The 118,208-nt window shown below is 35.7% G+C and overlaps 8 protein-coding genes and 1 non-coding gene across 10 annotated transcripts; 5 read left to right on the top strand and 4 right to left on the bottom strand.

Annotated features, from left to right (window-relative positions):
• Positions 1-3,379: 3,379 nt before the first annotated feature.
• On the bottom strand, positions 3,380-6,508 carry LOC110778341 (putative glucose-6-phosphate 1-epimerase). Its single transcript, XM_021982904.2, has 8 exons — positions 6,198-6,508; positions 5,973-6,047; positions 5,620-5,676; positions 5,369-5,529; positions 5,000-5,134; positions 4,452-4,554; positions 4,232-4,331; positions 3,380-3,990 (listed from the first exon to the last, which is right to left on the bottom strand). Exons 1-8 carry the CDS (start codon positions 6,312-6,314, stop codon positions 3,821-3,823), a joined length of 918 nt encoding a protein of 305 aa, XP_021838596.1. The 5' UTR covers positions 6,315-6,508; the 3' UTR covers positions 3,380-3,820.
• A 21,582-nt stretch (positions 6,509-28,090) lies between these two features.
• On the bottom strand, positions 28,091-33,856 carry LOC110778330 (hydroxyproline O-galactosyltransferase HPGT1). Its single transcript, XM_021982896.2, has 12 exons — positions 33,467-33,856; positions 33,240-33,303; positions 32,234-32,283; positions 31,893-32,086; positions 31,722-31,785; positions 31,561-31,633; positions 31,208-31,331; positions 31,002-31,089; positions 30,826-30,876; positions 29,641-29,712; positions 29,396-29,508; positions 28,091-28,766 (listed from the first exon to the last, which is right to left on the bottom strand). Exons 1-12 carry the CDS (start codon positions 33,577-33,579, stop codon positions 28,744-28,746), a joined length of 1,029 nt encoding a protein of 342 aa, XP_021838588.1. The 5' UTR covers positions 33,580-33,856; the 3' UTR covers positions 28,091-28,743.
• Positions 33,857-43,037: 9,181 nt separating this feature from the next.
• LOC130464580 (small nucleolar RNA R71) lies at positions 43,038-43,144 on the bottom strand. Its single transcript, XR_008924970.1, has one exon. It is a non-coding gene; the product is annotated as a small nucleolar RNA R71 (small nucleolar RNA).
• A 15,735-nt stretch (positions 43,145-58,879) lies between these two features.
• Positions 58,880-63,183, top strand: LOC110778323 (V-type proton ATPase subunit E-like). The gene is made up of 6 exons (NM_001426327.1): positions 58,880-59,189; positions 59,334-59,434; positions 60,783-60,939; positions 61,467-61,660; positions 61,883-61,982; positions 62,533-63,183. The coding sequence occupies exons 1-6, from the start codon at positions 59,088-59,090 to the stop codon at positions 62,566-62,568; spliced, it is 690 nt and encodes a 229-aa protein (NP_001413256.1). The 5' UTR covers positions 58,880-59,087; the 3' UTR covers positions 62,569-63,183.
• Positions 63,184-65,151: 1,968 nt separating this feature from the next.
• LOC110778317 (6-phosphogluconate dehydrogenase, decarboxylating 2, chloroplastic) lies at positions 65,152-67,465 on the top strand. The gene is made up of 2 exons (NM_001419602.1): positions 65,152-66,139; positions 66,641-67,465. The coding sequence occupies exons 1-2, from the start codon at positions 65,271-65,273 to the stop codon at positions 67,248-67,250; spliced, it is 1,479 nt and encodes a 492-aa protein (NP_001406531.1). The 5' UTR covers positions 65,152-65,270; the 3' UTR covers positions 67,251-67,465.
• A 96-nt stretch (positions 67,466-67,561) lies between these two features.
• LOC110778307 (ABC transporter C family member 10) lies at positions 67,562-78,191 on the top strand. The gene is made up of 11 exons (XM_021982878.2): positions 67,562-72,990; positions 73,143-73,463; positions 73,555-73,641; positions 73,844-74,419; positions 74,499-74,663; positions 74,786-75,080; positions 75,942-76,156; positions 76,296-76,601; positions 77,327-77,390; positions 77,460-77,699; positions 77,858-78,191. The coding sequence occupies exons 1-11, from the start codon at positions 71,008-71,010 to the stop codon at positions 77,959-77,961; spliced, it is 4,356 nt and encodes a 1,451-aa protein (XP_021838570.2). The 5' UTR covers positions 67,562-71,007; the 3' UTR covers positions 77,962-78,191.
• An 8,143-nt stretch (positions 78,192-86,334) lies between these two features.
• On the top strand, positions 86,335-89,190 carry LOC130463729 (F-box protein SKIP23-like). Its single transcript, XM_056832952.1, has 2 exons — positions 86,335-86,514; positions 87,468-89,190. Exon 2 carries the CDS (start codon positions 87,472-87,474, stop codon positions 89,011-89,013), a length of 1,542 nt encoding a protein of 513 aa, XP_056688930.1. The 5' UTR covers positions 86,335-86,514; positions 87,468-87,471; the 3' UTR covers positions 89,014-89,190.
• A 7,418-nt stretch (positions 89,191-96,608) lies between these two features.
• LOC110778297 (ABC transporter C family member 10) lies at positions 96,609-103,259 on the top strand. The gene is made up of 11 exons (XM_021982872.2): positions 96,609-98,748; positions 99,287-99,607; positions 99,697-99,783; positions 99,957-100,544; positions 100,628-100,792; positions 100,907-101,201; positions 101,301-101,515; positions 101,600-101,905; positions 102,426-102,489; positions 102,574-102,813; positions 102,898-103,259. The coding sequence occupies exons 1-11, from the start codon at positions 96,721-96,723 to the stop codon at positions 103,023-103,025; spliced, it is 4,437 nt and encodes a 1,478-aa protein (XP_021838564.2). The 5' UTR covers positions 96,609-96,720; the 3' UTR covers positions 103,026-103,259.
• A 588-nt stretch (positions 103,260-103,847) lies between these two features.
• Positions 103,848-109,790, bottom strand: LOC110778290 (BTB/POZ domain-containing protein POB1-like). Of its 2 annotated transcripts, none has more exons than XM_021982866.2 (6): positions 109,421-109,790; positions 107,413-107,541; positions 106,062-106,183; positions 105,911-105,974; positions 105,344-105,623; positions 103,848-104,790 (listed from the first exon to the last, which is right to left on the bottom strand). In XM_021982866.2, exons 1-6 carry the CDS (start codon positions 109,680-109,682, stop codon positions 103,977-103,979), a joined length of 1,671 nt encoding a protein of 556 aa, XP_021838558.1. In that variant the 5' UTR covers positions 109,683-109,790; the 3' UTR covers positions 103,848-103,976. The 2 variants fall into 2 exon arrangements, with proteins under 2 accessions (XP_021838558.1, XP_056686808.1); XM_056830830.1 differs by lacking the exon at positions 109,421-109,790 and adding an exon at positions 108,136-109,407.
• Between the last annotated feature and the right edge of the window lie 8,418 nt (positions 109,791-118,208).

Genomic DNA, 118,208 nt, shown 5'->3' with positions numbered 1-118,208 from the left:
ATTAATTAATTATTAGTATTACGCATATACAATTTCATCCAAAAACAAACACTCTCGTAATTATAAAAAAAATCTAAAATGAAATTCAATGCAAAATCAGAAACTAATCTAATCTAACACAAAGAATATAAAATTGGTATATACATAAGAGTTTTATTTAAACATAACAATTTAATAGAATTCGTGCATCGCACGGGCTAAAATCTAGTTACTAATATATACAACTCTATCCAAAATCAATCACTCTAATAATTTAAAAATAAATCTAAAATAAAATTCATCCAAAATCAAACACTAGCCTACAATAAAGTTCTATCCAAAATCAAACACTAATCCAATATTAGAGCTCCACGTAGGAAATCTAATGGTTTCGACCAATAAAAAATAAGATTTCGAAATTATTTTTGAATTAAAAAAGTCGAGTGCCACGTAGATAAATAACTAGGTTAGGTCCCGTGCAACGCACGGATGAGATTAAATATATTTTTTCTGTTCTGAATAATTTATTTAAATGAAGTTTTTAATAAAATGAAATCAATTTTTATCAACGGATGTTGGGAAAATCAGAGAAAATTATTATTTTATTTGGATTGTAAGGTGATTAGTGCGATTTTTGGAGTTTAGCTTTTCGACAAAAAGAATTAAGTTGGAAAATATAAGAAAAAAACTTATCAGACACTTATTAGATATCTTTTTCTTTTAGAATTGAATAATATCCGTAACATACCGTAACCATACCCGTACCCTCGATCCATCCAAAATTTTGGCTATGGTATTGATTTGATAACCATATCAGTTATACTACCGTATTTTCTAGATTTGGGTATATAACAAGCTTTCAAGTTTATAAGTAATTTTGTTGGACTCACTTTTTAACACTTGTTTTAACCTTAGATTTAAAAAGCATATGTCCGGTTCATAAGAAATGTTGCCTATTACATGGAATTGGACATTTTCACCAAAAAACAGAGAAACGGACATTTGTAATTATTCATGAGACATCATGATCATAATAGTACAAGAAAGCTATGGTTTTTAAAGGAATGTACATTACTATGGACCGTTGAAAATTAAAATATTTCATTTACATTACATTTAAGAGACATATTTTCTTGTTCATAATCAATAGATAGGACTACCATTGATCATTTTTCTTTCCTTTTCTTGTCCCGTTATTGATTCAATGATATCGAGAATCAATTGTCTGGTCGCCAACAATGTAAAACATGTGTATGCGAGATGCACAAAAAAGTAGTCCGATATTGATAAAAGAGTTGATTGACAATTTATTATAAACACTCATCCCATCGTCAATTGTGTGCTGAGCCCAATCCCATTTTATGAAGTTAACATTACTTCTATGTGTTTTTTTTTTTTTTTTTTTTTGCTTTTTCTGTTTTAAATTGTTGGCATAAGAGCATGATCAGCCCCAAGTCTTAAGACTTGAGTTGTGCTGACGTGACATATGATTCATCAATTTTAAGATCAGACACATAAAAATTGTAACATTGAAGTAGCCGAGTCTTATCAAAGTCTTAATTTGAGTCTTGAAAAACTAAGACTCTACTTAAGACTTGATATGTGAGTTAGATTACAAGTCTTAAATGATCTAATGGGTGAAGAGCTAAATTTGATTTAATCTTAAGAGTCTTAACAATAATTTAATTATTTAATATTAATGAAATGTTGACATGACCATTGAAGAAAATCTTAAGACAAGACCCCTTGATCTTGCTGTAACTACACTGATTAACATGACGATGCTACTCCGTAATTCCGTATAACCATTGACATGAAGTTGTCTGTATAATTAAACCCGCTAAACTTGGTCACTAAAGATACCCAGAATGTTGTTGTTGAAATCTTATTTCTTGTGGAGTTATAATGTTAGGGTCGATCTGAAACTTCTTTTCAAGCTTTTTGTTACTTTTGTATGTAGCTTGTAGGCCGGTTTTACAAAATGATTGTAGCCAAGTTGGGTGTTCCTATGAAGTCCTATCCAACTCATCGACTTGATAGCTCAATAGTCAAATAGCACCCGGCCTTATTTGTCAAACATTCTTGTGTTGCCATTACATTATTCACAAATTATCAATCAATCTCTCTCACTCACTTAGTCACTTTGTATCCATTCATTCAATCATAATATACACTTTATGATAAGAACTCCTAAATCCCTGAAATTCTAGTCCTACGTAAGTTATGATTGAAAAAAAAAACTTATACGTAAATTAGTGAAATCGGTATTTATATTTTTATGTGAGCAGAGCACGAAAATTTGTGCATTCATAAAAGATGTGCCAGAATCAGTGTTTAGTGTGCCAAAATCATTTCTCAATAAGTTAGAACGAGTTTCCTAAGCTATGAAAATCTCAAACGGTCAAATTGAGCGTTCCCAGTGCTTTTGTAAACAAAGTATACATCTTGCTATTGTTACACTTACAAGAGTAGATTTCCTAAAAGAAATAAAAACTGATACTTTTGGAGGGTGAAATTTAATTATACAAATTGTTTATTGGATTATTTTAATGTTAAGAACTATAAATCAAGTTAAATTTCAAACTTGATTAATTCCCTTTTGTTTTGTTATACTCCATTACTCCGTACTTTCTGGAAATGTTAGAGAAAAGGAAAATAAAGAAAAGGAGGGGAGGGGAGGGGAGGAGATGAGGAATAGGTAGATAAGGCATCCTATGATACAATAGAGCCAAACATGTTTTATTTTTCTCCACAAGAGCCAAGATTTTTCAAACAAAATCCAAATAAAACAAAAATCAACTAGGCCAAAGTTATAAAAACCTATCATCTTCTATACAAGGTAAAATTATATACGTAATACAAATTACATAGTATCGTGTTTCGAATTTTGATGATGAGAATAAGTCCTCAAAACAATATGAAGGTGGAAGTACTCTAATACGTACGCGGACCATGTTAAACAATAGTCGAATCTCGAATGCATGTACTCGTACAAGTAATACGTAGTAATCATTTACCTACATTAGCCTTGAAAGAGACCGACTTATATGGTTGTACCACCACGCTTTAGCGGTAAAAAGAAGTACATCATATTGAAATATACAAAGTATATGTTTATTAATAGTTTAAGGTGCGTTCTATTCAACTGATTTTCACTTATTTTTTCTAAACTTATCTTATCAGAACTTAATTGAACTTATCTGTACTTATTAAAACTTATCAAAAACTTATTTTAGTTATAAGTTGTATTTGGTCAACCCTAATTTTTTCTGAATTTATCTGAACTTATTTTTCCTGAAATAAGTGGAAATAAGGTGAACAGAACAAAGCCTTAATACGTGAAAGATTGAGATCGTACGAAGTACTTTGCAGTTCTTTAGACGGAGTAATTCATTTAGCGGAAATGAGAAATATGTTCTTTATATATATTAAAAAAAAAAAAAAAAAAAAAAGTAGTACTCATACAAGTTTTACAACCTCATTGACCCATGGGGTTAATATTTTTTTGGGCCAAAGAGCATAATTGATATACACTTTGCAAATAATGAACTTACCAATTTGCCAACCTCAAGAAATTAAGTTATACCCGCCTTACCCAAAAAATTAAAAATAAAAATAAAAATAAAAATAAAAACAAAAATTAGACCCCCTCTCCCCAAAAAAGAAGTTCTGTTTTCTTTTTTTTCTTCTAATGGTAGCTGAAGCTGCAGATAATACTTAGCAGTCAGTATATAATGATAAGCAAAAATGTTGCCATGAAAAATGAGCAAACATTCATGATTATTAAATTTTTCTAAACTTTGATCATAATTCATCAACCTAGAGTTGTTTTGTCCTTTGATTAACACGAAGACAGGACCGAAAACTCTAACTGCCCGTTCCATTCTTCCCCTGGTTTAAGATTGATTGGCTTCTCAATTGCAGCTCCATCCACACATAACATGTTCTTGTATTCGTCGTCTCCAAGATCTGCCAATGCCTTTGCCTTTTTGTCCCATGGATTCCACACCGCTGCCAATATATTATATTTCAACTTGTTAGCAAAAGAAATCCCACTGGAAAAATCTTGATTAATTATGATTTGTAGTGCCAGAAATGTGTTTGAAATTCAGGGTTTTGAGAATTTCAAACACATTTCTTATTTTCTTCATTACGAGTGTTTCTTAGGTGTTTCTATGCTAGCTAAGAAACACTCGTAATGCATCTTTGTAGAAAAAAAAAACAAGACTATATATCAAAGACTAAAACATACCAACATCAGGGAGTCCTTGCTTTCTTATCTGAAATGTTCTTTTGGTTCCATGATCAAAGAGTGCCACTACATCTGAAGAGCTCAGATAAACTCGATCAATCTGTATATTATATAACTATTTAGTCATGATATAGAGTGTAAAATATGGTTTGAATACATTTATGTTATGAATATTTTCCAAATTAGTAAATATATCAGAAAATTGGGTTATGTTATGGACCTCTGATTCAAATGTTAAGGCATCTCCTTGTTCTGTGAATCGTTGTCTGTCCTGCAGACGGTCAAGGTAGTCCAGAGTTTCCAATCCCTCCACTCGAACTTCACTGAATAATCAACCCGTCATTTGATCATTAGAATCCAAAACAATAACTTACTACGAAAATGATAAAGGTCGCAACATACAACCTTTAAGCCGTGTCACAATGATGACATGACATGCTTATGTGTCATGATTTAAATTGGAAACTAAGATATTTAACTTATATAATCTACTATATACCTTTCAAAAAAAGTTAGGAAAATCTTAATATTCTAATTTGTTTCCTTCTTTACATTGATTACCTTATTTATATATTTTTATAGTAAAAATATTGAATGCATAGTAAAAATATTCTGATGACGCATAGCCTACGTGGCGCCTATATGTACCAATTAAACTGTGACACGTAAGATTGCGACAACTAAATGTTGTCGCAACTTGCGACCTTTATCATCACCCAACTTACTATAGTACTCAAATATTAAGATAGAAGAGAAATGAGGTATTACCTGATATCTGAGATAGCAAAATATGTGCGAAATGCAATATTGAAACTTAAGGGCTTGCCATTAGCGTTCTTAACACGCGATCTCAAATTAAGATTGCCTTCCTCTGATAGTGAAATCCTGATACGAATCTCAAATCTGAAACACATAATTTATTTATTATCATTCCATTTGTTCTTAGACACTAATTCATCATCTAGTGTAGCTAATAAAAAGAGTAGGACCCTGTTCTTTTGGGCTGAATATTACTGAACTGAACTGAACTGAACTGAAAAAAACTGAAATTCAACCAGAAAGAATAGGGTCTTGGTCACTTGGTCAGGTAAACATATTACTAGTATAGTATAGTCTTAGCTCTTTATTAAGTTGTACCTGTTAGGCCACACTTTAAGATCTTCATCTGAAGGTTTTAACAACAAATCAATCGATGCTTGGCCTTTTGATCCATTTCGCGGTGAAGGAGGTTGATCATCGATCACCCACATTCTATTCCTTGCAAATCCATGTTGTTCTAACAGGCCACGGCTTCCAAACTTGAGATGTGGAAAAGTAAAACCAATTAGTTTGTTTTTAGACCGTCTTACACTTACTTAACTGTCAGACAATACCTAATTTAAATTTACCTGAGGAAAGCAAATGGGGATCCCACCTCGAACTGCATTCGGCGGCTTAAACGTAGCCTGAATCAATCAAGTTTAAGGATGATCAATAATTATTCCCTAAGTAATTATTTAATTACCAAGAAATTAATTCGATTAGACTAATTCTTGAGAGCAACCCCACCTCTAACTAATGCCTAAAAGTCTAAAAAACATATTAATTATTATTTCTTAGACTAAACAAAACCCAAAGATATTACTAGGAAGTAGGAACCTTCCTCTTCATTTTAATAATATCAAAGGAAAAATATCAGAAGATTCAATTAAACTAAAATAAAATAATATAAAAATAATTGAAGAGAAATGGGGTGGCATACCTTGCTACTCATGAACAATAATTCATCTCCATGTTCATTTTTCCATGAAAGAACCTGCCCCCCATACAAGCTTATCTACATATCCATATATGACAAAAACCAAAAAAAAATATCAATAATTTTGAAAAATTATGATTGACTTTTTTTTCACATTAGCACTATGACTTGCAGAATGGGAACAACTTTAAGAAACGGATGAAAATAAAGAGTGGCGAGATGATTTACCCGAACGGTAGCGCCTCGTTGATTTCGAAGAATGATTTGAGTAATCCCATTTTTGTCTTTGATTTCTTCAACTGAGCCAGCTCTTGGATCCAAGGGAGTTTCTTCACAATTAGTCATTTTTTTTTCTCAACAACTTAAGAAATAAAAAAACTATGGAAAGTTAATTGTATTTATAAACTTTCGACGAAATTTCAATGGCCCAAAAATAAAGACTATGAATAATTATGAGGCAGAGGAATAAAAATGAGAGATTGAAAAAAAATTCAGAGGAAAGAAATAGGTAGCTAATCCCAAGCAAGGGGGTTTGAACTTTGAATATATAAAGGGAAGCCGCCAATTAAAAAATGTTGAGAATTTTGGACATTTATTTTTTAAAAGGAAAAAATAAAGACTTCCAACTACCACTTTAACTAACTTTTACTCTAACTAAAAACAAATCCTCTTTCTTCTTTTCTTTTCTTTTCTTTTTTCGGAAAATAATTACTCGTATATGAATGCGTTAAATACTACCCAAAATTAAAAGGATTACTCTTGTGTGGACTTGATCCATAATAATATTATTGTGAATCAAAAGCTAATGATTTACTCTAGCACCCCTTTTACACACATAGTGATATTTTATTGTTCACATAATGATTAAAATAAATTAAACATCAATTTTCTTTCATATAGTAACCATTTTTTGAATCAAAGTAATCCTATGTTTTTTTTCATAATAATTCTAATAAACACGTCATAAAAAATTAAAGTCAAGTTGTTAATTTTTTTTTTTTAGGCATGGTCCACAATAAATTTAATGCGAACTTCAACCAGGTCCATTTAAGAATTAATAACATGAAAATCCCGCAAAAAAAATCTCAAACATGAACACAATAGTTATTACAAAACCAGCTTTTTTGAAATAGTTACTCAATGTGATCAAATATTTATATTTTCTAATCAAACATTTGTTATTTCTAGTCAAATACATCAACGGTTTTATGCGTATGACGGTAATAATCATTGGTGCACAGATGGCAAACGGATAGGATATCGTACGCGCACAAATTTATATTTGTGTGGAAAAAATATGAGACAAGAAAAAGAGACCCAAGGATCACAAATTGTGAATTGTGAGAATTGTGTGAGAGCTTGTTGGAAGCAAAGCTCCTACGCAAAGTATTGTCCACAAAAATTAAAAAAAAAATAACAGTTTGGTGGTAATGAAAAAGATATATTGGGGAAGGGTTAAGAAGGGTCAAGAACTCCTATCATTGCGCTGAGAATTGGCCCAACCTCTTTTTTGTGTTGTTTCTTGTTTTTTGTGGGTTGATTATGACTTCTTCTTTAATTTTGTCACATAATATTCATAGAATTGGGGAAATAGTAATTTAGATAGTGAGTACTCGAAGGGTCAACTTTAGAGAAATATGATTCACTTATATGCTTACTACTTTACTAAATTACTAGTTACGGAATATTAGATTTAATTGCACGTATGTATATTACTAGGGGTGTCATAAAAATCGTAACCGCGAATCGTATCGAAAACCGAAAAAACTTACCTAAATGGGCGGTAAACCAAACCGAAAAAATAATATATACGGTTACGGTAACCGAACCGGCAAAATTAACGGTTAAACGGGTCGGTGGTTACAATTTTTGACAAAACGGTTAACCTAATAAACCGAAATTTATTTTTTTCAAAAAAATTATTCAATTTAATTTAGTTAGAGGTGACAAAATCACAAAATTATAGGTAAAGTATTTTAGTAAAAAAATGTTTGTTTGTGCACAACTATCCCAATTAGTGTACTTACTTCTTAGGCTCTTAGCCCATTAGTCATTTCTTGAAACAATAAGTACGTTACTTCGTAATTTTGTTTGAACTTGTGTAATTTTAGACGTTGTTTAGACTTATTTTTGTTTGACTTGATCTTCTATTTCAAATTGTTATTTTTTGCACAAAAATTAATACGATAAATGTGATCTAAAATAAAAATAAAAAATTTAATAGCGGTTTATGGTTAACCGGGTAACCGTACCGAAACCGCGGTTAACCGTTTAAACGGTAACCGGTTTAAACAGTACGGTTACGGTTCATGAAAATGCCGAACCGAAATTTTCGGTTATCGAACCGAATCCAGTTTCGAGACGGTTAATCACTCATGAACACCCCTGTATATTACTACATAACACTGAAAACAGAAGTAGTACTACGTGTAGTATTAAGTTTTAAAAGACCATAAAAAAATAAGGAAATTTTCGATGGATACCACACTATTCAAAAGCTGGCTCATATTACAATAGTAAGTTTAAGCTTATAATTTAATCACAATGAAAAATGAATTATCATTTAGTTCTTATTTTGATTTAGGAAAGAAACAAACAAGGGGGAATAAGAGAAAAGTATGGGACATAAACAATTACATCATTAATTAAATTAATTATTCAATATGAGGTGGTGATGAATCTTTTGTTTGGATCTACAAAATTATTGGATTTATTAGGTTATTGATAGGTACAATGTTGTCATGGTGAGATCCTACTTGGATCATAGAGATATAGGATATACTCGACGTGTAATTATTTCAGAAACTAATTATGTGATGATAGAGAATTCTTATTTTTCTTATGTTGAGTGCTTTTTTAATTACGGGATTATAATATATGTAGTATAAATTAAATTTTTCTATTATAAAATTTTACAAAAAAGAAAAGAGAAGAGGTGTGTTTTTGTGTTTTTTGTGTGTCTAAAATCGTTAGATTTAATTCTATAAATTACAACATAAAAAACACAAATTTCATTTCTAATGTGAAAATTTTCTTTTAAACAAGGGGGTGTTCTATTCAATCGAATTTGATTACTCATAACTTAACTAGCTTGTGTAGTATTAATTTGTGTGATGAATGTATCAGATATACATTGTATTAATATGTGGAGTGATGATTGGATAAAAAGAAATTGAATAGAATAATACTTCCTCAGTCTTTTAATACTCGCAACGTTTGTTGGTTTCACGTATGTCAATGCACAACTTTGATCATTTATATCTTAAATTCTCTTTATGCAAAATTATAAAAAGTTGATATTTTGAAAATACACATTGAGACGAATCTAACAAGATCCCACATGACTATGTTTTATCTTATATAAAAAATACTACGAATAGTCAAAGTAGATTATATGAATAGTGGCAAAAGTCCAAACGTTGCGAGTATTAAAAGACGGAGGAAGTATGTTACTTATACATACATGTTGGAGTAGAAAAGTAGTGTTAAGATATGTTAAGATATTAGATATTATTCTGTGAATATTCTGTAGAGTCCTAACTATGGTGAGTTACCTAATGTGTACCTAGGGTTTAGGTAACTGAGTTGTACTATATATACGTGTGTTATTAATGAGAATGATACGAGATTGCACAATATTTGACATGGTATCATGAGCCTAGGTTAAAAACCCTAGATTTTTTTTTCCGCAAGAAATTTGAGAGAGTGTAGCCGAGTATTGAGAACAGCGACTTTCTTCGCTTGTTGAATATTGAGATTAGGAGTTAACAATTCCTTAAGTATCACCATGAGTTCCGATGAGGAGCCACCACAAAAGACAATCGCCGCCGCCGTCGATCTGGACTACTATCTTGGGTCAGGTGACGGCCCCGGTATTGTCATCACCCCTGTAAAACTTCGAGGAGCGTCGAACTACGATGAGTGGGCCAAAGCGGTTCGTCGCTCGATGATTTCAAAATTCAAATTTGGTTTTCTTGATGGGTCTGTGAAGGAGCCCATTACGGACGAGACGAAGATGAAACATTGGATTGCGGTCAATTCGATGGTGGTGTCTTGGATCACAAACACCATTGACGAGAGTTTGCGTTCGAATCTGGAGGACTTTGATATTGCTCACGAGTTGTGGAGTCATTTGAGGACGCGGTACTGCGTCGTGTCGGGCACCAGGGTCTGCCATATTAAGATGGCTCTGAGTGGTTGCAAGCAGGGCACGTCTGAGGGCGTCATGGAGTACTATGGCCGCTTGTCGAAGGTATGGAAGGAGTACGTACAGTATGCACGAGTTCCCAGGTGTGTATGTGCGGGTTGTACGTGTAATATAGCGAAGCAGGTGGGGGACATTCACGATGAAGATCGTCTGCACTATTTCCTAATTGGCCTGGATGATCACTATGAAGCCATTCGTGCACAACTGTTAGCACGATCGCCGTTGCCAGGACTCGACGAGGCGTACCAGACGGTTATGAATACCGAGACCATGCGCGCCAAGGTTGCGAGAGGTCCGGAGAGTGTCATGGCGTTCAAGGTCGAGACTAAGGCTCGGTCGAGGTCGGGAGATGTCAGTGGCAGATTTTGTGGTCATTGCAATCGTGAGGGTCATGAGGAAGAAACTTGTTATCAGCTGATTGGATTTCCTGAATGGTGGGATGAGAAGAAACGAGGTGGACGAGGGCCTGGTCGAGGAGGCAGGACGTCGATTAGAGGAGGCAGAGTAGCTCGCGGGGCAGCGTCGTCGACCAGTGGTGTCGCTCGTGCCAATGCCGTGAGCAATGCCACAGGAGGGGCGACAACCCCTGTGACGAGTGGAGACGGATCGCATGGTGCAGTGACGACAACCAATCATGAGCTTGTTGGGGTGACGAAGGAGCAAGTCCAGCAAATAGTTGACATCTTGTCACGACCTTCAAACAAGTTGCAAGGTAATCTTGATTTACGTTGGATTGTTGACAGTGGGGCATCACGTCATGTGACGGGTGATATTTCAATCCTGAGAAATATCAAGACATCAAGAAATCAACAGGTTGTGTTGCCGGACGGTCAACCTGCAAATTCAAACCAATATGGTTCGGTGGTCTTGGAGGATGGTTTCGTGCTCGATAATGTTCTATTTGTGCCTAAATTGAACTGCAATTTAATTTCTGTAACTCAATTAAGTGACGAATTACATTGTGCTGCTCAATTTACTAACAAAATGTGTGTTCTTCAGGACCGCTCGACGAGGATGGTGATTGGCGTAGGTGATCGACAGGAAGGACTATATTTTTTCCGTGGGGCTCCAAAGGTTCGTGTGCTAGCAGTGGAGTGTGTGGTCGACTTGTTGTTAGGTTATGATACATATGACATTACATAGATCATGCGGAAACAACCATTAACCCAGGACAACATATTATTTACACATAATCATATAGCATAATTTAGATGCATACTCTTTGTTGCGTGCCCTCCCTAGCTGCGCCCGAACCGAACAAGAACAAGTCTTTAGGACTCCAAGTGTCGTCCCTCCGTAGATAGTCCACAGCACGTCCGGATCCGCCTTAAGATTGACCAACTAGAATCGCCCTTAAGGTACTAGAAAATTTCGGCACTTTATGAGCAAGATGTGTGTTTTAATTTTTTCTCAAAAAACTCACTTTTGAATACTTTGAAACTTGTGTATAAATTATGACCCCTAGGCCTTTATTTATAGAGTTATGGAAAAGGAATCGTAATCCTAGTAGGATGCGAATTAATTGGAATTAGAATCCTATATGAATTCTATTTAATTAATTTATCCAATTAGGAATAGACATTTAATCATACACTGACTCTTGCTGATTCAGGAATCACGCATGAGCACAAACTCACACACACACGGCAGCCACAAGGACTGCCCATGCGTGCGAGCTGCAGCCCACGCAGCAAGGCCCACGCATCCGTGGCCTTGGCGCGCGCTGGGCTTGTGGCGTGCGTGCTTGCTGGGCGACGGCCTGGCTTCGTGCTGGGCCTTCGTCCGGCAGGCCTCGTCCGATGCTAATTCGTACGATACGCTTCCGATTAAATTTCCATTTCCGGAATCTATTTCCGATACGAACAATATTTAATATTTCCGATTCCGGAATTAATTTCCGTTTCGAACAAATATTTAATATTTCCGTTTCCGGAATTATTTTCCGATTCCGGCAATATTTCCGATTCTGACAATATTTCCGTTTCCGGCAATATTTCCGATTCTGGTAATATTTCCATTTCCAATAATATTTTCCGATACGTACCATGTTTCCGTTTCCGGTAACATCTACGACTTGGATAATATTCATATTTCCGATACGATCCATATTTCCGTTTCCGGCAATATCATCGTTTCCGGAGTATTCATTTCTTGCCTGTGACGATCTTAGCTCCCACTGAAACCAAGATCCGTCGGTTCCGAATATTCATAGATGGAGTATTTAATGCCATTAAATACTTGATCCGTTTACGTACTATTTGTGTGACCCTACGGGTTCAGTCAAGAGTAAGCTGTGGATTAATATCATTAATTCCACTTGAACTGAAGCGGCCTCTAGCTAGGCATTCAGCTCACTTGATCTCACTGAATTATTAACTTGTTAATTAATACTGAACCGCATTTATTAGACTTAACATAGAATGCATACTTGGACCAAGGGCATTATTTCCTTCACTTGTGGCATCAACGGATGGGGCATCCGTCGGAAAAAGTGTTGCAGTTACTTCCTCATGTGAGTCATAAGATTAGGAAGAATAAAACAATTTGTGATGTATGTCCGCGGGCGAGACAATGTAGGGAGAGTTTTCCAGTTAGTGTTAGTCGTGCTAGTCGCACATTTGAATTGGTTCATCTTGATTTATGGGGACCCTACAAGACTCCCTCGTCTTGTGGGGCAAAGTATTTTTTTACCATTGTTGACGATTATTCTAGAGGTGTGTGGATTTATTTACTGAATAATAAAATGGAAGTTGCATCGACATTTCTTAATTTTGTTGCCATGATTAAGTGTCAGTTTAATAGATCCCTTCGAGTAGTACGCAGTGATAATGGTACTGAATTCAATTGCTTACAAAATTATTTTCGTCAACATGGGATTCTGTTTGAGTCGTCGTGTGTTGGGACGCCTCAACAAAATGGGAGAGTCGAGAGAAAACACCAACATATTTTGAATGTTGGGAGGGCGTTACGTTTTCAAGGAAATCTTCCAATAAAATTTTGGGGGGAATGTATTTTGGCCGCCTGTTACTTGATAAACCGTACACCTACCCCGATCCTTGACAATAAAACACCTTATGAGATGTTGTTTGGTAAACCACCATCGTATGTGCCTATCCACGTGTTTGGGTGTCTGTGTTATGCATATAATCTCCGGTGTAAAGGGGATAAGTTTGAGTCTCGGAGTCGCCGATGTGTGTTTTTGGGTTATCCGTTTGGCAGGAAGGGATGGCAACTTTATGATCTAGAGACACATGAGTTCTTCGTCTCACGGGATGTCAGGTTTCATGAAGGGACGTTTCCTTTTGTAGATGAATCGGATGTGTTGCCACTGGTGCATGATGGTCAGGGGGGGCTTGACCATTGGAGTTTGGATGAGAGTGGGACTACGGGTCCTGAGACCGTGTCGTCGCCTGCAGGTGCTACTGCTGGGGTGTCGCCGCCTACAGGTGATACTGAGGGAGTGTTGTCGCTTCCGGGAGCTGATGAGGGGGTGTCATTGACCAGTGGTGACGACAGGGGAGTGTCGTCGCCTGTGAGGGAGGAACAACAACATGAAACACCTAGTCGAGTGGATTCAGACGTCGTCTCCTCACAGACAGGTGTAGAGGAGACGACGGGTAGTGACGAGAGTGAGACAAGGCAGTGTGTGGAGGATACGGAGTTAGGAAGGGGGAAGCGTGCGAAGTTTCCGTCGACAAAGCTGAAAGACTGTGTGATACATACAATACGGGAAAAATATAGTACTTCCGACAAAACACTTACGGCGTCATCACTCTCAGGTACTCCTTATCCTATCACATATTTTGTTAATTATGAGCGTTTTTCGTCAAAGCACAGGCATTATATAGCAGCATTACAAGAAGGGCAAGTTCCTAAGAGTTTTAAACAAGCGATGCAGCATGAGGGGTGGCGTCAGGCAATGGCTGCTGAAATCGACGCGTTGGAGGAACAGGGGACATGGACGTTGGAAAATTTACCGGAAGGGAAGAAAGCACTGGGGAGTAAATGGGTGTATACTGAGAAGCGTGATGAGGATGGGAATTTGTTGAGACTGAAGGCTCGATTGGTATGTTTAGGGAATCATCAGGAGGAAGGGTTGGATTATAATGAGACATTTGCTCCCGTCGCGAAGATGGCGACAGTTCGAACTTTCCTAGCTGTCGCAGCTGTCAAACAGTGGGACGTGCATCAGATGGACGTCCACAATGCGTTCTTGCACGGTGACTTGGAGGAAGAGATCTATATGAAGATTCCTCCTGGATTCCAGAAGAATCACTCTGACAAAGTGTGTCGAATGAGAAAGTCGTTGTATGGGTTGAAACAAGCACCTAGATGTTGGTTCCAGAAGTTGTCGACGGCATTGACGCACTATGGATTTCGACAGTCGCTGTCCGATTATTCGCTCTTTACTCTGTCTAAAGGTACGTTGCAGCTGAGTGTGCTCATTTATGTGGACGACATGATTATCGCGGGCAATAACAAGTTTGCGCTTGAGAGTTTTAAGGCATACTTGAAGGAGTGTTTTAAAATGAAAGACCTCGGGGCTCTGAAGTACTTCCTTGGGTTAGAGGTGGCACGAAGTAGTCAAGGGTTCTATGTATGTCAGAGAAAATATGCCCTCGACATCATCTCAGAGGCCGGATTGTTGGGAGCAAAGCCTGTGGACTTTCCCATGGAACAGAATCATAGGTTGGCATTGGCAGACGGGCCAGACCTGTCGGACGGTGAGCAGTATAGGCGTCTGATCGGACGTCTGGTTTATTTGGCTGTCACGCGACCAGACGTTGCCTACTCTGTACATGTCCTATCTCAATTTATGCAAGCACCAAAGGAGGCACATTGGGAAGCAGCTTTGCGAGTAGTGAGATATTTGAAGAAGTGTCCGGGTCAAGGTATACTACTTCGGTCGGACAGTGCGTTGCAGTTGGAGGGGTGGTGCGACTCGGATTGGGCAGGGTGTCCAATGACGCGTCGGTCGGTGACTGGATGGTTTGTGTCACTTGGTATGTCGCCAGTTTCTTGGAAGACCAAGAAACAGCATACTGTTTCTCGGTCGTCTGCTGAGGCAGAATATCGGTCGATGGCAGCTCTGACGTGTGAGTTGAAGTGGTTGAAACAACTACTACGCGACTTGGGGGTGACACACGACCAAGGCATGAGGATGTATTGCGACAGTCAGTCTGCGTTGAATATTGCACAGAATCCGGTGTTCCATGAAAGGACAAAACACATCGAGTCAGATTGTCATTTCATTCGAGATGCAATCAAGGAAGGGATCATCAGTCCGTCGTACGTGTCGACGAAGGTTCAGTTAGCAGATATCTTCACCAAAGCGTTGGGGAAGGCGCAATTTGAGTTTTTTTTGCACAAGATGGGCATTCGAGATCTACATGCTCCACCTTGAGGGGGGATGTTAAGATATGTTAAGATATTAGATATTATTCTGTGAATATTCTGTAGAGTCCTAACTATGGTGAGTTACCTAATGTGTACCTAGGGTTTAGGTAACTGAGTTGTACTATATATACGTGTGTTATTAATGAGAATGATACGAGATTGCACAATATTTGACAAGTAGTAATCTTGTGGGCTTGTTACACTACTAAACGTTGCCATGTGTTCTAATTGCATGGCGTCACTTGGCAAATTGGCCCATCGAGCATTTGAGGTGGTTATGTAAGTATATGTTACAACTCAAAATGCATTACTAATCAAGTAATCAAGGTTTCTAAGATTTAGAAAAAAAAATTGACGTGCGTCACCTAAATGATAACACGTCATTGATTCAAATCTATGAAATCAGTGACAATTTAATAAGTATCTTATTGTATACGTTCACTAATAAAATGATCAATCTGGATCTGAATCTGAATCTAAATCTAAATTTAATTAAATCAACATTTGTAAAATAACTTGTATAGGATGGAGTACTTAAAAGGTTGTTATATGATTATGAAAATAAAAATCATTATCCAAGTAAGTCGATTTCAACAAGTGCCCCCTTCCAACTTCTTAGCTAGCTAATCATTGGTGGTGAATGATTATGGTATTTTTAGGAACACTTTTTTAAATAATGAAGTATTAGTTACCCTAAATAATAATACTATGACTCATAATTCAGTAAATAATTTGACGGTTAATTTATAATTCTTTTAAATACTCTTTCCATTTTGAAAAAATCTTCCAACTTTCACTTATGCACTCTCCCACACACATCTTTACATGACCATTTATATCTTTAATTGTACGTTATAATTTGTTTTTTTTTGAAGTTTTTAATATTATGAAAATACACATGAATTATGCAGTCTCCCACTAGTATTTGACAATTTTTTTAAATATATATACCACCAAATACAGTCAAAATAATTAATGATTTGCCACAAAAACAGTAAATAGGAAAATAGTACTCCCTCCGTCTCTTTTTGGGTATTTTAAAATGTTCTTTACATTTCCTTTTATATTATCACATAAATAACTTAGTATTCTATCAAAATTTGTGTCCAATCATTATTTTAACCAATCAAATTCATTGGGTCATTTAATCTCTCACACTTTTCCATTGGGACATTAAAATTTTCTCATTTCCCAATATCAGAATTTTGATTTATCTCGTTTAAATAAAAAGATTGAGGGATTTCAATGCAAATTAATTATTCGTTAAAACGCGTGAAAAATACCAAACTTAAAAAATAAAAAGAGACGGAGAGAGTATGTTATTATAGATTATTAAAAAGTTAGATTTATCAAAAAAATATGAAAGGTTTATGAATAAATTTACGAAAAACGCCCCACATTAACATTTTCACTGGTCTAAAAGATTGGATAGGGATGTCGAAAATAGAGTAAGTCATACGCACCGTGGTAGACTAGGTAAAGAATATTGTCTTTTGAATGTTGAAATGCGGTTTAAGACTAAAATAGTGTGAAATAAAGAAAAGGTGCTTGACTTTATTTATACGAAGGAGTATTAAATTTGACTTGATCAGAATATTGTTGTATGCATGTAAGCAAACATGTTAAACATAAATAATCGAGTAATGAATACGACCATGGAACAAGATTTCCTTTAACAACGGCCAGTCAAATATTACATATGGATAATGTCAAACAATTACAGTTTTGACCCCACCGATACCTAATTTTAGTACGTATTCCAAATTCAGATACCACTTGCATACATGTTTCATTACTCTTAACTCATTAGTAATTTCCTATGTTGATCTATCAAAGATGCTCAGGGTTTGATTTCTTTGTGATCTTGTGAATGTTTGTGTTCTAAAGACTTATAGGCTGTCTTTTTTGGCCCGAATGAGATTGACATACCAAATTATAAACAGGTGACGCTGTTGAGGTTTTCAAACATGTGACCTATTGTATACATATAATTAAGTCTCATAGATAAATGATCAACGTCGTTGTCGTACAAAACCATCAACATGTTCTCATGTTTTATTTTAAGATTATAACACGCAAGCTAGAATACAGTTACTCTTATACGAAGTATGTAGTTTAATATAGAGTAATAATGTAAGGAATTAAGAATATAGTGAAAATTAATATATACTTCGTATTGTATAAGGTGTATATGCCTTATTTTGACATAATTTGGATTATACACTAGGATGCATAGTGTTCAATGTGCACCCAATGAACATGCTTTGTGTACTCAATAAACATGAAAAATTGTTTCAATCCATGCGTTATAAGGAATACTACACTACATGTTATATTTGCATTTAAACTCTATATTCGGTTATTCTTTACTTTATATTCGATCTTTGAGTTCAAATTCTATTTTCCTTGAATGTGAACTATATTTGTTAGAAAGCGTGTTCACTATATATAGTGGTACATAAACCACATATTGTTATTTAATTTGGTTGGAATAGCAACCAAGAGGGATAAGTTATTATTACCTTTAATGCGAGGTTAGCTAGCTATGATCTTCTATTTCTCCTTAATACGTACTCTTCCATCAAACATTAATTAACAACCATACCCCACTAATTTGATTCCTAATTTCCTATTATCACAAGTATACCTTAAAGAGTAAGTAATATGGGTTTAGTGTTTTTCATTCATAATAAATCCACGTGTTTCTATTTAAGAATAAGAAAAGAAAATGGTGAGTATTTCATTACGTATCAATAATAGGGTTTGATGTTATTTCATCAATCAAGGAGTTTGGGGGTTTGATACTAGTTAGTCGGCAAGCACCATTAACCACTCACTTTGGGTTTGAAAGGGAGGGACTAGGTTTTTGGTGGAGCCATTTTATTTCTATTTCCTTTTTTATTTTATTATGTGTTTTGAACATAAGAACACGCCATTTCATCTATGTCGACTGTTTTTTTGTTGTTGTTGTTTTGGTGAAAGAGAAGAGAGAAGCTAGCCCCAAAACAAAGCAAAAAGCATGGTAAGCTAAAACAAAACAAACAACCTACTCACAAACTTTTCCTATCATGCTCCGTTTGGTAGGGCGTGAAATATTTTCATGGAAAACGATTTTCCATGCATGACTCCCTCCAAGATGGAGAACCCTTTTCCATTTGAAAGTAGGGAACCACTTTTCTTTCTTTACTCTTTACCTCCCTCTCTTTTCTTCCCCTCAATCTTCACCATCTTCTCCCATTTGCCTTTAAGGTACCAACAAAGGAAAACTAGTTTGGAATTGTATTTTCCCTTGAAAAATATTTTCCATGAAAATCATTTTACAATGAAAATAGTTTATGCCCTACCAAATAGAGCCTCAGTATCTGTTTTTTTTTTTTTTTTTTTTTTTTTTTTTCTCTTCTGATTTTATGATTCAGGAAGTAAGGTTAAACAATGAACTTGAAATTACTCATACTTATTTTTGATATTGAGGGTCTGTCTGCGATGTCTCAGGATCAAATCCTCCCGCCCCCATTTGTAAGTTACACTGCTATAAAAAAAAATGTACTCCTCCCGTTCCTAAAAGATTATTCCATTGCAATTTTTGGTCAAACTTTGAAAACTTTGACAATGAATTCTCATTAGCCTATAAGAAATAATATAGTCATGTGGGTCTTGTTAGATTCGTTTCAATATATATATTAGGAATATATCAACTTTTTATAATTTTACGCGTGTAGAATTAGAGTTATTTACGTTTTAAGTCGTGTCTTGTAGACCGTGGAAAGCCAAATGGGACAATCTTTTAAGGAATGAAGGAGTAAATAACAATCGTGGTGATTTAAAAAACTGGCAACAAAACCAATTACTTGTTGGTTCAGTGGTGATTAAGGCTTAATTTGGTAGGGAGGACCACGTGTTTGATCCCCCCGCTACAACATTTTGGAGGGGATTAAAACTATCTACTCAAAACTCGCCCCAAATCCAGATTAGCTCTAAAAGTGAACCGGATGGTAAAAAAAAATAAAAAATTACATATTATTCACAACTTTGTTTTAATTTTTCTCAAAAGAAAGTTAATAGAAACAAAATACTGTACCAAACGAATTTTAAACTTAAAAAATAATCAAACAAGGCAAAGGCTGATTAAGCAGCCACATACGACAAACATCCTCCTTTTTAATGTTTCTCCATTAAAGTCCTTCAAGGACCGAATACCCATTCAAAACCGCAATTTGGTTTATACATCCGAATTAGAGCTGGCAATGGGTTGGGTTGGGTCGAAATCAGGTCGACCCATTTATAAACGGGTTGAGATTTTCCCAACCCAACCCGACCTGTTTAATTAAACGGGTTGAGATTTTCAACCCAACCCAACCCAACTATAAACGGGTTGACCTGAAGTTGACCCGTTTAATTTTTTTTTTCCCACTTTTAATTGTAAATTGATTTGACTATAGAATTGCGAGGTGATTTTGTTATGGCATATCTCATTGCAAAAAGTAATTTTTCAATATGTATTTGACATGAATCAAAACGTCAAATAATTATTCAATGTTGAAGGGAAAATGAGAAATAAAATCTTTCAAATCACATTATACATATATATATTACATACTTGCTTGCACTTAAACGGGTTAGACGGGTTGTTTTCGGGTTGAAAATTTCAACCTGACCCAACCCATTTAATTAAACGGGTTGGGTTGGGTTGACCCATTTAATTAAACGGGTTGAAAATCTTGACCCAACCCTTTATTATTGGGTTGGGTTCGGGTTGGGTTGGTGGGTTGGGTCAATTTTTGCCAGCTCTAATCCGAATGCTTGGTGCTCATTGTGCACCCTGATGAATGTTAATTGAGAATCTAATAAACATGGAGAATGATTTTAATGTACATGTACAAGTGAAATATTTGAATTTTATGTTCTTTGGATATGAACTATATATTCATTTGCTATATATTCTTTAGATATAAACAATATGTTCTTTGTATTTAAACTATATGTTTATTTAAAAATAGGATGGACAATAAACATTATTTACCCAAATGCATAAACCATATTTTGAACTTTCCTACAACAGCGAAGAATTAGTCCCCTATCCTTAATGTCCAATTATGGATATATGTCGACTATTATGTGTATTGTGGTAAACAAAGGTCCAGAAGAGACCAACCCGTTGATATTGGGAATTTTGAGAGACAAAAAAAAAAGTGAAAGATCCTCGAAATGTGGATATGGTGGGATCATGAATTCATGATATATACTCTTCCTTTAATTCTTTCACTAAGCACCAAAGTACCAAACTTAAAATCCGCTTGATAATTCAAGGGATACATCATAGCACAAATAAATACAAATCCCAAAATTTATTCTTTGTTATTCTTTTATTAGATATTAATTAGATTTGCCCCTATTTCGATCTCAAATCCTAGTATCCTAGTAATATGAATATTTTAGGGTTTTAATACTCCATGTGAAATAGAGTAAGAAATACAGAATACTTCATTTTATTTTGATGGATAAGCAGGTCCGGTCCTGACATTTTGAGGACCCTAGGCGAAATAAGGGATTTGGACCCCTTCCAAAATAATACGTCTTTAACTGAAATAATATATATATATATATATATATATATATTTTTTTTTTTTGTGAAATCCATTATATTGTTGAATTCAAATCAATAAAAACTTACTATATCTCCTTTGCAGGATCCTAGAATTTCAAAACCCGGCTCTAGTCGATTTCTTGAAATATTTCAATAAAATAAATACTCACTTAATTACAAGATAATTAATATGCGTAAAGAGATATTTTTTGAAACTAAAGGTTCAATTTGAGCATATAAAAATATCAACTAATTTTGTCTTCATTAAAATGCTTATCTATTTTAAAAATTATAAACCCATAATCCATCAAATCACTACAAACATTTGTATCTTTAACGACAAACTAATTACGACGGGTCAAAAATTCCATCGCAAAAGCCTTTTGTGACGGGGCTAACAACCAAACAAAGACGGGATCAACCGTCGCAAATGTCTTTTACGATGGATTAACGACGGGATTTTCTATTAACGACGGCCCCCTTTTATGACGGGTTCGCGACAGGAAACCCCGTCGTTAATCACCGATTATTGGCCTTTCGCGACGGGATTTCCCGTCGTTAATGGTACAATTTGTTGTAGTGAATAAGCATTTTTTTGCTCACATATAGTTATATCAATTAGAACTGAGTACTAAAAGTCAAATACTACGTACATAAACTCAAGGTAAAACACAAAAATAAAAATAAATATTGACAAAGTTTAAAAAGAAAAGAAAAGAAAAGGGTTAGTAAGGGGAGTCGAACCCTAGACCTCTAGTAGATATCAAAACTTTAGAACCCACTTTCTACCAATCAGCCAAGGGAATAACATGTGTATTTAATACGTTGTTTATTACTAGTACTAAGTTACCGGATAGACAATTATTTTGTTCCCCTTTCGCCTTGGACCCTAGGCGGTTGCACCCCTCGCCTACCCCCTAGGGCCGGACCTGTGGATAAGGACTTAGATTTTGTTCTCTTTACTTAGTTTGGCTTGACTTGGTCTGATCTAAATTTTTGTTATGAGTGTTTTTTGTTGTTTATTTGGTATGGTATGGTATGATTTAATAACAAACTAGTGCTATTGGTCCGAGCGATGGCCCGGATCATTGGTCATTGCTGGTAATATGATATTAGTATTTTTAAACATACATAGTTGTTGAAATAAAATGGAGATATCATAGTTTTGTGATAAATAAAAATTAATTCTTTTTATTTGTTTGTATATGTTTTACCAATTGTTTAGATTCATTTTAGTTGTAACTTTGAAATGCAATATATTAAAGGTAAAGATGATCATTGGTTCGAATCTTGTTAGATACATTTTTTGTAAATGAATGGATAATTGGAATTCAGCTAAAAGGCTAAGAGCTTGAACAATGGCGAGGTTGCTTACAAACAAAAAAATATTTATCTCTCATCTATATCATATTCCACATCATCTTCCACTATCTTGAGTTACTATTATGAGTTACCTTTTACATTTTCCTACAATGGTAAACCTCCTCACAACTTTCTCTCTCCTACATTTATTAATTATATAAGCTGAAATGAAAGGAGTTGTGCAGAAAAATCAAGCAAGTAGGTGACAGATGTCAAATTTTTGTTGGATGATGGCTCATGGGCCGAGGCTGTCAGTGACTCAGCAGTCACTACAACCTCATACCATGGGGATGCTATGGAGTAGTAATGATGAGCTTGCCCACAAAGTGGAGAGAGAGTATTGTGAGTGCCACATATTCGTGTATGTGGTGCTATATCATGTTGAATAAAATACGACACATGGCGGTATGACATGTCTTGCTTTGGAATTTTAATAATATTATAGATTATAGATAAGGATAAGAGAATAGAGCATTAAGGAGTGAGGAAAAACATTTTAGTACACAAGCTTATCTAGCTCTTAAATATTGACTCCCAAACTTTAACCAATTATGATACTACGTAGTTGACATTCCGGTTAGGGTTGCCTTTCAATTAAATTCTTAATTCAAAGAACTTTTACAAAATTACAACGAAGAATTAAGCTTCATATACAGGCGTATTGTATGTTGTCGCGCGTATACTCCAAAAAAAAAAAAATGAGAGTGTAAACCTTAATTATAAGCCTCGGGAATTTTACAGCGTATCACAAACTTAAGTTTTTCTGACGAGGATAAAACCCTATAAAAGCTACGGAGTAATTTTTTTATACGGATTTTTCATGAAATACCCCCGAATTTTGGCGTAATTCACCAAATGCCCCTCGACTTTCAGAAATTCACCAAATGCCCCTCACAAATGACTTAATACCCAAAATACCCTTACTAATAATGCGCCGTTAGTCCTCCGTTAACCTAATTTTCAAATTCACCAAATACCCCTATTTTAATACTTATTTCACCAAATACCCTTATTCAGAAACTTAATTCACCAAATACCAATAACTTAAAATTACTCATTTTGATGCTCAACGGCTAGTTTTTGTGTTTGAAAATTAGCCGTTGCTTATTGTTTGCTTATAAATACTCTTTTTCTGACGGTTTATTGTAGTTTTCCTATTATTTTGTTAATTTCATATCATTTTTGTCATGAGTTTTCTTTCAAAATCATCATCCACACCCAATGAGTCCACATATGTAAGAGTCCCAAATAAATTTTGTTATCATGGGAGAAAATTTGACATCCGAATATCTGATACAACACTCAATCTGAAGCTCCGGTACAACACTAAAACAGAAAACACTCCTAAAAACACCTCAAAACGTCGCAACTCTTCAAGAAAATAGCTACTTCTTTTGTACCTTATTCTTTATGTGACCAATTAATTATATTTACCACGCAATCGGAAGGTATTCCTTTTTCAATATGGGAAATATCTTTAACATATGCAAACAGATTAAAAATAAAGCTCTTATTAATTTTATTCTAACGCATATGTTCCAGCTACCTCGGCTTCTATTGCTTCCATGCCACATATTTAACGTTAACTCCCTTTTGTCTCTTGTCTCTACTGCCTCCAAACATCTTTCTTCAATCTCCTAACTTTCTCTCAACCTTACAGTCGAGGCATAAAGGTTTTCCCACTTTTCTTTTGAGCTAGGTCTTATTGACATGGTCAGATTTATGGACAAATGTCTATTTTTGGATTTGAGGGAACAAGAAAAAAAAATGAAACTAAGGTATGTTCCAAAGCTCATGAACCAGTGAAAAAACATGAATCTTGGCACAAAGATTTGCCTCCAAACTCAAGATTTTCACATCATGAATCCAAGTTGAAATCGAGGTTGTGATAAAAATGTATGTGTTATTGAACTTGATTTCTTAGTTTCTTTACCATTTGGACAATAAGAAAATTAAGGTGTTAGCTTTAGATTGAATTACTTCAGCTTCACTTACATAAGATCCCTTTGAAAATGGGGTTTTTTGGCCTTTTGCTCAGCTAAAGTACATTGTCTTTACTGGATGAGGCCTGAACTTATTGGATCATAATTGAAACTTACTGAGTGTTGTATCGCAGCCTCAGATGGAAATTTCCTCCCATAATATTAGAAATTGTTTGGGACTCTTACATATGTGGATTCATGGGTGTGGATGATGATTTTGAAAGAAAACTCATGACAAAAATGATATGAAATTAACAAAACAATAGAAAAACTACAATAAATAGTCAGAAAAGGGGTTTTTATAAGCAAACAATAAGCAACGGCTAATTTTCAAACATAAAAACTAGCCGCTGAGCATCAAAATGGGTAATTTTAAGTTATGTGTATTTGGTGAATTAAGTTTCAGAATAGGGGTATTATATGAAATAAGTAATAAAATAGGGGTATTTGGTGAATTTAAAAATTAGGCTAACGGAGGACTAACGGCGCGTCATTAGTAAGGGTATTTTGGGTATTAAGTCATTTGTGAGGGGCATTTGGTGAATTTCTGAAAGTCGAGGGGCATTTGGTGAATTACGCCATAATTCGGGGGTATTTCATGAAAAATCCGTTTTTTATACTTCGTATGCTATATATATTTAATATAAAATGGTCCCTTCGACATAGTACTCCGTACAATATTAGGGGCAGATTTAGAACAAGAATGCTAATATTGCAATTACAGTCAGGCTTAGTACGAATTATTGATTTTTCATTTAAATTATATCTTCTCTCTTGCATAATGTATATTGGTCTAAGTTTGCTGACATAAATGGTGTAATAAAAATAGATATCCGTAACTAATATTGTTGCATCCAGCTAGCTATGTCATGTTGATATTTATTTATTTTGGCCTTTGATATTGTCTAAAAGTTATTTATTTCATTACTTTCTTAGAAAAATATTTATAAAGAAAAAAAAATCATAGAGTCAGTCCCCATCAACATTTTATACAGGAGCGCATGTTCAAATAAATGACAAATATTAAAATTTTAGATCTATTTTAGATTGAAATTTCCTCTCTTGTTTATATTACTATTATTATTTTGAGAAAACTCTTTTGTTTTATAGAGTACATTAAATTATGTACCCCAATATAAATATTTATTTTAGTGGATCTATTTTTCGGAGGATAAAGCGGAATAATTCGTGTCTAAACCAGCGCTACATAATTGCATAAGGTTTATGAGCAATATTAATGAACAAAGAACAAGAAGGGGACCAACATCAAAAGGGAAGATACTTATCTCAATAAAACAAATCCAGGAAAAAAAAAATAGGAGAAAATGATCCCCCAAAATAAATAAAAGGCAAAATGATACAAGTAAAGAATCATAAACCATGCAGTAAGAAATTCCTTCCACGATCAAATGCACCTAATGAGGTATCTATCTAGTGGTTAAGAGTTAGAATTTTTATACGATAAATTTCAGGTTCTAACCCCCCGCCCTTATTATAAGTTTGTAGTGCCCTTTTGACTCATTCACACAAAAAAAAAAAAAAAAAAAAAATTAGACTAACATTTTATTTGAAGCGAACTTTAAATACGAAAACAACATTTTTTTTCATCATACATTTACTTTTATATCGTTTGGTGTGTGGATAACTTTAACAATCACACCAAAAACTAGTCGAATTGAAAATGCCTTTTAATTTGAGTACACAAAATTTAAAAGTAAATGGAACTTTGTTGGCTAAATCTAGAAATCCATGCTAGTAATATTCTTTTTCCTATTGCTCCAGAAGATTCCAGAAGAATTAGGTGCAACGAACCATTGGGAAGGAACTACTAGCTTAATCCATGCTTTATTAGGTTTTAAAGTTTAAAACACGTATGCAATGACTTAACTACCAAACATTGAAACATAAATTACTTTTATGGTCAGATGAATGTAAGTAGTCAAAATGAGCACTGTTAATGCTGTATTTGTAGACATGGATGGCAATTTTAGCTACGCATTTGAAAAACAAGCATGAGCTTATAAAATATACAAGGCTTAATTTCAAAATTTAAATAATGAAAAACCGACTAGTTCTAAGGAGGTAAAAATCGCAGGCTGTTATGTTTTTACAAAAATATAGCATCAAAAAAATTCAATGAAATGGTACATGTTTTAATCGAAATGGTACTCTGTTTTTAATGAAATGGTACTATTTTTAACGAAATGGTACATGTTTTTATCGAAATGATACCCTGTTTAACGAAATGATACTTTTTTTTAAATAAAATGGTACATGTTTAGCGTTGTAATGTGTTTGCTCACACATCACAGCATGCCGCCTCGCCGAGCTCGACTAGTTCTTCCTCTTTTTATTTACACGTTCGGTAAGCTAAATCCAAGTATTCAACATTCAACAACTTGTTTTGCCAAACGCGCCCCCTATTTGCACTCACATAACAATATGTAACATCATACTCAAAGTCCCGAGTGAAAGTGCACATATAAACACTAAATTCCCATGGTTTATCATGTAGTAGCTAGTCGTACTGGTTATGTAACTACTTAACGATAACAAGTTATTCCATAATGCAAATGACCCTAACAATTAGAATAAGATGTCACATTCAATTTGATTATTTCCCAAGTAAGATGTCGCATTCAACTTGATTAAATAATAGGCTTCCTCCATCACCAGCCCAAATTAAAAGAATAAACTTCATTAGACACATCACTTACACGCATGCATGATCAAACAAAACGGCATTCACCGTTTCTACAAACTCTTCCAACAACTAGTAGTAATTATTCTTCAACAACCTCCCCCCATTAACTCTTTCCTAGTTTCCTTCGATGCTTCCTTGAGTCCTCATCGTATTATATTATTATGAGACTTTGCCCTAAAATATATCATAAGGTTTTCTCTTTATATGTTACGGAGTAATAATTAAATGGGTCTAGCCCGTGCCCATCACAGGGCGCTGAAGGCACCGGATATTAGTCCGTGGCGTGCAATCTAGACCGTGTCTACAAACTTGTTAACGGACTAACCATATAGTCGCCGTATAGAAAGGGGTTACTTCCACAAAGGGAGCAAAAGGAAATATAGAAAACCTAACAAAAGAACAAAATTGTCTTTAGACAAAGAAAGTTCTATGGTAGACTGGCAAGCCATGTATAAGGAAAGTGTATCAGGAGTGGTGGTTTGGTAAATGGCTTGTCAGAAAAAATGGCACCAAAGATTATCCAAATGCACCTAACTTAATCTTAGTCTTAATGAACACTGAAAAAGACCATTCAACAAATAAGATATAAGGAGAGTGAATTTCTTAATTTTCATGATGGAATCTTTTCTATTTTTGACCTAACAGTAAAAAGATTAGGCACATGAGCATCAGGGCGGTGCCACCCTTTGTAATCCAATTTTGAGAATGTGGTTCATAGACTGTTTTATGAATGATAGCTACACAAAATTATCTGGAATGCATTTAGCAGTTTAATTTAATACCTAATAAAATCCTATTTTTCTGCATCAAGACTGTAAGTTCTGATCAACTAGTAACATCTTCTTGGTTGATCAGAAATTACAGTTTCAGGAAAGAAAAAAGAAGTAATTTTAAACCTGACAAATGTTATTCTTCTGCATTTAGACTGTAAATTCAGATCAACTGGTAAACAACTTCTCGGTTGATCAGAATTTACAGTTTCAAGCAAGAAAAAAGAAGTATCACAGGGCTAGAACTCAAGAGCAGCTTGATGATCAAGTATCGTATTACAGGGCTAGATTTTGAGAGCAATATAACGATTAAGTACCTAATGGAGTAAAAAATATGCCTCGTAATTTTGATTGAACTTTCAGTCCGCACTCTGGGAAAATTACATAAACTCTAATCTGATGTTTATTTTGGGGGGTTTCGGGGGGTGGGGGTGGTATGTTCACATTTTCTTTATGTCATGTGTCAAAATTTGGTGTATATACAGTAAGGGAAATGGACTAATTTCCTTCAGATGTGTAACTTCGACAGACTGAATACCGAGCTGTGATCAATGCTCTTACTGGGACTGAGTTGACCTATTCTAAGAATCATAACATATGAGCTGGTCGTTGCTGAAGGTCTCACATGTCCTTAAGATTAGACAGAATCGACTTACAGTTGCAGCAACCGATCATTCTCAATGTACACCAAGGGCCGTGCGCTGAGGCAAAAGAATGGTCTCCATAAAAATTTATATTGCGTAGATACATAATGTCTTCCACGCAAAGTCAAACAGCGGCACACACAGCACCTGAAACAATTCAAAGATTTAGGTTAAGCACACCCTCCACTTTTATAAGGGCTCTTCAGTCAACATCGAAAAAATAAATCTCTCTTATGACAATGTAACACCTTTGTGATAGTATTTGCATGCTCATCAGCACCGAATATTTTACCAAAATAAAAAACCTTGTACACCTTAGCAAATCTGTGTACTTACTAACCAATTTCACAATACTCAGTATTGAGAACATTTCCCCTGTTCTACACTTCTACATGTGGAGTTTGTGTGTGTGGAAATGCATGCCTCAACAATATCAAAACAAATAGAACAACATGCTAATAGGCACATTATTCAGAAAGCATACACCAGCGGGCAACGACAACTGCAGTTACAGAGTGTACACCAATGATAGCTGCAAATGCACTTACAGAGTGTCTCAAGACGACAGTCAAATGCCCACTTCAATACAACAGAAGACTCAAATATTAAACATTTTGGTCAACCAATTTGAACATGAAAAGAAGAATGTGGCATAAACATTGCAGATCAGAAACATTTAATCAGTTTTGCATTTCACAGAAGGGAAGGTAACCCCCAGTCCCCCACTCCTGATATCCCTATTTCTTCTTGGGTTGGTCAGAATTCACGAGAGATACCTGCTGACCAAGAAGAACAGCAAAGCTTTGCTTCATCGACGTGCGTCACATCAAGTCCAATAAACCAGGATCCAGCACTAATATCGTCGTGGGCAAAGGTTCGTAGGATAGATCTGCAAATCAATAATTATTTCAGCTGACTCAGCCACTAGCACACAAATAAGAGTTTGCACGAATATGTGTCACGCACATGCTTCATTTGTGAATAAGACCGGGGGGAGGGGGGGAGCAGGGAAACATTTAACCTGTTTATTGATACAAATTGAGCCAATTCCTGCGATATTGCAAATATCTCTCCAGAAGCATGTCGGAAGTACCTACCATACACAAACAGTTCCTTTAGGCAAATTAAACTGAGGCCAAAGAAGACTTGTATAATTTTCTGATGCCATGTGAAACGCTAGAAATATGTGAAGTGTATGGCTAGCCTAGTAACAAAAGATAACAATTTAATCGAATATGATTACAGTTAAGTCACTGATAAATAATAACTTGATCATTCCTATTATAATTGCAAGGCATCCTAGACTAATTTGTTGGTTTCCTTTCATTGTATAGATATCCTAACTTCTTTTACTTCCTCATATTGTCAGTGAAACTTCTGGGATAGACATTGGAGCCACTTGTCACATATGAGGAATTGGATGTAAGCAGCAAATGAATAATTACATACTGTGCACCTGCTCCACTTATGTGGGTGGCAAACGTTTTCCATCTTATTATTTGGTAAGCAAATAAGTAGATTGGAGAAGAAAATATTACCATTTTCCACACATGTGAAGATACTATGATTACTATCCTTCACAAAAGAGCCGAGGGTGAACCCCCCACCCCCCTCTTCCCCCCTTCCCTTTGTCCAACAAGGCTCATGATTGCATTCTCACTGCAATCTTAATCACTTTTGTTATCCCTCCTCCCAAAAGGGCAACATACTTAATTCCACTCAAGAAAATGCATTGAGTTTCTGCGCAAACTAATAAAATAATTGAAAACCTACTTTCATTTAAATCCTTTACAAGTAAAGTACTTCAAAGTTCAAATAGAAGATAATTTGTATTTCCCCAATTCCCACTCAATCAACTGAACCGTAAAGTCGAGTTGACAAAATACAAGGTTAGTTATAAAAATTTACAGCATCCCAATGTTCTAGAGTATTTACGTAATAAAGCCATTAAAACAGGAGACAGAGCCTACAGGAATAATATGTTTTAATGTAAGTTCTCAGGTGAAATTTTAAGAGAAATTGTAACATGAATGTGCTTGTACCATTTTGTTCGGGTGCATTTCAGTTCATTGTTAACCAAGATACTGTGAACAGTATAGGAAAGCAAACCCAACAAGCATAGATTTGACAGAATTTTATGCACATAATGTAGAGTTGTAGACAGGCATAAGCCGGGGGGTACAAAAATAAAGGCAGATTTACTTACGATTTCCCATCACCAAATTTCCACCAATCTGGTTCATACCATTTGTTACCCCTGGAAATCCAAAACATAACTTACATAAGTATGTGATTCAAAAATAGATAGAGTATAAGACAAGAATGAATGAAATAACGACAAAATATCAATTTCCCATATTCCAAAGTCAGGACTTCACTTACGGCTCAGAGAAAACTTCCCCTGACTTCATGCACCCGATATAGATTCGAGGCTTATCCAAATTTGCAGAAAGAACAGCTGCGAGGCCATCTGCATGATAAAGGATGAAACTTAGAGCTTAATTTCTCTTGAGAGAAAATGTGTATGAGCATGTGTGCCAATATACATTTATTCACATGCTGGTCAATAATCAACTGGATATACATACCAATTTTAACATAAACATCATCGTTGACCTTGACATAAAACTCAGCCTCCCATGTTTCAGCAGCATAAGCGAAAAACAATTTTATCTTTTTAGAAATCTCCTCTGGTGCCTCTACATGATCACCCTATAATGGATGCATTTGTTCATAGCAGCATTAGCTTAAGATCAACCACAATGTATAAGAAAAAGAGCATTACGACAGTTCAAACTTCAAGGTAGTATGCAATAAACACTCAGTCTGCAGCTAAACAGAACAAACAATATCCTACAGGGACACAGCTCATGGCTAAACAAGCTAAGTCCTCATGTGAGACAGGATTAAGATATAGAGAGAATACGGAGATCCAACATACAAGAATAATGAAATCATTGGTCTGCCTGTTTTCAGCATCAATATCTCTGTCCAAACTGTCCCCACGGTTTGCACTGCAAGATTGTTTAGTTTCAATTAAAGTTTAAGAAAACAGAAGTGATATTTAACATTTAACATGATTCCACACCAATAGAACATAACCTTTTTCCAATCACAAATCTCGGTACAATTCCCTTCTCATTCTCCAGCTTTTTCAATGCAGCTCCTACACACAAATGGAACTATAAGGTTACACCTAACTTTCCCTTTTATTTTTTTAAGGATAAAAGGCTACATCTAACTTTAACGAGGATTACAGATAGAATCCATTACCGGTTGGCATCCAAGCTTTTCGAATTGCATTTCTGTTCCTCCTCCGACCAAACTGTGTAGAAATTCCGATAACAGCTAAAAGCTTCTTCTTCTTACCGTTAACATCATTCCCTATGGAGAATTTTGAAACAAATCCTTCCTTTTTAGCAGCAGCCAGCTCCATCTCGATAGCTGATAATTTCTTTTCCTGTTCCCTGTAATTGATATCAGAATAAGATTTCAAAAACTCTGTAATTGGATCCTAGTTATATCAATACATTCAATCCCCCCCCCCTCCCCCCCCCCCCCCTCCCCCCCACCCCCGCTTGACAGAAAAAAGAGTAGAGTAGTAGACAACTTACCGGCAAGCTATAATTTTCAATGTGTCATCAACAGATATAGCAGAATGCCCCTGGAAGTAAGAATTTGTTGTCAATTTTCTTTCAAAGAGTAAAAGGTTCTACACGTTTCTCCCAAACTAAGTTCAAAAAATCATATGAAACTTATATACGAATCAAGATTGAAATAACAATTGGTAATATGCAATTCTTCAGGAGACTAATGGACTTCAACATGTAAAAATAATCTCCCCCGCCTTCTCCAAACAACAATGATTGAAGACAGCACGAAGGGATATTACCCAATTACGTGTCAACTTCCAGTGGAAGCCATGAAATTGAGGCACTTGATGTGTCATGTTATTGAGCTCAAAAAATACAGACAGTGAAAAGAAAAAAGGATGAAAGTGAATAGTCTGAAATATGAATACTAACAAGCATAAGCAATCCCTTCTCAAGCTTCAAGATGTTGTCAGAAATTAACTTAAGTTTCTTATGGATTATATAGTCTGATATTCTTCAACAACAGGACAAGACATAGGCTGAAACACATTAGACAAAAGTGTAAGCAACGACCCAAGCCATATCACTAAAACATATCCAACTGATCCCCCAATTTTGAACCAATTCACCAATCCTTTTAACTCATGCTTTATATTGCATTTGCATCCTCTTATTGCCACTATTCACCAAAATCAACTGAGATCACGTTTTCTTCACCTCTACCAGTCTTACTGGCCTAAAACCAACTGTTTTTACAGACTGAGACTGATGTTTACTATATTCTTTGGAATAGAACAGGGCCGTACTCATAACATTCTTCCTAAAAGATACTGAACTGAAACTCAAAATGCACTAACAATAACATTTTCACACGTCAATACTACTACCTTCACACATCAATCATCCGGAAAATATAAATAGAAAAATCAACCAAATAAATGGAGCATAATACTTAGTAATTTTCGCATACTATTGGCAAACTTATCAAGTAAATGGAGCAAAAACATAGAAGAAAAATTGATTATACCTGATCAGTCCTCTTATCAAGTTCCTTAATCATAAAAACTCTATTCTCCGCATCTTGCCACAACCTACCAATCAAAATGATCAAATTCCAACCAAAATTTCCAAAATAAAAATAAAATCAATCGCATTGTGATCAATGAGAAACTCATATTACAGCTAAAAATTACAAATTAAGAATGTAAGAAAAAATGTAACGTAGATTAAGAGAAAAATCAAGAGATAATTTACCGGCCGGCGACGTAAATGGAAGCCATGGTAGCGAACATAGCGAGCATAAGTGAAGAAATTCGAGACCTGGTTGGCGAACCTGTGAGCCGTTGACTCGATCCTCGACTCTGCATTGCTTCGTCTCTGTCTAATTTCGGTTCAGTTTGCAGAATATTTGAATTCTAGGTTTTTCTAGGGTTTACCTGAGAGATTAATCGAATTGGATTTCTGGAAATTCAGAAATTGAAGATGTCTCGATGAATTGTAGATGGTGAAATTGGAGAAATGGAAGATGATGATGATGGATCATGGAAGTTTTGAACTCATAATGTGTGTGGGGGTTACTTTCGCGTTTCTGTTGTCAGCAACAACTTCAACTGACTAGTTGGAGTTCATTTTACTCCACCCCCTACTTAAACTTCCAAACTTTGCCCAAAAATGTTGAATTATTGTCTTTTCCAAGTACATGTGACATAAGATCCATGGTAACAACAAATAATGGAAATAGATCAGATCAAATCAAATCAACTCGAGATAAATGGTAAGAGCAAATAATAGAAATAGATCAAATCAAATCAACCTAAATTAATGTTAAGAGCAAATACTCGGAGTAGATCAAATCAAATCAACTCGATATCAAGGTAAAAGGAGAAGTTGTATGAGGGTATTAAAAAGTAATTAATGTAATTAGTATAATACCCGTGTAATTGAACGGTTTAAAAAATCTTATGATTTATATGTTAGTGAACATCTTATTGCTTAAGTATTCAAGCTTTATTTACTAATCTTGGATGGTTTTATCAAAAAAAAAAATTGACATTGGCGATGGTTTTATTATTGGTGTATGCTTTAAAGCACTAAACTTATAGTTGCACCCTTTATTGTTAATTTACCAACTACGATATTTTTGTTTGGATTTGCATACTCATTTTTATAAAAATAAAAGTAAAATATGCACATGTCCAGTCTATATTATACACAATATTCATTTTGATTTCTAAGGTAACCTTAACTCTGAATTGGAACTAATTTTCTTTCATAATTAGTGGACAAACATACAATTACAACCCCCTCAAAATGAGTGCCTAATTATTTATAGAGCCAATAGGCCGCCCAGTACTATACTAATGAAAAGATCCAAAAATGAGAAAAATAATACTCTGTATTTTGTGATGGTGTAGATGATTAATACTCCCTCCGTATTCATTTAAGAGATACACTTGGCCGGGCACGGGTATTAAGAAGAAAAATTGAATGAAATAAAATAATAAAGTAATTGGGGTTGGGTAGATATTTTAATAAGTAACCAAGTGGGGACCATGTCATTTTGGGGGGGTGGGAGGTGGGGTGAGTTTATGAAATTATTTGTTTAATATGATGGTGGGTCATAGGATAAATTAGATGTATTATTTATTAGATGGTGGTGTTGATAAATTACTAAAAATGGCAAGTGTATCTCTTAAATAAATACGGCCGGAAAAGGCAAGTGTATCCCTTAAATAAATACGGATGGAGTATATTGTAAAACTATTGTGGAAATAAATAGTAACATAATCATAATGTTTCAAAATATCCTATGAATTTTAAATGCACTAAAATATAAAAATATTAAATTAGTTTCTCATGTGATCACTCTGCTAAGAGTTTATCCCCGACAGTGGCTATCCTAATGTATGGGGAAAATATCCTCCTAAAGTTTTCCAATTATTCCGTGCTAAAAAAATAGTTCTAAGATGCACTACGATAATTTTAGTTCGATGATCACAAATTTACAACTCATTCAACACACGTTTTAAGAAATTTACGCTTTATATTTACAAATCATTGAATATGCAAAGTTTCACATCAACATTTATGCTACTACATTAGAAAGTTAATCATAAATTTGTTACAATTTGATAAATTACCAGATCAGATTCTCTCAAGATGCATGATGCAGTTGAATAAAAAACTCCAATTACTTGTCTCGTATGATTAATCCTATTCGTCTCTTTCTTGATATTTTATTTGACAACTTTTAAAATTTTTAAATGACGACATAATTAGAATTTAATATATTGATGAGTGAAAAAATAAAATTGGTAACAACAAATATAGAAAAAATATAGCAAGTCCATAAAAATAATTCATTGAGTATCATTTTCCTAATTGCTACACATTATTTTATAATAAGTGATGCCAAAATTAAATACTCTGATGTTTAACTTAAATATATATATACATTAACATTATATTTTACTATTTTAAAATAGTTGTCAAACATGTTATTTAAAATTTGAGGCACATATCACGAGCAATATTTAGATCTAATCATAAGCCTGTTGTAGCACATGTGCACTTGTACCCATGCAATATACACTGTTTACAAATCAAAATACTTAATTTGTACAAAATCAAATTAGTCTAATATAATGAGAATTGTAGTATTCCCTCCGTTGTTTTTTTTTCGGTTTTGTTCACTATTTATTTTCATTATGTTTTGTTGGTTACGCTTCTAGTTCATTCATATTTTGGGAAAGTTTTGTCCCCTAATCTCACACTAACAATATATTAGTAACTTATTCATATTATATTGATTACCACAATTTGAGTGCTCAATAGATGTATTGTTAAATTGTTCCATCGACAAATTCATAAATTTAGATAATGGGCTTGAATAAAATTTCATGTCCTCCATATCTCTCTTATTTTAACCGTTTTTCCGTTGGAGAGAATAAGTCTAAAAGAATAGTTAAGTTTATAGGTTAACACTATATTAAAACATTACCATTATTATCCTAAATGGATCGGAAGGAAGGATCCTAGGTGCTTGACTGCTTGTACTTTGTTTAGTATTTATTTTTTTTTGGGTAAAATAGGATTTTATTAATCACCAAATAAACGTTAAGTACAAACTTCATACAACCACACCAACGAAATCTGAAACAAGCTTCAGAACAAACAAAACAAACCACCAAAACAAAACTAAGCTAATACACTATTAAGCTTATTAGGATTTAGGAAGCATTTCGCATGAACCATGAACTGGATCTCTTTCACTACAACATCATGGTCTCGGAAAACAGTCTGAAATTTCCTCATGTTTCTTTCTTTCCACAGTACATACACAGTAGTAACAAGAGCCATTCTATGGAGTTACTGACGAGCTGCCATAGAATGAAACTGATTAACAGCAATCTGTAGTTCCATATCCCACGTCACATGCCTTCTACAAATTCCCAGCCATTGAAGAATGGTACTCCAAACAACTTTATCATACTCGCAATCAAAGAAAAGGTTATTGACTGATTCGTTTTCTATCGAGCACAGGCTACATTGCAAACTACAATGCACACTAATTTTAATCAAGTTATCACAAGTTATCATTCTGTTCAGAATAGTTAACCAAGCATAGGCCCCCGCAATTCCTTGTTTCTTTTATACAGAGTTTATATATAAATTTTTTTTCTTTCTTTTTCTTGACATAGCAAGTATATATATAGTCAAGGTACAATATAGTCAAGACCTTAGCACTACAGTAATGTCCCTTATAATCTTAGTTAGATTAATTAATTTGTATAGGAAATCATCAATATCCCTTATTTTTATACCAAAACTAAACTTAGGAACTATCCATAATCTTTTGCCTTATTTTTGTGCTCCTAAAATTAATGATACTTACATTGTCAACGTACTTATGATTTCTTACTACTCCCTCTGTCCCAGATTAGTTGTTACACTTCTAAATTAAGAATGACCCCACAATTATTATATTGTCTCTCTCTTCCCACTAAATTCTTTTTTGTCCCCACACCCTCTCTCATTCAATTAAAAAAATACCCCACTAACTCCTATCACATCTACTTTTTCAATAAAATAACAATTGATAACCAAACAACCACTTATCACCTAAAACTATGTGCAAAAGTAAGTGTAACAATTAATCTAGGACGGAGGGAGTATCTATTATATGCAAATCTGGTTTAGCATAACGTTTCTCATTTACCACAAAATTATAAGTGTCCGTCTTTTATCGAACATTTTTACCAGACAAGTTTTTAACAACTACTCCCTCCGTCCCTTAATACTCGCACTACTTTCCTTTTCGGGTTGTCCCTTAATACTTGCACCGCTTCTATAAATGAATTTTTTTTACCAATATTATATTATTTCTCACACTTACCTACTAACCCACAACCTACAAAAAATCATTTTACACCCCGCTACACCTTACACATTTCCCACTAACTATATTAAACAAAATACCCCACTATCAACTATACCCATTAAATTAATAAGTCAATTCAAGTGTTTTAAACTCCGCACCGGTCAAACCGGTGCGAGTATTAAGGGACAGAGGGAGTAGTTATCACCAAATGATCCAACAAATACGTTCCATGAAATATCTATACCTAGTCTATAAAAAGGAAAACCATGGATGAATAGATGACACGTGTCATCGATCCCCATCTTTCATCCATGAATTTTATTTTTTGGGAAATTTTCTTTTGTTGCATGGTATACGAAGTATGCAATTTACAGCTTCAACGCCTTTGCCACTTCATATTCCTCATTCAACATTAATTCACCATTAATTTATATATCCATTCAACATCTTCCACTCCATCGCCCTTTTTACCTCTCAATACTAATTCATCATCTAATTTATTTATTTCAAAATTCACCTCCATATAAATCATAATTTTCATTAAAATCACAAGCTTTTAACAAAATTAGCACTTTAAAATACGACTTAATAACCTCTATATAATTGCCCTCAAAAGATAATTTATCGTTAAAAAGGGTATGCGATCGATTAAATGGATTCAAAAAATAAGGTTTGGATCCACATTATATGGTCAGACTTAAAGTGTAAAGGTAAAAAAATAAGAGCAAGGTCATCCCAAAATGAGTGAAGCCAAGACGAGCAAATCCTAAGGGTGAAGACTTAATGTCATCCATAATAAAGGAGAAGCACAGACCGAGTCAAGGAAGGGGGAAGTGGATGACGTGACCATGAACTGACATAAGACATGTTTTTTCTTCCACTATGGCGTTTAAGGGATATAACTCCCATCTTTCCTTAACCGTACTTCAACCGCAACAAAGGATTAGTATATATAACCAATGAAAAAAATTGAAGACAACATCAACAACAGATAACATTTCTAATCTATTTAGCCTTTAGCTTTAGCACATACTTAGCCTAGGCTTTGTAGCCTAACAGTTGCATAACATAGTTCTTAGCGTTCCTTATATATTGAAAAACTCGAGGTATACCAGCGCTAGAGCATCTTTCCAAGCATTCAACCGTGGAGGTATCATCCTCGTGATTTAATGTTTGTCTAATTTTTATTACATATCAATCAATGATATTTCTTGTCTTTGTTTGTTGTTAATCTGACTCGTTCCATTTCGCATTTGTTAAACATTAATTGAGCTCAAATTGGTAGTTTCTTAAGAAATTACTCATTCACGAGCGAGACCTCCAATCGTAGGAGGTCGGTCGTCCCTAAGGACAGTATCCATGGAAACCTTGATCACCCTACAACAGAAGGTTCTATACTTGTTTGCTTATAGCATCAACAGTAGTATCTATGCGATGCGTGATTTATAATCTAAATATAAATTTAATCTTTAGTGGTAGACAATTATCATCAAAATAAATCTTATAGATATTCTCATAATTAAAATTAATGATGGATACATTTGTCATTGTCCCCTTCGATGTCTTATTTATTAAAAAAGTTAAAACTAATAACGGTATATAAACAAAATTGTTTTCATCCTCATTCATCACCATTGTGAATCATAATTTTATTCTCATTCACCGTTCACCTTAAAGTGACATACACTCATACCCACTTAAAACTCGCCTCATTATCCGATCACTTAAAACTTACCCCCACAATTTATTTTATTTAACTAGAGATGACTTTGAGGCGAGACGGTGCGGGAAGGGGAGAGGCACAGCCTTCAGACCCTGACCCATCTAAAATTCTCATCTCCATCCCCACCACCTATGATAGGAGCGGTAACCACCCCTCCCAATCATTATATCGAGGGGTAAAAACACACATCTCTGCCCCTTCACCCACCTTTGTATCCATGCCCACCTTAAACTCACCCCTAAACAAATAATATAAAATAAAACAAAAAAATTCCTAAATTTGTTTCCCTTTTAAAAGATTAAGGAACTATTAAATGAAAAGATAAGGAAAAAATTATAAAATTCGAGTACAAAGTATAAACAATTTCTTTTGAATAAACATATTTAGACCAAAAGGTTTTGCACTCCTAAGGTATATAATAAATTTATTGTACACCAGAGTAAATTTTAACTTTTTTTTTGGTAACTTTAGACATGTTTGATTAACTTTTGTATTATAACAAAAATTGATGGATAAACAATTTACCTTTATTCATTCGTAATGATTTTGAACGGATAATATGTATTAAAGTGAAAAAATTTATCACTAACTTTTTTTAGAAAACTCAGTTAGCTATTATGTTTTTTAAACTCAACTTATTTTTCTTTAACATAATTATTTTTTTCACTTTTCCCAAAAAAAGTTTAAATAAATTGAAAATAACAAGTTTTAAATTTGTATTTTACGTACATATTATAACACCATGCTTAATTGGCTAAGTTGCTAATTTTGTTTTGCACAAATTCAAAATTTTACTACGTCGTTATTTTTAATTTGTATCCATATTTTATCAATCACATATAACAAATATTAGTTTATTAAAAATATTTCATATTTATAACATCATTTACGAGTAATTAATAATATTGCATAAACAAATTTGATTTCATCTGTTCATTGCACGAATCATAAGCTCGTTTTTTGAGTAAATGGTCCAATAGCTCAAGGTTCAGGATGCATATTTCATTTTTTTTTGTGTAAGAGAGGGCAAGTCCAATAACAAAAGAGCCGGTTGCTAGCGTTGATTTACATTCAATTCAAATTATTTTATTTCCGTCAAATATTTCTGTCATATTGATTTTTAGCATTATTTTCTCTCCATCGCTTTCTCTCTCCGTTCCATAATATTTTATCTGTCAACTGGTGTTGTTGTTGATGCAATCTCATTCTATTTCGATCCCAGTCTTTTTCTTGATCTATCTCTTCGTCCTCGTGCAATCTTTTGACTTGGGCCTTCATATCACCATTGAAGCTGAAGTCTGATATAAAACCCATAAATCCAATTTATTAGTTAAAAAGTTATAATGTCACTCTTTATCTCCTCTTTAGTTTCTCCGAATCAGTTTCATAATTCACCTAACCGAAATCCCGAGTACTCTCATTTCTGTTTACAAGCACAACATTCTTCTTTCTTATTTCGAAAATCTTTGTTGTTGGACCGTGCGATAGCGCGCACGGTCCCCCAAGATATACAAAATTTATTTTGTAAAAAATGTTATTCCCTCCATATTTATTTACGGGATACACTTGTGATATGTGTGTTTTATATAGAGTTTTTACCCCCGTCCCTTAGTACTTTTGATCTCAAATGAGCTCTTCAGAGCGATTTTTAGTACTAATGTGCTCCTTGTAGTGTGTTTGTAGTTTCAGGTTCATCATTGTAGGAATTAGCATATTTTTGTGCATTTCCTACTCATTTGAATCAATACAAGAAATTATGTACTTTCGAGAGCACAAACATTAAGTTTGAAGAGTTTTGAAGCAAAGCGAATAACGAAGGAAGTACAAAAATGACTATAGTCCACTATTTTAAGCATAATTCAAGTTCTACAACTCTAAATGATGTAATTCGAATTGGGTTGGATTCTAGACTTCAATATCTTTCCAACAAGTGGTCACTCGCCTAATTCACACGAATAACGAAGGAGATATGACGTTTTGAAGATAGAGGATCGTGCAGTTTCAACACGCGCCCGATCGGGCGGGCTTCGCCCGATCCGGATCGGGCGGTCATTCTGGGCGTTGTTCTGGGCATTTTGCAACCGCCCGATCGGGCGGAATTTCGCCCGATCGGGCCGACTATCGAGCACATTGCCCGATCGGGCGACGCCAACCTCCAGCATATTTCGCGAGTTTTTATTTCCGATTTTGGGCAAACTATAAATACTAGCCCCTTATATTTTTAGTGACACCTTTTTTTTTAGTTTTTAACCTTAGTTTATTTTCTTAGCTTATTATTCTCTCAAATTGGTTCCAACACTTAGTTTTATTTTCAATCAAAAATTCCAGCTTTCATTATTCATTGTTCTTCAATTAGGTATTGCTTCTTGTTCTAATTCAGTTTATTTCTTTAATCATGTTTTCTATTATGTTAATTGCTTTGTTATTTATTATCATGAGTGAGTAGTTTAATTTCTAGGGTTTAGGGGATCCTTGAATGCATGATTGGGATTATACGTGGACATGATATTTGGTTGATTGATTATAATTTCTATAGCTTATTATTATTGCTCGTCAATTCTGTTCAGCCGGACTATTTTGATTTGAGTTTGATTAACCTTAGATTATGCGCCGAGAGGTATAAATCTGATGTTTTTGGTCTGTGGCTATTAGATAGGAATTATTTCTAGTACGTAGCGAGAGCCCGCTAGTTGTTCTATCCTAAGGAATTCATAAGATTCGAGAGATGCATGATTTCCTAGTTATGATTGTTAATTGATTGTTATTGTCTGTTGTCCAATCCCGGTCTGTGTTTATGGTGAACCGCTGCCCTAGATTTCCTTAATATTGTAATATTCTAGTTTGATTATTTGCCTTAGTTTAATATACGTACAAACCAATCCAACTCTTTGTTACCAGTAGTCTAGATTAGTTAATTAATAGTAGAAAGAACACTGTTTCCCTGTGGATACGATCCCTGCTTCCCTTACTATATTTTTAGTTGGTGAACGTTAGGTTTATCTTTGATAGGAGTGCGATTTAGCCTGTCAAATTTTGGCGCCGTTGCCGGGGAAACGGTTTTATTTTCTGTTATTAATTGTTTTTCTAGATTATTGTTTGTCACTTCTCAAGGGACTCCCGTTCCTTGAGACCGGATCTCACGACTATTTTCTAGTTCTTGCTTGTTTATGCCCAGGACTGTCCATACCAGCGATCTGACTTCGTTCGATCTTGAACCTGAACGGACCTTTCGTAGACGGCGTAGATTCGTTGAACAGTTGAGAGACTATTCTGACTCTGAATCCGACTATCTGATTAGCAATCTATTCCATACAGATTCAGAGATGGGTGACCAAGCACCACCACCCCCACTTGTGCCAAGGCTTACAGACTATTCTAAACCAAGTCTGTCTATGCTTCCCAAGGAAATCATGCCTTCCATTGCGGTCGAGAATTTCAAGATTGAACCCCAGCTGATAAACATGATCGAGAGACACCAATTCGGTGGGGAAAAGGGTGAAGATCCCAATCTCCATATTCAGTCTTTCATTCAGTATTGTGCCACCATTAAGCAGAAGAATTTAACACCGGAGCAGACTATGGAGATACTCTTTCCATTTTCATTGAGTGGGAAGGCCAAGCTATGGATTAACAGTCTCAACCGCGCAGCTATGAAAATCACCGATTGGAATTCTTTGGCCCTTGCATTCTATGTTAAATATTCCCCACCTGAGAAGACAGCTCGTCTAAGGGGACAGATATTAGGTATCTCTCAACAAGCAGATGAGAGTTTGTTCGAGGTTTGGGAAAGATTCAAGGACTTGCAAAGAGAGTGCCCACACCATGGTTTGGAGGACTGGTTCCTGGTTCAACAGTTCTATAATGGTCTGGGTAATGAGTCTAGGTGTCTTTTGGATTCAGCTGCCAGTGGAAGATTTATGCAACTGGAGGTGCCTAGAGCTTTAGAGGTGATTGAGGAGATAGCCATCCATAGTGCCCAATATGGGAATCCTAGAGGTTTTACCGATCGTGGTGTTAAGCATGAGATGAACTCTATTGAACAGCTTACTGCTCAGCTAACTGCCCTACATCACAAGCTGGACAATATACAGATCGCATCTTCCCAAGCCACCCAACAAGCTAGTGTCGCCGCAATGAGTGCTCAGTTGGCCAATGTCTGTAATCGTTGTGGGATGCCAGGTCATTATGCACCGGAATGTAAGAGCTCTATTGAACAATGCAATGCATTCCAGGCCTACAAGCAGAACAATCCGTACTCCACCTCATACAATGAGGGGTATAAAAACAACCCCCTATTATCATATAGGAGTACTAATGTTCAGAACCCCCACCAGATTCAACACCCTCCACCACCACAACAACCTTACCAACCACCACCACAGCAACCCTACCAACCGCGGAGTAACTACAACCCGTAGCCTAGTGGACCACCTGGTTTTCCTCCACAACCTCAACCCACACAACCTGATCCCATGCTTGTAGAGATGATGAATATGATGTTGGAATTGCAGAGATCTCTGAGCGAAAAGGATGCTAAAATCGATGCCATCACTGCTCATAACAAGATCATGGATAAACAGTTGGCACAAATGGCTACTGCTCTTGCAGAGAGACCGAAGGGTCAACTCCCTTCACAGCCTGTGACCAGAGAGTCTGCAAATGCTGTCACTTTGCGGAGTGGATATGAGTATGATGGGCCACCTATGACTATAGAGGAAGGGGTTGAAGTATCTGTTAGTGGTGCTGTGCCAAGAGAAAGTGAGAAGGTGGTCAAGGATAAGGAAGCTGACACAAGGGTTGAGAAGAAAGTTGAGATACAAGTTCCACCTATCAAACTTCCCTTCCCTCATCGTTAGCTAAAGAACAAGCTAGACAAGCAGTTTGGTAAGTTCTTAGAAGTGGTAAAGAATCTGCAGGTAACGGTCCCTTTCACTGAATTAATTACTCAAGTACCTGCATATGCTAAATACATGAAAGACATCTTGACTAGGAAGAGAGCATTTAGTGAGGTGGAGACTGTTGCATTTACTGAAGAATGTAGTGCCTTACTACAGAATAAGTCTCCACCCAAGTTGAAGGACCCTCGGAGTTTCTCAATCCCGTGTAATATTGGCAACCTTTTTATTGACAAAGCCTTATGTGATTTAGGTGCCAGTGTTAGTGTCATGCCCTTGTCTGTATGTACTAAGTTGAACATGGGTGATTTAAAAGTTACCAACATAACTCTGCAAATGGCTGATAGATCTGTAAAATACCCCCTAGGTGTTCTAGAAGATGTGCCTGTTAGAGTAGGTAAATTTTTTATCCCTGTTGATTTTGTTGTGTTGGACATGGAAGAGGACAGGCAGATTCCTATTATTTTAGGTCGACCTTTCCTACACACTGCGGGGGCAATCATAGATGTCAAGAATGGCAAGCTGACCTTAAATGTGGGGGATGACAAGGTTACTTTCAATTTAACCCATGTTGCTAAGAGCCCTATGGTAGAGGAGTCATGTTTTGGAGTCAATTTTTCTAATGATTATTTTAATACTAAATTGACTCATACTAACTCCAACAATCCTTCGGAAAAAGAGCATGTTTCAAATTGTTTTGCAGGTGGAGGTAATCGGAGTATGAACTCTTCGGCATGGGTTCAAAGGGAAGCACGATTTGATGATGTTGAGACCCGAAAGTTCGGTGAACGGTGGGCATCGCATTCATGATCGGGGTCGTGGTCTGTCACCCCCCGCGCCACATAGCTCATCCAAGGCAATTGATTTGACACCAGATGGCACCATCTTTGGTGCCCCCATTCGATGAGTTGTCGTGGCTCTTATCCCCTTCCTTTCGTTGTCTGTGCATAAACTGAGATTGTGTAATGGGGACATTACACCAATCTAATAGGGGATGAGTACTTAACTATCCATTTATTGCTTTCCGTAGTGTACTTTAGGCTTTCGTTTTGTGTGTTTTAGTATAATTTTTTATCAAGTGTGTGATTCAGTGTAGTCCTTGGTATTGGAGAGGCGAGATGAGTGTATTTTACGGTTTTGGTGTTTAATGTTATGCAGGTCTAAGGCCCCAAGCTCGAAAAAGTTGAATCAAAGCCAAACGGAGTAGCTTGCATTTCGCCCGACCCGGATCGGGCGAAGAGCGCCCGATCGGGCGCGTGTCGATACAAAGAAAAATTTGGGAAATTGCCCAACCGGGCGAAAGTGGCCCGATCGACACAAAAGGCGAGTGAAATGCCCGATCGGGCGAAATTCCGCCCGATCGGGCGGTTGATGATGACGTCGTAGAAAGGTCAAGGAAGGATTTTGGGCTGAGAAAAGTCAATAAAACAAGGCATTGCGTTTCGCCCAATCCGGATTGGGCGAGGTGCGCCCGATCGGGCGCGCACAGATTCAACGAAAAGGTACGAAATTCGCCCGATCGGGCGATCTGCTGCCCGATCGGGCGATTTGCGACTCAGCGACAAATAAGCCACGGGTTGCTCACTTTCCTCATGATACCCCTTGAGCCAATGAGGACATTGTCTGATTTAGCTTGGGGGGTGTTTCACTCACTTGTACATATTAGGTATGTTTTTCCTTTTATTTTTGCATTTACTTATTTTTGTGTGTTTATTTTGGTGTGTTTAATGTTTTCTAGAGTAGTTTATTGCTTTGAAAAAAAAAAATACAAAAATACGTTCCGATGAATACAATATCATGCTTCCCTGTGCCCCTTGAACGAAAATTGTTTTGATTCTTGGTATTTGATGATGGGCAATGTAGATGTGTTAGCCATGATTTGATATTCGATTGCTTTGATGCCTTAACATGAGTCAACTCCGACTAACTATTTGTGGACTTGGTGCTTGACTAGTTAATTTGGTTAGGATGTGTGATAGCTTCCTGGTGTGTCATTGATTTTGAGTATTGATGTGCAACTATTAGTAGTGTTTTATGACTCATATTCATGCACATTGTGGAGGACGAAGGCATTTTTCTATTTAGGTAGCCTTCAGATGAAATTAGATACATTTGTCCCCTCCTTTTCTACCCATGTTGTTGCTTGTGCCCTTTTATTCGGTGACTATCCATATTACAAGCCAATGAAAAACCCCATTGGTTACTAGTCCCAAGCCTAGCTTCGGGGAGATAATAGTAGTGAGGTGAGGGAGTTGTAGTGTGCTACATTTTGAGCACAAAGTGGGTATTGAAAATGGAGTTCGTCTTATCATGTTTGTTGTTGAAAATGAGTTGAAAATGAAAAGAGATGAAAGAACAAAACAAATGTGAAGGTTGCTAAAAAAGAAAAAAGAAAAAAAAAGAGAGATTGAAAAAGAAAAGAAAGAGAAAAATCTATTACTCTCATAAAAAGTTCAAAGTGTTGTTTCAATCAAGTTCTGCAAATTCATATCCTTATGAGTGATTGGTTACAATTGTGAAAAAAGGCAAGAAAGTATGGTGTTGGCTATTTGTTGTTTTGTCATGTGTTGAGTGGGAGATTAGGGTCATTATATTGATTGATCACGGTTGTTTTTAGGATTTATGCTCCCCAAAGCCAAGGCTTTAAAGCTCACATTATACCCAAATTTACCGCACCCTTACCTAAGCCTAACATTACAAGCTTTGAAGACCTTCCGACCTTTGTGCATAGAGTCGTACTTATGTGAAAATAGTTGTTTATCAATGCAAGTTATGACATGACACATTTCAAGTCGACTACTAGGTTGAGTGTATGTTTTTCTAGACACACGAGTGTTGTGAGTTTGGGAGGGCATTGTTCACTTATATGTTGGGAGGAGAGCGAACGGGTACATCTTTTACCCGCCACATAAATGAGTGATGAGTGTGTGAGCACTAGTCTTGAATTCCATTGTGCACTTGTGGTTCGCTTTGCGTGACGATTGTTAGGGAGGATTTGTGGTTGGGTGGATTTGATTGGTTGACATTGATGCATGCTCGTTAGATTTTGCCTTGAATTATGTTTTTCATTTTGAAATATGGTGGGGGTGAAGTTGGTCTTGTATTCATCGATGATTTTCTTGCTTAGGGACAAGCAAGGATCTAGCTTGGGGGAGTTTGATATGTGTGTTTTGTTAGGTTATGATACATATGACAATTCATAAATCATGCGGAAAAACCATAAAGCCAGGAAAACATATTATTTACACATAATCATTTAACATAGTTTAGATGCATACTCTTTGTTGCGTGCCTTCCCTAGCTGCGCCCGAACCGAACAAGAACAAGTCTTTAAGACTCCAAGTGTCGTCCCTCCGTAGATAGTCCACAGCACGTCCGGATCCGCCTTAAGATTGACCAACTAGAATCGCCTTTAAGGTACTACTTATTTTCGGCTAAATGGGCAAGAGTTATGGCTGATTTTTCTGCTTAAAAATCCTAGCTTTGAATACTTGAAAACTTGTGTATAAATAATGACCCTAGGCCCTTATTTATAGAGGTATGGAAAAGGAATTGTAATCCTACTAGGATGTGGATTTGTTAATTAGAACTTTATTAGGACTCTAAATAACAAAGCAAATCTAATAAGATTAGGATTTTAATCTTCGCATGAATCCTAATAGAATTAGGATTTCCCGCACACGCATCGTACAAGCCGTGCACCTTCGCAGGCCTTGCGACAAGCGCACAACCCATGTGCGGTGCTGCGTGCGCGCGCGCGCCCTTGGCTGGGCCTGGCCTTGCGCTGGGCCTGGTCGAGGCGTGCGTTGCTGCGTGCGGCTCGCTGGGCGATGGCCTGGCTTCGTGCTGGGCCTTCGTCTAGCGGGCCTCGTCCGATGCTAATTCGTACGATACGCTTCCGATTAAATTCCCGATTCCGGAATTCTTTTCCGATACGAAGAACATTTAATATTTCCGATTCCGGAATTAATTTCCGTTTCGAACAAATATTTAATATTTCCGTTTCCGGAATTATTTTCCGATTCCGATAATATTTCCGTTTCTGACAATTTTTCCGTTTCCGGCAATATTTCCGATTCCGGCAATATTTCCATTTCCGATAATATTTTCTGATACGTACCATGTTTCCGTTTCCGGCAACATCTACGACTTGGATAATATTTATATTTCCGATACGATCCATATTTCCGTTTCCGGCAATATCATCATTTCCGGAGTATTCATTTCTTGCCTGTGACGATCTCAGCTCCCACTGAAACCAAGATCCGTCGATTCCGAATATCCATAGATGGAGTATTTAATGCCATTAAATACTTGATCCGTTTACGTACTATTTGTGTGACCCTACGGGTTCAGTCAAGAGTAAGCTGTGGATTAATATCATTAATTCCACTTGAACTGAAGCGGCCTCTAGCTAGGCATTCATCTCACTTGATCTTACTGAATTATTAACTTGTTAATTAATACTGAACCGCACTTATTAGACTTAACATAGAATGCATACTTGGACCAAGGGCATTATTTCCTTCAGTCTCCCACTTGTCCTTAGGGACAAGTGTGCATTTCCTAATTCCTTTGTCGCTCGATGGTTGCTCTTGAACATAAGGTAAGAGTTGTCATCCTTATTATGTCCAGAGGTGTTCCTCGGTTTCAGAGTTCAACTGATCAAATAAACAGATAATCATAGCCTATGATTCATCCGAGCACGGCCATGCATTTCACAGTTTCTAGCTCTCCGAGTGGCCTTGTACAACTTTTAAGCATCTCATCCCGATTTATGGGAGGACAATCCCAATCTTGCAATCTTGAGATTAGACTTCGTTTGATAGGTGATTACCTGAGCGTTGCCTTTATAGCCTCCTTTTACGGTGCGACGGTTGGTCAACGTCAAAGCAACCAGTTCTCAAACAAGTAATCTCAAATCACTCATGTATTGAGGATTTAGTGTCTAATAATTTTAATGAAATTTACTTATGACAGATTTTCATCTCTTACAGTAAAGTTTCATAGGTCTTGTCCGATACTAGTCTTCCCAAAGTAAGTATCTATGCAAATGATTATGACATTGCCATGTCCACATAGTTCAAGAAACAGAACTACTAGTCATCTTGCATTCTAATCGTCTAACGTTTTCTATGCGTCCAATTTTATAGAAAACTCCGACTAGGGACCATTTTCAACCTTTGACATTCAAGTTCACTTGATAGACATTTCTTAGTCACAGGACTGGTCCTGACAGTCTATCTTGAATATATCGTCAAATTGAAGGGACTCATCATTTAATAAACCACAAATTAAATGGAAAAATGAATTCTTTTCATTTATTGTGAATGATTAACCAATAATGTTTTACAAAGATTTAAACTCTAAAACTTTAAAACATTAAACAGGGATATCAAAGCCATTCTCCAATATGCTTGATTCCCATAGCTGCAGTGTGCGAGTTGTGCTTCGCCTGCGGCAGAGGTTTAGTCAATGGATCTGATATGTTGTCATCAGTTCCAATCTTGTTTATCTCGACTTCTTTTCTTTCAACGAACTCTCGTAGAAGGTGAAATCTACGAAGTACATGCTTGACTCTCTGGTGGTGTCTAGGCTCCTTTGCCTGTGCAATAGCTCCGTTATTATCACAATACAGGGCTATTGGTCCTTTAATGGAGGGGACTACACCAAGTTCACCTATGAACTTCCTTAGCCATATAGCTTCCTTTGCTGCTTCATGTGCAGCAATGTACTCCGCTTCAGTTGTAGAATCCGCAATGGTGCTTTGCTTAGCACTTTTCTAGCTTACTGCACCCCCATTGAGGCAGAAGACAAACCCAGACTGTGATCTGAAATCATCTCTGTCGGTTTGGAAACTTGCGTCCGTATAGCCTTTAACAATTAATTCATCAACTCCACCATAGACCAGGAAGTCATCTTTGTGCCTTTTCAGGTACTTCAGAATATTCTTGGCAGCAGTCCAATGCGCCTCTCCTGGGTCTGACTGGTATCTGCTCGTAGCACTGAGTGCGTACGCAACATCCGGGCGTGTACATATCATAGCATACATTATTGAACCAATCGGGCCGACTATCGAGCACATTGCCCGATCGGGCGACGCCAACCTCCAGCATATTTCGCGAGTTTTTATTTCCGATTTTGGGCAAACTATAAATACTAGCCCCTTATATTTTTAGTGACACCTTTTTTATTAGTTTTTAACCTTAGTTTATTTTCTTAGCTTATTATTCTCTCAAATTGGTTCCAACACTTAGTTTTATTTTCAATCAAAAATTCCAGCTTTCATTATTCATTGTTCTTCAATTAGGTATTGCTTCTTGTTCTAATTCAGTTTATTTCTTTAATCATGTTTTCTATTATGTTAATTGCTTTGTTATTTATTATCATGAGTGAGTAGTTTAATTTCTAGGGTTTAGGGGATCCTTGAATGCATGATTGGGATTATACGTGGACATGATATTTGGTTGATTGATTATAATTTCTATAGCTTATTATTATTGCTCGTCAATTCTGTTCGGCCGGACTATTTTGATTTGAGTTTGATTAACCTTAGATTATGCGCCGAGAGGTATAAATCTGATGTTTTTGGTCTGTGGCTATTAGATAGGAATTATTTCTAGTACGTAGCGAGAGCCCGCTAGTTGTTCTATCCTAAGGAATTCATAAGATTCGAGAGATGCATGATTTCCTAGTTATGATTGTTAATTGATTGTTATTGTCTGTTGTCCAATCCCGGTCTGTGTTTATGGTGAACCGCTGCCCTAGATTTCCTTAATATTGTAATATTCTAGTTTGATTATTTGCCTTAGTTTAATATACGTACAAACCAATCCAACTCTTTGTTACCAGTAGTCTAGATTAGTTAATTAATAGTAGAAAGAACACTGTTTCCCTGTGGATACGATCCCTGCTTCCCTTACTATATTTTTAGTTGGTGAACGTTAGGTTTATCTTTGATAGGAGTGCGATTTAGCCTGTCAAATTTTGGCGCCGTTGCCGGGGAAACGGTTTCTGAAGGTTTTCGCCATTTTTAATTTCTAAGATGTTAAAACTTAAAATAGTTGGAAAGAGGAGAGAGAAAAGGAGGGATAATATGAGAAACCATTTTCTGAGGAGAGAAATGAAGGAAAGTAGCAATGAGGAGAGAGAACGGAGTGATAGCAAGCAAGAGAAACAAAAATCTAATATGTTCAGGAGAGAGAGGAGAGCGGCAGATAAGAATGAGAGAGAAAGGAGCAACAAAAATAAATTAGGGTTAGAATTTGGAAAGAAAAGACCCTATTGTCAACATATCCGAACGAAATGGGCCGGCCCATTCTCCGAAAAGACCCTATCTCTTATTAACTTGACAAGTTATGTTTGATTACAGGTCCGTTCTTCGAACTTTATTAAAACGAAAATGAATAGACTTTTATTTTAGCGGAAAATAAAAATAAAAAGCATCAAAATAAAATATTTACTTTAATTTACTAATTCATTTGCCTTTTTATTTTATTTTAAATTGAAATTTTTGTTTTAGCAGAAAAGAAAAAGGAAACAAAATAAAATATTTAAATTAGGTTGTTTAGCTACTGAAATAAAATCAGTTTTCAACAGGTTTCAATCTAATACTCTAACAAGATAATTTTTTTTTATAATTAACTCGATCATGTTGTTTTTACATCTTAATATATTTTTTAACATTCATGCAGCCTAATGGACGTAATCGAGTGATGGAAAAAGTATTTTCATGTTTCGGAAACAGAGCTTTTAATCCTGAACATTCGTATACGGTTGGTTATTTGTTGCATCTCGATTGGGCGGAGGAGTGCATGTGGTTAAACAAATATATTGCAAGCAAAAGAAGAAAGTGATACTTACTATTTTGTATGTTTAATAACTTTACTTTCAGTACTTCAGTTTTGGTTTTTCGATGGGATATGTTAGTTGTATAAAAATAACGTTAAGTTTTTTAATAGCTTTAATTGGTCATACGATTCGATAATTCGTCATGTAAGGCTACGAGTATTGTATGACCTCAATATCGCAAAATATGGACTTTGCCAATGATTTTGTAAAATTCTGCACGCATTGCCTGCATGAAATACTAGGCACAATAAAATTAAAATTCCGCACGCATCGCATGCATGAAATACTAGGCACAATAAAATTTCTAAAATCCACGCACGGATCGCGTGCATAAAATACTAGTTATAGTGGAGGCAAGGCTGAATGTTAATTCAAATGCAACATTGTAACGTAAGACTGAAAAAACATTGAATGGAGTATGTAAATCCATACTCTCTCTTTGGCTTTACAAAATGAAAGCTTGATCTAGTCCAATAATTAGGCAAATTCTCATTCATACACAAATAAAATAATGTTACGCAAATGCTAATTTATCCAAGCAAGTCTTTAGAAAAGCATTGATTATCTCCTTTATCACATTAAAACTTGAAGACTGGAATAGAATAGAGTAAAATAAAATAGAAAGATCAACATAAACTCGACGACTAGAATAGAATAGAGTAGACTAAAATAAAATAGAAAGATAATCATGAGCCAACAAGCCAATTCATAAATAAACCAAAAATAAATAAATCTACACTTATATAGAAAATGCATAATATTGCACATTAGGTCTGGCTTTTTGAACATCTTCTGAAACACTTCCTCAAAAAAGCCGTATAAACGAACAAGCTCCATGAAAACCAAGCCACCAGAAAACCTAAAACCATAGAAGCACGGAACCAACCCATTTGACGACAATAATCTTTCTAAACTGAAAACAACTTGAGAAGATGCATACCATTTAAATTGCAAGCCATTAAAAGACAAAATGATAGCCTCAAAAATGCCCATAGTCACAACTCACAAGCTCACAGCTGAATCTTCAAAGTAACCAAGGTATGTAAAATGGAACTTCAAGAATTTCATGGCAATCACTCGGAAATTTGTTTACCTAAGATATCGATCTCTGAGACATAAATGAAAATAAACTCGAGTTCTTAAGCCAACCAAGAACTGTCTTCAAGATTTAAAACTTAAAAAGGGCGAGGGGATGATGGATGAGAGGTTGTTTTTTCGCATATCTGATATGTGTGGCAACACACATATCAACTAAAAGACAAATAGCTAAAAGACAAAAAAAGAAGTATCATTCATGTTTAAAAAAGTACCGTTCTGTAAAAAAAAAGTATCATTCTGTAAAAAAAAGTACCATTTTTGTTTTAAAAAGTACCATTTACTTTCTTTTTTGTCCTTTTTCCTATTTTGTCTTTTGTTCTGATATGTATTTGCCTATACATATCTGATATGCGCAAATACTTCCTCTGATGGAGGTGGATGGTGCTATTCAAAATTTAAAACTTAGGCAAAAACCATAAAGGAGGGCAGAATGTTGAATGTATATCATCTCCTTCATAAACCTTTTCAATTTCATCATTCTCTAGATGAAAAACTCCCATATCATGTCCTCCGTGAAGTTTGGGTCTAAACCAGAGAGACACCTCATCATCAGTAAAATAAATACAATTGCGTTTGCAATTAGGAATATCTGATGCACGAACTGCCATAGAACAATTATTTCCCACAAATAATGCGACATCACCTATATCTTTAATTTCATCCCATTTTTTTGTGTCAAAATTAAGCTTGTGTACTTCAATATCTACTGTTTCATAGACAATATCTTCATTAGGAAGATCAAAGTCAATATCAATATCTGCATTAGGAGGAGGATCATAGACAATATCTTCTTCATTAGGAGGATCATTCACACCATCCCACATGGTAAACTTATACGGAGTAACGAAGAAGCATAAGAATGTCATCAAACGCCTCCACCAAGTATAGAGTACGATGCCCCATATGTATCCATTGCATACGTTTCAAATCCGGAGGCACATATTCCATGGCTGTTACAGATTGTCCGCCTTGAACTTGATCATCATCTACATTCTTATTATCATTAATGTCGAAACACCCTAACCCACCACTACCATATAAGATCAGAATTTGTGAACCGCGACGCACAACATCATACGCTACTAGACATGGTTATTGGACGGGGTAGTCCAATGGTTATAGGGTTAGGGTCAAGTTAATAGGGCTTTTATTGGGCAGAGCTCTTATTGGACAGGGTCTTTATTGGACATGGTCATTATAGGGTCAAACTTATACTACAATTATTTTGAAAATTAAAATAGTAATGATACAAAAAATTACGTGTATAGCTTCGTATTTACTTGTACTTGCACATGGCTCTTTTGTTTTTCATTTTTCATTGCTCGTTTATTGACCCGCCCACTAATGACCCGCCCATTATCGACCCGCTAAAAATAAACCTTTCAATACCCGACCCTCTTTTGATCCGCACCGATCCTGACCCGCCCCGCCCGATAACCAGGTCTATACGCTACACATGACCAATATGGGGGAGTCGAATCTGGCGTTGTAACTAATGTCCACGCTTTATCGTTCGGCCTTATATAAGCTACGCGGCCCATAGCAGCACTATATATAACCACAACAACATAATCGTCTTTGTCGTCTCCTAAAACAATTAACTTTTCCACTTGACGTGTTCTTTCCCACGCAAAATTAATTTCATTTTCTTTGACAACGTCGTTATTGTTGTTGGCAAGACTATCACATACACATACTCCTAACTTTCTTAGTTGATGTAGGTCAAGTTTATATTTAGGAGGGTTAGGGAGGCGAATGCGAACCTGAGTTAACGGGTTAAATAGATGCAACTCTAGTTTAAGATCACTTGTTACAATCCAACCAGAGGATGTACCCCAACATCTAGCCCCAAAAGTTTGAGGGAGTTTTAATTGATAACACTTTTTCTTGCTAGGACAATATATTTTACGAAGACGATTACGGTTATGTTTGGTCTTCTCCGTTAACATCAACCATGGCATTTTTGCGGTCCACTTGCTTTTAACCATAGTATAAGCATGACGCCATGAACAACATGCCGCTGAGAAATAAATCAAGTCTTCTGCATCATCTACTTTCAATGCTATTTTACAAAGTAGATCATTAACCAACATTGACCAATCAGAAACCATTGTTGTTATCCTAATTAATAGCTTTGATTAGCTTAATTGGTGTCTTATTCTTCTTTTCTTTTGAGAGGTTAATGGGTGTTCTCATTAACTATCGTTAGCTATTTATACAAATACCCACAGATCGATGGACTCCTAACCAAATACTTATTAGTTGTTACGATACTATATTCCTAATATGAACCTTATTCTAACATAATACTCCGTATTTTGTGTTTCTCAATAGACGGACACAAGCCAGGATGGGCAAAGTTCCCACATACATAATCGTCACTGAAATCCTGACAAAATTACAAATTAAATCACTGGTTCATTTCAAATATGTTTCCAAATACTATCAAACCCTAATTTTTAATCGCGAATTTACCAATTTTCACTCCCGTCATTCTCAATCGTCCGACTTTAAGAATAAACTCTACATCCGAATCAATAAACTCGGTAGATTTGGCCTCTCTCACTGAATCTTCACCAGTCGTCGCATTACCTTTGCCTCCAACATCACGTTGGGACTCTTAGGTAGGGTCTTGCAACGATAACAAAATCAAGATCACGTTGGGTTTTTTTCTTGCGTCAAGATCAAGGATTTAACAAAATCTTCGATAACAGAAACGACGATTACAAGGGTATTATGTTCAGTTGTAGTAGTAAAATTTATGTTCATAGCTTGAAGGGTTATTGTTGGAGAGAAGTTAACAACACTGGCTTTGTTGCAAAGGTTTTAAAAAGTTACATACTTAAAAATAAATAAATAAACCTCTATTATCTCTATTATATAAAGGAACAGCTGAGGTTAAAATAATAAATTAACTTTTCGTGTCCCCAAAAAAAAGACGGTAATACCCTCCCCCTAATTAAACCACTTTGATTCCAAGCCCTAAAATTACCCAGAACACACGTCCGTTCACTATCAACTCCATCTCCCTTTCTCTCTCAATCCTTTCGAATCTGCTCTTCAATGGCTTCCGCCTACTCAGAAATTCAACACAACGTCACTCAAGCTCGGTCGATTTTTCCTTTCCAGGATACTCCGGCTGCGAATCCAGAAAGTAGAAGTTTCCAAAACAATAATGGTGAGTATTTTACAATTCCAATCGTAATTTACCCCTTTTCAATTTGATTTCAATTTTCTGATTGATTTATTCAAATAAAAGAGGGATTCAGATGATGGATTCATTTAATTTCAATTTTCTGACTAATTTAATCTTCTCAGAATTGCAAATCTGGAATTGAATCCTACTGTTGCTCCAATTGAATTTTAGTCCGCTCCAATTAGGGTTCTATAAATTTGGGCGAAAAACGAAAGCCATTAACTCTGCTTTCTTGGAAAAGTTAAGTTGTAAGATAATCTCTTATCATAATAATTTATGGGTTCAGACTATCCATGCCAAATATTTGCAACATAATACCTTTTTTGAATGTAAACCTCAGGCAAAGGACTCTTGGATTTGGAACAAAAATTCTCCAAATTCCTTCTTCTCAAGGGGCTCGGGTGGAAAATAAGCTAGGGATCTAATGTCCTCTTCTAGCTCGACAATTGGTGTTTTTCTACCAATTTAGTCAACTATTTGAACTTAGATATTTCAATAATCCAAAATCTGGATCTTACAATCGATCATTTAATCACAAATGACCGAACTTGGGATATTCATGCCCTATCTTTGCTCTTGCCACCTTTTGTTGTGCAAACTATCAAAGAAATTTCTTTACCAGTAAATGATTTACCATGTGAAACTTGTTGGGGTTTTTCTAGTAATGGTGATTTTACGATTAAATCTACTAAATGACTAGCCCGTAATTTTTATTCACCCTCTAAATGAGATTTTTCTTGGATATGGAAGCTAGATATACTTCCCCAAAATTAAAGTTTTTGTTTGGTAATTACTGCATAAAGGTCTCCCTACCCGGGATAATTTGTCCTATATATCGTCATATTAACATTCATAATAGTTGCCCTTTCTATGCTACTTCAAGAGAAACGCAACCATTTATTTCTGCATTGTCCCATTGTTAGAGAATATTGGGATACAAACGCCTCAGTTCAATGGCTTGGCACTAATCTTCAAGCTAGCTTCTTTGATCTGTCCTTACTCTTTTCCGTGAACTCTATAATAACGTAATCTCACTGGATAAAAATATCATAACTTTTATTTGGAGTATTTGGTAAACACGTAATGCTCACATTTTCAGACAATCTCCTGTCTCATCGTCAGGAATATGTAGTAGAGCTTTTAGGATCTTTACTGAATGGAATATGCGTACATATCTTGATTCATTAGATGATAACACTAATAATAATACTGCTTTGAAGTCTCTATGTATCATGAAAGTTGCTTGGACACCTCCGACCCCTAGTATTGTGAAAATTAACTTTGATGAGTCAGTGCGTAACAACTCTGGAACAACTGGTGTAGTAATTATGGACCACCTAGGAAATAATGTTGTTAGTCGAACGTATAATCTAGGAACCTCCTCTACACTTCTTGCTGAAGCAATAGCTCTTCATAATGGTCTTATATTAGCCATCGAAAAAAAATATACGACATGTTTTCATTGAAGGTGATAATTTATTGATCATAAATATTTTACAGTGATAAAGTCATTGCCCGTGGAAGATACATGTGTCAAACAATTACTATTGAATAATTATGATAGTCGATCTTTCTGAAAATTGACAGATAAGCATTTTAAAGTGTTAAATGATTAATTTTATACATTATCTGATTTTGAAGAAATATTTTTTATTAAAATGAAAAAACTTATCACTAAAAAAATAGATAACTTTTACATATATAAAGGTAACTTTTAAGCATTTTACGTCAACTATAATTTCGGTGTACAATATTTATCGTACACCCCATGTAAATAAGAATTTGTGTTGTCCCATACGTAGATAATAAATTTTCTTATTTTATATCTTTAGATAAGTTAGGATACAATGTTGAGAGAAGATTATCCTAACTTTTATTGTATACTACCTCCGTCTCGGAATACTTGCACCGGTTTGACCGTCACATCATTTATGACAATTTAATTGACTTATTATTTAATTAGATGGTAGTTAATATTGAGTATTTTTTTTAATATAGTTAGTGGGAGATGCATCAACTTTTTGATGGTGGTGGGGGGTGGGGTGATTTTTTTTTGGATGTTTTTTAGAGGTTAGGAATACAAGTGTGACCTTAGATAAGTGAGAGAAACAATATAAAATTAGAAACATATGTCATTTATAGAAACAATATAAGTATTCCGGTACGACTTTATAAGGAAAGTGAGTGCGATTATTCCGAGACGGAGGGTCGGAGGGAGCATTTTTTTTAATTTTTTTAAACGTTATTATCCTTAAACACTCAATAATTAAACATCTCACGAGTTTGTACCGCCTTATACAAAAGTTTGTATTAAAATTAAGTAATTAACACTGTGACACCTCCCTGATCAAACACAAACAGAAGTCCAAGCGAAGAAGGTAGATTGATAAAGCCAAAAAGCCTGAAATTTCATGTGAGTTTCCTTTTATATTTTAAAGTTTTAACCACTTACCCAGATTACAACAGCAAACACCCTCGTGAATATTCCCCAACGTGCCAGCTCACTCTTTTACCCAATTTCTCATTATTTTATTTTTATTTTTATTTTTTCCGTTTTCTCTCTCCAGCAAATTTCTTATCACCAGTATTTGTCCGACTCACAAACTCTCCCCCAATAATTTACTACCAGAGAGAAGAGAAATCATTCATCGACACTTTGAAGGAGAACTGATCTTCATCTTCCTCTCTCACCGAATCGAAGTAGGAGAGAGAAAAATTCAACAGATCCGAAGATGAATGACACCGATGTTCAGAAGCAGATCCAGCAGATGGTTAGATTCATCCGCCAAGAAGCGGAGGAGAAAGCTAACGAGATCTCCGTCGCTGCTGAAGAGGTAAATCTCATGATTTCTGCTTGATTTTTTTGTTAATTGAGATTTAGAATTGTAGAGTTTTTCCTATTGATTTGTAAATTTTTATTTGTGATTGGAGAAATTGATTGATTGAATTCGGTTGATTTTTTGATTTTTGGCTTGCAGGAGTTCAATATTGAGAAGTTGCAGTTAGTTGAAGCGGAGAAGAAGAAGATCAGGCAAGAGTACGAGCGCAAGGAGAAGCAAGTTCAAGTTCGCCGGAAAATGTAATTTTTTTTCTTGCTGTTTATCAATTGAATTGTTTAATTCGCTGCTTAATTTCAGGTTGTTACTTTGACTATGCTATTGCTAAACTTTGATTTTTGTGATATGATTGGAAGCATTGACTATTATGGATGCTAGGTTAGTTTAAAGGCTATGGATGCATAAGTTTGGCTATTGTTTAGGGTGAACGTGGTGTATATAGTGTTTTGATGATCCAAGTGAATTCAATTGCCTCATAAATCACTTATTTTTGATCCAGATGAAACGCAGTGATAATCGAAGAAAATAGGGGCGGAAATTGCTTTTGACGCTGTATTAGGATTAGTTTGACTCAAAATGCATCTGAAATAGTCATTGGCGTGATATTATATCTTGTCTCTTGATTGAAATCCTTGCGTCGATCTATGATTGCTAATGCATCAGTTCCCTTCAACTAGACTTTAAGATCAAGGTCAGGTTTGTTTTAATGTTGTATAATTTTACAGGAAGAACGGAAGAATCCCTTTACGCACTAGAATCTTTTATTAAGATGTCACATGTCAGCTCATAAACCTCTAGGATTCTGATTCTTCTTTGATTGGGAGTACCTGTCAGATTTTTAGATCAAAATTTGCTTGATTGGATAAAATTTTGGACTTACACCTTTTATTTCTCTTGTCAATTGTGGATCGATCAAGTTAGAGATTGGTGGATTGACTGATTGGTTAAATCATTGTGCTGGATTTTGTGATTTGCTTAGTTCTTCACATGGGGATATTTAGTTTAAGGAGTCATTTCCAATCAGCATTATTTTACCTTTTCCAGGATGTAAATTGTGTGAAATACGCCCTGCTGCATTTGCTGTGTAATCCTATATGTTACTTTTTGGTAAAATAATATACTATCAAATGTTAACAATCAATTGAGCGGATAAACGTACACTCATGAAAGAAATTACCATTCAATTATGATCTAAAATACAATTACACTTGCTTTTTGGTACAGATATTTAGAATAATGGATATATAGAGAAAAAGTAAGGGACGGTGGGGATGTAGAGAGGACGCAGAGGAGAAGTGATGGGAGTTTTGTTAGAAAAAGGCAAGTGTGAGATGTATTGTGGTGCGGACTGCGGAGGGAGTAGTTAGAAGAAGTAAATGTTTTTATTAGAAGTAAACAATAATTATAGTACAGTTGTAACCAAAAGTATGTCTGGTTTTTTTGTATGTGCGTGCATGCTTAATATGGAGGTAGAGGCTGATAATGTGTTGCAGTCTGCATGACCAGAATTAGCATAGTTTAGTCAGGAGTGCTGTTATCCGAGGAAACTGCTAGTCCAATTAACACTTTTTTATTTGCTTCGTTTGGCAGAGAGTACTCCATGCAGCTGAATGCATCTCGGATCAAGGTCCTTCAAGCGCAAGACGACTTAGTTAACTCCATGAAAGAAGAAGCAGCCAAAGAGCTGCTCCGTGTCAGTGGTGACCATCATCATTATAAAAGGCTTTTGAAAGAGCTCGTTGTTCAGGTTAGTTGATATTTTCCATCTGTCTAGTCTTGTATTATTGACTTGAATGGAATACCCTGTCTGCTGCCATGAGCTATGTTACTTAGACTCGGGTATGAGTGTCGGATACGGGTACGTGTCCAACTGCCCGACACGGCTAAATTGAGGAAAATTTCCTTAATTTTAGACCAAAATGAAGTGTCGGAGTGTCCATACCCATGTCCAAGTGTCGAGGATCCGACACGGGTACTTGAGGTCAAAGGAGGAGTCCGAGTAACATAGGCCATGAGTTTTTCACAGTCCTTTTCTGCTGGTATATGGAATTCCTTGTCTAAAGTGATTAGTTGAACTTGTACTTGAGCTGTAATGAAGTCATCTCCTGTTATATCCCTTGAATGCTTCTTAATTATAAAGTAGATGACTTCTTTAGCTAGGTGATTGTTGGCAGTTAAAAGATAATGTCTGTGATTTTTAGCTACATTTATAATGTTTATTTTTAATTGAAATAGTGCGGGCTGAAATGATCCGTGAAAATATTCCTTTTCCAGAGTTTGCTTAGATTGAGAGAACCTGGTGTCTTGTTGCGCTGCCGAGAGGATGATGTGCACCTGGTGGAGCATGTTCTTAATTCAGCTAAAGAAGAATATGCAGAGAAAGCAGAAGTACACACTCCTGAGATAATTGTTGACAGCATCCATCTCCCAGCTGGTCCTAGTCATCACAAGGAACATGGTCTTCATTGGTAAGTTTACATTTACAATATTTCAACTCTGGGATGGAATAAGTTGATTTGGCTGTGTAAGATGTTGCTACTTCATTTTGAAATTTGTAGGCAGACTTAAGTAGGTTTGTTGCCGAATTGTCACTGAAAAGTTTTTGATTGAAATCACTTTTTATCATAATTGTATTGCATTTTGTATAATTACTGCACAAGTGGTGTAATTGTATTGCGTCTTGTTTCTAGCTCTGGAGGTGTCGTTCTGGCTTCTCGAGATGGCAAAATTGTGTTTGAGAACACTCTTGATGCAAGATTGGAGGTCGCATTCAGGAAGAAACTTCCTCAGGTGATTTATGCTTTCACTCTTATCTGTAATGCTTTGTGCTTGTGATGTACGGAGTAGTTTTCATTCTCAAACTATTGTGAACAGTTCCATGGCTTGTGGAGCTTCACTGTCTGTCATGGTGGGTAACTGGTCCGTATACATAATCAACACTACTCGGAAACTACCTCCTTTTCTGGAATTATTTGTCACATTGTCACAACCCCTTAAAATCAAGAATCGACATGTTTGTACTGTTGCGCAATACAAAACCCTGCGTAATAGACGTGTTATGTCTGTCATCATCCCATGTTCAGACCCCGTGTACTATAAAACCATTGTGATTTAGGAAAAGTGACAACTTTTTTAGACACCTAAATAGTACTCCGTATGTGATGAACTCCGGATGGTAGGAACTAGGAGTAGATTTTTGGAAAGAAATGAAGTGTTTCTGGCTATTTTCCCTTCTTCCTGAGTTCTTAATGGTCCTGTCATGATGCATTTTTCTTGCACAAAAGTGGTAACAGAAATGAAATATGTTCCTCGATTTATCTGTATGTTTTTTCTATTGCAGATCCGCAAGCAGCTCTTTGCTGTTGCCGCTGCATAATGATCTGTGAACAGGAGAAACTCGTATGTTCCTTGTTACTGCGGCTGTTACGATTTTGGATATGGTCACAGACCACAGTCAGCAATTTGTTTACCGCTGTGAGACTAGTACAAATTCTATTTATCCATTTGAGAGACATTATGTTGATTAGTAAAGTACATGAGTGTTTTATGTATTATTGAATGTTGATCATACATACATCAAATCGGACTTATTGAATTCCTTATTTTTCCTGCTTAGGTTATGGTCACTGATCATGGATCAAATAAATGTCAGCTTCAGATGAAAGCTGTTTTCCTTCATTAGTTTTTGTAAGTTTCGTATAGTCTTTGAACTGTGAATGGAAATATGGAACATTAATTTGTTGAACACAAGGCCTTCCTCTATTTTGGGCTTTGTGCATGCTCGTTTTCTTTTTATCGTACTTTTCTGTGTTTTTAGGTTGGCAATAAAACAGTTGATGGTGCATTGTAGAGTACGGAGTAATATGTTGTCTAGTGATGAAACTTTACAGAGGTTGCAGTTAGCTCCTGATTCCTGAATTTGATGGCTAGGAGATGAGAACATTGTATTTAGCTATAATAATTGAATTGAAGTTGATGTTTTCTGTTTTGGGTGCATTCGTTCTGGAATTTTATCGAGGTTGCAGTTAGCTCTTGACTCTGATGGCTAGAAAATGAATTAAAGTATAAATGGAGTTGAAGTTCATGTTTTTTGTTTCCCGTTTTGGGTGTGTTCTTTATAAACTGAACTAACCAGGTCTGAAGTGAAGTGAAGTGAAGTTTTCAGAACTGAAAATTGAGGTCAAACATTTTTTAAGCAATGTGTTGAATAGGATTGAACATCTGGTAATATATACTTGGTATGTCTCCATCTTTTAGCCTTACACTTCTGTCTCCCCGAAACGTCTCCTATTTTCTTCAGGTCTGTCTTAACTATGTAAATATGTTGATATTAACGATTACGGAGTAGTTATTGATGTGTGTATGACCCTCAGCCTCGTAGAGTGATTAGGTAACTGTACTCTAGCTGATTACGGAGTTACTCCGTTTTTTTTGAGTAAAAAAGAAAACAAGATTCTGCAACTTACCAACTTATGATTCTGTTTTTTTCTCGGCGGGGACCACATTGTGATTCTGGCCTGGGTAGATTACTAGATTGATTGAATCTATATTTTCTTAATGAAGGTGACTATGATCGATTGTCCTCATTTTCCTCAAAAAGGAAAAGAAAAAACAGTTACTCGTATACCCTTAGAACTTGTGATCCCTAAGAACAGCTGATGCTGATGCTGATGCTATTGATGAAAACTTTTGGGGCAATGGAAAGTCCACAACGTCTACCAAAAGCGTTTTGAAAATGAAAAGATAAAAGATGTCTCGTCTATGGAGCTACTTAAATAAATAAAATGTGCGACTGTGAGTTGATTCATGATTCAAATGTGTATTCCTGTCTCTCAGTTTTGGCGTTTCTTTGAGATAGAGAGCCCATGATGCAAGTTGTGCATACAACTAAGCATGTGGATGGCGCCACCCATGTTGATTGACTAAAGTCACATTCCTAAATCCTACTCCAACGCAGAGTACAGTACTACTTAATCAAATGGCTTTTGGTAACTTGGATTAGGACAGTCCTCCGGCTAGGGCCTAGGTTCTACGTATGAAATATTATCTTTTATCATAGAATCCTGATTACGAGAAGAGCGGTTTCTTGTATTTTTTCTCACCTATAAAAATCATACGGAGTAGAAATTTGGACAATTGTGAGTCTTATTTAATACTCTCGTAGTTTATTCATATTAGTAAGTATATTTTACTGCGAACACAAACATCAATGATTCAATATTTTATAGTACTCTACACTTCACAAGAATCATAACCCATATACTCCGTGTGTTAGATTAATATTTACACGACATTGTAACATAAAATATCGAAATTAATACATACCCTTGTTTCTTACTATGTCAATAACCCTAAACATAGCATAAGTTTATGTTTTACACGCTTTTCATATACAAGTAAATTTCAGGAAATGTTCATTCCTACTCCATTTTACGCCGTATGAGACTATGAGTATATGACTATATGACTATAAAAGGACTAGGAATCCAAATCCATTTACTTAGACTTAGAGTCTTAGAGCATTGAACAACTATTTATACCAAATAACTCAAAATCAACCGCTATTTTTATTAGTTTCAACAACCACCTTTGCTAAAATAAGTGATAACTTTCGCTGCTCCTTACCCCTCAAGACTCAAGTCCAGATATAACTTGTAAGACTTTCTAGTTTCTATTAGGATTTAGGCTGCTTGCTATCCTAAAAGGCCAAAATGAAATACACTCCATATTTCTAATTGTGGTGCACTGCTGATTGATTACGTAAAGCAATCATAGAGCAGTAGATTAATTTGCTAACAAAATTATTAATCATCTCCTACTCCGTTCTTCTTTAATTTTAATTTTAATTTTAATTTTAATTTTAATTTTAATTTTAATTTTAATTTTTAATTAATTAATCTTCCTCCTACCTTCAAACCTCCCCCCTATCTCCGCTCCCTGTAAGGTCACTGTCCCTTCACTTCCTCGACGAGTCCGTCCTTTCTCTCTCCTCCATTTATACATCTTCCCCTTCTTTCTCTCTCCTCACCAACTCCCCTTCCACACTCTTCCTCCTCCACTTTCTCTCTCTTCTCAACAATGGCGGCTTCTCAAATCGGTCTCGTCGGCCTCGCCGTAATGGGCCAAAACCTCGCCCTCAACATCGCCGAGAAAGGCTTCCCTATTTCCGTCTACAATCGCACAGCCTCCAAGGTCGATGAAACCCTAGACCGCGCCAAGTCAGAAGGCGATCTCCCGCTCTCTGGCCACTACACTCCTCGCGATTTCGTCCTCTCCATAGAACGCCCCAGATCCATCGTTATCCTCGTCAAAGCCGGCTCCCCCGTTGATCAAACTATCGCTTCTCTTGCCTCCTTTATGGAACCTGGTGACACTATCATCGACGGAGGTAACGAGTGGTACCAAAACACAGAGCGTCGTTTATCTGACGCTCACTCCAACGGCCTCCTCTACCTCGGTATGGGCGTCTCTGGTGGCGAAGAAGGCGCTCGTTTTGGCCCCTCGCTCATGCCCGGCGGAGATTTCCAGGCGTACGACAATATCCAACACATTTTGAAGAAGGTTGCTGCTCAAGTCGATGATGGGCCTTGTGTTACATACATCGGAGAAGGTGGGTCCGGGAATTTCGTGAAGATGGTGCACAATGGGATTGAGTATGGTGATATGCAGCTGATTTCGGAGGCTTATGATGTGTTGAAGAATGTGGGTGGATTGAGCAATGAGGAATTGGGTCAGATTTTTGATGAGTGGAATAAGAGTGAGCTTGAGAGCTTTTTGGTTGAGATTACTGCGGATATCTTTAAGGTGAAGGATGATTTAGCGGATGGAGGTTTGGTTGATAAGATTTTGGATAAGACTGGGATGAAAGGTACTGGCAAATGGACTGTTCAACAAGCTGCTGAACTCTCTGTTGCTGCTCCTACCATTGCTGCTTCTTTGGATTGCAGGTATTACCTGAATTCAATTGTTTTCGATGTTTATAATCTTATATGCATCTGTTTATTTCTCTGTATATGATGTTTTGTGTGAAACTGATGTTAGATACTATCTGCCTTTTGTAATTGTCATACACGAAGTAAGGAGTGTAAAGTTACACCCTCATGGATGCTCTGATATGCACTTGGTTTAATTGGTGATGGAAAGGCAACTGATATGGTTTTCTTAGTGATATCATGTCTTGTGTTGAATTATGAAGGATTTGGATGATGTGACAGACTATTCATGAAGGTGTTTATGATATGGAAGTTGAATTTGACTTTGGGTGTCCTTTGGATATTTGCATGTGTATCTGATTCTAGTTATTGAATGTTGATGGAATGTGGATGTTGACATCCTTGGTATGTGTGGATGCATGATATAATTGTCTGATTATACTGCACGAAACTGTATTGTGTGGATACCGTATGTATATTGCTTGCTTATTGATTTGATACTACATTGCTTTGCAGGTATCTAAGTGGGTTGAAAGAGGAGAGAGAAAATGCAGCCAAGATATTGGAAGCTGCAGGGATGAAGGAAGAGGTTAATGCGATTAGAGGTGGGGTTGATAAGAAGAGGTTGATTGATGATGTGAGGCAAGCGTTGTATGCTTCAAAGATCTGTAGTTATGCTCAAGGGATGAATTTATTGAGGGCGAAGAGTGCTGAGATGGGTTGGGATTTGAATTTAGGGGAGTTGGCGAGGATTTGGAAAGGTGGGTGTATTATTAGGGCAGTTTTCTTGGACAGCATTAAGCAGGCATATCAGAGGAACCCCAACTTAGCTAGTTTGGTGGTTGATCCTGAGTTTGCTAAGGAGATGGTACAGAGGCAAGCAGCTTGGAGAAGGGTTGTGGGTTTGGCAGTCTCTGCTGGGATAAGTACACCTGGAATGTGCGCCAGTCTTGCTTATTTCGATACTTACAGGCGTGCCAGACTTCCAGCTAACCTTGTTCAAGCTCAGAGGGACTACTTTGGCGCTCATACCTATGAGAGGGTTGATCTCCCTGGCTCTTACCACACTGAGTGGTCGAAGCTTGCTCGTAAGAGTGACCCCAATGTTGCTGCTGCCCTCCACTGAGCTACGCCTTTTTCCCTTCCCCTGTGTTTTCTTACCATGTATTTCTGTTGTTTCCAATTGAAATTGGGATTTTGTGCCTCCAACAATGATCCCTTTTTAGGCATAGGAATTGTTACAGTATTGTTTTAGCTCATTAGAAATGGTAGCGGGAACTGATGTTAATAAGAGCATGTCTTTCGGAATATCAATACAAAGAGGTGTTGTGTGAACTAAATTGTGATCCTCTTATTCTTCTTGGTACTTCTGTTTTATCGTTTTAATATATTTTATCGTTTTATTGCTAATTTCTGATTTGTATATGTTATCTTGGTACTTTTCTCAGTGCTGAATGAAGTTATTGGTCTGTACCAAATAAAGTAAGTGAGCAAAAGAATTTTTGGCAAAGCCAGCTTTGGGGGCAGATCATATACTATGTAGGATGATTGCTGAAATTTTCTCTTGGGGTGATGCCATTTGACCTTTTATTGCAATTGCTGTTGTGAAGCATTAGAACCTACCCCAGGGCATGCTTGCATAAAGAGGTCTTATGTTGGTCAGTGTTGGTCCTGAGTTAATTATCTGATCCTGATTCTTCTCAAATCTTTGGGCTCTGTCGCGTTCAGTTTGAAAACTTTGCAATAAATGAAAAATGAATTTAACATTTGTGGTGGTAGTAAAGCCAAGACAGAGTGGCTAAAAATGACTGTGAACTCTAATCTATGCAGCTAGAAGTTCCTGGTTGCTGCCTGGTTGATCAGTAAGGTCGTTATCAACCAAGAGACTTCTGAGAACTGGCTTGGCTTTTCGGTGGACATCATCTACCAATATTTGACCATGAAGCAGAGAGGTAAGGTTGTTTACTCCTCATCTAAACTGAACAGAACAGCAGCAAGGTAAGAAGTCAGCGCATCTAAGCTCTTCCATATCTCCTGGGTGAGGCATTGTCTATGATTTTGGAGTCTTCATGACGCTATCGGTGCTTACCCTTCTATTTTATCTCTTCTTGCTACTTCTAGTGTCCTTGAGTTATTGTTCATTTACTCCCAAGGAAACATTCCCCTCTTAGTTTTCTTATGCTGTTGTTTGTTGGCTTTAGCTAATCAACATTTTGTCAAGTGAATCTCTCTCATATGCTTGAATTTATCTTTAGTTCATTTTGTTGCTTATACTGTACTTAGCGTTGTTTCCGGTATTTCTTTGCGACTCATAAGCAAGTGACTCCAGACTACCTTGGTCGGTGAATTTGAAAGGAACATAGATACTCATTAACATTCTTAGACTGTAATTTTCTATCTTCTAAGACTATTATATCTCTTGTTAAGAGGGTGACTAGACTAATGGTGCCAATGTTGCTCCATGTTTACTGACTTGCACTTTTGATGTGTTCCACATCTGATTTGATTTGATCTGATGTTATTGATTGTGCTTTTCTTTAACTGCTGCTGTCGAGAACTGTGTTTATCTAATTCCTCTTCCCCCCTTGTCTAAACATACTTCCTGTATGCAAATTGTATCTTCACACTCGGAATTTGCACGTGTTTAAAAATAAAAGTTAGATGTAGGATAGAAATTTGAAAGTGGTAAGAGAGAACAGAGATGAAGTGAGAGAAACAGTTGGGAAAGAGAAACTTTTTGATGGGATGGAGTAGAATGGGAAATAGCAAGTATAAAGAAGATTTTGGTACACCCCCAAATGGAAAGTATGAAGATAAATTTAGGGTAGGTGGTACTTAATTTGCACTTGATTTCTGTTGATCAGAAAAAAGTAGAGTTATTTTTCTTCTGTTTCTTATAATTTCCTTATTTGGTTAACTTTTCTTACTGTTAGGAGTATTCTGTGGTTTGGGCCATCAGTTGGTTCACTCAGTTACATATAGGGCCAGAGCCCCAGACCATATCCATAATAGTAGCTTGATCTTCGGACCTTTGGACTACATTTAAGGCCGAAAGGGTAGCTGAACCCCGCCCAGGCTGGCAGACTTACTAGAGCTGAGGTGCTGAGCCCATGTTGATCAGCTGCCATTAATTAATGTCTTGAAGTTCTGTAGTTGTTGTGGTTTGTTGTTATGTGATCTGTAATGTGCACCAACCATGTTTTTCTGATAAACCTTGCTGATAAGAAGTGTTCTGCATCTAAGATAAGATAAACCAACTCTGTTGTCTGACGTCTAAATGCATATCTTGAGCAATAGCAGTTTACTGCACAAAGCAAATCAAGTCTTTCGTTACATCATGTGGTGCGTCATGATTTGTATGACTATCATCAACTTATCTTTCAAAGTTTTGTGTTTTAAATGTCTGTCCTGCAAATATTGCCTATTTGCCCAAACAACAAGTCTAGAAACATGTAAAAGATGACTCTCTTTATTTAACTATATTGACTGACATTAATAGAAGGACTAGGATGAGGAAGTAAAGCTAATACAGAGTATAAGTTATGCTGTTCAATTTATGCAAAAACCTCCGACATTGAGCTTTTTTAAAAATTAGTTTTTTTATCCCAAAACACTCTTCCAAACCTCTCCTAATCAAACATTCCCATCAGTTTTTTGAAATGGTCAAACCTTTAATTCACTTCAAAAAACGTTTTTTCTCCAAAATAACCAAACACCCTCAATTCCATAAACTTGGGGCACTTATAGATTACAGAAGTATGAATCTGGCATGCTCTCATGTATTTGATTTGGGATCATATTTAATCTTTCAGAATCTCCATATTGGTGTATTAGGTTCGTTTCTTATTGATTTGGCCCTAATTTAGACCCACATGTCATTAATAAGATTTGTGGATTTTGACTTTTAGTTGTAGAAGCTAAAATAATACTTGTATTATATGTAGTGGCAATAGTGTTTGAAGCACTTGTTGAACAAGAGATTAAAAGTTCAAACCCCATGTCCCTTCTGTGTTTTTGGCCAAAATCTGCCACTCTATGGTTCTTGGGAATGGGTTTATACTTTATAGGGTAAGCATAATCTCCATTATTGTGTTTAATTATTTAGAAATGGACAACTTCATGAACAGGCATGACATTGTTCGCACTCTCCTCATATTTTACTTTAAGTAATTGTTTTGTATCCCTTTTCCCATTTTTTCATTGTTTCTGCTTTCCTTTTCAATCACCTTTTTCGTTGTTTCGAAATCTTTTCTTGTCAGGCCTACCATTTTCTTCTTATTACCCCAAAATTGCCCCTCTTAACAATTTCATTTACTCCCACTATTACATTTTTACTTCCACTATAAAACTGAACCCACCCAGTAATTTTCTTTTAATCATATTCAGCGAGTAGAGATCTTCCCTCTCAATTTCTGCGGCGATTGCGGCAAAACATTGAAGAACACCTTGTAGACTTGTGGACACTACACATACACATCCTCAAGATTTTGACATATATGAAGTGGGGTTATTATTTTTGAAAAAGATTGGGAACTTAATGAAGCATATCTCAGTAAATCCAATAATTGAATGGGGCCTTTACCCTCATCCAGCCGTTTTCTTCAATAAGATAATAGATTTAAAAATTCTACATATATTTAAGTTAAAATAATAAAATAGTATTGTATTCCACACTTCTTGATAATGTGGTCCTCTGCAATGATTCACGTGTTCATTGTGATGTATAAATTCGAACAAGCGCTGTTTGTAGTTTGTACACATATTTTGATGCATTTTGTATGTGAATGCTAAGTGTTTTTCTTGCTTTTTAGTCAGTTGCATACAGAGTATTTATTTTCAAGTTGACTGCTAGTACTTTTAAAGTATTCAGTGGAGTTGATCAGATGGAGACAGTAACTTCTTCTATAATTTTCAATGTGCATTCACCTATCAATCATGCCTTGTTAATTTTTGTTGATCTACTTGTGATTTTCATTTCTATATTTCTACTTGTACACAAGTCATCAATACGGAATGTTTCAGCTTTACCAGAACCTCGATTTCCTTCGGGTGTGGCCATTATATCTGCTATATTCAATTGTGGTTTGGCTGTTGTGTATTTGGGTTCAGGATCTTATACCCTGGTTGAGAAGCTGACCAAAGAGAAAATTATCTCGCCTTTAGATGAATGGCTAGTTGTTTTGCTCCAGGGTTTAGCATGGTTGCTGCTGAGCATTACCTTGTGTCTGAAGAGAGCAGTTCCATACACCATGCTGTTGAAAGTTTTTTTAGCTCTTGCTGTCTTGCTTTCTGCATTTCTCTGCATACCTTCTCTGTTGGAAACAGTTGCAAGAGAAGACATATCAGTTAACAGAGTTCTGGATGTCTTACTTTTTCCGGGTGTTGTTTTATTACTCTTTTCAGCTGTTCCAGGATGCAGTTATGAAGCATCGGGTTTACACGGTACTGAAGGGGAATTTTCTCGACCTTCACAAGATGACAGTTTGCAGACTAATGATAAAAGTACTACTCCTTTTGGCAAAGCTGGATATTTGAGTAAGTTGACATTTTGGTGGCTGAACTCAATGATGAAGAAAGGCAAGGAAAAACCTCTCGAGGAGAAAGATATACCTGGGTTAAGGAAGGCAGATAAGGCACATACATGTCATGCTATCTTTATTGAGATTTTGAGTAAAAGAAAACAGAAACCATCACCAGATTCTCCTCCTATTCTTTCAACAATTTTGTTATGGCAGTGGAAAGAAATCCTAGTTGCAGGATTGTTTGCATTGACAAATGTTCTTGCTAAATCGGGCAGCCCTCTTCTTATATTGGCCTTCATTCAGTTGGCAGAGGGTAAGCATGCTTTTAAACATGAGGGTTATGCACTAAGTGTAGCTCTTTTTCTTGTTAAATCTGTGGAATCACTATCTAAAAGGCAGTGGTTATTTAGAATGAGGTTGATCGGGTTGCAGGTAAGATCTGTCCTGTGCACTGTTATCTATGAGAAGCTGTTAAAGCTTTCATCCGCTTCTACGACTATGCCTGTGGAAATAATGAGTTGTGTCACCATTGACATTTATAAAATTAGTGAATTTCCCTACTGCCTTCATCATGCATGGACAACAGCTTTGCAGCTGTTCCTTGCGTTTCTTATCGTTTATTACTGCGTGGGTGTTGCTGCTTTTGCAACTGCAATTATGATAGTTCTGGCGGTAGTTGGAAACTTTCCAGTTGCAAAATTCCAGCAGAAATATCAGGTTAAGTTTATGAATGATCAAGACAAGATATTACAGGCGATATCTGAAGCTGTCATGACCATGAGGGTATTGAAACTTTATGCGTGGGAGACTCGTTTTAAGAAAGTCATTGAAGGTTTAAGGAACCAGCAGTACAGATGGCTAGTAGGACTTCAAAAAGTGATGGGTTACTCCTTAATACTTTTTTGGTCATCACCTATTTTGGCTCCAATAGCCACATTTTGGGCATGCTACGTCTTAGGAATTCCTCTGAAAACTAGCAAAGTATTCACATTTCTAGCAACTATAGGGCTTATTCAGGAGCCTGTCAAACATATCCCTCAGATTTTTTCAGCATTTATAGGTGCAAGGGTTTCCTTAAACAGGATTATAAAGCTTATAGAGGCTCAACAGTTGCCGAACCAGGATACCAGCGTTCCAAGGCTTAATTGGGAGGAGTGTGGGTACACCATACATATCAAAGCATCTGAAATTGCATGGAATGGAAATTTTCTCCGACCAACACTTAGGGACGTAGATTTGATGGTAAGTCCTGGAGAAAGAGTAGCAATCTGTGGAGAGGTAGGAGCTGGCAAAACTACGCTTTTAGCTGCAATCCTTGCAGAGGTTCCACACATTAATGGGGTGGTAAGTCTTGTTCAGTGTATTATTTTTCCTTCTAAATTAAGATGCAGCTGTTTATATTTATCTCATTATCTATATATTTCATCTATTTGCAAATTGCATGATGTTCTCTTTTTTAATCTGATTATCACTTTGTATCTCTCTTCCCTATCAAGGTTCAACTGCGTGGAAAAGTAGGGTATGTTTCTCAGACTGCATGGATACAAACAGGGACTATACAAGACAATATCTTGTTTGGATCCATCATGGATCCAAGTAGATACCAGGAAACCCTGGAGAAGTGCTCACTTCTAAAAGATCTTGAGATGCTTCCTTTTGGTGATCTTACTGTAATTGGAGAACGAGGAGTCAATCTTAGCGGAGGACAGAAACAGCGAGTTCAACTTGCTCGTGCTTTGTATCAAAATTCAGACATATATCTCTTGGATGATCCATTTAGTGCTGTGGATGCGCATACTGCCACCAATCTGTTCAATGTAAACTTAAAGTTTTCTCTTTCTGGCTTTAATTTCTCTCATGTTGTAGTAGTACCGTTCTCTAAAAGAAGTGTTTCTTGAATTGTACTAGCAATATGTCAAGGTAGCGCTATCAGGGAAGACGATTTTGCTTGTGACTCATCAAGTTGACTTCCTTCCCAAATTCGACTCAATTTTGGTAAGTCGTAATGTTAAAGAAATTCTGGTTTGTAAATTGTAATTATCCTCAATAAATTAGCTAGGTTGTTTTTCTTCTTGCTCCATTATCTACAGAGTTATTCTTTGTGACTATGAAAATGTTTACTGCATTTAAGAGTGAGTCTTGATGAATATTTATCCTTAGCTAGAACTAACATCGCTGGTGTTTCCTGCTCTTCCAGCTTGTATCTGAAGGAAAGATCGTAAGAGGTTCTTACAATGAGTTGCTTATGACTAGTGAAGCATTTCGAAACCTTGTGAATAAATATGATTCTGCTGCATCTCAGAACACCAAGGAAGTGTTACGTGATACAGCTTTGACAGGAACATCAAAGATATTTCAGGAGGACACCAAAGAGAATTTGAATGCTAGTGATCAATTGATTAAGCGAGAAGAAAGAGAACTTGGAGATGCTGGAATCAAGCCTTACCTACAATATCTTAAACATGGCAATGCTTTGCTATACTTTTCACTATCAAATTTCATGCAATGTCTTTTTCTTCTGGGGCAGTTTGCACAAAGTGTCCTGTTGGCTGCTAACCTTCGAGAATCTAGTACCATCAGCAAACCCTTAATTCTTGTACTTTACGGAGCAATTGGATGTGGCTCAATATTTTTTCTGTTTGGAAGAACCTTTTTCTTATATCTTCTAAGTTTAAGGGCTTCAACATCTATCTTTTCCAAGCTGCTGGAGTCGCTTTTCAGGGCTCCAATGTCTTTTTATGATTCAACACCTCTGGGAAGGATACTCAGCCGGGTAAGAGATCTCAGTCACGGAACGATTTTCATCTAGATAGTTAATTTACAATGTCTCACAAATATGCTTGGCCTTTCAGGTATCTTCAGACTTAAGTGTTGTTGACTTGGACATACCATTAAAATTCAGCCTCGCACTAGGATCGACTATTTATGTTTATTTTGGATTTGCGCTGTTTGTTGTTCTTGCTTGGGAAGTTCTGGTAGTAATTATCCCCACGATTTATTTGGTCAGCGTCTTGCAGGTAATGCATAAACCAATTTATACGCAATTTGTTATTTGGTTATTCATAATGGAAGCAGCTTTTTCTGGCTTAATTTTAATGCATTTCCTTTTTCAAGAAATGATACTATCAGTTCTTTTCAGGAATACTACTATGCTTCTTCCAGAGAGCTTATGAGACTTGAGGGGACAACAAAGTCTCTGGTTGCCAGCCATTTTGCTGAAACTGCCACTGGAGCAATGACAATCAGAGCTTTTGGAGAGCAAAATCAGTTCTTCTTGAAGACCTTGTATCTTCTTGACAATAATGCTAGTGCATATTTCCATAATTTCTCTGCAAATGAGTGGTGCATATTATATCTCGAGATAATGTACGCAATTATTATCTCAGCCTCTGCCTTCTTCATGACTATGCTTCCTCATACAGAGCATACATCTGGTTAGTATTTATCCTCAATTTGTTACATCAGGTCTTTTCCTTAGCTTACAGGAAGCTTTGAGCTATATCTAAGTTGTGTACTTTAAGGGGTGGGTTGTGTATGGGAGGGACTGGGGGGTTAATAAGGATTTTGAGGAGGGAGAAAGAACGAAAAAGAAACTGAAACAAAAGAACCAATAAAGAAAACAGAAGTCGGGATTTGGAGATCTAAGTTGCTGTTAGTTTCTCATTGATCCATTGGCCATGACATTGATAAGAGAATTGCTTCCATCCACTGATCAGATTTACATTGGTTTGTTTAGAGAGATTAGCTCAGAATCAATCTAGGTGATCATTTCTTATTTCTCTTGTAAATCAATAGGCAGAATAGAATTATAATTTTCATGTGCTCATCTTGTTTATGATATTACTTGTACTCTTTTCATTTTCTATGGTCTTATGGGAGGTGGGGGTGGAGAGGGAAGAATTTATCGCATATAATCTCTTATGAGGTAGTTTGAACTCTTAATGACATTAATTTAGATGTAGGTTAAGGAATCCTGGGAAATAACAAGTATCCTAATTTTGAATTAGCTTTTCTTGAATGCGAAGCAGGGAACAGTTTTTGAATTAGCTTTTGCTAACAAATAACCAGACATATAGTTGAAGTGTTCCGTCTAATGTTGAATATTGAAAAAGTAAGCATTTCAGATTAAGATGCATGAATTTAATAAACTGAAGCAGAAGGGATGAAATTGTTTACTTTGAAAAGGTTAGATGGAGATAAAAGTTACAATCCTAATGCTCAGCTATATACGAAGTAGTAGCTACCTTCTTTTAAGGAAGTATATAGAAACACCTAAACAATGGATTTCATGGCAGGCTTTATTGCGATGGCTCTGACGTACGGTTTGTCATTGAGCGGTTATTCCACGTTGGCTTTACAAAGCCAGTGTGATCTTGCAAATATGATGGTATCCATGGAGAGACTGGAGCAGTACATGCATATTGTCAGTGAAGCCCCAGACGTAATAGAGGACAATCGGTCTCCTCCTGATTGGCCTTCTAATGGTCACGTGGAGATATGTGACTTGAAGGTATTGGTTGTAGATATAATGTGTGAACACAAAGATCTTAAATATATTCCAACTTAAAGCACGATAAATTGTATACATTAATTGCATCTACTATCATCTAAGATACATAATCATGAACTATATGAAACAATTTGAGCAGGTCAAATATCGGCCAAATACCCCCCTTGTTCTTCGAGGAATTAGTTGCGTCTTTGAAGGTGGACAGAAATATGGGATTGTAGGTAGGACTGGATGTGGAAAAACAACTCTTGTTAGCACATTGTTTCGCTTGGTGGAGCCTACAGAGGGAAAGATTGTAGTAGATGGTATAGACATTTCAACAATCGGGCTCCATGATCTCAGATCACACTTTGGAATCATCCCACAAGATCCTGTACTCTTTCACGGATCCGTGAGATTCAATCTTGATCCCGTATCAGAACATAGCGATGAGGAGATTTGGGAGGTAATTGATTTATTCTTGTTTTGATGATACCATTTTGTGGATTATGATGGATATTATTCTTTATAGCTAAAATAATGGTGTCCTACACTTATGTGTGACTACTTTCTCATGATATAAGCCTGAAAATCCCCTGGCATGTCAGTCATAAGGAATACTGATTTCTTCCATAATGAAATAATCAGTAGAGAAGAGCAATAAGCCTGTCGTGATGGGTTATGTTACTTTACTTGCTTCAACAATCGTATTATTCTCAAGTATTTGTGCCGGACACTCAAACATCCGACACTTCAATTTCACCCCAAAACCTTAATTATCTGATCTACATATTTGTAAAGAAAACCTAGAAAAAAAGAGGGAACAGTCAAATTACACATGTTTGAAAACGGACTTGTGAAAAAGAACTAGCAAACAAGTCAAATCTAGATTGTGTGTATATATATTTTGTGATGTGAGAAGACATGATAAGACGATTGGAATCCGGGATATATTTCATGAATGCCGTGTCTTGACTCACATTTCCAATTCTAGGTCAGGGTTCCAGTGTCCAAAATTTGGTAACTTTGGTGTGTTTCACCCACTTATACCTGACAATCATACTTATTTGCTGCATTCATCATATTCATAGTAGAATGTTTTGATTAATAAAAGCATGTTTATAGTCTTTATACTGGCCTCTATTAAGCTTATTTCCCTCACTGAAACATGTTGCTCTGAATGGTGTAAAGGTTCTTGAAAAATGTCAACTAATGGAGGCTGTCCGAGAAAAACCTGAGAGCCTGGATGCCTTAGGTAAGAAACAAATAATTAAGCAGGTTTCCTCTGTTAGATTGCTTTGAACTTAAATGAGGTGTCTTACAGTTCTGAAAGATGGTACAAACTGGAGCATGGGACAGCGGCAATTATTCTGCTTAGGACGTGCGTTATTGAAGAGGAGAAAAATACTAGTGCTTGATGAAGCTACTGCATCAATTGATAATGCAACTGATTTGGTCATTCAGAAAATCATATGCACTGAATTTAACAACAGTACAATGATAACCGTAGCCCACAGGATTCCCACAGTCATGGACTGCTGTAAAGTTCTCGCTTTAAGTGATGGTCAGTGTTCAGGTTCCTCTTTCGGATTCCATACTTCTAGTTGAATGCATTAGTCCTTCATTGCTTTATTCAGTTAGTTGGGTTTGTTTTTGTTTTGAATATTGAATCTTGTTATTAAAATGTTTATGGGTTTGAAAAACTGGTTGAAATTTCTGCAGGAGAGTTGGTTGAATTTGATGATCCCAAAAAGCTCATGAATGAAGATGGCTCCCTTTTTGGTCACCTTGTAAGGGAATACTGGTCCAACACTGGAAGTTCATAGCGCTGTTAGCCGTCTGGTGTTTGTTAAGGTGTTTTCGGAGGTTATCTGATCTCCGTTGTTTTAAATATCTGTAGCTATGCGGAAGCCTCAAGGGATGAATTTGTACTATGTACTAAGTAGGATTCAATAGATTGGTTACAAAGCAAAATGCATATCCAATTTCGGATGCAGTAATTTATTTATATTTTTAAAAAACATTAAAGTAAATCTTATTGGTTGAAAACTAAATATCCAATTACGCAACTTTTACATATACAATTTTAATGAAAAAATACATTAGCAATCTTTAAATAGAAGCATTAACATCAAAATTTTAAATCTATTTGATAATAATAGACTGTTTTAGAACTTAGACAAGTTTTCGTAAATCAAATCAATTTAGATACTATAAGTTGTAAAGTTACAAAAATGTCACTAGTGACACGATAAGTATCCAGATCCTAGGGTTATGATGATATATAGCCCAAAGCCAACTATGATAAATGTATACTCCTTGGAATTATATCTCTTGAAAAAATATAGCCGGAAGTAGTAATTACAACTCTTACAAAAATTACGGCCGGAGTAACTATTTAAACACCAGCAGAAGAGATTCTAAGAGCATGAATTTGGATCGACTGCAGCTGCAAATACTGCACCAGATCCTTCATACGAGCAGCATGAATTTCCTATCCAGAAGTCTCATAATCCGTATTTAGTAACCCTTCAAAATTGCCACCGGTTCAAAGAAGCCTCATAATCCGTGTACCCAGTCTCATTTTTAGGGGCATGCATTTTTTCCATTTCTGCAAATTAACAGTGCCTAAGGATTTGGCAGGATCACATTTTCAGCTTCAAAATCAGTAATCGGCATCCTCCTAGTATGGAAATGATTTCAGAAATAATAAATCCTTTGTATAATTATGAACTGCCCCAGCTTGATTTAACAACAAAGTAAATGTGGTTTATTTTATTGAGTGCAGACTGCAGACCTCTGACAATTACCAGGACTGAGATAAAATACCAAGATATCATATGCAATTCAGAGGGAGCTACATGAACATAAATATAGATCAAGTGTATCTCTCCCCTAATGAAGTATACAAGATACTTCAATTAAGACAACACATATCTATATTGATTTCGAAAGACATGCTCTTATTAACATCATTCCCACTAAATACTGTGGCACGGGATCAACGTTAAACCCAACAGAAGAAAACACATAGCAAACTCAGGATCAACAACCCTCCTTGCTATTTGCTACCCCATCCCTTTTGCAAACTCAGGATCAACAACCAAACCACGGAGTAGTTGATTAAGCTGGGATTTTCTCTAGTATGCCTGGTTATTTCTGTCCTGACTTTCCATATCCTTGCAAATTCCCATAATTTCAAATCCCAACCATTCTCAGCACTCTTCTGCCTCAACAAATTCATCCCTTTGAGGCTTGAGCACAACTACAGATCTTTGAAACAATCAAGACAAGATAACCTCCAAAAACACCTTAACAAACACCAGATACAGATACTACATGGCCTAACAGCACTATGAACTTCCAGAGTTGGACCAGTATTCCCTTGCAAGATGACCAAAAAGGGAGCCGTCTTCATGAGCTTTTTCGGATCATCAAATTCAACCCAGTTTTTTAAACCCATCAACATTTTAATTACAAGATTCAATATTCAAAACAAAAACAAAAACAAAAACAGACCCAACTAACTGAATAAAGCAATGAAGGGATCAGAAAACAGACTAATACACATGATGTAACTACAAGTATGGAATTCAGAAGAGGAATCTGAATACTGACCATCGCTTAAAGCAAGAACATTACAGCAATCCATGACTGTGGGAATCCTGTGGGCTACGGTTATCACTGTACTATTACTATTGTTAAATTAAGTGCATATGACTTTCTGAATGACCAAATCAGTTGCATTGTCGAGCAATGCAGTAGCTCAATAATGCACGTCCTAAGCAGAACAATTGCCACTGTCCCATGCTCCAGTTTGTACCTTCTTTTAGAACTGTAAGACACCTTATTTAAGTTCAAAGCAATCTAAGAGACGAAACCTGCTTAATTCTTTGGTTCTTACCTAAGGAATCCAGGCTCACAAGTTTTTCTCGGACAGCTTCCATTAGTTGACATTTTTCAAGAACCTTTAGACATTCAGAGCATCATGTTTCAGTGAAGGAAAACAAGCTTAAGAGAGCAGTATAAACATGCTTTTTTTAATCAAAACAATCTTACTATGATGAATGCAGCACATAAGTATGAGTGTCAAGTATAGGTACATATTCAAATGCGTGAACAAACCAAGGTTCAAAATTACACTAGAACCCTGACCTAGAATTAAGAATTGGACATGGGAATCATTAGGACACAACATTCATGAAATATATTACGGATTCTGAACTTCTTTTAATGTCTTTTCACATAACAAAAATATATATACACAAATCCATCACTAAGACCATCGCCAGCTTCCATCATGACTAAGACCATCGCCAACTACCATCATGATAAGGCCTACAGCCTACTGTGAGGGAGCTGAGTGGTGCAAAATGTGAATAAAATATAGTTAGTGCGGTTTTTCCTTAGCAACAAAAGGGGGAAAAGTGTTTGAGTTTCAGGGCATGTTGCAAGTTGTAGTCTACATGAAGTGTTGCTTCTCTTACTAGGGTTGACAGTGCCACAATGTAATCAATGAAATCAGTACGTCCTAACATTCTTATCACCCAAACTTAGGAACATGATAGTTGAGTACTCTGTGGCATGGACTTGTTGTTGCCCACTTAGATCAAGTTTTCACTTACCCTACAACATTTGCCAATAAACAACAAAATTACAATGCATATTAGATAAAAAGTAAGAATAATGATTTGACAGTGAAAAACTTAGGATGCAGTAAACAACAAAAGTACAAATCAGAAATAATGACTGACTGATTGTTGGATAAAAAAATAAGAATGCTGAAATGAAAGATTTGATTATAGGATTTTTTTACCATACATTTTAGTTAAACACATAATAAAACCACCTTTTATCAAAATTCTACTACCTTATAAAAAAAGGATTTTTTGTCAGAAAAACTCTTTTAAAATCCAAAATTTGTGAGAAAGGATCTAAAACCACCTTTACGCATATTCCGACCTTTGACTAGTGCGTGCCGGTCACGTGTTCAAAACTGTTTTTTTTCATAAAAGACCTTTCCAAAATTGTGAGAAAATACCTTATTAAAAAAATATGGTAAGATCGAACCTAAAATGGTTTTTTTGTTGTAAGATGGGACATCTACCCATTCTCAGACCTTTAACTCCAATTTTCTAGCATTGACCAGTGCGGGCCAGTCCCGTGTTCAATGTACTTATGTATAGCATTTGAAGGGTACGAAATAAGGCCTACTGTGAGGGAGTGGTGCAAAATGTGAATAAAATATAGTTGACGACATAAATTTCTTTATTAAAAATGAGGTTGTCAGAATTGTAAAAACAAACTAAGTCAATGTGATTTGATTTGGATAGATAGTATACTTCATTGATGTATATGCTTCTGTTTTGTTAGTTGTTGGCCTATGTGGTTGTCTTGTGTTATTTTTTCAATGGTCATTCCTAGAAAGTTTGTTGGAAACAACTTATTAAAAGACTTGTTGTAAATCATTCTGACTCCTTTCCCATTTTGAAGAACATGTTGTAACAGTGGAGAAATTTGACGGGGGTATAGGACATTGTGGACAATGGCGGACCTACGTTGGTGACCATTGACAAAAAAAACAACCAATTTGACAAAAAAAACAACTAATTTGATGTTTCATGCAATCATTAACACAAATTTAACACTGAAAAAAAAATATACCGTTACTCACTTTCAATACCCAAATTTGTGATATTATCTTCTTATGGCTCAACAACTACTACTTTGTGCCACCCCTAGTTCAAAATTTCGGGTCCGCCACTGGTTGTGAATCTGCTTTAGTTTTGTTTTTGTTGTTCGTGTTGTAGAGAGACACAAAGGGCAAGGCGATCTCTTTATGCTTGGACTCGATAATCTCTAATAGCTTTTGTTTTTCATCTCTAGAGATGTCTGCAAAATACAGAAGCAAGAAAGACAAAGTAACAGCATGTGATGTTGACGGTTCGACGTCTTTTTTCTTTCTACAACCATTACCACCGATTTTCACACCTCGGAAAACCAAACTGGACTTCCAAAAAGTAAGAACCTCCTCCTCTTCCTTTTCACTAGCGTATTTTGGCCGTTCTACGTTTACCTTCTGACAGAACTCAAGAAGTATGCTCTTGCACAATATCTTATCCCGAGACAAGAAAAGTACAAGAAAAATGATCAGATGAAAACCAAATTAAAACAACGGATTTTTCATGAAATACCCCCGAATTATGGCGTAATTCACCAAATGCCCCTCGACTTTCAGAAATTCACCAAATGCCCCTCACAAATGACTTAATACCCAAAATACCCTTACTAATGACGCGCCGTTAGTCCTCCGTTAGCCTAATTTTTAAATTCACCAAATACCCCTATTTTATTACTTATTTCATATAATACCCCTATTCTGAAACTTAATTCACCAAATACACATAACTTAAAATTACCCATTTTGATGCTCAGCGGCTAGTTTTTATGTTTGAAAATTAGCCGTTGCTTATTGTTTGCTTATAAAAACCCCTTTTCTGACTATTTATTGTAGTTTTTCTATTGTTTTGTTAATTTCATATCATTTTTGTCATGAGTTTTCTTTCAAAATCATCATCCACACCCATGAATCCACATATGTAAGAGTCCCAAACAATTTCTAATATTATGGGAGGAAATTTTCATCTGAGGCTCCGATACAACACTCAGTAAGTTTCAATTATGATCCAATAAGTTCAGGCCTCATCCAGTAAAGACAATGCACTTTAGCTGAGCAAAAGGCCAAAAAACCCCATTTTCAAAGGGATCTTATGTAAGTGAAGCTGAAGTAATCAATCTAAAGCTAACACCTTAATTTTCTTATTGTCCGAATGGTAAAGAAACTAAGAAATCAAGTTCAATAACACATACATTTTTATCACAACCTCGATTTCAACTTGGATTCATGATGTGAAAATCTTGAGTTTGGAGGCAAATCTTTGTGCCAAGATTCATGTTTTTTCACTGGTTCATGAGCTTTGGAACATACCTTAGTTTCATTTTTTTTCTTGTTCCCTCAAATCCAAAAATAGACATTTGTCCATAAATCTGACCATGTCAATAGGACCTAGCTCAAAAGAAAAGTGGGAAAACCTTTATGCCTCGACTGTAAGGTTGAGAGAAAGTTAGGAGATTGAAGAAAGATGTTTGGAGGCAGTAGAGACAGGAGACAAAAGGGAGTTAACGTTAAATATGTGGCATGGAAGCAATAGAAGCCGAGGTAGCTGGAACATATGCGTTAGAATAAAATTAATAAGAGCTTTATTTTTAATCTGTTTGCATATGTTAAAGATATTTCCCATATTGAAAAAGGAATACCTTCCGATTGCGTGGTAAATATAATTAATTGGTCACATAAAGAATAAGGTACAAAAGAAGTAGCTATTTTCTTGAAGAGTTGCGACGTTTTGAGGTGTTTTTAGGAGTGTTTTCTGTTTTAGTGTTGTACCGGAGCTTCAGATTGAGTGTTGTATCAGATATTCGGATGTCAAATTTTCTCCCATGATAACAAAATTTATTTGGGACTCTTACATATGTGGACTCATTGGGTGTGGATGATGATTTTGAAAGAAAACTCATGACAAAAATGATATGAAATTAACAAAATAATAGGAAAACTACAATAAACCGTCAGAAAAAGAGTATTTATAAGGAAACAATAAGCAACGGCTAATTTTCAAACACAAAAACTAGTCGTTGAGCATCAAAATGAGTAATTTTAAGTTATTGGTATTTGGTGAATTAAGTTTCTGAATAAGGGTATTTGGTGAAATAAGTATTAAAATAGGGGTATTTGGTGAATTTGAAAATTAGGTTAACGGAGGACTAACGGCGCATTATTAGTAAGGGTATTTTGGGTATTAAGTCATTTGTGAGGGGCATTTGGTGAATTTCTGAAAGTCGAGGGGCATTTGGTGAATTACGCCAAAATTCGGGGGTATTTCATGAAAAATCCGTTAAAACAATAAAAAATGATGATCAACTTCAGAATTTATAATTGCATTATTTAAATTCTCCTACTGAAATATAATACCAAATGACTAAATTAAATCATTGTAAATAAGGGGACATGATAAATGATACTTTTAAATAAGGGAAATGCACAAAAGAAATGAATAATTCATCTATACTACAAAATATCTACCTAAATAATAAATAAAACCAATAAAAAATATTTCACTAATTAAAACAAAATAGAACTAACAGGGTCAAAAAGATTTGATGATACATAAATGGAGGAAAAAATACTTAAACCAGAACAAAAAATTAAATATCTGAACACCAAAAAGGTAAAACATGAATGATTAACAAAAAAATTCTCTACTCCTACTATTCTGTTATTGAATTAAATTAAAAAAACACAAGTCATAGATTACATGGTTGTACAAGAAGTTTTTGGTCTTGTATGTAGAATGAAGGATAGTAATCACTACAGTATATAAGGCCTCTACCTTAATTGAGAAAGTGATCATCAAGCATTCACCAATTTGAACAAAATTTTAGGTTGTTGTAACTAAAATGATTGACCACCAAAAAGCAATTACCTTTTTCTCAATTCATGAAATGTCTAAGCCAAAAATCATAGACAAGTGAAAATACCCTTTTACAAAACAAAAATTTAATATGTGTTATAAACCTTATAATTTAGAACTTCATCAGTTGTCTTCGCATTCATTATCTTCTTTGTTAAATCTTCATATGCAACCCATGCAGCATCTTGCTCAGCTTTCAATTTTTTAGAAATTCATTAGCTGAACTATACGTATGTCCATCTACCTCAACAGTACACGTAAAACATGTCCTGGATATTTCTTTAGTAACATAATTTGGTAATAGTATACCTTCTTTTTGGATATACTCTAGCAAGAGAACCTAGTAATTCGGTGATTCTAAAGTACCTACATTAGTGTGGGGCCAAAAAAAAAGTATACCCTCTTTTTGGATCGAGCTTTGACTGAGCTTGTTCGCGGACGTATCGACTCATTGACATCCCTACTAAGTTATTGATTTTTTTTATCCCAAAGAAATAAATTATTAACCTAAAAGTCAAAAATAAATAAGAAATTTTCAAATTTTCATTTTTTTTTACAGGAAATGATAGGTAGCCATTTCATTCAATCGAAATTTTGTCCGCATGGAATTACACTTGGGGAGTTGGGGGCAACCCTCCATCCAAACCAAGTCTTCCCCAAAGAGTCCAAGGAGAGGGAGGCACGAACCTTTCTACTTACTCACTTTATGAGTCTTGAACATCCTTATTATTAAGGTAATTGAAATTAACTACAATTACCATTTTTATTATCAATAACTATAATGGGCTTGCTTGAAAAGAACAAATATATAGTAACATCTAACTATCCAAGTAAAATCCTCATTAAAATTCTTGATGCACGAAACTTTTGCTTGCATGAGTTGTATGACAACCTTTTGTGCTCAATTGCACAATTTGTTGCAGCAATCGCCCCTGAATTAAAGTTTGTGCTTCACTTTTCTCGTGTGCAATCTATATGTGTAGCTAGATACGTAGCTATCGAAAATACACGAAATCCAACTTCACATACGATCATTCAAATGAACCAAAAAAAAAGTAAGCATGATTCATCTTATATGTATATATATATATATACAAAAAGGTAGAAGAGAAATATGATAAATTTTTATTAGAGTCTATCTTTATCATATTATCTACCAATTTGATCATGACAAGACTCTAAAATATAAGGTCAAGATTAAAAGCTTATTGTGGCTAAAATTATGGTAGGCATTTCGTTTTAAAATTATCCAACAAACTTAGGCCCTGTTCGGCAAAATTAGCGGTAGCGGGTAGCGGTTAGCGGTTGAGTAGCGGGTAGCGATTAAAGTAGCGAGTAGCGGTGAATAGTAGCGGGTAACGGTTAGCTATCAAAGTAGCGGCAACTAATATGAGTGTTCGGTAAAAGTAGCGGTTGATATTATAAAAATAAAAATAAAAGCAAGAATATTATTTAAAACTTTATTATAAATTTGTCAAACGCTACCCGCTACCTTAAACGCTACTAATTTTAACGTTTGACAAAAGCTACCCAACCGCTACCTCAACCGCTAACCGCTACCTAAATCGCTACTTTACCAAACACTTACAAATTTTACAAGTAGCGTCTCGACTAGGTCAAAACGCTACCCGCTACCTCAAACGCTACCGCCGAACACGCCCTTAGTGTTTGTTTCCCTCAAACTTCCTTTCAGTTTTGTGTTTCCCTTAATTCCAACAGTTCTGAGAATTCCTCATCTCCGTCCTCCTCTTAAAACCCTAAAGTCTCCGCCCACCCCACACACACACACACAACAAACCAGCATCATCTTCTCTGTACGTCGCTGCTACTGTGGGTATTGACGACAGTGTATATCTTCTTTTCCTCCTCTTCCATTCATGTTTATGTTTCGTAAAGATCGATTTTGATTTTGGATTTTTCTGTTAATTGATTTTATTTGTACTTTTGTTGGATCCAGAAATTGTTTAGTCTCATGTCATCATGTGGATTTTGCATGATGAATGGCTCAAATTGTTAAATGAATTATGTTCTGTAATTTGTTCGCTTAATTTGTTTTTATGTTTAATTGGTTCATAATTGTGGTAGTTTGATAATGATTAGTTATGATCGTTTAGGTTTAACTCTTTTAATTGTTATTGCACATAGAAAACTTATCAAGTAGTATGATTTGTTTTCCTTTATGTTGATGAAAGTGTACAACCCATCAATCATATAAGCACAATAATGTGTAGTTCATTTTGCTAATTTGTATGTATAGTTGAGCAGTTTGAACAGCTTTTTATATGGTTGTACAATTTTTTATTTGTAACAAACATGTTTAAGGAGTAGCAAGAAATTCAAGGAAATCGGCAATGGAAATATATACTACGAAGTATATGTTAATGAGTGGTATCCCAAATGTTGATAAGTTTAAGGTATTGTTTTCCGTGTAACTCACAGAAACATTCTACGACCATTTCTAGAGTTCTTGTCTAATACTTACTCCGTTTTCATTTACATGACACAATTGAGTTTTGACATTGTTCACACAAGCTCGTTTAACTTCCTTTTGTGATTTATGCATAAGAAAAAACATAATCGTGTGAAATTTTATTAGATTTTGTCTCAATAAATACTTTTTACATATTAACTTATAATTTTTTTTTTACCGATAATGGAATATATTAATGTTTGAAATCGTGCATTGGTAAACGTGCCTAAATAATTGTGTCATTTAAAAAAGAACAGACGAAGTATAATTCTAGTTGAAAATGGTTAGTGATTTCCTTGAATTTAATTTTAATGTGTTGTTATTGTGGCAGAATCATGTCAATCAATTATGGACCTTGGACGGAGCAAGGCAATGAACTTATCCGGTGGATCCCCCAGCCGATGATCCCTCCTCTGCCATATTATGGTAATTATAGTCACTCTTATTTTGGACCGAATTACGGTAACCTTGTGCCATATTATGGTAATTCTAGGCACACTTATACTCCAGCGTATGGACTTGAATATGTGTGGATTGACTTGAATAATTATATCCCTCCTTACATCCTTGATCACTACGGCTATGCTTATCCAAGTGGTGCATTCAGATCAATTATCAAGTCTGGTACTCAATTTGATGATACTTTGAGTTGTACACTTAGCAACAGTATAAATATTGTGGTAGATTGGGTTAATCTGCCAAAAGAGTTAGTTACTAAGGTTGCTGAACATTTGGAACTTTATGAAGACTTTGAGACTTTACAATTGGTTTGTTCTCCTTGGAGATTAGCTGCAAAAGACGCTCATTTCCGAGCCTTTATTAACAATAATACTAGTACTATTGGTATTGGTAAACACACACTTCCATTGTTGATGATACCACCTTTACAATTGATTAGCTTCTCTAAGAATATGATTCGCCATATTAATCTCCCTGACTCCTTAATCGATCAACAACTCAAAGGGCAAGGCTATATCAAAAGGTTGTTATCTTCTTATGGTTGGCTATTTACGAAAGGAGGAGTAGGAGATAAACTCTGGATCTTCAACCCCTTCTCCGGTGTCATTATAGAGCCACCTGAAATTAGGCCATCATGGATTGATCGGTCTGGTGAAATATACTATGAAAAATTTGTATTGTCAGCCAACCCTTCAACCACATCTGATTTTGTTGCTTTTCTTGTATTAGGACGCGACCATTTAAATACCCGCCTTACTCCATCAATGTTGTTATACTGGAGGAATGGCGGTAGTAGTTGGATTCCAGTGACTGATAATGTAGGAATAGGAGATTACTATTTTCTTAACGATGATAATTTTCTTCGTTGTTATTGTCGTGACATAACTTATTATCAAGGAGAATTCTACGGCGTTAATTTTAAAGGGAAAGTTGTCAAATTTCAGACAAATCAATTTAAATTTGGTAATCATACAGTCACTCAGTTGGAATCCATTGGGTATAGATGGTTATATTTATATTACTTGGTTGAATCAGTAGGTCAGTTGTTGGTTATCCGTCAAGTTATGTGGGTGAATACTAACCATCATTGGTGTCGGCGTTGTACCGTCAAATTTGAGGTACTTGAGTTGAATGTTGACACTGGAAAGGTGACGGAAGTGACAAGCCTGGGAAATAGAGCTGTTTTTGTAGGTTCAAACTCTTCATTTTCGGTTGAGGTATCTCCTGCCCATAATTACTTTAAACCAAACTGCATTTACAAGTGTGATGATTATGTAACGTGCAGACAGAGTGGGTGTAGAGATGAAGCTGAAGATGGTTGCATTTACAATTTAACGGATGGAAAGTTTGAGAAACTTTACGACTTTGCCAAATGTAATACACTACACCAGTGGGTTGAGACTCCTAATTCATCATGAATACACCGCTGGTCAACATAAGCCCATTCCTATGGAAAAATTAATATGGATTGAGATTCTTTCTATTTTTTTATTTAAAAAATGCAAATTACGTTTATTTATAATGCTTTCATTTTTATCCAAAATGTAACATTGGGAAAATGTTAGAGGTTAAATGCCCTAATAAATTTAATTGGTTAAAATAATTCTTGGGCATAATTTTTGACAAAATATAAAATATTTATAAATTCGGTTTATTTTGTGTTTATTTTTGTTAATTTTGGCTAGAAATTGATTAGTAGGTCCTGAAAAAAATATATAGATCTTAAACGGAGGAAACTATAAAAGATTAGAACCTAACTTTTAGCTTAAACTCAACTTATGACTATAATTTCACTTTCCATGATTTGTAGTTTCCTACCCTAAGATTATACGTCAATCAAGATTTGTAGGGTACCAGACTATAACCTTAGGAATATAAGGGCCGACTATCATTACACTGTTTCAAAGAGACATCTCTTGCTTTTAAAAGGTTTAGAATTATATATATACACCACCAAATTAAACTTCAACTTTTTACCCGTTTCGGGATTTCTCTAGCCTTAACTTGTCAGCTCGTGTTCATCGTCGGGAGCTTCTCTCCTACATAGTATTAGTTTTAATTAGTGTCAAAAAGAACGTAGTACTACTATACTAGAAAGACCCTATTTTTTTGGTTTAATTTTATGGAAGTTCAATTCAATTCAGTTCAATTCAGTTAAGTTAATTTAATTTAAGTTAAATTAAGTTAAGTTAAGTTCAGTTCAGTTTAGTACGTAAAATGTAATTTAATTCATCAATTAATTAAATCTAATTTAATTTGTCTAAATTATGTCCGGATCACGCGCAATGAGACAAACATACATAACATCACAAAAACAGTATGTCTATACACCTTGCATGCTTTAATTAAAACAAAATAATTCCATAATACCATGCTTGTTTTTACTCCACTACCGAATAAATACTACTCCCTCCGTCTCTTTTTGTTTTTTACGTTTGATATTTTTCACACGTTTTAACGATTAATTAATTTGCATCGAGATTCCTTAATTTTTTTTATTTAAACAAGATAAATTACGTTTATTTATAATGTTTTCACTTTTATCAAAATTCTGATATTGGGAAATGAGAAAAATTTAATGTCCCGATGGAAAAGTGTGAGATATTAAATGACCCAATGAATTTAATTGGTTAAAATAATAATTGGACACAAATTTTGATAGAATAATAAGTCATTTATGTGATAATATAAAAGGAAATGTAAATAACATTTTGAAATACCCAAAAAGGAAAACGTAAAGAACAAAAAGAGACAAAGGGAGTAATCCAATCATATTTTAACAACTTATGATTAAAACTATCCCTTCGTTAGCAATCCAATCATCAATGAGTAAAATAACTGAAATAGTTTTCTTGATAAGTTGTATCGGTATACAAAATTAAGATTAAAATATAACTTGATTACACGACAAACTGAAAATTCATATCTTCTCCGTTTCGAAAATATCGCACTATGGTTAACTTTTACTCCCCTAACCCTTACTTTGAAATATCTCACATCGTAAATTATAAAAAAATAATATTTAGAAAATATTTATCGATACGAATCTAACACCACCCCCACATGACTAAAATTTCCTTACACAAAAATTTGACCAAAGGCATATTATGAATAGTGTAAAAAACAAATAGTGCGATATTTCCGCAACGGATGAAGTATAAATATCATACCGAAATTACTCCACAAAAGTAGTGCACTAATTAACTTGTTCATAACAAAACAAAAGGAAACAATAATGCAAAGTGTTATCATAATTTCATGAAGTATATCAAAGGACGACATGCGAGATTTACCATAATATAATAACATATCATAATACTAATAAGATAAAGGAATACACTTGGAGGAAATCACAATTTGATTGGAGTAGAACTGGCATGGGCGTCATGGTTCCGCAGAAATAAGGGTGTCTTTGAGAGCAAAAACAAAAGTGGAATCGGTGATGGTAGTTCCAGATTTTATGCGGTACAATGAGGATTATGGTGTATATAAGGATTAAGGAGAAGGTGGTCTTACACTCTTACCCCCACATAATAGTGTTAAAGTTAATTTGGATGCACATGTTAACATTTCGAATGGTTATGGGGTGAATTTTGGGGTTGTGATTAGAGATGAGGAGGGGAACTTACTTTTTTACTTGCTGAAGCTGGTGCTGTGTTAAGACCCTATGCTGTTCACATGTGAGTTGTCCCACGTTGGAGAAAGAGGAGAGCAAATATCACCTTATAAGCTTGTGGAGTCACTCCCACTATTGTCAATTGGTTTTAGTGTAGAACCTCCATTAGACTTATAAGTGGACCGAACTCTTCTCCTCCTTATTGGGTTGCCCAGGCCCATTACATATTTCTCTTTTCCTTTTCTATGATGAAGAGCGGGCAATACGGTAGCTCATTCTGTAGCTAGATGTGAAACCGAGGTTAATTTGGAGCGTATTTGTATCAACTCGTTTCCCCAAAGTCTACAAAATTTGGTGGAATTCGATTTACTCTAATAAAATGCCTAAAAAAAAGATACTTTGTACTTTTTCATTTGCATGGTATTTAACTATTTATATTAATACTTATTTCACCTTTTGTTTTAATCTTAATTTTAGTTTAAAATTTTGCAAGTTGTAATTCATGTAATCTATTACTATATACTAAAAGAGACAACAGGAATGACACGTGTCAATTCCTGGTGCGATTTTTTCCCGCCAAAAACCACTTCCTTAAAAAGTGTATCTGTTTTTATTTTATTTTTATTCTCTATCTTTTTTTTATAAAATATTTATGTATGGAAACAAAATTTAGTTTATAAATTATGACAATAATAGATACGACGTAATAATAATTATTCTAAATTGGTAATATTTTAGTCAAATCGTTATATTAATAATGGAAAATATATCGCTCAATATTTTGGTCAAATTACCATATTAACATTTTAAATATGCATATTAGATGAATAAATTTAAACGAGTATGTTAAAAATGTTATAACTATGTAATAGTTTTGGAGATAATCTGTTAAATATTTTGTGAAAAAGAATGATCAAAATCCGTGCGTGCACGGGATCTAATCTAGTTTCTACTAAGCTAATCTGTAATTTAAGTGACAAAGCATGTACTGAGTCAAATATGTTAATTGATACGGAGTACGGAGTATGAGCGATTGTATAACTGAATTATTTAATTTAGAGAATTACTCTCTTTAGTCCCACAAAAGCCTCTCAAGTTTTTCTTTTTACACAATTTGGAAATTTATTTTGACCATGTTTTCCTTTTCATAAATAAACAATATTTTTGTGGTATTGTTGGGCTTGTCTCAATTTTTTTTTAAATATCATTTTTTCATAAATTTTTCTGTTGAATAATTAAATGTATTAATGATTAAAGTTGAGCATTGATAAATGTGTCTAAAAAATGAGATTTTTGTAGGTTAGAGGGAGTATGAATCATGATATTTAAATATAAAATTTAATTGGTCAGTTTCTGATGTTGTACTGTACTCCGTATCTTTTTAACGCTTGTACTAGTACTCCGTATATGCTATGTGAATTGCAAATTTATACTCCCTCCGTCCCGAAATACTTGACCTGTTTTTCTTATCGGGCTGTCCCTTAATACTTGACTTGTTTCTAAAAATGGAAATATTCTAACAATATTATATTATTTCTCACTCCACCCCTATTAACCCACCTCACCCCTACTCCATACAAAAAATAATTAAAAATTCAACCCCTACTCTCCCCCAACCCTACCCCTTTACACATTTCTCACTAACTACATTAAAATAATATCCCACTATCAACTACTACCTATTAAATTAAATAAGTCAATTCAAGTCCCTTAAACTCTGTGTCGGTCAAACCGGATCGAGTATTCCGGGACGGAGGGAGTACTCCGTAGTACAAGTTCTTGGTTGACTTACAAACACACCGCACCGAGTAGGCCTTTTCGAGTAGTCTAAAAGCGACACTTAAGTGGGAAAAACATCATGCTTTTATTTTAGACCCCCATTTCAAAATTCCTATTTGCATTCACCTAGTAAAATCCTCTTTCATTTCTTTACTCTATTTCCTATCCTCTTCATTCCTTACATCTATTTCCTATTGTAAGGTGGTAAAATAATCTTATGTAACCCTTAATTTTTCTAAACTTAACTGAATTTAATAAGTTGAAGATAACACGCTTTAAATTTGGACTTTTGGCCATTGCATCTCCTATCTTGTAAAACATCTACTTTAACGTGTGTAAATCACTTTTTTTTTTTTTTTTTATGTGTTAGCACCCGGTTCACTCTTAAGGCTAATTCGGATTCTGGGCGTGTTCTGGGTTGATAGGTTTCAGTCCCCTCCCAATTGTTGTTGCGAGGGATCGAACACGGATCTTCCCTACCAAATTCAATTTCAATCACGTTTATTTGTGTTTTGTGTTCCGTGTTTTCCATCTTTATTTGATTTTTAAGTTAATAACATGTGCATCATACAAAAAGGAATTTACCATTCATGTAGTAATGTACAAGTCATTGTTATACCAAGTTCTACTTATTATGCAACTAAAATTACTTGGTTACAGCTTCAGAGGTAATAGCCCAAAGTTAAAACCTAAAATTAATCACACCTAAGAGTATGTTTATCAAACACCGTGATTTGGTGTTTAAGAAATAGAAGTGAATAAAAATAATAAAAGAGGTAGAGAGATGACTGAGAAAGAAAGAGAGAGAATGAAACCAAAGAAAAATTGGTGTTCATGAACACCAAATGGAAAACCAAACTCTTGTGTGGAGAGCTTGACATGTGCCATACGAGGACCAAAATTATTGATTATCTTTAAAAAAAAAATTGCAATGTGATTTCAATGACCTAGATTTGTTGTTAAATATACATAACCATTGCAAATTTACAATATCAATTAAAATAATAATTTTTTTTTTTTATAAATGTCTTTATTTTTTTATGCTCTATAAATAGACACTAATTAGATCCACTTTAGATCACACACAAAAAAAAAATTCTTAATTTTCCTCTCTTCTTTATTTATTTTTTGTTAATTAAAAAAATTAATTAATAAAAAATTATGCCACTAATACATCTGTCACTTTTTCTTTCATCACATCTAAGCCGGGTGACCAAGATTTCATTTGATTATTTACTTATCCATGATAATATCATGAGATATAAATGTACGTGGGATATGGATGATGTAGGAGAAATATGATATTTTTAGTGTTTGATACAGAGTAAATGTTGTTAAATATTGTAAGTGTTGGGTTTGGTGTTGGGAAGAGAAAAAAGTAAAATATTATATTTTATTAGGTTGAAGTTAAAATCAAGGTGTTTGATAAACATGCTCTAAGGCCCCGTTTAGTTCACCTTATTTCTCCTGATCTGATTTAATATGATCTCATCTAGTCAGATCTGAACTTATTTTTTCTGATCTGATCTGAACTTATTTGTTATAATATGATCTGGTCTGATCTGATTTGATATGATTTTTCAAAATTAAGTTTAAACAAAAATCTACATTTATTAATATTAAACGACTTACATGTAAAATAAATGTTACACAAATTTATAATATTGTTATTATTTATTTGACTTTACTCATGATTTAAATATTCCTTATATTAGATAGACCTAGACATGATCCATAAAGAGGGGTTATGATCTGGACACATTAGTTTTGATTTGGATATAATCTATACAGACCGGTTCTGATTTGGGGATGATATGTACAAAGGTTCTGATCTGGATATGATCTGGACATGTCGGTTCTAATATGAGCATGATTAGTACAGATCTGGACATGATCTATATAGAGAAGTTTTGATCTAGACGTGATCTATACAGACAAGTTCTGATTTGGACATGATCTAAACAGATCGATTTTGATCGGAATGGATCGATTCAAATTTGGACATGATCCGAACATATGGGTTTTGATATGGACTTGATCTTGACAAATCATTACAGATTCAGACATGATCTAGATAGATCGATCGGAATATATGGGTTATGATCTACACATATGGGTTCTGATCTGGACATGATCTTTGTATATCAATTTTGATATGGACATGATCTATATATATAGATAAGATCAATTCTGATCTGGATATGATTTATACAGATTAGTTCTGATCTGGACATGATATGTACATATCAGTTCTGATCTGGCCATGATCTTTACAGACTAGTTTTGATCTGGACATGATTTGTACAAATCAATTCTGATCTAAACATAATCTGTACATAGTCGATATCTAGACCAGTTCTAATCTAGACATATCGATTCTGATCTGGACATGATCTATACAAATCAGTTCTGGTATGAACATATTGGTTCTGTAAGGACCGGACATGATTTGTAAGGATCGGTTCAAATCTAGACAAGATCTTTGCAGATCTGAACATGATCTGGATATTATGTGATCATACCGGTTCTGGTCTGGATATATAATGGTTCTGATCTGTAAAAATCAGCTCTGATATGGACATGATTTGATCATATCGTTTCTGATCTGGACTTAATGGTTTTAATTTGGACATGACGAATTTGAATGTTTTGTTAATGTTTGTTTATGACTTAAATAATAGATTTTAATTGCACCGACAACAACATTCTTTTTTAGTAAAGCAATAATAGTAATAAAATATTAATAATAATAATAATAATAATAATAATATTAATACTAATAATCTGATCTGGTCTGCTCTGATCCGATTTGATCTAAACTTATTTTTTTATTCTGATCTGATCTGATCTGATCTAATCTGATTAAATCTGAAATAAGTAACAAGGTCCTGAAAGTGAACGAAACGGGGCCTAAGTCATTACTCTATGAGGCTCTCGGCCTCTCGCTATACCTAGGGATGGAAATATCCAGTGGATGATCCATGAACCCGGTCACCCTCTATAATTAAACGGATGAAAATCCGAATTAAATGGATGAAAAGCGGGTGATGGATGCGGGTCGGATGCGGGTGATGTTTTTTTATCCATCACCCGGTCCATCACCCGTTTACCACCCTATCCGTCACCCGTTTATTTTAAATATATTATTTATATTTATATTTAAACATAAAACGTGTTGATAAATCCATTACTTATTAAAGTTAGTGCTTGTTTTATTTTTTTTAGTTATAAGTTATGCGTAATAAGAAATAATTATATGTTTCGGAGATAAATGTAGGTATATAATTTTTTTTTTCTTTTGGTTAATTATTATGCATATTATTAGGTGGTGATTTTTTAATGGTTTACCATTTTCACCCGAATATCACCCGATCCACCCGATTCACCCGCGCGTGATGGATGGACGGAATGCGGGTGATGAGTAAACCGGGTGACGGATGGACCGGGTGGAGCGGATCGAGGTGGGTGATGGATGTAAGTGATGCTCCACCAAATCCAAATCCCACCCATTTCCATCCCTATACCTGTATAGTGTATACCAAACAGATTTTATTATTCCAAAAAAAAATCACACATATATTGAGCTCATTTGGTCCCATGATTCTATATTTCTAAATTCTAATTAACACATTGAGTACAAGTGTACAACCTTCCAAAACTCATGGTAAATTTAACCACATAAAACCTCTAATTACTTTCCATTTATTTCCAACCGAAAAATCCCAGTGCAATGGGAAACAATTTCTGGGCCATATTCTGTGGAGATTCAGTCTACCCATATGAATATGAAGAACTTGATTCAATTTTTGCAGCTACAATCAACCCAGATTCATGTATAAACCACATCCAAGTAATCTCCACTAATTTATTGCTCATTTTGTTATCTTTGTTCATTATTTTTTCCACTTTTAATACTCCAACAATCAGGAATTTTGCTTCTGTATTAAGAATTTCTTCTGCTGCTGTTAATATTGTTCTGAGTTTAGCATACTTGGTTTTGGGACTGTGGATTTTGGAGGACAATATAAGAAGTGAAAAGACCACTTTGCCCCTGCATGGATGGTTGGTTCTGCTCTTTCAGGGGCTTTCATGGCTGTTTCTGAGTTTGATTTTCAGCTTTAAGAGGTCTCACTTGTTAAAGTTATGTGCTGTTGTTTCTGGCTTTTATGCTGCAGTTATGTTTATGATTGCTTTTTATGAAGTAGTTGTTTTCAGGAGAGTGAGATCAGTTAAGGTTATATTTGATGTTCTGTTGCTTCCAGGAGTTGTTCTGCTACTATTTTGTGTTTTTAGAGAGCATTTAGATAACCAAGAGTCAGAATCGGAATCAAATTTTTGTTTAGATGAGTCTTGTGTACCTTTACTTGATAATGTGGATAATACTTATACCACTGATGAAAATCAAAGTCTGTTTTCGAAAGCTGGATTCTTCAGTAGAATGTCATTTTGGTGGCTGAATCCACTGATGAAGAAGGGTAAGGATAACATTCTTCAGGATGAAGATATTCCTAAACTGAGGCCTGCTGATCAGGCGGAAACATGCTACCTCGATTTCATGGAGAAACTTAGCAATAAGAAAGAAAAAAGATCAAGCTCCATCTTTCCTGCTGCCATATTTTCCTGGCAATGGAATGGCATTATGACTTCTGGGGCCTTTGCATTTATTAAGGTCCTTACACTCTCTACTGGGCCCCTTTTCCTCAAAGCATTCATTGATATAGCTGAAGGGAAAAAGGGTTTCAAGTATGAAGGTTATGCAATCACTTTTCTGCTTTTCTTCACAAAAAGCTTGGAATCATTGTCAGAGAGGCAGTGGTGCTTTAGGACTAGATTGATTGGATTGCAGATAAGATCTATGTTATCTGCAGCTGTTTACGCGAAGCAATTCAGACTCTCGAATGATGCTAAAACGAGTCACACACCCGGTGAGATAATCAACTATGTCACTGTTGATGCTTACAGAATTGGTGAATTCCCTTTCTGGTTTCATCAGATATGGACTGTGGTTCTTCAAATGTGCATTGCTTTAGGGATTATCTACTACTGTGTTGGAAATGCAACTATTGCAGCATTACTGATAGTTGTTATAGCAGTACTTGGAAATTCTCCCTTGGGAAAATTGCAGCACAAATACCAAACAAAGCTTATGTTAGAACAGGATAAAAGGGTGGGGGCCATAACTGAAGCATTGGTGACAATGAAGGTACTGAAGGTATATGCTTGGGAAAATCACTTTAAGAAAGGGATTGAAAACTTTAGGGAAATGGAATTCAGATGGTTGACTGCTGTGCTTCTACAGAAAGGGTATTATATGATTCTTTTCTGGTCATTTCCAATATTGATGTCTATATCTACATTTGGGGTATGCTGTTTCTTAGACATTCCTTTGAATGCTGGTAATGTTTTTACATTTCTAGCTACTTTGAGAATTGTTCAGGAGCCTGTGAGGTTGATTCCGGATGTTGCTGGAGCGTACATACAAGCAAGTGTATCATTAGACAGAATCATAAGGTTCCTTGATGCAACTGAGTTGCAGAATCAACATATTCAGGAAATGAAAAGAGGAAAGGAGTTACAGATGTCTATAGATATAAGAAGCACGGGGATTTCATGGGATTGCTCACTGAAACCAACCCTTAGAAATTTGAATTTACTAGTTAAACACGGAGAGAAGGTAGCCATTTGTGGAGAGGTTGGAGCCGGTAAATCCACACTCTTGGCAGCCATTCTTGGAGAAGTTCCGAATATCAATGGCACTGTAAGGCCCTTTTCTCTTCACCAGTCTTTTGTTATACGTATTGGTTCATTGTGTTTCAACTGAAAACTGGTAATGATCCCGTACCATGCACGACTTTTGTTATGTTTTTAAAGTGAGTTTTAATTTTTTAATTCATCAAAAAGAGTAAATGTATTTCATTTTGTGTTTCACTAAGAAAACATTGAATGTAGAAATATAAATAATAAATTGGTATATTACTTGAAATTAATAGAAAAATGTAAAGATAAAGGGACATTAAGAGGTGAAGGGGCTTGAAATTTTTTGGTGGTGAAGAAACATGAAATTGGAGAAGGCAGGAGAATGAAATTTTTAAAAAATAAAATCGGAAGATGTTGAGGGACACGTGGCACTCTAGATTTCTTGCAAATTTGACTGTTATTAAATATTAATATAGATACAGATATGAGGAATTCAGGATTACTTCCCTAAATCATTCATGCCTATATGTTGTGTGTAACCTGCACTTTCAGTGTCAGGTAAGTGAGATTTTGATTACAAATGATCTTCTGTATTTTAGGTGCAAGTTAATGGAAAGCTTGCCTATGTATCTCAGACAGCATGGATTCAAACTGGGACTATAAGAGAGAATATTCTGTTTGGTTCTTCTATGGATCATCAAAGATATCAAGATACACTTGAAAGGTGCTCATTAGTAAAAGATATTGGCATGCTTCCGTTTGGTGATCTCACAGTAATTGGGGAAAGAGGAGTTAACCTTAGTGGTGGACAGAAGCAGCGAGTGCAGCTAGCACGTGCCTTGTATCAGGACGCTGATCTTTACCTCCTGGATGATCCATTCAGTGCTGTTGATGCCCACACTGCGGCTAGTCTATTCAATGTGATCGATATTCACCTTCCGTTTTCTTAATACAAGTAAAATAACTGAAAGTATTAAATAGATAAAACTAATATGAAAAACTTTTGCAGAGATATGTCATGGGAGCTTTGACAGGAAAAACCGTACTGCTAGTTACTCACCAAGTTGACTTCCTTCCTACATTTGATTGTGTCTTGGTCAGTTTTAAATGAGGCAATCGCTTTTTCCTGACTATCCCTTCAATCTTAACCTCAGCTCTAATCTGCAGAAGCAAAAAGGAAACAAGAAAAGAAGATATACTGTTTTTGGATTTAAGTAAATGGTCTTTATATACTGTGTACATATATGTGATATGTCACTTTGTTTACAGTTGATGGCCGAAGGTGAAATTATAAAGTCGGGCACTTATGAACAATTGATGACTTCAAGCCCCGAGTTTCAAAATCTAGTCAATGCGCATAACAACACACTTCAGTCTGACAGTTGTAAAGAGAGTACAATATCTTTACAGAGTAGAAGTCCGCAAAGTGAAGAAAGAGATTTGTTTCATCAGGACAAAGCACAAACATATTTGGGTGATCAATTGATTCAGAAAGAAGAAAGAGAGATAGGAGACAATGGTTTTAGGCCTTATATACAGTACCTAAGTCACGGAAGAGGTTTCTTATACTCATCCTTGGCAGTCTTAGCCCATATCTTATTCCTTGTTGGGCAGTCTATACAAAGTTATTGGTTGGCTACTAATGTTCAAAATTCTGGTGTTAGTGAGCTGAAATTGGTGACAGTGTACTCAGTTATAGGATGTAGTGTGGGGCTTTTCTTGTTCATAAGATCGTTTTCCATAGTTTCCCTTGGTCTTGAGACTTCACGGTCAATATTTTCTACATTACTCAACTCCCTTTTTAGAGCACCAATGTCCTTCTTTGATGCCACTCCTCTGGGAAGGATACTCAGTCGGGTAAGATTATCTGTTTATCTCAATGCAAAGAGTGAGCATTTATTGCATATTGTCAAAAGCCTGACATGTTCGTACTCGTGTAGGTATCTTCAGACATAAGTATCATTGACCTTGATGTAGCCATGATGATAAGCATGACCTTAGCTTCTACACTAACAGCTTTCTTCAGCTTCGGTATCCTGGCTATTGTTACTTGGCAAGTCTTGCTTGTCATTGTGCCTATGGTTTATCTGACTATACTCATACAGGTTCATCCAAATTTACACTTGTTAAATTTTGAAAATTATTTTCCTATCTATTCTGACAAGTTCAATCAGAAAGAGTTTGGAATTATAAGATACTAAAACATGATATATATACAGCAATATTATTTTGCATCAGCAAAAGAGCTGATGCGGATCAATGGAACTACAAAGTCCACACTGGCAAGCAATCTTGCCGAGGCCATTTCAGGAGCCACCACAATACGAGCTTTTGGGAAGGAAGATCAGTACTTTTCAAAGGCTGTTGAGCTTATAGACAAGAATGCGAGCCCTTTTTTCCATAGTTTTTCTTCCAATGAATGGTTGATCCAACGCTTAGAGATGCTATGTGCAGTTATTCTCTCAAGCTCCGCTCTTGCCCTGACTTTGCTTCCTTTCAGCGAAGCCAACTCTGGTTAGTTTCTCACCTCACTGTTACAGATTAGTTAATCTAATCTGTGTTAATTGATTCCTTTAGACATTTTCAATCTGTTCGACCATGTTTTGGTGGCAGGATTTATTGGGATGGCACTTTCCTATGGCCTATCCTTGAATATTTATCTAGTGAGTTCTGTCCAAAACCAGTGCATGCTGGCTAATATGATAGTTTCAGCTGAAAGACTAGAACAGTACATGCACATTCCTGCAGAAGCCCGTCAAATTGTGCACGAAAATAGACCTCCCCTTACTTGGCCTGATTTAGGAAAAATTGAGATCTGTGATTTGAAGGTAAACTTGCACTACACTAAATATTTCAGTTTGTTCAACTACCAGAACATAATTTCTGAAAAATAAATTGTGACGAACGAGCAGGTTAGATATAGACCCAATGGTCCACTGGTTCTTCAAGGGATCAGTTGCATCTTTCAAGGTGGAAGCAAGATTGGGATAGTTGGGAGGACCGGAAGTGGAAAAACAACCCTTATTAGCACTTTGTTTCGCTTAGTAGAGCCTTCAAAGGGAAAGATCATCATAGATGGAATTGACATTTGCACCATTGGGCTTCATGATCTTAGATCTCACCTCAGCATCATCCCTCAGGACCCCACGCTTTTTAGTGGTTCAGTTCGTCACAATCTAGACCCCTTGTCACAGCATACAGATCACGAGATCTGGCAGGTGATTATGCACTCTAAACCCATACTTTCATGATTCTTACTAGAATTAATATGAATTACCAGAGAATATTTTTGTTCTTTAGAATTACATAAAGAAATAAATAGATGTTGCCCGAAGTTACAGATATTAGACTAGCAAAAGACTTACGATCTTATTTAGTTGTGAACTGAATTTAGTTGGAGCATACGTCCCTGTTCTTTTGGACGTTTTTCTTCTTCAGAATTCAGTTCAGTTCATTTCAGGTCAGGTCCAATAAGTTCAGTTCAGTTCAGGTCTAATAAATTCAGTTCAGTTCAGGTCTAATCAATGCAGTTCAGTTCAGGTCTAATCAATGCAGTTCAGTTCATTTCAGGTCAGGTCAGGTCCAATAAGTTCAGTTCAGTTCAGAAAATTTCAGTACAAAAGAATAGGGCTGTAACCTGAATTTGTAATCTTCTGAAACATATTCTTGAAAGGTGAAAACAACAAAGCCTTAGCTTGAAATTCTGTCTAACAAGTGACTCTTCAACATGTGATAAAGGTTCTTGAGAAGTGCCAGCTCCGAGATGTTGTTCAGAACAAAGAAGGCGGCCTGCACTCCTCAGGTACGGCCAAAAATGTAAAACAAAGGAACATCATTCTTCATTTTTCAACAAGCAAAATTAGTAAATCATAATTTGGGTATGCAGTTGTACAAGATGGATCAAATTGGAGCATGGGACAACGGCAATTATTTTGTCTAGGACGAGCATTACTGAAGAGGAGAAAGATACTAGTTCTAGATGAAGCTACAGCATCCATTGACAATACCACCGATGCAATCCTGCAGAAAACCATAAGAACTGAATTCAGTAACAGCACAGTTGTTACAGTGGCTCATAGAATACCAACTGTAATGGACTGCACACGCGTTCTAGCTGTTAGTGACGGTGAGTGTCTTCCATTTCTATATGCCTTAATTATGAATAGAGGGAATAATTCAGAACTAATGAAAAATGGTGTCTTTTACACAGGGAAAGTGGCCGAGTTTGACGAGCCAATGAAACTCATGAACAAGGAAGAATCATTGTTTGGGAAACTTGTTAGGGAGTACTGGTCATATGCTGAAAATGCCAGTACGTGCGAAGATGAACTCCAGTGAGCCTCGTTTACGAACTAATTATAACCATTTTAGCATGCACCACAGTAAATCTAGTAGAATAGGTATTACCAAATTTTTTTTTTTTTTTTTTGACAGCAAAGGCATTACCAGTTTTGTAAAGTTATTTTACTCATGATGTGAGTACAGAAACTTCACCTTATTGTTACTAGTATAATAATGGAAACAGGGGAGAATCTTCAATTTGGGGAAGGACCTCTGATAAGTTTTTTGAAATTATTAATTATACAAGTAAAAATATACAAGTACGGAATGCATATAAAACACCGGTTATATGTTGATTAAAGTGCATTTATATTCAATAAGATGTTTAATTTTCAAACCTTGATCCCTCATAATTTTTTGGCTTTGACCTGCCACTATGAAACGCCCTTCTGTGGAAAGCTAAAGCAAATAGCAATGTGAAAGAGAGGAACTCATCATTGTCAAATTAGTTCACAATTATCGTGCTTTTACCAAATTGGAATTCTGTTTGACCCGGATTGTTTTGTATTTTATAGTTTTTATTCCTATTGTAGAAGTCATATGACTATTTTATTAATAAATTACCTTTACCGTTGAAAAGCATATATATAAAAGTCACAATGGAACAACTATTAAAAGGGAGGAATTATATCGTTAAAAAGCCTATTCAAGGAATATTAATCTAAGCAGTAAGCACTATGTATTGTCTATGCGTGTGGGCTAATTCAAAGTTACACCCTAATGTAAGATTACTGTAGGGTCGGGCAAAGTTACGACTCTTTATCACTATACTACTCCACACTTGGTTTAATTGAGATAGAAGTAAAATAATTTCAGTAATGAAAGATAAGTACCAACCAACCTATACTTTAGGTACGAACTAAACTCTTATTTACACTGTATCTTTGCTCAAAAAGTTACACAACATAATTATTACTTGTTGAGCAACGTTCCATTAGCATAAAACGACTATTGCCTAATTGTCAACTCAGCCTTAAGATGCAAAACACCATTGATAAAGAACTGGCTATCTTCCGCCATAAACGAGGTCCATGGTGTACCAAACAAGTTTCTATACCCAACTGCCTTCCCTCCTGTGAAAGTATAGTTCCCTCGATATTTCGAAATAAACTCATCAGCTGACTTTTGCCTAGCAGAAAATTCATAATCCACAGCAAACGATACAGAACCCTTCTCCTGCATTCCCAAGAACAGCCCAAAACAATGGAACGAGCTCTGTTGATCCATATTACAGTGTGCAGAGAGGAAAAACCCCTGTCCCCCGAGATGGAAAGCCTGAGAATACACTCGACCTGTTGGGAACAGCTTCTGACATTCCTCTTTCTTCAGATCCAAGTACACGATACACTGAGGTCGTGGCAGTTCAAACTCAATCACCTTTACGGGCCGATATTTGTAAGCCCGTTCGATATAACGGTGACAAGTTGTGTTAGCCTCATCTGCAAGCAGAGCGCGTTGACGATAAGGCGGCTCAGCCTTGAAAAATAGGGCTTCCAACACCAGCTTGTTGGAGAGCTCTGGATCTAAATCATTGCAGGTCAGGACTTTCCGTAGCTTCCTGCATGTCATGTGCGGAAAACGGATCAGTCGGCAGAGTCGGGTACCAAGTACTTTTCGCCGCTCCTCCAACTTCAGATAATGGGTTCTAGCCCACTTCACAGCAAAATCATAAACTGCGTCTTCAGAAGCAACTTGGAGATCATCACTACACAACACTGCCTCAATTCCAGCAAGGGGAAGCTCCATTACCTCTGACTGAAATCTGGTAAACAAATGGACTGTCAATTTTAACTCTCACGTACATATATTTAAGATATTCAAAAGAACTAACACTATCTAATACGGAGTACTAAAAAGAATTTAGGGCATGCTTGGATTCAGGGTAATGTATTAAAGGGTAATAAAAGTCAAACTAAGGTAATTGAAGGTGATGATGAAGGGATGAAGTGGTGGCAAATGGAACAAGCTAGTGTTGGCAAGAAGAAAATAAAAGGAAAGGGGGAACAAATACCCTCATCATGGGGGGAATAGTAACCCACCATCCCACTAGGGTGATTATTACCCTCAATTGGGGGGTAATAACTTCCCCCCTTCCTCCCTTCTCCTCACAACACCACTACTACCACAACTTCTCATCACAATACCACCACACCACCCTCCTTGCAACCACCTCAATTCACCTTTATTGTCCTTTTATTATGGTGGTTTGAATTTTATTACCCCCATAATCCATTGCACCCAATCCAAGCGTGCCCTTAGGGTTTATTTCTTCTCTTCATGCTTTATTTGGGATGAGGATTTTCAGGTGAGCTTACTTAGTCATGTCCTTAAACCGCAAAGCAAGGAACTCCTTGGCTGCATCTGTCAATGGTTTGACGGCATCAGCCATCAAGATACTTGAGGGAAGGTCCAAGTATAACAAAGCCACATCAGAAGACATAGGGAAATTCCGTAACATCTGGCTGCAATATCTCATGCATGAGGCGACTTCAAATTTATCGGCAGCCATAAGCACATCTAGTATACCAGTTGGTGTGTCTATTTGCAAAGTATTGCTGTACATAAAATTTAGGAGATCCATGAGCGCAGCTTCTTCTGCTCCACACAAAAAAAGGAACACTATAAGTGAATAATGCTTCAAAGCACGGTCTAAGAAGAAAGTTGAATGAATCAGCAACACAAAATATTTTGATGAGAAAATAAGATGAAAAACAGAATTCGAAACATCTATTGCGACAGAATTTAAAGGAAGTACAAGGTAAAATAATCATATCCAGGTCAACCTAGACCAGTCATCCACCCCACCCCAAATATTTTCATCCTTTTATGACTAACAAGGGATTGAGAAGAAAGTTTCAAACAAAAATGACATCGGTACGTACCAGAGGCATGGATTCGCAACGTCACGTGTCTCTGTTCAGATTCCCTCATCCCATTTGAAAATAACTAAGGAAGAAGTTTGAAAAGATCAGAAACATGATAACCATAAAAAATAGGTACAGTACAACAGTGTCATTCAACTGAGATCCTCACCTTGTAAAAAAAGGGGCTCTTAGCAGCTAATATTGGAGAGCTAATGTGAATAGTCTTCACTTGGAGAACAACAGAACAATCCATGCTCAAGGGAGATTCATTGTTCTGAAGAGTCTCGTCACCTACAAGATTTTAACACAGATCGGTATCATGCAGAGGTTGAGCTGAATGCAAAAATTCTTTAAATAAATAATCGATGACTTCATTTGGATGAGATTAGTGAACTTTCCAAATTTCCATCACTCCCTCCGTTCCATTGTCGTTTCAGTTTGAATTGGGATCAAACTGATTAATCTTTTGCCTGTATTTATTTTTATAATGTACAGTGGGTTTGCACTAAGATAATCTATACTATTATTAAATCTCCAAGACATGTTATGTTACGCCGCCATATGTCACCTTCTTTAAATATGACAAGGCGCCACATCAACAATGACATGGAGGGTGCGCTTTTTATACTGATAAACAAAATGTTTTTGTTAGGGTTTGAACATGGGACCAACATGAAATATAGTAGAAATCATACCATCTTAGCTAAGTATTAGTTATGTCTTTTTAACTCTACTTAAATATATTTACCTTGGATAGGATTATTGTATACTACTTTTTCACATTTTATGTTATTTGATAATTTTCACAACATAATGATTGCAAGAAAATGTAGTTTTGTTACCATTATTGAAAATGGTTTCGAATAATTACTATTAGTACATCTTTAATTTGGCCAGTTTCTACATATAATAAAACATGTTTTTCATTCATTAGTCAACAATTGTGCTAGCATATATGGATTATAACATATATATGTAGTACAAGAAATTAATTAGATATTAGGTATGATCTACAAATACTAACATTCCAAAAAGGATGAAGAACACTATACTAAAACATGATACTGTGTACAACACAACACAACACAACACAACACAACACAACACAACACAACACATCCAAATAAAATAAACTATTTCTGGATAGTTATTAAAAAAAGAGTCAAATTCATATACCCAATACGTGTAAACAATGCGTAAAAAAAAACTTCATATAGTATTATACGTTTTAGCCGGGCCCGGGATAAACACTAGTTCTTTTTGTAAAAAAATAACTAGTAATAAATTTTAAAAGTGTCTACTGCGTACTTCGTAAAAAAATTGAAAAAGTTTGAAAAAAATATTGGTCAAACAAGTACTTCAAGACTGTGCAAAGTTCACATGACCAAACAAAAAAGGGCCAAAGGGGTATGGAGTATCAAATAAAGCTATAAGTAGTCTATAACTACCTGTGTCACAGAGGAAACTAATCTAATGATCAACAAAACTATATGTAAGGTATAGTATAATTTAACTCGTACCATCGATAATTGGTGACTCTTCGATCATAGCAACAGCTTCCCCTTCTAGACTTTCATAGGCAACACCATCAGAGTCTGGCATATTGCAGTTCAGAATCTGTTCATCAGGTTGTAAAATAATGTCTGCACCTGCACGCAATATTTCATCAGTGTTGTCAGCAAATAACCATGGCAACCAAAACAGTAACTGAAATGTCCCAGTTCCACATACCAAGAGAACTACAACAAATAAATACGGAGTACTCTGTAAGCATCAATGAATTCAAGATTGAGACAAAACAAGTTAACATATAAAATCAGAGAAACTAACATGAAACCTCCTTCAACTAAAACTCCTTACAGATGACTTATCCTACATTTGACTCATGGATCTAATGTGGATACTCTTGAGTCTTCTTGACAGTACTAGTGGAGAATCGTTATTGGATATATAGAATGCACTATAAAATCTAAGTATCCACTTATGGGAAAGTCCTTTCTGCATCAGGCACCAATTACATCTACTTATATCAGGAAATCATTCAAACTTTGAAGATAAGCTAGGAATCCGTTCTTCTTTTTACCATTTTATGTCAAGTTAACATTCGTTATTCTAAGGATTGATTACTTAAAATATAGTGCAAAAATATTTGAACTTTATAAAACCCCACTTGGTTGACAGAAAATTATACTGAAAAGACCAAAGTCCTGGAATTGATTCCACTATATGTTTGGGTTTCTCACCAGGTGAAAATGTGAAATAACCGTTGCTTCAGAAGGTATTCCCAATTGGTATATTCCCACTCTAAAATAGATCTTTCGAGATAATTCTTCGATAACTAATTCCAGGTGCACTGCTAGAGCCTAAAAGCTGCTACGTGTGTCAAGCTGTTCACAAATAGGCCTTTAGTTTAAAGTGCATGCACTGAGTAGGAAATTGAACAGGAACTGTTCTGTTCTGTCTTCCATGTTACCAGTCTTATACCCGCATTAGCAACATCTCAAATATAGTTGAGACACCATACATTACTCTACTTCAATTGACCAACGTGAGAGATGTGTAATACTGTAATGCCCTTCAGCATTTTTAGTTAGACAGTTAGTCAACATAGAGATTTTCTCCTATCAGGCAAACCATAGTAATGAAGAGAAAAACCAACAATTGATCTTATCTTCTCAATCATTTGCACCTTTACTTGTGTATCTTTAAAAGAGTAACAAAAACAATCCAACCAGTTGGCAGTTAAGTCAAAGAAACTTCCCGAAAAGGGAATATTCGTGCGGAAGCTAACAGCATCTCATAATTAAATGCTGGTCATCCTGGAAAAAGAACACAATACAAAAGTTCCTCCGTGCCCATAAAACACTCATTTGATAACTACCATAACTAAAAACCTAATTCACGCGCTAAGAATTAATCGTAACCAGGGAGGAACATCGGGGGCGGTGGGAGCATCAGCACCCTCAAGTTTCTTTTTTTAAAGTAATCCCTCCATTACAAATTAAGTTTCTGAAGTTAATATCCTTGATTGACAAGTGACGATACATTGATATTTAGGCCCCAATGTGGTTCACCTTATTTTTACTCATTTCAGTATTGAGTGAGACAAGTGTTGATAGGTTCAGATAAGGGTTAAACAAGTACAATTTATATTTATAATAAGTTCTAATGAGTTTAGTAAGTTCAAATATGCTCCTATAAGTGAATAGAAAGCAGCTTTAACTGAATGAGAATAACTAAGGAAACAAATACTTATTTCAAAATACCAAATAGTAGTTGCAATCAAAAGTACATCCGCGAATAAACCATTTAAAGCAATTGCAACAAAGATATCCCTGCAATCAAATTTGCCATTAGTTGTAGCCAAAACCCCTAATTCTTCAAGCATCAATAACCCTAAAACCCGAATTTAGAATTTAATGAAACCTATCAATCTAATTCTGTAATTAAAAAGAACCTATCAATCTAATTATGTAATTAAAAAGAATAATTGAAAGTAATAATTCAAGAAAGCGACTGAAAGCAAACCAGGTTCCTTTTTGACATCGTCTCTCCTACGCTTGCGATTCTTAGCCCAATCAGCGATGGTGGTGCAACCGTCACCGTTGGATTTAGTATCAGGCAAATCAGGAACTATCTCGACCTTCAAAATTCGGTCGGAGAAATTGCTGTCATTGAAGGCGAATCCGAAGTCTGATTCAGAGCTCGGGGATTGAAGATCATCATTAGTAGCGCTACTACTACTCGCACCCGATTTGATAATTGCAATTCTGGAATTCAAAGAATCCATATTCTACTGTTTCATCTACTTTCCCAGAAACCCTAACCCCCAAATTTTGATAACTCTGAGTTAGTGTGTTATAGAGGGGGAGTATCACAGTTATATTGTGACACATAATAATATAAAATTATAAATACTCCTTATAAATAACACTATGTCACCGTCTATACGGAGTACGTTACTTAGGTTTTTTATTTTTTTTTGAGGGAAAACGTTACTTAGGTTTCAATTTCATGAGAATATGAAAAGAGTGGTGCCGTCAAAAAAAATAAAAAAATAAAATAAAATAAAATGTTGACCGCAAACCATCAATCAGAGGTTCAGTACTTCAGTTTGGCATTGTATTTTAGTTCCTCATTACTCCGTATATGTTAAATAATCGCCAATGATGTCGTGGCCTATTGATTAAGATTGAGGGTCTGTGTAGTACAATAGGTCTCAGGTATGAATCCTCCGCCCCCATTTGTAATTTATAGAATACTCAAAGTTTTACGCACTTTTAATGGATTAAGAATGTTCAATCATGACTATTAAAATGTAAGTTGGTGTAACTTTTTTTTAATTGAGGTGTTAACAAACTAGAGTTTGGAAATCAGTTGAACTTTTATCATTTTAAACCTGCAAACAATAGACTATGATCTCAAACTCCACCGGATCACATAATTTCATGTTATGCAGTATGTTTTTATATGTGAAAAATATCAATCCAAACTTGGAAAATTTAGTGACATTTTCGTTGTTTGGAGGCGCACATATACCATATAAAAACCTCAAACTTTTTCAAAAAATAGTTCAAACTTGTCAACTCCTGATCATAACTCATTAGGTGTGTATGTGTGTGCTTTTTCGATCATGTTGCCTTTAGTTTGATGACATTCTTTGACATTGCCTTCTCAAGTTCTCGTCATCAAAGAACCTAGCTCGAAATCAACTCGACCCAATTTCGTAGTTTGGAAAGGTTGAATTGTTAATGCCTGATTATATTTATTTATTTTGTTACCACCCGGTTAATTCTTAAGGTTAATCCGAATTAAACACGCCGTCATCCATACCAAATTTAGCCTCATTCACCATTGAACCAACAGACTATCCCCATATTACAAGCACCGATGACAAACGTATTGCATTAATTATAGGTGTTACCAAAATACTTTTAATTTATCCATTTGAGTCCAAATCTATACTAATATATTAAAAGGCGTTTGTGAAAACGTATATGTGTCACGTAGACTCAAACCTCGTGGATTAAACCTCGTGGATTAAAAGTTTCGCTACTTACCATCTTAACTAGTTACAATGTTTGTCATATTTTCACATATAAATGTAAAATACAATCTTTTAAAGTTAGGCACATTTTAAAAAATGTAAACCGGACTAAAAGTAAAACCCGGAGCTAACGCCCGAACCACACACTAGTTAGACTCTAATTAGAGGTGTTACCCTCTAGACATATATGTTATTACTTTATTCTATAGTAACATAGGAACATCGTCGCTCCACACTCTAATTCAAGATCAATCCAAAATTAAGATTTTGTTGAGGGGAACCAAAGCTTGATATTAACGGTTTAACACTATAATTAAGATGACAAAAGGTATGGACTAGAGTCCAATAAATAGTTCAATATCTACCCAAAAAAAACCTCAAGAAAAAAAACCAATCTTTCAAGGCCCAATATGGGAAACATAACCCAAGTTTACTTCTATGGTCATATCCAACAGACACAAGACAAATAGCCCGATTAAACCGATAAGGGCCACAGCCCACATGACAAAGCTCTGAACTTCAAACCTGCCGTTAGGCCCATTACTAACAACTCAGTAGAAATAGAAAGGTTCAATGAACTAACTATGATTAGACTAATTAAATCCACTAGTGTATCATCTAAAAAGTACATAATCTATTAAATACGTACCTTCTTGCCGCCTCTCTCTTTCCCCTTTTCTCTCTTCTCTCTCATCTTTTAGGGTTTCAGTTTTTTTGGCCGTTTTGGTCGGAAATAGTCTAATTTTCGTCCCTTCTCATTGTTTTTTCTTCATGTTTTGTCTTGTTTTGGTTTCTTTTCTGTTGATTTGTTACCAATTTATTCTTGAGTTGTTTCCAATTTATTTGGGTTCTTCTTAGAGTTTTCTAGGTTCTTGATTCTCATCCATGGTTGAGAATTTTTTTAGGGTTTCAATAATTGTAAAGGCGATTTGGATTCATACATGTTTAGAGTTTATCATCAACTCGTCGATCGGAACAATTCGTGCGCAGGTTGCGAAGGGTTCTACTTGGAAAGATGCGAAAACATCGAAAATCACTGCTCACGTCAAGCTAGAAACGATGGAGTACGAGATGTGCCTTAAAATGCATAATAATAATTGTTTTGATTGTAACAATTATGTATTTTCTTTGAATATGTGGTATGCAGATCGTTTTTATCTTTGTAGATGTCGTATGGCTAATTACTAATGATATTATTCTCCCGTATAAAAAAAAAGGTACATAATGTTTTCTTTTATTTTGACGGGAAAAAAATAATATCATTTATAATCAGTCATATGGCATCTACAATGACAAAATAGATATGCATACCACATATTTAAAGAAAATGCATAACTGTTACAATCAAAACAATCACTATTTTGCATCCTAACGCACATCTCGTACTCCACCGCTTCTAGTTTGACGCGAGCAGTGATTTTCGATGTTTTCGCATCTTTCCAAATAGAGTCATTCGCAATCCGCGCACGAACTGTTTTGATCGACGAGTTGATGATAAACCCTAAATTTGTACGACTCCAAATCTCCTTCCCAATTATTGAAACCCTAAAAAATTCTCATCCATTTATGAGAATCAAGAACCTAGAAAACTTTAAAAACTCAAATAAATTGGGAATGAACAACTCAAGAATAAATTGGGAACAAATCAATGGAAAAGAAACCAAAACAAGACAAAACATGAAGAAAAAACAAGAAGAAGGAACGAAAATAGTCAAATTTTCGGAAAAGTTAGACTATTTTCGGCCTAAACGACCAAGAAAACTGAAACCCTAAAGATGAGAGAGAAGAGATAAAAAGGAGGGAGAGGAGCGGCGGGTGAAAGGGCATCTAAAAAAGTACATAATCATTATCACATAAACACTACCGATGAGATTTTGGCCTAGTGGTTAAAAAAAAGGCATGTGTAATATAGGTCTCAGATTCGAATTCTTCGATCCCCATTTATAATTTATATTGTACTTCTGGCTCATTTGTACTAAAAAAATAAAAATACATAGTATCATATAAGCCTACCTTTACCAAAGTTTCAACTAGACCTTGTTATTGGGTTTGGGTGGGTAAGGTTTTAAAGTGGGTTGGGTCATTAAAGAGTCATCTTTGATTGTACATAGGTCATAAAAGGGTCACCTTAAAACTAGTCAATATTGAGTGGGTGAAAGCTGGTTGGGAGTCAATAGTGAATCGATAGTGCAAGAGTCAATAAAAATAGAAAGGAGTTAAAGAGCAAAATTAACGCTAGTTTGAGCCAAGGGCGGAGATATGGGGCGGGTGAGGGGCGGCCGCCCCCAATAATTTTAAAAGAAAACGTATAAATGTATATATTACCAAAATATATTACTAAATACTTCTTGTCACAATGGTTATTTTTGGTTTATTATCTCACGTGGACTCTTTGGTCAAGTGTTCATATCCCTCATAGTGTTTTTTCTCGCCCCCCAACATGCAATTCTTGGCTTCGCAACTGATTTGAGCTAAGAGTTCTACATTAGTTTTTTTTATTCATTTTTGTTTATTTTTAATTTCTCAGATTCTTGTCGATACCCTTTCACACTTAATTTTTTCACTTCACCCCTCATATTCAAGGCTTCTCAAACTTGTGAAAAATAAAATAAAATAATAATTAAGATAGAACTTACTATTTAAACGTCTTAAGTAGAGCCTTGGTATTCCAAGACTCTTGCTCAGGCGTTTGTCATATCTCCCACTTAAATGAGAGGTCATAGATTAATACTCAATAAGACTATTGCTCAAACTATTGCTCAAGCTAGCACTAACCCTACTCTAATGAATATGAAGCTATACATATAAAATTATTTAAAAAAATTAACTATTATAGTTTTAAATTACTGGCCTGTCATTTTAACCCTATATTGAATATGTCTAATAAAAGTTTTTCTAACTTGACCCTAACTTTCCGATTGAGTTAGTAACCATGTCTAGTTTCAAGTTTCAACCACATTTCATTTTTTTTTTTCCTAAAATTATTTTCTAAATTTGATTTCTTGAGTTGGACTTCAAGTTCCTAGGGGAGCATTCGAGTTATCGACATTACTGGCCTGCTAATTTCATGTTTTGTTTTGTTTTTTAAGCGAGAGTACTAATGACATGTTTATTGTTGCTTGCTCAATTTCATTTTCAATACTTTGTACGTAGTACTTCGTATTAACTTCTTTTTTTGGCAAATACTTCGTATTAACTTTACTTCAACCTATGATATTTATGTGTAAGAAACTACTCTCGTTGAAGGTTATCATGGGTTACTCTCATTATCATGGGTTAGGCGAAGTTTCAGCAAAAAAAGGTGGCCCATTTCAAGCCCAACCACTAGGTTAGGGTTAAGTCGAAAATTTACGTTCAAACCCGACTAATTAGGGTGGGCCAAAAAAATTCCCGAAATCTACCACTTATTAGTCGGGCCAATTTCGACAACCTTCAAACCGTACATTGACACTATTCCATCGAAGTTTACCGTTTACAGTTATAAACACGAAAATATATACCGTTTTAAACTTTTGGACAGTGGTTATCTGTGTGGTGCATATTGTGCATGCCCCAATAAAAAATAGAGAGTAGTAAACAATTAGTCCCAAATTACAAATAAACTAAAGCCTGATATGTACAAAGTGGCACCTTGTAGTGTGAAGCTCTTTGTCTCCAAAAGTTTACCTATTTTAGTTGTCCACTAATAAACCATGTTTAACCTTATTCTTAATCAGGAAAGATGAGTTGTGCGAATGGTGGCTTAGTGCTAAGCACCCTAACATGGCATGTTTGCTTTGAGAAATGAACTTCAAAGTACAACCTAGATATTCTGATGACAGCTTTAATTGTGTAATTAGTATTACTTAATTATGTATTAGAAGTCTATTAATTAATGAAAGTGGCGGCTTATTGGTCAAGATTGTAGTATTTTAAAGGTATGGAAAGAACCATTTTGATAGTATTTAAAGATGGGTGTGTAAGCATATGTGGAGTACATTTTTGTTGGGGTCTCTGCTTAATTACTTTTAGTTTTCTTGATCATACCACCTCATGCATTCTTTACCCCCACATAGCTCATGGTTTTCTGAGAGGATCTGTAAAATCTCTAACTCCCTCTATCTTTTGATTTGCGCACTTGTGTTTTCACACTATTACATAATATATTTTGATCAATATTGGTGATTTGGAAATAGGAAATTCATACATGTTCTATGTTGGTAAGTGTGGAAATTAGAATGGGCTTATAAAAATATCCCAAAAAAACACAGAGCTAGTACATGCTTGCGCTTTGTTCTTTCAACCTATAAAGGAGGAAAATATATTTATTTGAATGTGTGGACTAACAATTTCATAATAGTTTTACATAAAGGTTACATGAGTTCCATTCAAAACCCCGAGAAGTTTATACAACAATTATTGAATTCACATAAGAATGAATAAGTCCAGTTTAAACCTAATAGATTAATGTTAAAAAATTCATATATAATAGATTTTCAAGGTGGTGAAATGATCATAACTTCAATTATAAGCACATATTCTACTAGTTTTGTACATCACTCAGAAAAACGACACCATAAGTCCATAGCAAGCTAACATCTTGGTTCTTAGCTATTGATGGGCTCCAAATGCGTCGTTAGACACTTGGGGCGTCCACACAAGTAATATAATTTAGTCTACTTGACTGAATTGAATCTTATGGTACTGCACAAAATATAGTAGACAAGGGGTAAGTAGACAAGGGATAAGTAAGGGGTCGAACTCTAGGAGATCACACGTTTTTTCATACTAGCAAGACACATGTAGCTACTAGCACACTTTACTCTAAGCAATAATTGGGATTTTTTCACAACTCGTCACTAGTTGCACAAACGAGTTAATCAATACAAAGAGATATGACTAGGAAAGAGGATTCGATTCCACCTAGTATAGCTATGGAAAGTCACGACTCTTATACTAAGGATCAAATCAAGAAAGGGACCTATGCACCCTATAAGTATGAATCCCCTGACTTTCACCGGTGACATTCGCTTCCTACAAGTGAACGTTCCCCGATCGAATTAAGGTCAGAACACTTCTAAGACATTGAGCATAGCACTTTGGTCATCTCAACCCACCCAAAGTGGATGAATATCAACATGGGTGAACACATAATCCTACCTAGCCTCGACTTTCATCGGCCCCTAGACACGGAATCCACTTATATATGAACATCTCACAAGACTGAGTAATCAAGACCCCCGGACCCTCCTCGGTGTCACTTTAAGGCCTCGTGAGGGGTGTAGGAACAAAGCATTGAGTTGACATCCATATGGTCATACTACTAAGAAAAATGCACAAATCACCTCAACAATTCATAAAAACGAAAATAGCAAAAGAGAAAGAGAAAAAATATCATAATTTCACTAGAGGTCACCCAACCTCTAGGTCTAAGAGAACGTACTACTCACACATAGTAACACTTAAACCTAGTAGATCTAAGCAAACCATACATGAAAACATGACTTTCTACTTCGGGTAAAGAAACTACACACTAAAAGATGAATTCGAGGATGAACACCGAGAACATATCAAATTCGGTACAGAACTTCGACCACAAATCATGCCCTAAAAACTCAAAAATTTGCAAAAAAGTTATAATTGAAAGCAATAAGGAGATTAAGCAAGTAAACAAAAGAAAATACTTGAATTGAAAGAGGAGATAATGCTCCTAAACGTGCAGAAATTGAAATACACATTAAGCAAATTAAAGAGTAATCTAGAAAGCAATAAAGGTGTTGAGAGTGTGTAATCCAAAGAGAAAAACAAATGACATAAAATAAGTCTAATACACACTCAACACATGTGTACTTAAGGGTAACCTTCTATTTATACTAAGGGAAACTTGTAACCAAAAAGTAGGGTTGCCGTCAGACACTGCACGGCAGCACGGGCTTCATCAACTCTGCACGACCCGTGCAGGTGTTGCATGATCTCGAGCTGAATTGGGATAGCAGGTGTTGCACGACCCAGATCAAATTCACATGACTCATGCATAGGGGTGTGCAGTTCTAGTTGAATCGTGCACGGTCCGTGCATAGCTGATATCCATTGGCGATCTTTCTCCCAGTGAGATCTAAGGGTTGCATCATCCGTGCAAGGATCATGACCCTAGATTCCTTACTTATTTTCTACATTTCTCCCGTTCCATAAGCATCGTGTTTCCTTCAAGCCCGAAGACTCGACTTGGTGGAAGCTTTTCACTCATACTTCTCTTCCTTTGCGAGAGCCTTCAATGATAATGATGAGGTGGGATGACGAGAATGTCGCGAAGGTTACACTCGAACCCCATTGGCATGGTCAATCTCTCTTTTGGATTAGTGGGACATCCATACTCTGTGTGTCGCTTTAGTTTGGCCTGAAAATAGGGAAAGAGGAGCTCTCCGTAAAAAATAAGCAAAAAAAGACAAATATAATAGGAATAACTCAAAATGCAACTATATGCAACTAAATAACGCTAATATGTACACAAAAGATATCTTAATTGGCTCACAAAGATGAGCAAATTACAAGCACATTAGTTAGATCTTTCTTTCCATACTAGCTTCCTCCACCGCATCACTAATATTTTTCTTAACTCTGATACCAATTGATAGATGTGTAAACACAATACTTTTGATGTAGATACTATTCGTTACAACTTGAATTAATCGATATTTTTCCTTGTGAGAACACTCAAGAACATCACAAGAGATCGACTCTTGAAAATAAGTCTCAAATGTTCTTAATCAACTATTTATTTATCTGAACTTAACTAAACTTATTAGAACTTATCAAAACTTATTTTAATTATAAATTATATTTGGTCAATCCTCATTTTTCCTAAACTAACCTTATCTGAACTTAACTAAATTTATCTGAAATTATTTTTCCTAAAATAAGTGAAAATAATTAAGGTGAACAGAACATAAGCGAGTAAATAGATCTGCAGGTCCCTAAACTTTGCCAAAAGGAGCAGTTAGGTCCCTCAAGTTTCAAAAGGAGCATTTAGGTCCCTCAAAATGGATGGAAACCGCTGCTTTTTGACTTCTGTTACTAACGGCCGTTAAAATTCAATTAAATTAAAAGGAAACTAAATAAAAGGCACTAAACGACAAAAAAACAGTTACATTTACCATTTACCAATAATTAAATAAAGGGAAATTCATTTCAGTTAGCTTTTTACAAAAATATAGCCGTTGAGGCTCTCAAAAAACAGAGTATTTAACATTCCATGGCAAACAAAACACTTAAAAATTTTGTAGAACGTGA

This window comes from Spinacia oleracea, chromosome 6 (assembly GCF_020520425.1).
Source record: "Spinacia oleracea cultivar Varoflay chromosome 6, BTI_SOV_V1, whole genome shotgun sequence".
NCBI classification, from domain to species: domain Eukaryota; kingdom Viridiplantae; phylum Streptophyta; class Magnoliopsida; order Caryophyllales; family Amaranthaceae; genus Spinacia; species Spinacia oleracea.
Note: the sequence above shows the minus strand (reverse complement) of the source record. Positions and strands in the feature narration are given on the sequence as shown.

Coding starts and splice junctions, on each gene's coding strand:
- LOC110778330 (XM_021982896.2), bottom strand. CDS start 33,579: ATGCAGAGTCGAGGATCGAGTCAACGGCTCACAGGTTCGCCAACCAGG. Junction 33,304..33,466: donor TCCATTTACGTCGCCGGCCG/GTAAATTATCTC, acceptor TTTGATTGGTAG/GTTGTGGCAAGATGCGGAGA. Junction 31,634..31,721: donor AGATTTGTGATTGGAAAAAG/GTTATGTTCTAT, acceptor ACAATCTTGCAG/TGCAAACCGTGGGGACAGTT.
- LOC110778290 (XM_021982866.2), bottom strand. CDS start 109,682: ATGGATTCTTTGAATTCCAGAATTGCAATTATCAAATCGGGTGCGAGT. Junction 107,542..109,420: donor CGATGTCAAAAAGGAACCTG/GTTTGCTTTCAG, acceptor TATTGCGTGCAG/GTGCAGACATTATTTTACAA. Junction 105,975..106,061: donor AGAGCCCCTTTTTTTACAAG/GTGAGGATCTCA, acceptor CTTCTTCCTTAG/TTATTTTCAAATGGGATGAG.
- LOC110778307 (XM_021982878.2), top strand. CDS start 71,008: ATGGAGACAGTAACTTCTTCTATAATTTTCAATGTGCATTCACCTATC. Junction 73,464..73,554: donor CTGCCACCAATCTGTTCAAT/GTAAACTTAAAG, acceptor GAATTGTACTAG/CAATATGTCAAGGTAGCGCT. Junction 73,642..73,843: donor CCAAATTCGACTCAATTTTG/GTAAGTCGTAAT, acceptor CTGCTCTTCCAG/CTTGTATCTGAAGGAAAGAT.
- LOC110778341 (XM_021982904.2), bottom strand. CDS start 6,314: ATGACTAATTGTGAAGAAACTCCCTTGGATCCAAGAGCTGGCTCAGTT. Junction 4,332..4,451: donor CCTTAACATTTGAATCAGAG/GTCCATAACATA, acceptor TATAATATACAG/ATTGATCGAGTTTATCTGAG. Junction 3,991..4,231: donor GCAAGGACTCCCTGATGTTG/GTATGTTTTAGT, acceptor ATATATTGGCAG/CGGTGTGGAATCCATGGGAC.
- LOC110778297 (XM_021982872.2), top strand. CDS start 96,721: ATGGGAAACAATTTCTGGGCCATATTCTGTGGAGATTCAGTCTACCCA. Junction 101,516..101,599: donor TTGAGATCTGTGATTTGAAG/GTAAACTTGCAC, acceptor ACGAACGAGCAG/GTTAGATATAGACCCAATGG. Junction 102,814..102,897: donor CGTTCTAGCTGTTAGTGACG/GTGAGTGTCTTC, acceptor TCTTTTACACAG/GGAAAGTGGCCGAGTTTGAC.
- LOC130463729 (XM_056832952.1), top strand. CDS start 87,472: ATGTCAATCAATTATGGACCTTGGACGGAGCAAGGCAATGAACTTATC.
- LOC110778317 (NM_001419602.1), top strand. CDS start 65,271: ATGGCGGCTTCTCAAATCGGTCTCGTCGGCCTCGCCGTAATGGGCCAA. Junction 66,140..66,640: donor GCTGCTTCTTTGGATTGCAG/GTATTACCTGAA, acceptor ATTGCTTTGCAG/GTATCTAAGTGGGTTGAAAG.
- LOC110778323 (NM_001426327.1), top strand. CDS start 59,088: ATGAATGACACCGATGTTCAGAAGCAGATCCAGCAGATGGTTAGATTC. Junction 59,435..60,782: donor GTTCAAGTTCGCCGGAAAAT/GTAATTTTTTTT, acceptor TTCGTTTGGCAG/AGAGTACTCCATGCAGCTGA. Junction 61,983..62,532: donor TCAGGAAGAAACTTCCTCAG/GTGATTTATGCT, acceptor TTTCTATTGCAG/ATCCGCAAGCAGCTCTTTGC.